The sequence below is a fragment of the Triticum aestivum genome, chromosome 2B, assembly GCF_018294505.1.
Source record: "Triticum aestivum cultivar Chinese Spring chromosome 2B, IWGSC CS RefSeq v2.1, whole genome shotgun sequence".
NCBI classification, from domain to species: Eukaryota; Viridiplantae; Streptophyta; class Magnoliopsida; order Poales; family Poaceae; genus Triticum; species Triticum aestivum.
In genome coordinates this window covers 192,981,151-193,093,908 of record NC_057798.1, presented here as the reverse complement: position 1 = coordinate 193,093,908, position 112,758 = coordinate 192,981,151, and the positions used below count along the sequence as shown (strand labels likewise).

At 48.5% G+C, this 112,758-nt stretch overlaps 3 protein-coding genes and 1 long non-coding RNA gene across 5 annotated transcripts; 1 reads left to right on the top strand and 3 right to left on the bottom strand.

Moving 5' to 3' along the window:
* Positions 1–19,225: 19,225 nt before the first annotated feature.
* On the bottom strand, positions 19,226–20,597 carry LOC123041040 (protein PELPK1-like). The gene has a single exon (XM_044463740.1). It carries the CDS (start codon positions 20,592–20,594, stop codon positions 19,680–19,682), a length of 915 nt encoding a protein of 304 aa, XP_044319675.1. The 5' UTR covers positions 20,595–20,597; the 3' UTR covers positions 19,226–19,679.
* Positions 20,598–29,176: 8,579 nt separating this feature from the next.
* Positions 29,177–30,215, bottom strand: LOC123041039 (protein PELPK1-like). Its single transcript, XM_044463739.1, has one exon. The coding sequence runs from the start codon at positions 30,181–30,183 to the stop codon at positions 29,482–29,484; it is 702 nt and encodes a 233-aa protein (XP_044319674.1). The 5' UTR covers positions 30,184–30,215; the 3' UTR covers positions 29,177–29,481.
* A 21,354-nt stretch (positions 30,216–51,569) lies between these two features.
* Positions 51,570–52,655, bottom strand: LOC123041038 (protein PELPK1-like). The gene has a single exon (XM_044463738.1). The coding sequence runs from the start codon at positions 52,579–52,581 to the stop codon at positions 51,826–51,828; it is 756 nt and encodes a 251-aa protein (XP_044319673.1). The 5' UTR covers positions 52,582–52,655; the 3' UTR covers positions 51,570–51,825.
* Positions 52,656–53,263: 608 nt separating this feature from the next.
* LOC123041037 (uncharacterized) lies at positions 53,264–55,622 on the top strand. Of its 2 annotated transcripts, XR_006418352.1 has the most exons (5): positions 53,264–53,563; positions 53,707–53,857; positions 53,939–54,008; positions 54,251–54,448; positions 54,608–55,622. It is a non-coding gene; the product is annotated as an uncharacterized lncRNA (long non-coding RNA). The 2 variants fall into 2 exon arrangements; XR_006418351.1 differs by lacking the exon at positions 54,608–55,622 and having other exon boundaries at positions 53,267–53,563; positions 54,251–54,588.
* The last annotated feature ends 57,136 nt before the right edge of the window (positions 55,623–112,758 follow it).

Sequence of the window (112,758 nt, the reverse complement as noted above, 5' to 3'; positions counted from 1 at the left end):
TGGGGCTATAAAGCCGCCTGGTGACGTTGTAATGGTCTGACACAGTCGAGTTCGTGCTCGAGGGAGTAAAGGGGGGCGTTCGTGCGCCGGAAAACACCTGTGTCCACCGTGTTCTCTGAATTTCTCTGAACTTCTTCTTCTTCTCTCTGGTGAGCTCGAGCGACGGCGACAGAGAGGGCGCGGAGGAGTGCGGCGAGGGACTGGCGGTTCCAACATTTGGCATCAGAGCCACGTGGAGGAGGGAGTTCGCCGGCGATGTCGATCGTTCCGTACGGTGGCGGCGCGGGCACTTCGGTGTCGCATCCGGCGCCGGTGCTGACGGGGGAGAACTACACCACCTGGGCCATCAAGGTGGAGGCCGACCTGGACGCAGCCGGGCTGTGGGAGGCGGTGGTGCCGCCGGAGGACGCGGAGTCGGCGGTGATCGCAAAGAAGGATAAGCCGGCGAGGGCTTACCTGCTCCGGGCGCTCGCCGACGATCTCCTGCTGCAGGTGGCTGCGAAGAAGACGGCGGCGGAGATATGGGCCAGTCTCAAGGCACGTTTCGTCGGCGCGGACCGTGTGCGCGCGGCGCGGCTCGGCACGCTCCGGGGAGAGTGGGAGCTCCTGCGCATGGCGAGCGACGAGTCGCTGGACGCGTTCGCGGGGAAGATCGGCGGATGGCGGCGCGTTTTGCAGGGCTCGGAGCGACGCTGGAGGACGCAGCTATGGTGAAGAAGCTGCTGGACAGCGTGCCCGATCGCCTGTACGCGGCGGTCGCTGGCATGGAGCAGTTCTGCAACCTGGAGGAGCTGCTGTTCAACGACGCTCTGGGGCGCCTGAAGGCGTTCGACGAGCGGCTCCGGCGATGCGGGCAGGCAGGCGGCGAGCGGGCGGACGGCGAGCAGCTCATGTACACCGCGGCGCAGTGGCGTGCGCGCGAGCGGCGTCGGGGCGGTGCACGCGGAGAGGACGACGACGACGGCGCGGGGAGCACGGCATCAGGCGGCGGGGACAATCGCCGCGGCAAGTGCTACAAGTGTGGCGTCAGAGGGCACTTCAAGCGGGAGTGCCCCCTGCTGCGGAAGGAGCCGGCCGCGGGGCGTGCACTGCTGGTCGACGGCGATGTTGAAGACGCCAGGCTGCTCTGAGCCACGGCTTAGGGCGTGAATGAAGGGCGAATAAGCCACGGCCGACGAGCCGGGCGTGTCGAGTGCGGGTATGGGCGCGCACTAGGCTCGCTGGGCGCGTCGGGTCCGGGCAGTAGGGCGTGCGTGTGTGCGTGCGTTGGGTGCACGGGCGTGTCCGTGCACCAGGGTAGCGTGTAGGGGCCGTTGGCGAGCCACGCGGGGCGATCGGGGTGCGTTGGGCTGATGCTCACCGCGAGACGCGGGCGTGTGCTGGTATGTAGCGTGCGCGGTCAGAGCATGCAGAGCGCGGAGATGATCGCGGGCGAGTGGAGGCGTGGGTGCGTGCCCAGGGCGCCGGCTCGGGGCTATAAAGCCGCCTGGTGACGTTGTAATGGGCTGACACGGTCGAGTTCGTGCTCGAGGGAGTAAAGGGGGGCGTTCGTGCGCCGGAAAACACCTGTGTCCACCGTGTTCTCTGAATTTCTCTGAACTTCTTCTTCTTCTCTCTTGTGAGCTCGAGCGACGGCGACAGAGAGGGCGCGGAGGAGTGCGGCGAGGGACTGGCGGTTCCAACAACCCGGGGCCGTAGATTTCACTAGTGGCCTATGTCGAGAAAAATAGCATACGGTGGGTAAACAAATTACCGTTGGGAAGTAGCGATCTGACTGAATTTTGGTGCCTTGGTGGCCTGGTAGGTCACCTGCATCTCGGTGGTTGTTTACTTTGTGTGTGATCCATCTTTGCCTATCCATCTCTAGTTTTGTGTGGTTAAATTAGTTTGGAATATTGAGAAGACATGAGTGATCACATGATATGCTCTGATTGTTTGCTTAGTTTGCTCTACAGAATGGCTGTAAGATTTTACCAGAACCCGCCGTCCAAATGTACTCATATCAATACATGCTACTCAGCCAATGCACCGAAATATCTTGTGCTACATGGAACCTGAAGGCAAGTATTTTTGGGATGATTCGGTAATTGGTCGGTCGGTTCGGCAGCTCAGCTGCACCTATCTGGTCGATCTGGCTGATCTCCTGAAGACGCCATACATCAGTCACTAGTCAGAGTTGGTGATGGATTGCGCCCGCACGCGTTCGCGTAGGAGCGTCCGTTCGTCGTACCGCCGTGTCAGGTCACTGGCGCAGGGTCGTCGTGATACGGCAGGTGTTAGGTCACCACTCGCCAGCGAACGGCTAGCTGAGGCATGTTAATTTCAGTGGCTGTGGTCAGGAAACATCCCGGCGCGCTTAATTTCCGTGCTTGAGATTGCTTTTACCACACTTAAGATATGGTGGTTGTGCTTGATTAGGGCTAGTTTCACGTGATCGCATGCAACATGTGGGATGTATCTATCGACCAGGCGATTGCTAGCTCGGTTGCAAGTTGAGCAGAAAACGACTTCCGGGTATACTAAGAGCAGATCAGCAGGCTATTTTTTTATATGGAATGAGCAGACCTGGATGTCAAAGACAAGCTGCTGAGATACATAGTCGTGTGATGAAGTATATTTGACTTCACTAGTTTCAAATGGAGTTGAAAATGACCATTCCATGGCGCCTTCCTGTTCATGTTGGCGTGATCGACCATTATTCAAGCAACTTAAGCAATCTAACTCTTCAGGTACCAAAGCCACATGTATTTCCTCCGTCTGGATTTATTGAGCTTCATTGTAATTTGGATCAATTTTCGACCATAAATTTGAGTTATAGTACGTATGTAGAAAAAAATAGTATCATTGGTAACTACTTTTGAATACAAATCCAATAATATAATTTTTATGACATATTATTTATATTTGCGAGCCACATGTATGGTTTAAATTTTACCCGAAATACGATGGGTACTAATAACACCCCAACGAAAGGTGTAGCTAGTAATAATAGTAGGGCAACGATCTGCGCCGGTGCGCCGGCCCAACTGTTGGGCCGGTCCAACCCCAGCCGTCAGATCTGGCCCCCCGAGGCGTCAGATCCCTTCGTCCCCAACCTCCCATCTTTAACCTCTGGCACGGGAAAGGGAGAGGCCTGCCTCGCACGCGCTGACGCCCCCGCATGCGCCGACCGCCTCGACTCCTCACCGCCGGTCACCCTCACCGCCGGTCGCCGCCCTCGACATTGGTCAGCGCCCTCACCTATGTCGCCTTCATGCATTTCTCACCTCCGTGGATGCAGCAACATGCGCCCATGGTTACAGCCTTGTAGCTCCCGTGCCACCGCTCGCAATTCCAGTGCATGCTCCGGTGGCCACGGTTCGCCGGACACAGCGCCCCGGTGGTTGCAACATCTCTGATTCTGCAGAGTCTGGTTGTACCAAAAAAATAAGTTGGTTCCAGCAAAAATCAGATACGGTGGTAGCAAAAATTCTGCCTGGTTCCAGCAAAATCAAAAGAAGGTAGTAGGAAAATTCGGGGCTGGTTCCAACAAAAATCATACAATGGTAGCAAAAATTCTGGCTGGTTTCAGCAAAATCAAAAGAAGATAGTAGCAAAATTTGGGGCTGGTTCCAACAAAAATCACATACGATGGTAGCGAAAATTCTGGTTGGTTCCAGCTAAATCAAAAGAAGGGAGTAGCAAAATTTGGGGCTGGTTCCAACAAAAAACACATACGGTGGTAGCAAAAAATCTGGTTGGTTCCAGCAAAATCAAAAGAAGTTAGTAGCAAAAATCAGGGCTGGTTCCAACCAAAAACACATACGGTGGTAGCAAAAAATCTGGCTGGTTCCAGCAAAAGCAAAACATGGTTGTAGCAAAAATCCTACTGCGGCGGCCATGGAGAGCAGCGAACCCAGCTTCGGGCGGCCATGGGGACGAGCGCTGGTTGCAGTAGCGGGCGCCCTTGGCGACGAGCGCTGGCTGCAGCCTGCTCAGCTCCGGCACCGCTCGCAACAGCGAGTGGCTCTGTTCCTAGCACGCAACGGCCACTCCCCATCCCAGCAGAAACTCTGGGCACCGCTCGCCGGAGCAGCAGATCGTTGTAATTGGAAAAAATGAAGGATGTGGGCTTGTTTACCATAGAGATGAGGGGGAATGGATGAGGATTGCGCTGGGGAAGAAACAAAAATAGCGGACGGGAAGAGATAAGACACTAGCTGGGGTCCCACAAGCTTACGTGTCGCCTGGAAATAGAAATGCAGCGGACGCGTGGGTGAGGCGCCGGCCCAAGATTCGGCCGGTCTGCCGATCCCAAACGTTTCCCATAATAGTACGGGAGCGGCGATTTGGCTCCCGAGCTCATATACTCCCGCCATGAACAGTAAAATAGGAAAAAAATACTCGAAAACTTAAAAAACATATGAGTTGAGTTTTTCTTGCATCAAAGATGTTTTAGTGCGTGAGATCCGTGCCAATTTTCAGCGTATGGACATTCCAACAACTCTCGGCAAAAAAGACAAATTTAGGGACTGTAAAACAGTTTACTGTTTGTTCAGATCATTTTTTCCTGAGAGCTATTCATATGTCCTAACAGGCTGAAAATTAGCATGGATCTCACGCACTGAAACATCTTTCATACAATTTTTTTTTGAATTTACTGTTCACAAGGTGCAGATGAGGCCGGGCTCAGAAATGGATATTGATAGTAGTACTTGATAGTTGATACCCGGAATCAAAGCTACATAACAAAAATACTATGTTATTATCTGCTTCTCGCTTTGTTATATATTACCTTCGGGGTCACTTTTACTCCCCATATAACAATGAGAATATTTCTCGCAAAAATAAATAAGTTACAATTTATGCAAAGTAAACAATACTGGAAACTATAGTCACTAACTTCATTAGCACACCTTGTTGTTTAGACCCCAATTAGAACATTTTTGTTAATCAAATGGGTAAAGATATATAGTTAGTAAGTACATTTAATGGATTTTTTTGAGGAAATATTTTGTTTTTTTATAATATTGGCATAACGACATAATGTTGCGCGTATTTTTTAGTTGTTGTGACAGTGGTTATAAAGATTTGTAGCCATTGGCGTCGAGCAGTGCCTGTGGTTCCCGTGTTCTGACGTCCAATGACACTGTACAAAAAAGTGTGTTCACCGATGCTACGTAACAGAAGGACTATATGTTATTAATTCATTCTCATCTTGCAATATACTTTCGGGGCCGCTTTTACTCCCTATCCAACAATAGGGATTTCCCCAAATAAATAAACAAATTACAGTTTATGCAACATAAATAACACTGGATATAGTCAAAGATGGTCACTAACTTCATTAGCGCATCTTATTGTTTAGGTACCAAGTAGAACTATTTGTTCATCAAGTTGGTGAAAATATATTTTTCTATACTCCCTCCATTTGAAAATATTTGAAGTGTCAAGTGTGACCAAGTTCACAGAAAAATATAGTAACTTCTACAAAACCAAATTAATTGCATTAGATTCGTCACAAAATATAATTTCATTCTATATGTATATATTTGATATTGTAGATAGTAATATGTTTTTCTATATAATTGGTCAAACTTGAATAAGGTTAAAGTTTGACTTAGGACAAACCTAGAACTTCAAATAGTTTGGAACAGAGGAAGTAAGTATTTGTAATGGGGATTTTTATTTTTATTATGTTGGCATAACTACATAGTATCATACAATTCCTATTCTTTTGTTCTTTCAACAAAATTAAAACTTGCATTACATCCTCTGGAGCATGAAAAATGTCTCCACAATTCACATCAATCTTGACTAAGAAAAAAGAAAATAAATAACCAATAGATTTTGTCCGGTTAAATAGATGCGCTCCTTCGAGTATTTGTATGAACTTCTGCAATATTGTTCCATCACATCAACAAACGTCCATAACTCATTTTAAATAGCACTCATAGCATATATATAGGTGATATTTTTTGGACATATCTATAGAAAGCTTTTACAACTCTGGCTGTTCGTATTATTTGAAGTGTTTTATTAGGGAAAAGCTTGAAAAATATTATATGTAGATTTCATATTATTTTAAGTATATTTAGTAGGAAAAAACTTGGAAATATTATATGTAGATTTGTCGAAAAGTATTTGAGTGTTATCGATATACTATAGTAGAAACTGTTGGTTAAAGTTGCATCTAGTAGATTGTCAGTATCCAAAAGCATCAGTTATGTATGACCTGGAGGGAGTAGTTTGTTTAAGATTTAACAATGTTTTAGAAAAAGTAGGCCAAACCAGCAACACATGTTAATGATACTTTGCTTCTCTTATGTGTAAGAAACTCTTCGCCAAAAAAAAACTTGTGGGTTGAAGATTAATTTTGACAAGTGCAAGGTGTTTGTGTTGGGATATTCCGAGGCCAAGCAGCAGGGGATTGCGGACAACCTGAATTGTAGGTTTGCCGCCTTCCCCATAGAGTATTTGGGGATGCCACTTTATGACTCGAGGGTTCTTCTCAGTGCGTTTGACCCTCTTATGGGGAGGATAGCCGCGCGGGCCAAACTATGGTGTGGACGGTTTACTTTCAAGGGAAGTAAGACCGTCCTGATTGACTCTAATCTCTCCAGCCGCACATGTATATGATGAGGATTTATATTCTTCCGAAGGGAGTTCATAGTTCGTTTGATAAAGACCTCTCCCGGTTCTTCTGGCAAGCGATGAACGATCGACAAAAGTACCACATGGTCAGGTGGACCGATATTTGCTTGCCTAAAGACATGGGTGAAGGAAATATGCCCTAGAGGCAATAATAAAGTTATTATTTATTTCCTTATATCATGATAAATGTTTATTATTCATGCTAGAATTGTATTAACCGGAAACATAATACATGTGTGAATACATAGACAAACAGAGTGTCACTAGTATGCCTCTACTTGACTAGCTCGTTAATCGAAGATGGTTATGTTTCCTAACCATAGACATGAGTTGTCATTTGATTAACGGGATCACATCATTAGGAGAATGATGTGATTGACATGACCCATTCCGTTAGCCTAGCACTTGATCGTTTAGTATGTTGCTATTGCTTTCTTCATGACTTATACATGTTCCTGTAACTATGAGATTATGCAACTCCCGTTTACCGGAGGAACACTTTGGTAGTAGTCCAATTTACAAGCGACCCTACCTGTCGGTGTCAAAACCGGCGGATCTCGGGTAGGGGGTCCCGAACTGTGCGTCTAGGCGGATGGTAACAGGAGACAAGGGACACGATGTTTTACCCAGGTTCGGGCCCTCTTGATGGAGGTAAAACCCTACGTCCTGCTTGATTGATATTGATGATGTGGGTATTACAAGAGTAGATCTACCACGAGATCAAGGAGGCTAAATCCTAGAAGCTAGCCTATGGTATGATTGTTGTTATTGTTGTCGTCCTACGGACTAAAACCATCCGGTTTATATAGACACCGGAGAGGGCTAGGGTTACACAGAGTCGGTTACAATGGTAGGAGATCTACATATCCGTATCGCCAAGCTTGCCTTCCACGCCAAGGAAAGTCCCATCCGAACACGGGACGAAGTCTTCAATCTTGTATCTTCATAGTCTTGGAGTCCGGCCGATGATGATAGTTCGGCTATCCAGACACCCCCTAATCTGGGACTCCCTCGGTAGCCCCCGAACCAGGCTTCAATGACGACGAGTCCGGCGCGTACATTGTCTTCGGCGTTGCAAGGCGGGTTCTCCTTCAAATTCCATGTGCCTGCCGAATAGTGTCCGGCTTCCTTATAAATGTTGCGCTCCTTGGCTTCCACGTCCAATAATGGCCCTCTTCCACGTGTCGTAAGAATGCGAAAAGCTAGGGTATTTTTGCGTTTTACCCCCTAGCCGCGCGAATGAACTGCCTATAAGAGAGGCGAGAATCTATATCCAACTTACACCATCCTCCTTCCGCAAGTACTCATCGAAGCGCCTCAGACAAAAATCCATTCCATCATGGATAGTCGACGCGGATCCTCCTCTAGCGCTCCCAGCCCTCAGCCAGGAGATTGGGGGAGATGTTCAGTTCCACACAGCGAACTAGTGATGCTCCAAACCGAGGGATATCTTCCCCCAGCCTTCATGGTTCCGGTTCGAGCCGGACTGGCCACCTACAGGGGTGGAAAGCAGGCGGAGAGCGTCCCCAATCCCTCGAAAGGAGAGCGGGTATGCTTCGTCCCTTATCTAATAAGGGGACTCGGATTTCCCATATATCCGTTTCTCCGGGGGCTCCTGGAGTTCTACGGACTCCAGCTTCATCACCTTACACCTGCCTCTATTTTACACATCGCGGGCTTCGTAGCCCTTTGCGAGCTGTTCTTGGGCATCGAGCCCCATTTTGCACTGTGGAAGAGATTGTTTTGCCTCGTACCCCGTTCTCATGAGGGGTCGATATATCAAGTGGGCGGAGCCGAAATATGGCGCATCGCCGGGACCGGATATCTATCCGGAACCCCGAAGAAGGCGTCCGAAGACTGGCCTTCGGAATGGTTTTATATGGAGGACGCTCCTCTTCCAGATCCAGTTCGGATCGGCCTCCCAGAGTTCAGCAACGCTCCCTTGAAGAAACGCCTGAGTTGGCGCCCGCGGAGCCCTCAACGGGAGGATGATGGGAGCGTCCAATATCTGATGGGCCGGATAAGGTTACTGGCCCACTCCGGATTGACCATGATTGGAGTCATGGCCACGTGCATTATGCGAGGGGTGTAGCCGCTCCAATATAGGGGCCACCCCATGTGGGATTTCAACGGGGAGGATGACGCCACCCATCATGGCCGCAAGGGGCCGGGATCGGCCGCCGATCTAGTGAAGATCCTGTCCGGCTTGTACAAGGGGGAGAAGGAGGACTTCCTCCGCACGACTCCATTGAATGGATTCTCCATGAATAACCCTCGGAGCTGGGTAAGCGGACGTTTATCTATCCGTTCCATATTCCCAAAGTCAAGTGTCTCACTTTGTGATTTTGACGCAGGAGCTGCGCCGGGACGTGGAGGGCATACGAAGCCTGACCCCACAGCTCGAGGATCCGGGACGATCCCTTGATCCGGCCTCCGAAGAGGATCCGGACATAAAGGTGGAGCTAATTGACGGGGTGTTCCACCAACTTAGCATGGACAATGCTCTAGTCGCCATTACGGCTGACTACCCCGGTTTATCTCCGGCTTCCCAGGTGACTACGACTGGAGTCCTGACACCATCACTTGATCCATGCTCATTTCTGACCATCGTATGCCAATGGTGCATCGCAGGAGGCGCCTTTAAGGCGGGAAGCCGAACCCGCGGCGGCTGACCAACAAGGGTCAGTTCGGCCCAGCAGGCGGAAGAGGAGTGCGGCGCAAATTGAAATGTCGCCGCAACGGTACGGCGCACCACTGTTTTTAAGGGAAAGATTCCTAGGAGGTATATTAACGCTCATGATTTTCCAGGAGAAAGAGCGCTCGCCAGACAGTGTCCGGAGAGGTTGCCAATCAAGCCTCTGCCAGCCATGCTCCAACGCGTGGTCCGGAAGGGGAGGCGAACACAAGGCATGAGCCGGATGCTCCTCCAACGGAGGATGCCGATAGGCTGTCCGCCACCAGGTCTGAGGTGGAGGGCGCCATGAATCACAGGCGCCGCCGGACAGTTCTTCATGACGCGTGTTTCTCTCCGGAGGCACTGAATGCCTTTAATGCGGGAGACGCGCACCTCCGTGCCGCTCGAGATGGTCTAATCAGAGCTACGGAGCATTATGTGAAAGACATACGGGTGAGGAATTTTAATAGTTATATATGCTAGTAGCCCCCGAGACTTAAAATAGTTAGAATAACTGATTTAAGGATCATTTGTTTATGCAGGATCTTACGGAGAAGAATACCTGTTTGTCCCAGGAGCTTCAAGAGTGCAAGGCCCAACTTGAGGCCGCACTAGCCGCCGCAGGAGGAGCCACAGAGAGTCCCTCTGGTAGTACATACTTTGAAAAGATAAGTAGTTTATGAAGTGCGGCGTGTGCGTAAGTCTGACAATTGAATTGCAGAGGGTGCCGGACTAGAACCGGACAAGCAACATCTGCTACGCCAGCTGAAGGCAGGCGAGAAGGTGCTTATGAGGGTGCAGCAGGAGAGGAACAAACTCCAAGATGCCAACACCCGGCTGGGCGAAGAACTAAAAGATGTTCGGGTCCAGCTGTCTGACTCCGTAAAGGAGAATCGGCGGCTTCGTCGCGGCATTTACAGTAAGTGCTTGAGCAAACTCTTTTAAAAAGAAGAGTTCGGCGAGGAAGTCGATTGACAGAAATGTGTCTGTAGGTGTGCTCACGGGTCGTCCGGCGGAGGAAATGCCTACTTCCATGGGTGACCTTCTTCCCGAGCTGCTGCAACTGCACGAACGTATTCGGCAGGCGATGAGCGGCATCTTCCAGGCCTTATGGCCGTCCGTCTCCCTACCCGAGGGTCTTGAAGGGCTTGCTGACAAGCTTCAGGGAGTATGGCAGTGCTTCCGTCTGTGGAAGATATCGGCCTGCCGTCAAGGCGCTAGAGAGGCCTGGGCCATGGTGAAGACGCGGTACACGAAGGCTGATCCAAACCACATGGCCGAGGTCGGACCTGTGGGGCCCAATGGGAAGGAGATCCCTGTGAGCTTAATGTATGGCCAAGTAGAGTTGGCCGCGAAATATTCCCAACGGGACTGTAAACTAGACAGCCTGTTAGATGAGATTGAAGAGGAGTTCAGTCAATCAATTTGACGATGTAATTTTAAAATGACATGTAAATGCCTTCTAGCCGGATTGTAGATCGTTTGTCTTTGCGGACCTTTTTGCTTCAACCTCGGGACCCAACAGTCCGGAGTGTGTCCGAATACCCTAGCGGTTATAAAAACCGGGGCATGCATGGAGACTAGGCGTAGGGGTCATTAGTGCTTTATCAGACAAGTGCCCAAGTAGTTATGTTATATTACATGGTTAGTAAGAAACATTTTCCAGGGAGAATAGTTCCGTTAGGGGTTCCTTTCCCTGGGAGGCATGCCCTAAGGTGCATGTCCGTACTGCAAAAAGAGCAGAAAAAGCATCTGGGGGCAGATACGTTTAAATAAGTAATAAATCATCTTTCAAGTCACCGACCGAATATTCCCTTAAGAACGCTAGCTTTCGGCTTCACCCAGTCTGAGGTACACATCCGGCTGACCCGGCAGTAACAATCGCAGAGGTGCTCCCTTTACCTCCTAGCCGAACAATCGGGAACGTAGGAGTAAGCACAGGAGCCAGGCAACCCAGCTTGGCCAAAACTTAAGTCAGATCGATGCATATAATGGTGAATAAAAGGTACATGCAGAAGTATGACATATGTGTTGGGCATGAAGCCCGTATAAATAAGCTTCTGTTAAAGAAGCCCCCAGGTATAATGAGTGCTAGTAGCACATCAAGTGTGTGTGAACAATACGCAGATTAGCCCATCAAAGGCTTTTAAAAAAACGGGGAAGAAGGAGGGGAACAAGAGACAGTGAAAATGTAAAAGGTGGACGGAGGAGGGAGACGAACTCTGAGTCCGGCGCTAGGCGTAGAATCTTCGGAGACGGGCTGCGTTCCATGGGTTCGGCTCGAGTCGGTTGTCAGATGCGTTACGTAGACGGTATGCTCCGCCAGTCAGGACTTTGTCGATGATGAAGGGACCTTCCCATTTGGGCTTGAGTTTGTCCTTTTTCTTGTCCGGCAGGCGTAGAACAAGTTCGCCAACATTGTAAGTTTTGGCCCGTACTTCTCTGCTTTGATATCTTCGAGCCTGCTGCTGGTAGAATGCGGAACGAGCTTTTGCCACGTCCCGCTCCTCCTCTAAGGCGTCCAAACTGTCCTTCTGATCCAACTCGGCTTCTCTTTCTTCGTACATGCGCACGCGAGGTGAGTCATGAATTATATCGCAGGGCAAAACTGCCTCTGCGCCGTACACCATAAAAAATGGTGTGAATCCGGTAGTGCGGTTCGGCGTGGTCCGCAGCCCCCAGAGTACGGAGTCGAGCTCCTCTACCCAGTGCATGTTAGATTCCGTGAGGGACCGTACTAATCTGGGTTTGATGCCGCTCATGATTAGACCATTTGCTCGTTCGACTTGACCGTTAGTTTGGGGGTGATAGACTGAAGCGTAGTCGAGCCTGATGCCCATGTTTTTGCACCAGAGTTTAACCTCGTTGGCCATGAAATTCGTGCCGTTATCAGTGATGATGCTGTGGGGGACACCATAACGGTGTACTACCCCGGATATGAAGTCTATCACGGGTCCGGATTCGGCCGTTTTAACTGGCTTGGTCTCTATCCATTTGGTAAATTTGTCCACCATGACCAATAGGTATTTTCGCTTGTGGGTTCCCCCTTTAAGGGGTCCAACCATATCAAGCCCCCAGACCGCGAACGGCTAGGTGATGGGTATAGTTTTGAGGGCGGTGGGTGGCATGTGGCTTTGATTAGCAAAGAGCTGGCAACCGACGCATCGTTGGACTAAGTCCTGAGCATCTGCCCGGGCAGTCGGCCAATAAAATCATGTACAGAAGGCCTTGCCTACAAGGGCCCGGGCTGCGGCGTGGTGCCCATCGAGTCCGGCGTGAATTTCAGCTAGGAGATTTCGCCCTTCCTCTTCGGAGATACACCTTTGAAGGACTCCGGTTGTGCTTTTCTTATAAAGTTCCCCCTCGTGGACCTTGTAGGCTTTAGATCGCCGAACTATGCAGCGGGCCTCATTTTGGTCTTCGGGGAGTTCCTGCCTAATTAAGTAGGCTAGGAATGGTTCCGTCCACGGGGCGATTACTGCCATTATTTCATGGGCTGAGGGTGTTATTTCATTGGCTGAGCCACCGACTGTGTCAGAATGTTCCGTGTTGGGTGGCGCGGTTGGTTCCGAGTTGCTATTTCCGGGCTCCTCTTCCCATAGTACGTATGGCTTAAAGAGCCGCTCCAGGAAGATGTTTGGAGGGACGGCGTCGCGTTTTGCGCCGATGCGTGCCAACACGTCGGCTGCCTGGTTATTATCCCGGGCTACATGGTGGAATTCGAGTCCTTCGAACCGAGCTGACATTTTTAAGATGGCATTACGATAGGCTACCATTTTCAGATCCTTGGCATCAAAGTCTCCATTTACTTGGGATATTGCGAGGTTTGAGTCCCCGCGCACCTCTAGGCGTTGAATACCCATGGAGATTGCCATCCGGAGACCATGTAGAAGGGCCTCGTATTCGGCTGCATTGTTAGAGTCCGTGTACATTATCTGAAGTACGTATTGGACTGTGTCTCCGGTTGGGGACGTCAGTACGACGCCAGCCCCCAAGCCGGCCAACATTTTGGAGCCGTCGAAATGCATGATCCAATTGGACTATGCGTCGTACTCTTTAGGGAGTTCGGCTTCGGTCCATTCGGCGATGAAGTCAACCAAAACTTGCGACTTTATAGCTCGCCTTGGTTTGTAGGTTATGTCAAATGGTAAGAGCTCAATGGCCCATTTTGCAATCCTGCCCGTCGCGTCGCGGTTGTTTATAATGTCGTTGAGGGGTACTTCATAGGCCACTGTTATCGAGCACTCTTAAAAGTAGTGTCGCAGCTTCCGGGATGCCATGAACACCGCGTACGCTATCTTTTGATAATGTGGATACCGGGACTTGCATGGGGTTAAGACAGTGGATACATAGTACACTGGTTTTTGGAGAGGGAATTTGTGTCCTTCTGTTTCTCGTTCGACGACAAGCGCTGCGCTGACAACCTGATGTGTTGCCGCAATATATAATAACATTGGTTTGCCTAGGTTGGGCGCGGCCAAGACTGGATTTGTTGCTAATATGGCCTTTATTTCTTCGAGTCCGGCCGTGGCAGCATCCGTTCACTCGAAGTGTTCGGTGCGCCGGAGGAGGCGGTAGAGAGGCAATGCCTTTTCTCCCAAACGGGAGATGAAGCGGCTTAGAGCCGCCACGCATCCAGTCAGTTTTTGTATTTGTTTGAGGTCTTTTGGGATATCCAGTTGTGACAGAGCTCAGATCTTGGCTGGGTTTGCTTCAATTCCTCTACCGGATATAATGAAGCCCAAGAGCTTTCCGGCTGGTACGCCAAAAACGCATTTTTCCGGGTTGAGCTTAATGTCATATGCTCGGAGGTTGTCAAATGTGAGCCTCAAATCGTGTACTAGAGTTTCGACGTGTTTGGTCTTAACGACCACATCGTCTACATATGCCTCCACTGTTTTGCCGATCTGGGTAGCCAGACATGTCTGAATCATGCGCTGATATGTTGCGCCGGCGTTTTTAAGTCCGAAGGGCATTGTGTTGAAGCAGAATGGTCCGTATGGAGTAATGAATGCCGTTGCAGCCTGGTCTGTTTCCGCCATCTTGATTTGATGGTATCCGGAGTATGCGTCGAGGAAACACAATGAATCGTGCCCCGCGGTAGCATCGATGATTTGGCCGATGCGGGGGAGGGGGAAAGGATCCTTTGGACAGGCCTTGTTAAGGTCTTTAAAATCCACACAAAGGCGCCAAGATTTGTCCTTTTTTGGTACCATTACCAGGTTTGCTAGCCAGTCCGGATGTTTAATATCTCTGATGAATCCGGCTTCTAATAGTTTGGCTAGCTCCTCTCTCATTGCCTGTCTTTTGGGTTCGGAAAATCGTCGAAGAGCCTGTTTGACTGGCTTGAATCCTTTTAGGATATTTAGGCTGTGCTCTGCCAGCCTGCGTGGGATTCCTGGCATATCTGAAGGGTGCCAGGCAAAAATATCCCAATTTTCCCGAAGGAATTCTCATAGTGTGGCTTCTACATCAGGGTTTAATTGTGCCCCAATGGAGGCCGTCTTTGCGGGGTCCGTTGGATGGACTTGGAATTTGACTATTTCGTCTGCTGGTTTAAAAGAGGTGGACTTAGATCTTTTATCAAGTATCACGTCGTCCCTATTCACCGTGGAGCATAGTGCAGTGAGTTCTTCTGCCGCTAGGGCTTCGGATAGTGCCTCTAGGGCTAGTGCGATTGTCTTATTTTCAGCACGGAGTGCTATGTCCGGATCACTGACCAAAGTGATGATTCCATTTGGCCCGGGCATTTTGAGCTTCATGTACCCGTAATGGGGTACGGCTTGGAAAATTGTGAATGCCTCTCGCCCTAATAGGGCGTGATATCCGCTGCTGAACGGGGCCACTTGGAACGTGACTTCCTCGGACCTGTAGTTGTCCGGCGAGCCGAACACGACATCTAGTGTGATTTTTCCTGTGCAGCGTACTTCCCGACTATGAATTATTCCTCTAAAGGTTGTGCTGCTTCGCTCAATGCGGCTCCGGTCTATTTCCATTTTACGAGGGTTTCATCGTAGATGAGGTTTAATCCGCTGCCGCCATCCATGAGTACCTTGGTAAGACGAAAGTCGTCCACTATTGGACTGAGGACCAATGTGGCTGGTGCTCGGGCTGTTCGGAATTTAGGTTCGTCGCTGGCATTGAAGGTGATAGCCGTGTCGCTCCATGGATTTGTTGTTGCTACTTGGTAGACTTCGATGAGGCTGCGGATTGTTCGTTTCCGCATATTATTTGATGCGGAAGTCTCAAAGACTGTTAATACCGTACTGGTACTGTTGGGCTGGTTCTTCGGGGCTAGAAGCCCTTCGCCACTTTTGGCCACCTGCCGTAGTATCCAACATGCACGGAGGCTATGTGTTGGGGTGGCGCCTTCTGCATTATGGATTTTGCAGGGTCCGCTGAGCCATCCCTCCAGTACGGTTCCGTACCCTTTAGGGGGTTTTTGCTTTTTGGTTTTTGACCCAGGTGCTTGAGCATGGTGCACCCTTTTATTCCAGACTAAGGTTGTGTTCAGGGCCGGATTGTCCCAAAATCTAGTTTCGATTTTCCAGGCACTCTCCATCGCACAGTATTTTTGTACTATGGTCGCCAGGTCGGCGAAGCGCGTGACCTCGCGACGACTTATGGCGTTCATGATTTCCTTGTCCGTGCAATTATTGCAGAAAATAGAGATTGCGCTTTCCTCATGGCAGTCCTTTATCTTGTCCATAACCAGGAGGAATCTGGCACAGTAATGATGTACTGTTTCATCGGGGTTGAGATAGATCGCTTGTGTTTGGGTGGGCGGGTGGAACTGAATTCGGAACCCCGCCCAATCTGAGGCTCAAAGGCCGAGGAATTTCCGGATTTGGAAGCTTGGATTGCTGGAGGTCGTCCAAAGAATCTAGTCCGCTGCCTGACTTTAGGTTCAGTACTCGATTGACGTCCGTCCCTCCGCGGGAATCCGGCATGGAGGGGTCGGGAATCCGGACATAACTGGTTTTTAACATATAGGAAGAGTCGTCGCGTTGTTCTTCTACCACAGCAACATGGTGGGTAGCCTGGGGAGAGTTAATTTCTCTCAGATCGGTTTTAAGCCCAATCTGATCGTAGTCTGTAGCGACTCCCAGGGCGGCGATGCGATCCAAGAGCTCGTTTACGGAAGAGAGCTCCATCGGATCCAGCTGCTCGGGGAATTCCGAGTTGATGCGAAGATCGTTTTTGATGACCCGAGAGGTTATCATCGAATCGGTGGCCGAACAGGCGGTCATAAGAAAACCACCTAGCCGGATAGTTTGACCGACGGCCAAAGCTCCTTTGGCAATGGTACCGTATTTAAAGACGGGAGGAGGCATCCTTCCTGATTGCGACGGCACACAGGAACTCTCAATGAAAGCACCAATGTCGGTGTCAAAACCGGCGGATCTCGGGTAGGGGGTCCCGAACTGTGCGTCTAGGCGGATGGTAACAGGAGACAAGGGACACGATGTTTTACCCAGGTTCGGGCCCTCTTGATGGAGGTAAAACCCTACGTCCTGCTTGATTGATATTGATGATGTGGGTATTACAAGAGTAGATCTACCACGAGATCAAGGAGGCTAAACCCTAGAAGCTAGCCTATGGTATGATTGTTGTTATTGTTGTCGTCCTACGGACTAAAATCATTTGGTTTATATAGACACCGGAGAGGGCTAGGGTTACACAGAGTTGATTACAATGGTAGGAGATCTACATATCTGTATCGCCAAGCTTGCCTTCCACGCCAAGGAAAGTCCCATCCAGACACGGGACGAAGTCTTCAATCTTGTATCTTCATAGTTTTGGAGTCCGGCCGATGATGATAGTTCGGCTATCCGGACACCCCCTAATCCGGGACTGCCTCACTACCTCCCGTGCGTGGACGAGACCCGGACTCCCTGTTCTGACATTTGTCTCCCTCGAGAGATTTTTCTCTGGCTTCGGCTTACCATGCTCTATGCTATAGGCCAACGATTGAGTGGGCCGCGCCCCTTTGGAAGGCACCTTTCCCTATGAAGATCAAGATTTTCGTGTGTAAACTATTAAGGAATCACGTCCCATCGGGACAGAGGTGCTCAAGCGGCATGGCCCAGGTAAATGGGCTGTGCCCGCTGTGTGGGGTTCCAGAAACAGGGACCCACATCCTCTTCACTTGGACGGCGGCTCAATCGCTTTGGTGCTTTGTTCGGGAGGCCCTCGGGCATGATTGGGAGTTTCAGATCTTGCCAGCTTCCTCCAGGCCAGAGCAATGCAGGCTGGAAGGAACCAACGCCTCTTCTAGCTAGTTTTTGCTGCGATATCTTGGGCGCTTTGGACGACACGTAATAAGATGGTGATCGAGCGAGTCTTTTTGTGACGAGCCTTTGACTCTTTCTTTAAATTTCTTGCGTTCTTGCAGCACTGGCACCCGTTGGCTAGGCAACAGGACTGGGGCCGTCTGGGACATATGTTGGATGCTCTACATGACTCGGCATGTCGTCTAGGCTCCAGGCGGCCCTCTGATGTTATAGCCAGTTGGTAGTCTTTTTCTGCTTTTCTCTTCTATTTTATTTGGGCTTGCTTGTGTTGTGGCCCCAACAGACTTTTATGTCAGTGAGTTGCTACTCGGTGTACAGACTAGTTGGTTGCTTTATCTATAAAGCGGGGCGAAAGCCTATTTCAATAAAAAAGACTATCATAAACCGGTGATAGCTTTTGGTTAGACGTTGTTATATCTTATTATGCTTCTCATCAAACCTGGGCTTTCAGGTCTTCTTTATATTACGGAAATACTAACGCCCACACGTGTGAGCGTTTGCATCTCGCCCACATGCGTGGATCCACGTCCGTTTGTGGTTGCATGAATATTGGCATGTTTGTGGTGCCACATAGGACTGGGCTGATGTGTGGGCATTCATCCGGTTGCCCACATGTCCGTTTCACCACACGAGAGGGCCGGTGTGTGGGCGTTTAGCAGTTCGCCCACACGTCTGTTTTCACTCACGCACAAGGGCTGGTGTGTGGGCATTTCCCATCTCCCCCACACGCCCGTCTCCTCTCCCACACCCAAAGTTGCCAGTTGCCATGTGTTTTGCAGTACACATGGCAACTACCCTAGTGTGCTTGTAAGCAGATGGCAACTCTTTTTTTACCCGAACATGTCAGTTGCCATGTGTTTTACAGGGCACACGGCAACTGCCCTAGCTAGTGTGCTTGTAAGCAGATGGCAACTCTCTCTTTACCCGAAACATGTTATTTTGCCATGTCTCTTTGTAGCGCTACACGGCAACTGCCTAGTGTTAGTAGGTGGCAACTCCTAAGGTTTCCAAATCATGGCAACTGTAGTAAACCAGACCATACATGACAACCGCCTAGTGTAGTAGGTGGCAACCCCTAAATTTTTTAAATCATGGCAACTATAGTAAACCAGACCATACATTGCAACAGCTGCAATTGTCTCAAATGGCATCTGGCACTTGACCTGAGATGGCAACTACAGTTGAGCAACCATGGAAACTGTAGTTGTTCGACATGACAACTGCAGTTAAACGGACATTGAAGAGGGTCCGAACCATGGCAACTGCGGGGACGCATGGTGACTGTCACGTGGGGCGTGTGTGACCGTGAGGTAGGTGGCTGAGAGAGGTCGTGTGGGCGTTATCCATTTTGACCACACGTAGGCGTGTGAGAGGGACCGCGACGAAAAAAAAACGTATGGACGCTAATTGTTTTGCCCACACATAGACATGTGGGCTGGTCCTCTTAAACACTACACAAAGCGTATGGCCAGATCGCTTCGGCGTCCTTATATTAAGTAATACTACAACAGACAAAAAATAATTATCCGCTCTGGATAGAAATTTGTCCAGAGCGCATAATGTAGCCAAAACATAAGAACTCTCTTTAGTGATGCACAGATCCAAACACAAATAGGATCCAATATAAAAACTCCAAACACGAAAACATATTTATTCATGTACATATCATATACACCTCCGTTCCTAAATATAAGTCTTTTGAGAGATTTCAATATAGACTACATACGGAGCAAAATGAATGAATCTACACTCTAAAGTAGGTCTGTATACATCCGCATGTAGTTTGTATTGAAATCTCTAAAAAGACTTACATTTAGAAACGGAGGGAGTACATCATGCATACACACGTAAAGGGATGTAGGCAACAGATTGAGCAGCTGCACCATGGAACACCACTCAGACATAACGCTGTCGTCAGGAATTGAAGCGCAGAACATGTACAACACACACACACACATGTATAGTATATACTCTAACAATCACACATACAGGAACACACGCGTCGCGCCCGCACACACATGTATAGTATATAGTTTAATACTTAGATAATGGACACTATGCGGATTTAGCTGGTCCGATCATGGCTTGGCCGCAGGTTCCGGAAAGTGGAATTCAGGCTTTGGGGGCAGCTCGGCTTTGGGGAATGGTGGCATTTCGTGCTTCGGGACCTCTGGCACAGCAAGGTGCGGTAACTCGGGCTCTTTCGGCACCTCTGGGTGCGACACATGGGGCTCCTTTGGCACCTCTGGCACGGCATGGTGTGGCATTTCAGGCTTCGGCAACTCTGGCATGGCAGGGTGTGGGACTTCGGGCTCCTTTGGTACCTCGGGCACGACAGGGTGTGGCACTTTAGGTTTCTTTGTCACCTCTGGCACGACGGGGTGTGGCACTTCTGGCTCCTTTGGCACCTCCGGCACGATAGGGTGCGGCAGTTCGCGTTCCTTTGGCACCTCCGGTACGACGAGGTGTGGCGCTTCGGGCTCCTTTGGTACCTCGGGCACAGCCGGATGCGGTAGTTCGGGCTTCGGGAGCACGGGCATAGCAGGGTGTAGCGGCAGCTCAGGCTTTGGCACCTCCGGCACCACCGGGTGTGGCACTCCAGGCTCCTTTGGCGTCTCCGGCACCACTGGGTGTGGCACATCGGGCAGGAGAGGGTGAGGTAGTTCAGGCTTCGGCAGCTCGGGCATGGCAGGGTGTGGCGGGAGTTCGGGCTTTGGCAGCTCCGGGATGATAGGATGTGGTGGATACTCCTTCTTGGGCACGGCCTCCTCTAGGTACCGTGCTGTGCTGCTCATGGAGCTGCATGAGAACAGCAGCGCCATGAGGAAGACACGGGAGGCCATGCTGTTCTTGTGCAGCATGGTCGATCGATGCTGTGTGCTTCTAGTGTGTATCAATGTGCGAGGCAACTTCTTGCTGTGATGGCTGGGAGATAGAAGGCTGGTATTCATAGTCCAAAATGTTGCACCTACATGTGGCGGGCATACATGCATGATTGCATGCATGTTTGCGGTAGAGACTAGTAGTGATCTGGCTGAACTTTGGTGCCTTGGTGGCCTGGTAGGTCACCTGCATCTCGGCGGTTGTTTACTCGCTTCAGCTTTGTGTGTGATCGATCTCTGCATATCCATCTCTAGTTATGTGTGGTTAGATTAGTTTGGAATGTTGAGGGGCCGGGGACATGCGTGATGACATGATATGGCATTTCTAGCGCTAATTTTTTACCCAAACCGGCAGGGAGTATTTTTTATAGATTCTGTAACAATCGTGGTAATATGTACATGAAAGAGAAAAGAAAACTAATGTACAACACATGGAACTGCTAAATCAGACCATCTGACCGACTGAAACCAATCAACATTTCAAGCTCTCTAATTGTCTGTTGACTGGCCTCTACAACAAAAGAAAACTCTAAGAGCATCTACATCCGAGCACTCAAAACGGCCTCAAACGCTCAAATGGACGGTCCAGTCACTGACCTATCACGAAAATTCGACCCGGACGGGCGCCTCAAACGGGCCTCCAATGTCCGGACTCATCGGCACCTCTTATATACAGCCCAAATATACGGCAGATATGGGCGCTCGGGCGCCCGGGTGCGTCCGCCACATCGGATTGATGATGGGGTCTCACGCGAAAACAATCCAAAACCCGGCGCTCCGAAGCTCATTCCCTCCGTCGGACCGATGGCGCCGCGTGGCACCGCTCCAACGGGCTGCGTAGTGCCTAGCCCGGCTATTTAAGCCAACCGTTGGCACCAAAATCCTACCTGTCCACATTTCCCCCCCTCTCGTCCGCAGCCGCCACCACTTTCCACTCCCCGTCCACCACCACTAGTAGCCATGCCACCACGCCGCCGGGTAAGGAGCTACACATATCTATCGCTGGAGCGTCGACTGCAGCTCCTTGAGCAGATCCGGGCAAGGCGCGAAGTCCGGATCGCTGCTGGGCTACCTCTGGATGCAGTGGATCCGTACGGGGACTGGGAGGAGTGAGGATGAGGTTGACGAGGTTGACGAGGAGCCGGAGGAGGATGTGGGGGACGTTGGGGACGCGGATCTGCAGACGGAGCAGCATGCCATCTTTGATTCCCTCTGCTCAGAGTCGGATGCGGAGGCCAGACGCCGCCGTCGGTAGGAGATGGAGATGGAGCACACTGCGGAGGAGGAGGAGGAGACGCTCGCGTACATGGATGAGGTCGAGGAGGAGGAGGACCCAGAGCCCTCCTACGCGTCTGTCCACCGGGCGCCTGGTACCGACGTCGTGGACATCTCCGACGACGAATCGTAGGTACGGTGTCGTAGTACGTATGTTTATTTTGCATGGTTTATATGTATCTAGGAGATGTGATATGAGAGCCTCGGATGCAGACGAGCAAATTTAAGACGTGCCCGCTCACTGTCCGAAACACGCCCAGGCACGTCCGCGGGTTTTTAAGGGGTCTGATTTATCAAATTCAGCTGTAGATGCTCTAAGATTCTACCAGAACCTGCCGTCCAAATGTACTGATATCAATGCATGCTACCCAGCCTACAGCGAACCTGAAGGCAAGTGCTTTTTGGATGATTCGGTAACTGGTCAGTCAGTTCGACAGCCCAATTGCACCTGTCTGGTCGACCCCGGCTGATCTCCTCCTGAAGACGCCATACATCAGTCAGAGTTGGCTGTTTGGTGACACGGATTGGGCGCGCACGCGTTCGCGTAGGAGCTTCCGTCGCCGCACCCCGGTGTCAGGTCACTGGCGCACCAAAAATGCTACACCTAGGAAAAGTTCCTTGAGTGCACCATTTGCTTCTGGTTCTGGGGGTCAATTGCTGATGATCGGCAGTTCAAGTGCAGCTAGCTGCTCCTGGTAACAGGTTCCGGTCGTTTTCGCTACGCTTGTACTGCGCTAGACGATCGGTTGCGTGCGATTCGGCAAGGCTACCGGATCGATCCGGTTCATCTCCTGATCGAAACAGGCCGGGCACCCGTCAGGGCTGGTGGATGAGTCGCGCACGCGTTCGCGTAGGAGCGTCGCCTCGTGCGCGCCGTACATGCAGGTCACCGGCCGGCCGGCACACGCGGTTCACGTAGACGCCGTACCGGCGCCAGCGCACGGTGGCTCTTGTCAGCGACACCGGCGGGCGCAGAGACGGTGAAAGAAGTTGAGCAGAAAACGACTTCTGGGTATATTACAGTAGAGATGGGAATACTGAGGCCAGATCGATGGACTATTTTTCTTTATATCACAAGAGCAGACTAATTGAGCTGGTTGGTGGACGTACGCAACGCCATCTCGTGTCCTTGTGTTTATGGTACGATGATGCAGTGAGTGATATCTGGCGAAAGTATATTTGACTTTGCTACGTAGTTCCGAATCGAGTTGAAAGTGACCATTAATTTCATGACGCCTTCCTTTTCATGTTGGCGTTGTCCATTCCTCAAGCAACTTAAGCTAAGCTGCTAACTCTTAGGTAGCAGCTAGCAATATGATAGTACTTTCTTTTTTTTGAAACGCAATATGATAGTACTTTTTTTTTGCGAAAAGCAATATGATAGTACTTGGATACCCCAGCCCGTGAATGCATGTCATTTTAGGAAGAGCATGTTCACCAAAGCTACGTAGCAAAAGGATTATATGTTTATGGTCCATTCTCATTTTGTCATATACTCCCTCCGTTCCTAAATATTTGTCTCCTAGACGTTTTTTTTTTGAAACGGAGGCAAAAGATTTGCCTCATCGATTAATTAAGAAGAAGATAATTGCCCGGTTAATTAACGAAAAACCAGGCGAAAACCGATACATATAGATCACATGCGGACTACTCGCTAAGAAAGAAACTCCATGACCTCACGGTCAACCCAACAAACATACATAACACGCAACAACCGCAAACCCTGGCACTTCTATGTCGCAAATAAACCCTCAACAAAACCAATGTTGAATACATCAGACGCCAAGAAATCATGGAGACGAGCCACTCAGAGATGGAGGACGAAGAGACTGAGTATTCTCCATTAAGCAGCCGCAAACGCCTTATCAATGGCGCCACTCTTCTTGCCTATGCTCCTGAGAGCCTTCTTCACCTTCTTTATTTTGCCTGTAGAAACCTCATCCACGAGGAGGCAAGCAATCACATTGCGAGACCCAGGACAAGTTGCCTCCAAGGAGGCGAGCAAACGGTCAAGCTTTTTCACGAAGACCACCTCATCAATACGTGCCAACATAGCGTCATGGTCAAAGATGGGCGGCCGAATGGGCTTCGGCGCCTCAGAAGTAGCTGACAAAACACCAATCTCATCAACCTCGGCACCCACGGATGCCACCTGGGCAACAACCTCAGGTGAGAGAGCAATAGCAACATCCAAACCTCCACGGTCCACATAGGCGAGTGCCTGACTGGACTCCAACGACAACGGTGAGGTCGCAGTCGGCATCGCCAAGTCCCCTCCAAGCGACCTCATCTCCTTAGGAAGCACCATCGAAATAGGCGAAGTGGGCTCCCCACAAAGCTTCTGCAGCTCAGGCATAATCTGCAACACCGGAGCCACGACCTCGACAACGGCTTCACTCCCAGAAGCAATCGGCATGATGGGCAACGGCAACCGACAAGATGTAGCATGAGGGGAGAGATCTCCATACATGCCTGCTTCCCCATCGGCAGAACCAACCAGGATCTCAAGGGACGGGGACAAATCAGGGGCAACCCCAATCTGAAGCTCAGGCAGCGAAGACACATCCGGCACCACCTCAAGTTTGGCGAGAGCGGCCTCCGCTCTCACCAAAACACTCCCGACTCGTGCAATGCAGTCACGAAGCTCAATGCGAAGCAGCTCGGTCTCCTCCGCCAACCCGACTTGCTGAGCCGAGACAAACTGGAACTGCACGTCTGACATGGAGACATCACCGGTGGATGGAGGCGGTGGCGCATGACATTGGGCCGGTGAAGGTTGGTGGACAGACTTCTTAGCACGGCAGAAGCGGGCGATGTGACCATATCGAAGGCAGTTCGTGCATCGGATTGGATCCCTGCGGGAATGAGCATAGTGACCTCGACAGAGGCATCGGAAACACCTGTCTCTCAACCACGCTGGCGGAGGACGCCACATATTGATAGCAGGGCGACAGAAAGGAATGGAAGTCAATCTGCGGCCCCTCGGGACAAGCTGCCATTCCCCCAATGCATTCCCACTTGGAGCTTGACACACAGGGGCTTCCGGCGCCGCCTCACGGTCGAAACATCCTCTCCAATCTCCCCAACCTGGATGCACCGGAGGCGCCTGCATGATGTGCCTGTCGCCCTCAACAGCAGCGTGGGAAGCTACAGCAGCAGGCACGCCGTTGTCCTCGTCTGAAGCGCGGCCATCAGAGGCAACTCCCCGAAGGCTGTTGTCTCCGGCAGCAACGACGGTCGGCGTGGTAGGCGTCGGAGTTGCCAGGACCAGATCGGAGCTGGCCGGCATCTCAGTCGCGGAGGGAAGCTTGCGTGAGGCAAAGCGTCTCCGCACTACCGGGTCGGCCTTGCGGGAGGCGAGGTAGGCCGCAGCGACGTCTTTGGCAGAGGGTGACGGCGAATGGGCTGGGGTCGCGCCGGCAGAAGGAGCCTGAGAGGCCGGCGTCGTCGGAGCGGGAGCGCCGACAGGAGCAGCTGAGGCGGCCTCCACCGCCCGAGCGGGGGCGCTGGCAGGAGGAGCCGAAGAGGCCGGGGCGGCCGCCAACATCATAGCGGGGAGGACACCGGCCAGAGGGGCCGTGGCGGCCGCCGACGTTGGAGCGTGGGGAGCCATGACGGCTTGGCATACGGGAAGGGGAGCTGGCGGAGGAGAGAGAGCACGCGACCGGGATTCCGGATCTGGTCTTGCTGGACGCGGAGCAGGCCAGAGCCAGGAGATCAGGCCGGCGGCGGCCGCGCAACCACGCGCGCGAGCGCTTTCGCCATAGCTCTCCCAGCAGATGTGTTGCTTCCGGATGTTGTCTTCTAGACATTTCAAATGGACTACCACATACGGATGTATATAGACATATTTTAGAGTGTAGATCCACTCATTTTGCTTCGTATGTAGTCACTTGTTAAAATATCTAAAAAGACTAATATTTAGGAACGGAGGGAGTATTACTTATGGGGCCGCTTTTACTCCCCATACAACAATAAGGATTTCCCTGAATTTTTTCTTACAGTTTATGCGATAGAAATAAAAATGGAAATAGTGAAAGATGGCCACTAACCTCATTAACACATCTTATTGTTTAGACACCAATTAGTGTGTTTTTGTTCATCAATTTGGTGAAAATATATTTTTCTACACTCCCCCCATCCCAAAATATTTGAAGCTCTAAATGTGTCCAAGTTTAGAGAAAAATATATCAACATCTACAAAACCAAACTAAATTCATTAGATTCATCACAAAGTATATTTTCATTCCATATATATTTGATATTAATCTAGACGGTAACACAATTTTCTATATACTTGATCAAATTTGAATAGCATGACTTACAACAAACCTAGAGCTTCAAATATTTTGGAATAGAGGTAGTAGTATCTGTAATGGGGATTTTGATTTCTATTATGCTGAAATAACTACATGGTGGCATACAAATTCCATTCTCTTGTTCTTTTGACGAAATTAAAACTTGTGTTACACCCAATATTTCTCGCCTCAACTAATATCATCTGGAGGGTGAAAAATGTTTTCGCGATTCGCATAAACCTAGACTAAAAAAATAACCAATTGATTTTGTACGGCTAAATTAGTGCGCCCCTTCAAGTATTTTTATGAACATCTCAACTATTGTTCCAACATCAACAAACATAAACAACTTATTTTAGAAAGTACCAATAGCAAATATATAGGTGATATTTTTGGACATATCTATAGAAAGCTTTTACAACTTTGGCTTTTTATATATTTTTTAAGTGCTTTTAGGAAGAAACTTATATGTAGATTTGATATTATTTTAAGTACTTTTAGTAGGAAAAACCTTGGAAAAAAATCATATATGTAGATTTGCCGAAATGTATTTGAGTGTTATCGATATGCTATAGTAGAAATTATTGGTTAAAGTTGGATCTTGTAGACTTTCAATGTCCTAAAGCATCATTTATGTATGACCTCGAGGGAGTAGTTTGTTTACTACTCCCTTTGTAAACTTTTATAAGACATTTTTTAACAATGTTCTAAGAAAAAGTAGGCTAGACCTACAACACATGCTAATGCTACTTCGCTTCTCATATGTGTAAGAAACTCCTCGCCAAATAAAAAACTATCATAAACCGTTGCTAGCTTTTGGTTGGAGACTTTTTCTTTGAACAAGTGGTTGGAGACCAGTGGCGATTCTACTGGGCATGCTTTAACAGGGTCAAGCCTGCACTCTGAAATTCAAGAACAAAAATTTACTACTAATTTCTAGCCCATCTCAACCCATTGTCTGTGCCTAGCCTGTTGTTTACCCGTTCCAACCCTTGTACTGAGGAGTTGAGTCTGTCCTTCATTTTCATCCAAGATTCGTCACTGTTCGAGACTGCTATCGTTTTATGCTTCCAATCAAAGCTTGGTTTCCAGGCCTTCTCTATACGAATAAAAAGACAAAAACAAGTTAATTGTCCAGTAAAAATAAATTTGTTCGAAGCACATAATGTAGCCAAAACATAACTCTTTTTTGACGAATTTCATTGAAACTAGAGAAGAGTTTTACAGGGGTATATAGGGCTCGAAAAAAAACTCGAAGCTCGCGAGCTAAACGAGTAGCTCGTGACTCGGCTCGAATCGACTCGAACTCGAAGAATAACGAGTCGAGCCAAGCTTTAGTTTAAGATCGTTTATAGACCAAGTTAAACGAGCCAATCTTACGAGTACTCGTGTAACTCGTTAGGCTCGGTACAAAAGATCAACCACTCCAATACAAAAAAGATAAGCCACTCAGCACCCTACGATCTAGGCGCACAACACAAGGCCCAGCCGCCTAGGAGACTCATGCGTTACAAGAAAATTACAATTGTTTAGTGATATATATGTTTAATATATACATAATCATTTTTATCATTTTGAGGGTTTTATGTTCATATTTTTAACGAGCTTAACAAGCTAAACAAGCCAGCTCGCGAGTTATACGAGTCGAGCCAATCTTGGGTTAAGCTCGTTATAATAACGAGTCGAGTCGAGCTAGCTCGCTAACGAAACGAGCTCTAGCGAGTCAAGCCGAGCTGACTCGACTCGGCTCGAATTCCAGCCCTAGGGGTATAGCAAGTTACCCAGGATACAAAGTTAGTATCCAGCCACCTAATTACAGTCTGAACCTCATTACTAACCTACCAACAGCACAAATATTAATCTGGTTCCCTAGATCTGTGAATCGTTAGGGCCAGCTTATGCTTGCCTGCCACCGTCCAACAAATGAGATCATTCTTGCTTCGATCCAGCACCTGTTCTTCCGTCGAGTTCTTGTGGTCAAAAAACCGCGAGTTCCGCTCCTTCCACACTGACCACCACGTGAGCTGCACTAGCGAGCTCCATGCTGTGCATCTCCGGCACGTGCTGCCTTGATCTCGACCACCACTTCCGAATGTTCTTTGAGGCTGGTGACAGGGAAAGGGTCACTGGCAAGTTGCATTTTTGCATTACCCCCCCCCCCCCCCGCCAAGCTCACCATGAAAGGGCCGCAAGCCAGAAGGTGCTCGAGCGTCTCACGCTGAGCATTGCAGAGGCAACACGTCGGGTTGTGAGGCCGGTTTCGCTTCGCCAGGTTGTCCCCTGTCAAGATCTTCCCAAGCACCGCCATCCATGAGAACACTTTGCATTTCAGTATGCCTCCAACTGCCAGATCATTTGCTTGTAGCTCGTCCGCACCGATCCCTCAAACTGGACTGCATAGGCAGAATGAGTGGAGAATTCGCCGTTTGCCGTCCACCGCCAAGAAACCATGTCCCGCTGCTGGCCTAGCGTGACGTCCTGTAATAGCATCCATAAGGCAGTGAACTCTCTGACCACCCGTGGTATGAGATTACCCCTGAGATGATGTGTCCACCGACCGCCGATGAGTGCCTGAGCCACCGTTAGCCGCTTTCGTGTGCAGGCGCCAAACAGAGCCGGGAAGCGGTGGCAGAAGCTCATCCCTTGCATCCAAGGTTCAGTCTAGAAGCAAATGTGTTTCCCATCCCTGAGGTGGAAGATAACTGAAGCCACGAACAACGCATGTACTCTGGCATCGGTTGGCAGCGTTAGTCCCAACCACGCTTTGCTCGGGTCCGTCCACGAAAGCCACAACCACCTCATCCTCAGCGTTGTGCTTTGCGCACTCAGGTCCATTATCCCCAGCCCTCCAAAATTCATTGGCCTGCAAAGATGCGCCAGCTAACCAAACACTTGCCTCCCACTGCAAATTCTTTTCCTTCCCAAAGAAAACCCCTTCTGAGTTTGTCGATTCTTTTCCGCAGCCACGCAGGCATCTCAATGACCATCATCTGAAACACCACCATAGCAGAGAGCACATGCTTTACCAACAGAATTCGGCCATCCATGGAGAAGTGAATTCTAAGCCAAAACATAACTCTTTAGTGATGCACATATGTAAATTCAAACACAACTCCAATATTGAAACTCAAAAAATGAAACATATTTATTCATGTGTAGATATCATATACATCGTGCATACAGGCAAAGTGAAGTAGGGAATATGTTGAGCAGCTACACCATGCAACACCACTCAGACTTGACGCTCTCGTCGGGAACTAGAGCGCAAGCTCTAACGACATGTACAACACACACATGCAAATAAGTCTATAACAAATCTCTCTCTCTCTCTCTCTCTCTCTCTCTCACACACACACACACACACATGTATAGTCTATAGTTTTAATACTTAGATAACGGGCACTGCGCGGATGTAGCTAGTCCTATCATGGCTTGGCCGCTGGCTCCGGAAAATGGAACTCGGGCTTCGGGGGCAGCTCGGCTTTGGGGAACGGCGGCATTTCGTGCTTCGGGACCTCTGGCACAACAGGGTGCGGTAACTCGGGCTCTTTCGGCACCTCAGGGTGTGGCACATGGGGCTCCGTTGGCACCTCTGGCACGGGAGGGTGCGGCAGCTCGTGCTCCTTTGGTACCTCTGGCACGACGGGGTGTGGCACTTCAGGCTCCTTTGGCGTCTCCGGCACGGCAGGGTGTGGCAGATCGTGGTCCTTTGGCACCTTCGGTACGATTGGGTGTGGCGCTTCAGTCTCCTTTGGCACCTCAGGCACAACCGGATGCGGCAGTTCAGGCTTCGGGAGCTCGGGCATAGCAGGGTGCGGTGGCAGCTCGTGCTTTGGCACCTCCGGCACCACGGGGTGTGACACTTCAGGCTCCTTTGGCGTCTCCGGCACCATGGGGTGTGGCACTTCGGGCACGAGAGGGTGCGGTGGTTCAGGCTTCGGCAGCTCAGGCACGGCAGGGTGCGGCGGGAGTTCGGGCTTTGGCAGCTCTGGGACGATAGGATGTGGTGGATACTCCTTCTTGGGCACAACCTCCTCTAGGTACCGTGCCGCACTGCTCATGGAGCTGCATGAGAGCAGCAGCGCCACAAGGAAGACAAGGGAGGCCATGGTGTTCTTGCACAGCATGGTTGAGGCCGTACGTGTGTGCTTCTGGTTCTTGGTGCACTGATGAAGGCTGGTATTTATAGCCAAAATGCTACACCCTACATGCAGCCGGGCGGGTATAACATGCATGCATGTTTGCGGTAGACACTTTCTGACTGAACTTTGGTGCCTTGGTGGCCTGGTAGGTCACCTGTATCTCGGTGGTTGTTTACTCTTCCTCTGCCTATCTATCTCTAGGTATGTGTAGTTAAATTAGTTTGGAATATTGAGGAGACATGAGCGATGACATGATATGGTCGGTGATACATTTCAAGCTCTAATTGTTTGCTTACTTTGCTCTAAAAATAGGCTCTAAGATTGTACCAGAACGTGCTGTCCAAATGTAGCATATGAATACATGCTACTCAGCCTACACACCGAGATGCAGGTGACCTACCACTACCAGGCCACCAAAGCACCAAAGTTCAGTCCTGTGCCACGGCGAACCCGAACGCGAGTGTTTTTGGATGATTCGGTAATTAGTCGCTCGGTTCTGCAGCGCAGCTGCACCTATCTCGTCGACCTGGCTGATCTCCTAGTCACTAGTCCGAGTTGACCGTCTGGTGATGGATTGAGCGCGCACGCGCTCGTGTAGGAGCGTCCGTCGTCGTACCGCGGTGTCAGGTCACTCTGGCGCACGGTCGACCTGGTACGGCAGGTTCCGTTCGCCCCCCTCAGGGGCTAGAAAAACCGCCGGCGCGAGCCGGCGATATTTTCGCCGTGGGTGATCGGGTTCCTAGCCGCCGCCCCAAGGTCGCCCCAGACATTTTTTTTAAGCAATTTCAAAAGGATATTCGGTCAAAATTCGGCAAACATGACATATATTTGGCATAGATTCGGTAAACACGCCACAAATTCGGCAAACACGACATAGATTAGGTGTTTTTTACATAGAGAACGGCGGATCATTGCCGCCCTCGAGGTACTCGAGGACGGCGTGGAGCGTGCGGCCGGGGGTGCCCCACTACAGGCGGCGCCGTCGCTGTTGTTGTGCCCCCTGACCACCGGCGTGTTGTTGACGGAGGCGAGCCGCTCCGCCTGCCGGCATTCGAAGTACGTTGCTCACGCCTCATGGTTGCCGGTGTCGTACTACGGGAGGGCGCGGTCCTCCTCCATCAGGGAGGCCCGCACATGCTCGATCTCGGCGTGGAAGTATGCAGGGTATGGTGTTCGACGTCGGGCACAGGGGGACTGGGACGCCCCCGGCGCTGAGCCTCCACCGCCCCGGCGCGCGCATGTCAGGGGGGCGCTGGGTAATTCGCCTCGTGGATGAGGTGAGCTTCCCACTCGTGGAGAGAGCGGCGGTCGAAGCCGTTGGCCGTCGCCACGTCGCCGGGGAACCGTTCACCCATCAGGGTGTGCGTGCACGCGGTGGCTAGACGGGGTGAGACGGGAGAGAGGGCGTCGGCGGCGAGAGAAGGAGGGCTACGGGCGGGATGATTACACCGGCGAGGAAGGGGGCGGCTTTTATAGCGGCCGGGGGTGGCAATGCATGTGTACGGGTGGCGGGAGGGGACGCGTCGCCTCACCGCGCCGCCCGTGACGAATCAATGGAAGGCTGACCGGCGGCAGCCTTGGCATTGATTCCCTGCGGGAAACTGAGGCGATGAGAATGACGAGGCTCGGGGGTCGCTGACTCGGCGGATCCACCGTTCTTTCGCGTCAAAAACGATTGCCCTGGCGCCCCGGGCGCTCCCCAGCGCAAATTTCAGGCCCAACCAACGAAAATTGGGCTCCCGGAACGCGACTGAGCCCTTTTTTTGACATCGGCGCCGAATAAAAGGGAGGGCGGCGGGGGGGGGGGGCCTGTTGGGGGTGCGGCTGGAGATGCTCTTAGGTTACCGCTCACCAGCGAACGGCTGTGGTCAGGACTCAGGAAGCATCCCCGTGCCCTAATTTTCACATGTTTATTGTGGTGGTTGTGCTTGATTAGGGTTAGCTAGCTCCACGTCACCGAGCTCCGTAGTCAGAGATCGCATGCAATATCATGTGGATGTGGGATGTGTCTATCGGCAAGGCGGTTGCTTTGTCGCAGGTTGAGCAGAAAACGACTTGCGGGTATATTAGTTGGGAAAATTGAGTGCAGATCAGCATACCTTCTCTCTCTCTCTCACTCTCTCTCTCTCTCTCAAATGAGCAGACTTGCAGGTGAAGGACAAGCTCACTACTAGAAAAATCCCTACTAATGGCGCACCTAATATGGCTATTAATGGCGCATCTGTGGTGCGCCATTAACAGCACGCCATTAGTAATTTTTACTAATGGCGCACCACCTGGTGCGTCATTAGTATCTGGTATACTAATGGCGCACCGCGGGTGCGCCATTAGTATAGGCCAGGGTGCGCCATTAGTATGCCTCCCAGGGGCCATGTATACCCAGGTGCTTTGGCATACTAATGGCGCACCACCACTGGATGCGCCATTAGTAACCGCGGCATACTAATGGCGCACTACCCAGTGATGCGCCATTAGTATGCACTGTCATACTAATGGCGCACTGTCATGTGATGCGCCATTAGTATGAATATTAGGTTTTTTTTATTTTTTATTTTCTGTTTTTTGCACAGGTTACAAAATGTATAATTTGACAAAATATAGACAGCACACATCAACAACAGATTCATCGAATACAATAGAAGATTAGTCTTTGAATACAATTCATCATATTAGTCTCCGAATACAATTCATCATATTAGTCTCCGAATTAAAAAGACCGAACAAAGATAGAACATTATATTACAAGTCTCGAGACCGCGAGTAGCGAGTTTGTCTTCACATTACAAGTCGATATCGATCATCTAAACTACCATCACATAGAAGAGAGCTGCGGTCATCACGATGAGCATCATCACGATGAAACTCGTCTTCATCCGGTTCCTCCAACACTCCCTCCCCTCTCCCGCTAGATAGCGGGCGTATCTAGATTCGGCCTCGGCCCTAGTGGTGTACCCTTTGTAACTGTTACCGCTGAATCGGTGAACCTGTCTCCGACACTCCTCCCAGTCATCGTAGACTCCGGGAACCTTACCCTTGTACACGACATACGTCGGCATCGCTATGCACTAGCCAAACGAAACGTTAGTACCAATTCACAGACAATACATAAGCAATATATAAGTATGCAACAGAACGATCGGAAGAGAAAAGCAAGACATTAATAGCATCGATTACATCTAAGTTGAACGACTCTCGAAACCAAAGAGACATACTACAAGTTCATTAAAGTTTAATTACAACATGAGCCAATCGATGTTTCAGAACTAGACACAGCATCACTGCTTTCGACTCGACTCAAGGGACCGGAGCGTGGATGAAGCCGCCGTCTATCGTGGGAGTCATGAAATAACGGTCGTTGTCAGCCTGCATTTGTAGCATTGTGTCGATGTCACTGTTGGACGGTTGATTGTTGAGGTAGAACTGCCCCGAGGTACGAAGGACATCTTGATGGATGATTTCCGCAAACTCCGACTGGATGCGAAAGAATTCTTGTCGGAGGTCCGCGTCCTGGATTGCCGACACGCTCTTTGCCCAATCTTTGAGTTTACTCGGTAGCAGAAGTTGATGATGGTCCCGTACGATCGCCCGCATGTGATGGATGGCGTAGTAGGCACCCTTCTGACCGCCAGGCGGCTGCTTGACGCAGCAGAACGTCGTATTGTGGGAGAACACGTGCTTGCCGTACTTACGAATAGGCCTGGTGAAGGTGCCTCCAGATTTGGCGTAGCCGGGGAGAACATCATCAAGAACCTTCTTGACATTTGTGTAGTCTACGTTCGACTGACGGTCCGGGTCGAAATACGTGGCCATGGAATATTTGGGGCTTAGGAGGATGAGCGTGCAACGTGTGTCACTGCAGAAAACACGGAATGTTAAAAGAAAAACGATCGAAATGTAAGAATTCATATGTTACGGGCCGGTTGAGGGGAGGACTTACTCGGGAAAGTAAGGCACGAGGAAGTTATCCTTATCTTGGTTTGCCAGAATGACGCCTTCGAGGTAAGAACTCGCGACTTGCCGGTCCCCAGCGCTGCCCAAGATCTTGGCACGCATGTAGAAGGGGTCGACTATCACGATGTCCGGGGTCTTGTCGCGAATGATCCGCATCTCCATACTCAGCGAAAATAGCCGAACGAAGGTGTAGTGCAGCGGATGAAGGTTCAACATAGCGTGGATGTCATCAAAACGCAGGACGATCGTACGCCCGATGGAGTTATCCACAAAGCCCTTGCCCTCTGGCACCTTGGCCGCGAAAACCGGGTATGCCACATCCTTCTCCCTGAGACGCCGCTTCTCCAAAGAAAGAACACTGTCATGCAGACTCCGCATAGCACCGGTTGCAGCATTGAGCATATTTGTCGGTAGCATCGCCCTACCCGCCACATGCACCCTCCTCGAGATATCCTGCGGTGAAGGTGGCCCGTCCTGAGCACGGATCGTACTCGGTGCCGGCTGGCTCGCACCCTTCTTAGTCTTTCTTTTGCGTGCCTTCTTCTTCTCCTGTAATGGGACCGAGTTCTGCTCACAGACCGCCTTCTTGAGTGTGTTGGGGCTGATAATATTTCGCACCTCGCCTATCTGAGGCTCGGTGAAGTCGGCAGCTGGAGGCGTCTCCTGAGAGCTGAACGCCAGACGGCGCCTGTTGCAACTTGGCTTCTCCGCGGTACCAGCTAGATCGCACACGTCTTTTGTTGGGTTTGGTTCTTGAGAAGGAGGCCCCATGAAGTCGCCATCGTACCCATGCTCGGCAAAGTACTGATCGACGTTGCCAAATGTATCATCGTCGTCGTCGTCGTCGTTCTGATCCTGTGCCATATGCATGTTTGGATCCAGTGGCATAGGGATGTCCGGCACCGTTACGGCGGTCTTGCCATGGGGCCGACTTGGCGCCGGCACGACTGGCGGTGTTGTCTTTGGGGTGGTGTCCCCCGCCCCCAAACGAATCTGGCTCTTCGGCCAAAGCAGGGGCCAGCTCAGGCAGGCGCTGAGGGTCATCACGTCTTCATCGTCGGCCCCGACGGGTCGAATCGGAGGTAACAAGTCGTCGCAGCCTGGCAGCACCCGAACCAGTTGAACCCTAAACAAGTTGGGTGGCATCTGGGTACCGTGGAACAAGGGGTTGCCCGGTTGAACGATTTTGCCCTTGGCGACATCGACCAACTCGTTGTTCACGAAGTGGAGGAGAGTGCACGGAACGTCGGCGGCGCCCTGCGAAAACATGTAGGGCGTTAGGGATGCCCAGTCAAAGGCAAGGAGATGAAGTCCTCGGCCGAGAGAGGCTTAATTAGTTACCGTGATGATGGCGTCGAGCTCGGCTAATGTCGACGCACCGCCAACGGCGGGCGTGCAGTTGACGGAGGGGCCGCTTGCTGAAGAGGTGCCGGCCGGCGTACACCCGGGTGCATTAAGCTCCCGTGCCGGCGTCGGAGACACCAATGCCGCCTCCGCCGGAGGCACCAATGGCCCCGCCATCGCATTATGCGAGTTGCTGGCCGTGAAGCTAGGAATCGGGGGCGGCCCCTGTTGGCCGCCCGCAATCCACGCACTCAACCCCGAGATCAAGGTAGGCACAAGGGCGGTGATCGTCGCTCCGAGTCGTTGTTCCACTTGCTCTTGGACAATCTCCGGAATACGCGCCACCTGTGCCTTGAGTTCTTGAACCTCTCGCGCCTGGCTTTCCGAGCTGGTCTTTTTCTCCTTCCGCACACCAGCGGTATAGTATGACCCCCATTTTGTCGACAAGCCTTTGCCGGCCACACGACCAGCTGACGTCGGCTTACTGAGCTTATCCTTGTTCTTCATTACATTCAACCCCCTATTTAGAGTGGTGTCCCAAGGGTTGCTCTTAGTCGACCCCGCGCTACTGCTTTCAGTCGCCTGCGGAAGGAATGTGAACCATTTAGAAATTTGGCTTCATTAATTAGAATGCAACCATATGGAGCTAATTACGCGGGGGTGTATTCCTTACCAGAACAAGCTCAAGCTGCCTGGTCTTCGGATCCGTGGTAAGCTCCTTTGTTTTCGGGTCCTTCTTGTACCGGGCCCTGACAAAGTTCCTGGTCTGCTTGTCACCGTATTTATCGAAGAGGGGCGGTAGGCCTTGCTCGGCACGGTCCGCCTCCTCCTTGTCCCATATAGGCTCCGCCACTCTGTAACCGCCGGGACCGAGTGTGTGTTCCCCTATGTTCAGCTCCCGCATTTGTTTCCCCCACTCACTTGATTGGGAGCTTGCGGTGCTCGAGCAATTGATCTTGAAGTCGTTGTAGTCATCTTCGGTGATCGAAGGATTTTTCTCCTTGATCTTCTGATAACTCTCACCTTTCTCGATCATTCTCTTCACATTGCTTTTCCAAGTAGACAGGGCCTTGCTCATCTTCGTGAGGGCAGCATTGTTCACTTTATTCCCTTTGAGGCTTGTGTTTTCAAATTCAGCGGGGAACTTGTATCGTTCGTGCAGCTTCGTGAAGAGGAGGTGGCGCAAATTCCCTCGGTCAGGATGCCTCAGGTTCTCGGTGTTGATCGAGACGGTGCTCCGGACAATGCACCCGAGCTGAAGCGAGTACCCCTTGACTATTCGTTCGGGCGCCGTTGGATTCCCGTTGGAGTCCACTTCAGTAACTTCCTCCTTGAGGGTGCGGAGCACGATCGGGCGCCGGTCCTTCCGTTGCCTCTTCGGTTGGCTGCCATCTGTGCGTGCGCCGCCATCATCAGTGGTGGCATCCTCGGCGGCACCATCAGTGGTGGCATCAGTGTGGTCATCCTCGGCGGCACCATCCGTGGTCTCAGGATCGGTGGGGAAGGCGGCGGCCTCATACAAGTGAGGTTGTTCCTCCATCTCCTGGGACAGCTCCCAGAATGCCTTGCCGCCCGAACCCCCGGCCTCATCGTTGTGGGCCATGTTTCTCTCTAAATAGAAACAAAGTTTGATCAAAAAGTTGGTTATTGTCAAGGAACAAGATCATGGTCTCATCATTTAGGGTTTGTCGACACCGAGGCATCCTAAAATCTAAGCTTTTATCATTGAGGGTTTTTCGACGCCGAGGCACCCTAAAAGCCTAACCTTTCATCATTTCGATTTTTATCGACACCGAGGCACCCTAAAAGCCATGCATTAGTCACAAGTACGCCGGGGCACTTGATCCTACTTAATTAACTACTAAGATACCCCGGCCCATGCATTAGTCACAAGTACCCCATATGTCCTATTTTTAGCAAAGTCATGCTAAAATTCACGGAAAATTTCAGCATGACCTTTGCTGAAAATAGGACATATGGAGTACCCGAATTTGCCGGAACGGAAGTTAATCGACATTCCGGCAAACTCAAGGGCCTCTCGGGGTACCTGCAATATCATCACGACACGATGGTCGGAGACAAAACCCAGCAAACTAGCACAAACCCAGCAAACTCAAGGGCCTCTACTTTCATATGGATGAAAAGGCCACAATGTGCCTCTACTAGCACCACAATCTTAGTTAACTTCTGGGGACATCAGAAAGTTAACATCCGCCTGATTATTATGAGGACTTCACTGCCACTACTAGAAACAAGCAGCTCTGCTAACAAAGAACAGTAAAAATGGGGCTTGCCTTAAGATGGGAAGTAAAGTTGCAAAAACTATCACAAAGAACAGTAAAAATGGAACATAGCTCAGCATTTGTATTGATAGGAACAAACATAAAATCAAACCATGGGCATCTACTAGGTAGACCAACATAAAATTTTGACTGGAGTTACATAAGGGGAAATTGATGTGATGAATGGCAGTTTGGGAGCTGAGCTGATCATGTCCATGTATTCTAATTCTACAGTAAGATGGCATTGCTGTTGGTACCAATTTATTTGTTCACAAAGATACATTTTTGGTAATGCATAGACAACATCACCTTTTATTTATCATGGTTGGTTCTGTTCCATAATTATATCAGCCCAGAGTGTCTTATTAGATATCAGACTGAATTGTAATGCACCCATTCTAAAACTTTAAGTGAAAATAACCCTTGGTGTTTGATATGCATAACAATGAAAGATGTTGGTTCACATCTTTTACTGATAGTTTGGTGGTTTTATTTTTCTAGCCCACCGTCAATCACTTGGTAGCCATGACAGAGAAACCGCGGGGCAAATAGTGTGAGTAGCTAATAAGGGCTCAAAAAAAGACTTTAATATGTCTGATGATCCAATGGATTGGTATCTATCATCTGCTACCAACATGTATTTTTTTGAGAGAGATGGACTACCAACGTGTATTATGCTATTTAATTAAAGCTCATGCCATGCTTATCTTACATCAGATTTATTTATTCTAAGCTATAATTATTTGCCAGTTGCTTGGCAGTACGTACTAGACATTGTGGCATCATGCATGCTGCGTGAGGTGAGGCAATTTATGGCACATAGATGTTGATCCACTGACATTCATAAATTTCAGAAGAGAAAACAGCAGGCATTGCCCATGCAGTATTTACTGCTAACCAGGGAGAAGAGGTTCTTATTTTCACTCCCGCAAATTGCCAAAGCTGAAGTTATATTCTGTTCTTGCTGTATAAACTTTGGTAACACGAACATAGCGGTTGATATAATGTACTACTCCTTTATCAAAGATGGAGTACCTCTGTACCATAAGTCTTATATTTTGATACGGACGGAGTAATATTATGGTTTGCTTCTAGTGGTGATAGAAAGTAATCATTGTCTCAGAAATGCAGAGTACTCTGTTTCTGATAAATAAATAGATCCCAAGAGACAAGAAATTAAGTTTATTTTTTGTGCGCTACAAATGGGCTAGCAATCCAGCGGGGCAGGCCATCCACTGGTGACAAAAAACTTATTGCTCAAGCTTTGGTTAGCAGCACTTGTTGGTCTATTTCTCAAAAAAAAACACTTGTTGGTCTTCTGCAACTGTGTTTAAGTGCTGGAGAAATTATTGTTCTTGGAGCATTAAGTATTTGGAAGACTGGTCATCCATTCTGCAAACTTTGTTCTGGCTTTGTACCATACTGTTTTTTTTCATCTAGACTAGACTAGAATACAGTTTGCCATTAGGATTTTTCAGATCCGTGTCACACCATTACAATTTAATCTGTGTTAATCCCAGTCGTATAAAACACGCTTGAAATGACTTGGAAAGTTCACCAGAGATCGCGTACAGCTGAGAATGCAGCCTCGTGCTGTATGTGTTCCTGCGATGACTGAGTATGACGCTTTTCTCTAAAACAAAAAGAAATTCTCTAAAAACTGAGTATGACTCAGATTAACCACTACAAGTACTGGACAGCAGCAGGAGCAACCTCAGTCCCAGGGCAACACAATTTCTACAGCATTAATTTTGGACTTGTAAATGTCGAGATAACTTCTACTCTAGACCAAAACCCAAACCATGGCTTACGAGGATTCATTTTGGTCGAACTGACGCAACTTTGATACCTTGCTTATAGATATAAAATGCAGTGATTGAAGATAAGCGACAATAGCTAAGGCCTGCCTGCCGCAGGTTTATGTTGCACTAGGATTAGTATGTGACACTAGAAGCAGAAGTTACTACTTAATTATTCTGTGAAAAAACTTACTAGTTCACTGTGACACTACAAGCGGAGGACGGAAACATGAGCTTTATATCTGTTACTACTTCCCAAGTTGGAATACAACTCCAAATCTGAGGCCTTGTTTACAGAAAATGCAGTGAACTGCACTGCCACTAAAATGCATCAGCGCAACAATGTAAACAATGTAACTCCAGAACTGAGACCTTGTTCCGATACAAAATGCAGTGAAATGAACTACCAATAAAATGTACTAGAGCAGCAGTGTATTAACCCAAAAGCCAAGACCTTGTGCAGAGGGAGAGGGGGAGAGGGGGAGAGGAGGAGGGGGAGCTCACGGGGGCCGGGGAGTGGGGCGCGGGGAGGATGCCGGTGAGTGGGGCGCGGGGAGGATGTCGGGGACGAGGTCCGGGTGGGGTCGGGGCGGCGTCGGGGCGGCGGGGCAGCGTCGAGGCGGCGGCGCCCTGCGAAACCACGATGAGAATGCAATACACACCAAAGAATATCATATACAAGAATTGCAGAAATTAAACAAGGTCAGACCCACACTATAACCATACATTTGACATTCTTAATTACAATTCAGTTTTGAAAAATGGAATTTCACTTAGGCCCTGGAGAAAATCTAAATGGGAAAATTATGCTATTCCACAACCTCTCGAAAGCTGCATTTTCGGTCGTTGCAACATTTTGTTATAATTAATATTATTTCATGAAAAAATAGTTATAATACTATTTATTATCCAAGTGAATCAAAATGAATGTTTTCCTACTATTGCCAATTGGAACAAAAATATTTCATATGTTCGTATTACTGCCAGTTCTAGGCTTCAACATGAGAAGTACTAATTCCCTAGGGATTAAGAGAGCATCAGCGCGCTATAAAACACCACAAACTTGCTCACGAAATTCTTAGAAAAGAACAGTGTACATATGGGAAGAGCAAAGGTAAGCTCACATACATCTACAATAGTAAATACTGCGGCAAATTTTCCCAACAAGTCCATTTACACATGGAATCAACCACACTAAAAAAGCAAATGTAAACTACGCGAACCTAGAAAATCATTCATCACCCATGAGGAATTTGAGATACAACCATACAGGTAAGGATGGAGGTGTTCAGTATGGGATGAATCGAAACGGGAAGATGAGACCTCACCGCGTTCTGCAGCGGTTATATTCTGCGACGGTGGTGTGGACGGGGCGGCGTCCGGGCGGCGGGGTCGCGTCGAGGCGGCGGGGCAGCGTCGAGGTGGCGGGGCAGCGGCGTCGGGGCGGGGTCGAGGCGGCGTCGGGGCGGCGTCGGGGCGGCGGGGCGGCGTCGAGGCGGCGTCGGGGCGGCGGGGCAGCGTCGAGGCGGCGGGGCAGCGGCGTCGGGAGAGGAGAGGGGAAGGGGATCTAGGGCGAGGGAGAGGGCGAGGGAGAGGGAAGGCGAGGAGAGGGCGAGGGAGGGAGAGGGCGAGGGCGAGGGCGAGCAGTGGGTCAGGGCAGCGGCGGCGGCGGCGGTGGATCGAGAGGGAGAGGGAACTGGCGAGGGGGAGAGGGAAGGGGGGATCGGGCGAAGGGGGAGAGGGAAGGGGGGATCGGGCACAATACTAATGGCGCACCTCACCGTGGTGCGCCATTAGTATTTTTTTTATTTCAACTCGAGCCAACAGGTTATGTACCACCAGAACTGATCCACATCAAGTCCCCTCTACTAGCTCGACTGGTCAGCAGCCAGTTCTCACACAGGAGGTCCTGGGTTCGACTCCCAGGCTCCACAATTTTTTTTAGCATTTAAAAAGCTGTTTGATACTTATTTGTGTTTAAATATGTTCAAACTTGTTTAAATAATAACAGTAATATTTTTTTATAAGACAGTAGCATTTAAAAAGCTGTTTGATACTTATTTTTTTATAAGACGGTGCGCGGGGTGCGGGGGGTCGGCGGCGGCGGTTGAGTAGGGGAATCGAGGGTGCGGGGGGTCGGCGGCGGCGGCCGGTGGACTGAGGGGGTGCTCGGCGGCGAGGGGGACCGGATCTGGCGAGGTGGGATAGCGATCGAGATGGAGGGGGATCGAGGTGGGCTCCACAATTTTTTTTAGCATTTAAAAAGCTGTTTGATACTTATTTGTGTTTAAATATGTTCAAACTTGTTTAAATAATAACAGTAATATTTTTTTATAAGACAGTAGCATTTAAAAAGCTGTTTGATACTTATTTTTTTTATAAGACGGTGCGCGGGGTGCGGGGGGTCGGCGGCGGCGGTTGAGTAGGGGAATCGAGGGTGCGGGGGGTCGGCGGCGGCGGCCGGTGGACTGGGGGGGTGCTCGGCGGCGAGGGGGACCGGATCTGGCGAGGTGGGATAGCGATCGAGATGGAGGGGGATCGAGATCGAGTGTCCATGAAATTTAAAAATATTCATGATAGTTCAAAAAGTACCCATGAAATACAATCGAGAAATGAAGGCTACGATTTAAATACAATCGATCTTAGCTAGCTATCTGTTCACAATCTTCTTGCCCTTCTTTTTCGCAAATGGAGTTCTTCTGTGGAACGGACGTCCTTTAGGTAGGGTGGTCCTGCTTCTTCTTGTGGTGTATGCTGCTACTTCATCATCGTCGTCATGTTCGATCCTCGGGTCGCCGTACTTGTCGAAGTCTTGCTCATTGGCTACTCCATCCATTCCGATGATCTTCCTTTTGCCTCTCCTCACGACAACACGACTGGGCTTTGGCGGGTCGGTAATGAAGAAGCATTGGTCCACTTGGGAAGCCAGTACCCATGGCTCATTTTTCGCGGTGACGTTTGCGCCCGCGGTTTTGGATTTGGCTTCGGGTATAACCATGGTGGTGAAATACCGGTCTTCTTTTATGACGTTCTTGGCCCATCTGACACGGAACATCGGGACCTTCTCTCCAGCGTAGCTCAGCTCCCAGATCTCCTCGATCCTTCCGTAGTATCTGTCCTTGTCGTTACCGGTGTAGGATTCCATCGTTACCCCGGAGTTCTGATAACCATCGCTCTTCATGTCCTTGGCCTCGGTGTAGAATGTGTAGCCGTTGATATCGTACGCCTCATAGGTCATCAGGTTGTGCTCGGCGCCCTGTGACAAGGCGAATATGAGTTGTTCTTCCGCGGAAGAATCCTCATGTAAAGGGTACGACAGAAGCTTCTGCTTGAACCAACGCGTGAAACATGAGTTGTGCTCTTTGAGTATATCTCCGTCCGTCCTCTGTTGGCCTCGGTCATTGTACGTCTTCTTAATAAAGGTTTTGTGCTCTACCACCCAAGGATCGACCACGTCTATGTGTTGTAGCGCGACTAGGTTTGCTCTTTCAAAGTCGGCGAGTCGACCCTCGAAGTCGACATGCATTTCGCGGCGACCCTCACGGTGACCCCATCCAGCGAGCCTGCCGAGGTGCCTGTTGACGGGCAGACCAACGGGGTTCTCGATGCCTAGATAATTCGTGCAGTAGGAGATGCACTCTTCGGTCAGAAAGCCCCTGGCTATGCTTCCTTCTGGACGTGACATGTTGCGAACGTATCCTTTGATGACACCATTCATCCTTTCGAACGGCATCATGCTGTGCAGGAACGTCGGCCCGAGTTGGATGATATCCTCCACTATATGGACCAGCAGATGCACCATAACGTCGAAGAATGCGGGCGGGAAGTACATCTCAAGCTCGCATAGTATCACCACGATCTCTTCCTGTAGCCTTCTGAGTTGCCTCACGCCAATCGACTTCCGAGAGATGACGTCGAAGAAGTTGCATAGGCCAAATAGCGTTTCACGGACGTGCGCGTCCATGATCCCACGGATTGCAACTGGAAGTATCTGCGTCATCAGCACGTGACAGTCGTGAGACTTCATCCCGCTGAACTTCTGCTTCGCTGGGTCTAGGTATCTGCTTATCTTCCCCGCGTAACCGTAAGGAAGTTTTACTCCTAGGAGGCAGGTGAAAAACTGCTCGATCTCCTCCTGACTTAGAGTGAAGCACGCGGGAGGGTAGTCATTTCCGGTCTTCTTGGCCTTTTTGCCTTTGCGACGACTTTCTGTGTCCTGCTTCGCCTCATCATCATCATCATCATCATCATCATCATCATCATCATATATAGCGTGAAGCTCCTGCCTGATGCCCATTGATTTCAAGTCTGCCCTTGCTTTCGGCCCATCTTTGGTCCTCTCTGGCATGTTGAGCAGGGTACCAAGCAGACTCTCGCACACGTTCTTCGTGATATGCATGACATCAAGGCTGTGAGGCACACGGTGGATCTTCCAGTACGGCAAGTCCCAGAAAACAGACCTCGTTTTCCATACCTTCAGCAGCGGCTCTGGCGCCTTTCGCTTCTTTCCCGGCTCTGGCGCCTTTTGCTTCTTTCCCGGCAGTGGGCAGTCTTTCCAAATTTTCAACAGCTTGTCTATTTCCTCGCCGCTCCTCGTACACGGGCGTTTTCGGGGTTCGGTTTCACCATCGAACAGATCCTTGCGTTTCCTCCACGGGTCATCGTCGCGAAGCCACCTTCGATGTCCCATGAACACGGTTTTCGAAGACCCGGGATCTCTATCTAGCTGGCGATACGTTGTGTCATCCATGCACCTTACGCATCCAGAAAATCCGTGGACTACCTGCCCCGCAAGATATCCGTAACCGAGATAGTCGTGCACCGTCGTGAGCAGTGCGGCTCTCATAGGGAAATATTCTTTCTCTGCGGCGTCCCACGTATTGGCTGGCGTTTTCCACAGCGTGTCAAGCTCCTCTTTCAGCAGCCCCAGATACAGATTGATGTCGTTCCCTGGTTGTTTCGGCCCTTCAATTAGCATACTCATGTGAATGTACTTCCTCTTCATGCACAACCAGGGGGGAAGGTTGTACATCCACACAAACACAGGCCAGGTGCTATGTGTGCTTCTCTGGCTGCCAAACGGATTGACTCCATCGGTGCTCGCGCCCAGCACGATGTTCCTTGGATCGTTCCCAAATTCTGGGTATTCGAAGTTCAACGCTTGCCACTGGCTCGCATCCTTAGGGTGACTCAGCATCTTGTCTTTTTTATCTATCTCCGGATCATTTGCGTCATCTTCTCGCTTCTTCTCCTCCCTATCCGCGTGCCAACGCAGGAGCTTTGCTACCTTAGGATCCGCGAAATACCGCTGCAGACGAGGAGTGATCGGAAAGTACCACACCACTTTTCGAGGAGCTTTCTTCCTCTTCTTGTATCGAGTGACACCGCACACCGGACATATGGTAGACTCCGCGTGCTCGTCCCGATAAATGATGCAATTGTTCATGCACACATGGTATTTCACGTGCGGTAAATCCAGAGGACACACGATTTTCTTCGCCTCCTCCAAACTGGTCGGGCACTTGTTCCCCTTGGGAAGACGTTCGTGCCAGAATGACATGTTCTCGTCGAAGCATGCGTCGGTCATTTTGTGTTTTACCTTCATCTCCAGAGCCATGAGCGTTACTTTCAGGCGGGTATCCTCGGGCCTGCATCCTTCATACAATGGAGTAACCGCGTCTAACTCAAGTTGATCCATCTTGGCTTTCTCTCGGGCGGCAGCTCTTGCGTTATCCGTCTGCTTGAGAAGCAGCTCTTGAATATGAGGGTCCTGCACCCAGCCCATCGATGGTCCAGCGTCGTCTGCTCCGCCGGCATCATCATCATGTCCTGCATCTTCTACATGATGACTGTGTACAGCATCACCGTCGTGATCATCTCCTGGGGATTCTTCGTCTTCTCGCCCCCCCCGAGCCGCGGTGGTTGTCTTGCTGCCCTTCCTCATTTCTTGCCCGGCCCCCATGGACGACTTCGTAGTCATCTTCATCACCTTGCCACCGATAGCCATCCATGAAACCACGCAAGAGCAGGTGGTCCCGCACCTGCCCGGAATCCGGGTCCGCAATAAGGCTATTCAGCTTGCATCTTCGACACGGACATCTTATCTCCGTCTCGTTCTTTTGAAGCATCTCGGCCTTCGCGGACCTCAAAAACCTATTCACGATGCCTTCGGTCATCGTGCGGACCATGGTCGCCTGCGGGGTAGAGCAAAACGATATTTTAGAACCAAGAAAAAATTTGGCATGACTTTCCCTAAAAATAGGACCAAAAAGAATGCTTAATGCCAAAATTCTCGCCGAAACGGAAATGAATCAACATTCCGGCAAAATATTGGCAACTATCGCATTTCAAATACCGGTACACCTCCAAACACAAACACATATGCAACACCACAAACATATGCAACACCACGAACATACATAGATCTAGCTAGGCCATAAAAAGTGCATGTGCACATTGTTGTAGGGAGAACAACATAAATATAGCTTCCCCCCTTACTTACCTAGCAAAACAAGGTAACTTAACCACTTAATTTGAATGAATCTATGGTGGAAATGAGGTGAAAAAGAGGAGGCACCCGAGACAAGGAGGAGGCGGTGGAGAGAATGAAGTGGGGAGAAAGTGAGTGTGGGAGGAGAGGCTGTCCAAAATATCTTGTTGCTGCCCACTTACTAATGGCGCACCAGCAACAAATGCGCCATTAGTAATCCAGGTTACTAATGGCGCACCCCCTGGTGGTGCGCCATTAGTACTTTTGCAAAAAAAGGAATAAAAACAATAATAAAAAAATAACATTAGTGGCGCACCTTCTGGCTGGTGCGCCATTACTAGTTACAACTAGTAATGGCGCACCACCAGCGCGGATGCGCCATTAGTATGTTTGGACAGGCGCACTAGTTCAAAAAAATTGGTACTAATGGCGCACCGTGGGCAGGGTGCGCCATTAGTAGTTTCAACACTAATGGCGCATCAGATGGTGGTGCGCCACACCACATGTCTGGTGCGCCATTAGTGTCAATTCCATCTATAGCCCTTTTCCTAGTAGTGGCTGCTGAGATACACAGTAGTGTGATGAACTATATTTGACTTCGCTAGTTCAGAATCAGTTGAAAATGACCATTCCATGACGCCGTCCTTTTCATGTTAGCGTGACCATTCTTCAAACAACTTAAAGCTACCTAACTCCTCAGGTACCAAAGCCACACACACACAAATATCTTCAGGTACTTCATTGTATTTTGGATCGATTTTTTACCATAAATTTAAGTTGTATGTAGCAAAAATAGTACTCCCTCCGTTTGACACTCCATTCAAAACTACTTTCGAATACAAATCCAGCAATACACTTTTCATAACATATTACTTGATACCCTGAATGCATGGCGCTTTAGGAAAAATACGTTAACCGAAGCTACGTAACAAAAAGACTATAGATTATTAACTCCTCGGCTTTTATACATTACTTTCGGCGTCGCGTTTACTCCCCTTAGAACAACAAGAATATCTCTCGCAAATATAAGTAAGTTTTAATTTATGCAAAATAAACAATATTGAAAATAACAGTCACTAACTTCATTGGCACACCTTGTTGTTTAGACCCCAATTGGATCATTTTCGTTAATAAAATGGGTGAAAAAATATATTTTGTAAGTACCTTTAATGAAGATTTTTTATTTCTATTATGTTGGGATAAGACAACATAATGTTGCGTGTATTTTTTTTAGTTGCTGCGACAAAGGTTATAAAGATCTGTAGATGTAAGATAGGTTATAAAAAATCTATTGCCCACAAAAAAGATCTCCTTCTTTTGTTCGTTGGATGAAATTTAAACTTTTTTTTTAGAGAAAAGGTGTCGGCCGAGCCCGAGAAAAGGCTCGAACCTAACCCGGCTTTGAATTAAGAAAGCCAACAACCGGCCAGGATTACAAGAAAGCGTACAACATGATAGAAACAGAAACGACAAAGATACAGAGAGCTGTAGCAGCTTACGACCTATATGTGATACAGGCAAACAAGAGATAGTAATAGGAGCCTAGCCAAGATCACCAAGGTCAGACGCCATGAGCAAAGCCACACCAGCAGCAGGGTGAGGGCAGGAAGAAACCAGCATCGATAACCAACATCTACTCGCCTACTCCCGCAGAACATGCCAAGGTCGACAAGCCACTCGCTTCTACCTCCGAAGAAGACAACAATCCTCTCGCCCTGGCTCGAAGGGCGCCGAACCGTCGGAAGGTAAAGTGCTCACCCTAGAGCCGAATGGGCAATGCCGCCTGGCAGCTCGGGCATGAGGGAGCAGAACAGCTCCTCTGCTGGGATCCCACGACCTCACCACCACCTGGGCAGCCACCCAACCAGACGCAAGCTGAAGAGCGCCTACACAAGATGAAGACCGCACGGAGAAGACGGGAAACAAGGAACAGCTCGCCGCCACACTGCCCTCACCAAGCAGAAAAGCACCATCCACACCTCCATGAACCCCAGACGACGCCTCCAAGAAGGGAACGACGTCGACACGTCGCCGCCGCCCACAAGGGGATCTAGGACTTTCGCCCCATGTAGGAGCGTGGAAGAAGGAAGCAGACGGGGATCTCGACGAGGCCTCCAAGAAGGGGACTGACTCCAAGAAAATGGAGACGGCCTCGCCGTAGCCACCAAAGGCCAAGGGTTTCCCCCGGTCCCACACTCCACTCCCAACCAACCGAACCCGAGAGCACGAGCCGACGCGACAAAGCCGCCATGGCCGGATCAGGCCGGTGGGTGCATCTGCGAGCGGAGGGAGCCGATCTTCACCAGACAAAGCACGCCCGCCACAACCTCGTCGCCCGCACGACCGAGGTTGCGGTACAGCCCTCGCGGCCGCCGCTCGCCGTAGAGCCGGTGCCGCCCTCACAGCCCGGGGCCGCCGCCCTGGCATCCACCCACCACGAGCATCTCCACCAACACAGGGAGCAGCCCCGGCACCACGCCAGAACGGCGGACCAGACCACCACCACATCCACCGGGAAGGGGGCCTGCGGCGCTCAAACACCCCAGATCCAGCCGGAGGGCAACCCCAAGAACCGGAGCAGGGGCAGCACGCCCAGGCCGAGTGGAGGGGCCACAACCCCTAGTCGACCCCCCGCCGGTCAAGAGAATGACCACAGGCCGCCACCAGTGCGGATCTGGAAGGGAGGCCACCATGGCGGCCAGACGGGCGGCTGAATCGCAAGCCACCCCGAAGCCGACCGGGACGGCAGCCGCCATGGCCGACGCCGCAGAGGCCAGATCCAGGGCCGAGCACCGCGCCAGGAGAGGGATGCCGGAGAGGAAGGGTCGCCGTCGGGAGGAGAGATGGGGCGCAGATCCAGGCAGGGGAGCACGCAGGGACGCCCCGCCGCCGCCAGCAACCGCACGGGCGAAGCCCGGGACGGCCGTCGACGACGGCGGAGGGAAGAGGAGGCGGGCGGGGGTGCCTGGCGCCGGATCTAGGGGTTCGCCCCCGTGTCGCCCAGGAGCGGACGACGCGGGGGGGGGGGGGGGGGGGCAAATTTAAACTTGCTTACCATTCAATAGTTCTCACATCCTTATTTGCTTTGGAACGTGAAAATGTTTCCACCATTCACACCAACTTTGGCTAAGAGAAAACAACCAGCTTGAATGGTGAGCTATATCAAAAACTTTGGCTAAGAAAAAGAAAAAAACAGTTAATTTTTTATGGCAAAATAGGCATCCGCCTTCGAGTTTTTCCATGAACATCTGAAAAAACCCCGCAAAAAAAACCTATTTGTAAATATAAAATCACCCATAGTATATAGGTGATGTTTTGGACCTATGTCTAGAAATTTATTAAAACTTTGACTGTTGATATCGTTTTAAATAATTATATAGAAACTTTGAAAATCATATGTGTAGATTTGTCGAAAAATATTTTGAAAATATCATTATTTTATTTCATGTTTAGTTGCAAGGAAGGTGTTGCGTCCATTTCAAAGGCAAAAAACTATAGAATGACCAGGCTTACTCAGGAAACTAGACCGAAAATTAAAAAAAGGTAAACAACACCGCTAGGCATTGACCATGCTAGACCACCAACACCAACGTGACCGTAGCCCGAGGAGTGGTGAGCAGAATCTTCAGAAAACGCCTTCAATGAGGAAGATAACGTCGCCGTCCCCAACATCGACCCCTGTTGAAAACCAAGCTTTCGCCCTGAACTGCATATAACCATCCAGCCAAACTTTGGTGAAGAGTGCGGTAACACAAAAGAGGCCCCAAGCATTCGACCTACTTTGGACCGTCAATTAATATCCAAAGCATCACTTATTTACGACATGAAAGGAGTAGTTTGTTCAAGACTTAAAAACGGTATGCCAGCAACACATGCTAATGCTATTTCACTTCTCTTACATGTAAGAAACCCTTGGAAATACTTTTTGTTTTGTTTGTAATGAACCACTGCTAGCTTTTGGATAGAGTCTTTGTTATCTTATACTCTCACTGTAACTAATATAAGAGCGTTTAGATCACTACTTTAGTATGCTATAAACGTTTTTATATTAGTTTACGGAGGGAGTATATTATAGGAGTGAATTGCAAAAAACCACCACATTTGGGGCATCGTTTGCGGAAAACCACCAGGTCACTAATCCTTTACAAAACTCACCGCGGATTCGGTAAACATTTTGCAAATAGCATTGATCGGGTGATTTGACCCGTTTGATCACTTTATGACAAGTGGGCCAGATTGCAAGGAGCTGACTTAGCAAAAAAAATTACACACACTCCCCTGGATCTGAAAAAGAAATGCAATCGACCCCCGCGCGCGCACAGGCAGACCTCGCGGCCTGGAGTTCGTCCCCGACCTCGCCAAGGCCGCCCCTGCGCCACCTGGGCCGGAGTACAGGGGAGCCACCAGCCGGAGCTCATAGAGCTCATGGCCGGAGGGTACAGGGGAGCTCCCTCCCGGCGGTTGCTGGCTCATGGCCGCCGGAGGATCCGGCTTCGGCCAGCGGCCTAGGCTATCCTGGAGAGAGAGAGAGAGAGAGAGAGAGAGAGAAGGGGGGAGGGAGAGCGATACGGGAGGAAGAAGAGGGAGAGGGGACGGCGGTGGTGCCCGGTACACCGGCGAACTGGCGGCGGCCATCTGCGGGCAAGTCGGAGCGGCACGAGGCTCGGTGGCATGTGCGCACGGGCCTGCGGGGCTCTCCTGCGGGCGTGGAGGTTTCAATGGCACGAGCAAGGGGCAGCGGGAGGTGTAGGAGCAGGGAAAGAGGCGCTGGATAATGGCGGAGCCGCCGGCGGCGGCGGCCGAAGCGCACGGAGGTTGGGCCCCATCCACGGTGTCAAGCAGCCTGGGCGTCCCCGGCAGACGACCGAGGCACGACCAAGGCATCCCGGCGGACGACATGGCAAAGGGCACTGTCGTGGCTTCAAGGTCGAGCTCCCGGCGGCCGCCTCCGCTTAGTCCACGCCGCGGCCGCTGCACAGCTGCTCTAGCTCCCCGGTTTTCCATCACCGTCGACGTTGTGCTCCGGCTCCCCGTCTACACATGCTGCACATCCAGAGAGAGCCATGGTTGCCGCCCCCACCGGCTCCCGTTGCCACCATCGGTTGCCTCCTCCCGATTGGATCGGGCGCAGTGGTTGATTGCTTTTTAGTTTTAGATCCAAGGGTGTGTGTGTAAATTTTTTGCTAAGTCATCTTCTTACAATCTGGTCCCACTTGTCAGAAAGTGATCAAATGAGCCAAATCACCTGATCAGTGCTATTTGCAAAATGTTTACCGAATCAGCGGTGAGTTTTGCAAAAGATTAGTGACCTCGTGGTTTTCCGCAAACGATGCCCCAAATGTGGTGGTTTTTTGCAATTTATATGCTTCCAACGAAACGTGGGCTCTTGGGCCTTCTCTGTCAACGCAAAAGACAAACAACTTTATTGTCTGAAGCGCATAATGTAGCAAAAACACAAGAAGTCTTTAGTGATGCACATAAGTAAATCCGAGCACAACTGCAATCTGAAACTCCAAACACAAACATCTTATTCATGTGCATGTACATAAAAGGAACAGATTGAGCAGTTGCACCATGCAATACCACTCAGACATAACGCTCTCGTCAGGACTCAGGAACTAGAGTACGGGCTCTAACGACATGTACAACACATACACGTGTATAACACACACACACACACACACACACACACACACACATGTATATTATATAGTTTAATAATACTTAGATAATGGATACTGTGCGGATGTAGCTAGTTCGATCATGGCTTGGCCTCTGGCTTTGGAAAATGGAACTCGGGTTTCGGTGGCAGCTCGGCTTTGGGGAACGGCGGCATTTCGTGCTTCGGGACCTCTGGCACAATAGGGTGCGGTAACTCGGGCTCCTTCAGCGCCTCAGGGTGCGGCACATGGGGCTCCTTCGGCACATCTGGCATGGCATGGTGTGGCATTTCAGGCTTCGGCAGCTCTGGTATGGCAGGGTGCGGCAGCTCGTGCTCCTTCGGCACCTCCGGCACGACAGGGTGCGGCAGTTCGTGCTTCTTTGGCACCTTTGGTACGACGGGGTGTGGCACTTCAGGCTCCTTAGCCACCTCCGGCACATGCGGCACTTCAGGCTTCGGGAGCTTGGGCACAGCAGGGTGCGGTGGTAGTTCCTTCTTTGGCACCTCGGGCACCACGGGATGTGGCACTTCGGGCTCCTTTGCTACCTCGGGCACAACTGGATGCGGCACTTCTGGCTTCAGGAGCTCCGGCACAGCAGGGTGCGGCGGCAGTTCGTGCTTTGGCACCTTGGGCACCACGGGGTGTGGCACTTCGGGCACGAGAGGGTGCGGTGGCTCAGGCTTGGGCAGCTCGGGCACGGCAGGGTGCGGCGGGAGTTCGGGCTTCGGCAGCTCCGGGACGATCGGATGTGGTGGATAGTCCTTCTTGGGTGCGGCCTCCTCTAGGTGCCGTGCTGCGCTGCTCATGGAGCTGCATGAGAGCAGCAGCGCCATGAGGAAGACAAGGGAGGCCATGGTGTTCTTGCGGCGTGTGCTTCTGGTCCTTGTGTATCGATCTGCGAGGCAACTTGTTGATGTGATGCTGGGAAACATGATAGGAGCTGGTATTTATAGCCAAAAATGATACACCTACAAAGCGGCGGGTATACATGCATGCATGTTTGCGGTAGACACTAGTAGTGTTCTGACTGAACTTTGGTGCCTTGGTGGCATGGTAGGTCACCTGCATCTCCAACTGAAAAAAAGGGCACCTGCATCTGCGTAATCCATCTCTGCCTATGTGCTCTACAAAAGAGTGTACACCGAACACGAACGTGAAGTGTTGATTCGGTGATTGGTCGGTTCGGCAGCTCAGCTGCAACTATCCGGCTGATCTCCGAACATATAACACGGTAGGCATTAGGAGGCATTTTTAAATGCCTTGAAATGGTAAGAAAAATGCCTTCAAAGAGCTACCGTGGCGTTCCTAAAAAACGCTAAGTATACTCACGAAGGGAAAGCTGTTTGTTGGCACTTTCCAAAAATGCCTCGGATGGTCAAATGTGGAGGCAATTTTAGAAAGTGCCTCCAAAAGTCAGAACGCCTCAACAAAACTGAACTGGGCAACCATTCAGCGCGACTCTGCTGCAACGACCACAACACACACAGCAGGCTGGCGCTGGGACTGCTGCGCCACCTCATCGGGGGGAGACTAGTATACAATCTGAGTTTACCGTGGAAGAATAGAAAAAAGATCCTGGGCCATTGGATTTGGGATGTATGGCATAGATTAGAGAGGTGGGATCTGTACAGATCGTGTGCAAAACTTTCCCTTTGCTCCCCACGAATTTGCTTCAGGTCCTTCTTCTCCTCCCTCAAACGACACATCTCTCTATCGCTCTCCTGTTCCCCTATCGCTCGCCGAACCTGGCGGCTGCCCAGATCCGGTGATTCCCTGGTGGACGACGACTACTCCCACGACTGCTCCCTGCCTCCCCCCTCCCAATCCGGCATTCAGGTCAGTTATCTCCATCTCCCGGTCACCCCATCGTCGCGCTGCACATCATCGTCAGGGAAAAGGCCACAGCCGCCACGGTGTTCTCCTCCCCGGTGGCCGCGAGTGCCCCGCCCGCTAAGCTGTTCACTCTTATCTTTCCGCAGGCAATCTGGTAGTGCTCGAGCGCGTGGTGATGCCACCACGGTATCCTCCTCCCCGGTGCTCCTAGGTCCAGCATTAGCTCACCGGAGCCAAGCCGGTGACGCTCGATCTGCTCGCCTCCTTCGCCTCGCATGCTCAGCAAGCGACATCAAGGTTAGATCCGTTTCTCCCACTCCCTCCCATAGATTTCTCTCTGTAATTTGGCTGATTCCAGTTAGTATTCTTTTTCTTTAGGGGAGGTATGGATTTGGATGTAGCTCACTGGCCAGGAGAACTTGCGGCGCCAACACACCAATATAGATCCGTACGTGCTGAATAGGCATACAGTTATGTAGTATGTGCAGTTTACTTGCTCTGTTTTTATGGGGATTTGGGAATTGTTCATACGTGCATGATCCAGATCTGTTTTGTGATTTCTGTTGTCTATTTCATGGTGAACCAAGTGTGTTTTATTTTCTTCTTTCTTTCTCTTGATATATAGCTGCTAGCACATTTGTACAATTCACTAATTTAATCGTGCCTGCTTGCTCAATGTCTATTTTATAGATGATCCAAAGCACTGTCCAGGACAAGTCGCCGGCTGCGCTGCTTGTAGATGAAATTAAACTGCTCCTCGGACTTGACCTGGAGCATGCAATAAAGCATGTATGTCGCGAACAAAATGTTGTCAGCCATGCTCACAAAAGGACCTGATGAGATAAAGCAGTTGTGCTCCTTAGACTGTAGTGCAGCCAGTTAATTAATGTAAGTTTTTTCCCTCGCAAAAAAGTCTATTTTATAGATGGCCGATATATTATCGTGGGAAAGTGTTCAACTGTTTTGGTCGGAATGAACTGAAAGCTGATTATTTTGAAAATGCATCATACCACACTGATTTATTATAATATTGTTACGTGTCCTCAGGTTTTGGCTTACACTTTTCAGCTATATATTGTCATGCCAACTCACTGATACATGATTATGGTTGAAGAACAATGCTGAGCAGTGCAAGGTTACACCATCACATCACAGTTCAAACACATCTTCTTTTTCTTGATAGGTTTTGAGATAGCTTACTGCGCTTATGCCCAATGGTAGTTTAACCGGGCATCTTAAATATTCTAATAATCACACTGGTGTGGCACAGCACTGCTTATGCCCAATGGTAGGTTGCTGGCTGCTAGTTAGGAACAAAAGGTGCATAAAGGTCCAAAAGCAAGAAATGATTTGATTCGTAGTGCATAAAGGTGCTTAATTTTTATGTCATCACACTTGGGGTTCGCTGTTCATGTAGCGATGCTTATTCAGTGGGGGTCACTTCAGTCCTTCACACTTGGGGTTCGCTGTTCATGTCGTGGAAAAGGATGTCATGTTATGTACCAAGTAATATATGTATGTGTCTTGTGCACTCAAATTAGGATGGATGACATGCACTAAAAAGTTCTTGCCTAGGATGATCCACTTAGACATGTATTCAAAAGATCATACTGGACATATATTCCCATATTTGTCTGGGTCCATCTTTGGATTTATTAGGAACAGAATGGTTGTGATGATTTGAAGTAGAAAATGATCATGTCATTATATGTACCAAGATATACATGTATGTGTATTGGGTACTCAAGTTAGGATGGATAACACGCACCGAAATTTGTCTGCCTATGATGAGATCCACTTGGAAATGTATTAAAAAAATTGTGCTTGACATACCATATTTGTGTCTGGGTTGATTCAGCTTTTGATTTACTAGGAACAGAATGGTTTTCAAGATTTGAAGTTGCCCAGATTGAATATGAGAAAGTTGGGGTTCTTACTGCAAAATGTCATGTTTATATCTAACTGTTAGTAGGGGGGTTTTCATCAAATGTACAATAAGTAGCCTGAGACCCCTCCACTCCGATCTGTACCGACAATATTGGATCCAACAGCCAACGTTGTGTTTTTCTATTCTTTCACTGTAAACCCATTTTCTATTATAGTCGCTCCCACCTCATCGTGGTAACTATTGTTAATAATTAATAATTAAGCCCGTCGCTAGGCCACCTTGTACTGTAGAGCAGATCGTGTGTATTTTTTAGGAGCAGACCTCCCAACGTAGGAATACAGCAGCTTTTAGTTCACGTATGAGATACAATTCACACAGGTTATCAGAGGGCTCCCCTTTTAAACAGCCTAAATTTCTTCTCGCTAAGCAGTATGGAACAAAACAAATTGGTATGCAAAGGCTTTGGACGAATTAAGAAAAAATGAACCGATAATACAAACAGTGCCATGGATCGAACAGGCAACCTCTGCGTAACTCAAAAATCCATTTGCCACCAAGCTGCACGCTGGTACTACAGTTGACGACATGAAGTATATTTATATATTGTGGGCATGTGGTTAGGTGTGGTGCAAAACCTGACGGAAGGCGATTTTCAGAATGCCTTTGATTGAGCAACATCGGAGGCACTCTCTGCAATTGCCTTGGAAACTAGGACATTTGAAGGCGTTTTTTAAGAATGCCTCTAAGGAACACAATCTAAGGCATTTTTCAAAGCGCCTTGTAGAAAATGCCTTTAAAACTTAACCGTGTTGTAGTGGAAGAGTTGATCGATTGCTCGGTCACGCGTACGCGTAGGACCGTCCGTCGCCGTACTACCGTGTCAGGTCACTGGTGCACGGTCGTCGTGGTACGGCGGGTGTTTGGTCACCACTCACCAGCGAACTGAGGCATGATAATTTCGGGGGATGTGGTCAGGAAATGCCGGAACTGGAAGCATGATTTATAATTTTATATTGTGGCTGCAGTGCGCTTTCGAGCATTTTCTTCCATTTTGTGGTGGTTGTGCTTGATTAGGGCTAGCTTCGTGATTAGAGTCACATGTGGTATGTGTCTATCGCGGTTGCTCGGTTGAAAGTTGAGCAGAAAACGACTTCCGGGTATACTAGTTGGGAATACTGAGAGCTTGACTATTTGTGTAACAATTTGTCTAATTCACATTTAGATGATTTTTAAAGATATCACATCTAAGCTCCCACAAATATATAATGCAGCAACAAGAAACAAAAAAAACTAGAAAAAAAAATAGACCACAGACGGAATGGACATGAGCTTAAATGTGACATAACTATATCACATCTAGATGTGTTCTAAACAGGCCCTGTGCCTAAATCAAATGAGCAGACGTGGATGTCAAGGACAAGCTGCTGAGATAGTATATCGCCTTCCTTTTCTTGTTGGCGTGGCCATTCTTCACGCAACTTAGAGCATCTCCAGCCGCGCCTCCATGACGGCTTCCCCAGGCGATTTATTATCGCCGACGCCGAAAAAACAGCCAGTCGCGTTCCCAGGACGTCGAATTCCCCCGGCTCGGCCCGTTTTTGCGCCCGGTGCTCGTAGGCCGAACCCGGTGCACTGGGGGCGCTCGGGGGCTCCGGCGCAAGGGAAAAGCGTTCCTAGGGCCACATTGACAGGCGAAAAGTCAAGCCACCCGCCCAGATTCACCTCCTGCCCCCCGCGCTCGGCCGCCACCCTGCGCCACCCTGCCGATCCCGGCGCCGACCACCACCCGCCGCAGCTAGGTAGACCATCTCCCGCCGGGAAAAGAAGGGGTTTCGCCGAGGCAGCCTCTTCGCCGCCGCCCCGGGCACCTTTTCCGGCGCTCCAGACGTGCAGGGCCTGTACGCCGGCGGGCTTGCGCCCACCTCGCCCACAAGGTGTTCGGTGAATTGCCCGGCCCAGCGATGGACTCCGAAGACGAGGAGGCGCTCGCAGCGTTGCTGGATGAGGAAGCCGAAGTCGACGTCCAGGAGCAGGAGCATCTCATGGTGCTCGCCGCCCTCGCCGGCCTGCTCGCGAGCAGTGAGAAGCCGCGGCGAGGTGGCTCGGCGCTTGGGCGGGTGAAAGCAAAGAACTGGCATTGTCTGGAAGGCTACTGCATGCTCTACTCGGACTACTTCGCCGACTCTCCATTGCACGGTGAGAAAATATTTCGGCGTTGTTATCGAATGAGCCGAAAGCTTTTCCTCCGGATTGTGAATTCCATCCGGGAGTTCTACAGTTACTTCAAGTGCAAGAAGGATTGCATCGGCACACTTGGATTCACCTCGATCCAGAAGTGCACAACAGCTATGAGGATGCTTGCATACGGAGCTCCTGGTGATTCACTCGACGACTATGGGCGCATGGCCGAGTCCACCACCATTGAGTGTTTCTACAAGTTCTGCAGGATAGTGGTGACAGTGTTTGGGCCGCAGTACTTGCGCACACCACAGTGGTGGCAGTGGCAAACTGGATTGACTACCTCAATATGCGTCAGGAGATCCGAGATCCACAGGTGCATCAAGAACTGCAACACGATCTGGTGGAGCACCTATGGAGGCTCAAGGGCGAGGCCGGGAATGACATGTGATGAAACTTGAGTTTTTATTTGTTAAACGATATAATTTGTAGTGAAGTATTTGATTTATGTGATGAAACACGCCGAAACACGCCGAACTATGTGACAAGCTAATTGATTCCTATTTTGTATGCGAAAATTCACGTCGAAACCCGCCGAACCGCGCTGAATAGGCCCGATTCACACAGTTATCGGGCCATTTTTGGACATATTTGGGCCGAAAGCTGGGTCGAATTCGGCGCCCGGGGGCGACCTGGGGGCGACGGCTGGGTGCTGTACCACCCCTAGCGCCGAGTTTATCGCCGGCGCACCCCAGGACGCTCTTTTTCAACACCCCGGGAGGCCGAACGGCTAGAGCATCTCTAACGGGCGCGATAGATTAGCTGTGTGTTGCAAAAAACGATAATTTGGTGCGCTGGGCCGTTTGGCACACTTCAGGCGCGCGAAAGTTTGATGCGCTAAAAAAAGAAACAGCACGCGTGGAAAAAGCGACATGGCGCACGGCAGTTTTGGCGCCCGTCGTCCACCGCATTGGATAAAAACGGTGCGCGGGCGCCCGCCAACTGCCATCTTCCTCGTCTCGACTTTTGCCGCCACGTCTTCTTCCTTGCTGCCGCCGTGCCTTCTCCCCCTGCCGCCGCCATGCCGCAGCGCCCCCGAAGCAGGTCCGGCTTCCGCGACGTTCGCCTCCACCCCTCCGGCTTGTATTTTGCGAAGGTCCGCTCCGGCGATACACGCCTTGGGCTCGGGACGTTCGAGACCGCCCACGAGGCCGCCCGCCCGTACGACGCGGCTGCATGGCGCCTCGAGAGGTCACGGGCGCATATGAACTTCTCCGACGCGCGAGCAGGCGCATGACCTCGCGCCTCCCCTTCGACTTATCACCGACAAGGATCATCGCGTCCAGCGGAGGCGGGCGTGCCGCCTCCCATCGCCGAGGCGGATGAGCATACCATGGTAGCGTGGCGCTTCCCGCTTTCCGTAGGATGTCGTCGCTGAGAACGAGTTCTGGGCGCAAAGGAGGGCGAAGCGAGCCGCGCGTCAGGCGGACAAGCATGAGCGAAAGACACTGGCGAAAGCCCGGTGCGAGCTTGAACATGCGTCAACCTGGGACGAGGACGATGTGGTTGGTCGACGCGTTTACGTCGTCGGACTACACCACCGAGGAAGATGACGAGTAGTTCGTCGACGCGTTTATCTAGTTTGCATCTGTCGTATGGACTACTTTGTGGTGTGTGGCTTGAATTTATGCTATGAATTTGAACTATGTGTTGTTTCAAAAAAAATCGTATGTTTTGCTTCAATTTGTTCCAGGCACCGACTTTTTGCGCGCTGTGGAATTTAAAACATCTGGTGGCGCTACAGCGGCGCGATAAATTTTGCAGCACCTGGTAAAGCAAACACCCTCGTGCGCGCTAAAACACATTATTTTGGTGCTGGAAAAAAATAGCGCGTCGCGCGACCGCGCGCCTGTTGAAGATGCTCTTAAGTTAGTAACTCTTCATGTACCAAAGCCACACACATACAAAAAAAATCTTCAGGTGCCAGCTACTTTATCGTCCAGATTTACTGGGCTTCATTGTATTTTGGATCGATTTTTTACCCTAAATTTAAGTTATATGTAGCAAAATTAATTTCAATGGAAACTAATTTTGAAAAGAAATCCGACAGTATAATTTTTATAACATATTATTATTTATATTTGCTAGTCACATTTGTATGGTCAAAATTTGACTCAAGATACGATGGGCTAATAAACCCGCAAAAAGAACACCCGCAATAGAAAAAACCCGGACGAAAGTGAGTAGTAATAATAGTACTTGACAGCCTGAATGCATGGCGCTTTAAGAAAAGTACATTACCGGAAGGTGCATAACAAAAATGCTATAAATTATTAACTCCTCATTTTCTTGTATATTACTTCCGGAGTCACTTTTACTTCTTTTTTTGCAAGAAAACTTTTAATCTATTCATCTTCAATTATGGTAGTACAATGAACACCAGAAATAATAAAAATTACATCTAGATTCATAGACCAGCTAACGACGACTACAAGGAATAAAGCGAGCCGAAGGCGCGCCGTCGTCATCGCCCCTCCATCGCTGGAGTCGGGCACAACTTGTTGTAGTAGACAGTCGGGAAGTCGTCGTGCTAAGGCCCCATATGACCAGCGCACCAGCACAGCAACCGCCGCCGATGAAGAATAATGTAGATCGAAAGGATCCAACCCAAAGACGCACGAACGTAGTGAACAACGACGAGATCCCACCAAATCCACCAAAGATAGATTCGACGAAGACACATCTCCACACGCCCACCAACGATGCTAGACGCAGCGCCGGAACGGGGACTAGGCGGGAAGATCGTTATTCCATCTTCAAGGAGCCGCCGCCGTCTCGTCTTCCTGAGCATGACACAAACCCTAACAAAACAGAGAGAAACGACAAAGATCAAAGCCCTGTCGCCGGCCCTTGCCAGGATCCACCACACCCCCATGGACCTAGGGCCATCGGAGACAAGGCGGACCTGCAACGGCGCAGGCGAGAGGCAGGAACCCTAGCCTTTCTTTTGGAGTCGCTTTTACTCCCCATATAACAATAAGAACAATTCTCACAAAAACAAATAAGTTAAAATTTATACAAAATAAATACCATTGCAAATTACAGTCACTAACTTCAACATCACACCTTGTTGTTTAGACCCTAATTAGAACATTTTTTGAATCAAATGGGTAAAAGTATATATTTTGTAAGTACCTTTAATGGATATTTTGAATTTTTTTATTATGTTGCCATAACGACATAATATTGCGTGTATTTCTTAGTTGTTTTGATAAAGGTTATAAAGATCTGTAGATATAAGGTTGTAAACCATTTGTACGAATTGGCCGAGGCATGTCAATTTCAGGGCCATTTTCATCGACGAAAGAAAAAAAGAGACCCATGCCATGATTTTCAAATCTTTTCTATTTAGTAGTCTAAGTTTCTCGATGAGGATAATTAATTCGGTCGTTTTGGTCGGACTCTATTGTGGATTTCTGACTATATTCTCCATAGGTCCCTCTTAGATCTTCTTTCTCCAATCTTGGATTAGGGAAGGAGATATTCGCGACTACTGGCGATTTCAAGATGACCATTTGTAGGCATTGGCATCCAGCAGCGACTGTGGTTCCCATGTGTTGCAAGCCAAAATCTTATGGGGAAGCTTCCTCTGGAGCTCTGGAACAGGCACGGGGTCGCGACCTTCGTCGCCGGCTTTGCAAGCATCCTTCGGGTGGAGCATGCATGCTTGCATGGCAACGACTTCTCCAGCGTCTTCGTGCTCGTCAAGGTGGAGGCACTCCAGCATATCCCCCACCACTTCGCCTTCCATCGCCTCGACGGCGCCGGCGCCTACGCTGATGTGCTCATCAACGAGATCTGGGATGTGACCCGGTCTCTTGGAGCCCCGTCGGCGCCGCCATAGCCGCCATCCGCTCGCCGCTTTGATGGTGCGGGTGGCAGTTCTAGTGCTGACCACGCTCCCCCAAGGACGGTGCCTCGGCAGGGCCACTCGCAGCCGCGTGGCTGCCAGGCACCCGGGCAACTTGAAGATGAAGATGGCATGGCTACCCGTGCATATCGTGCCTTTCTGCAGCCTCATATCGCCTCCGTTGGCGACTTCATGGCCATGTTGAAGCTCTCTTCCAAGCCCAAGCTCATCAAGGGAGCCACCTTTTCCCTTCCCATGATCGAGCAGCTCGTGCACGAGGACGAGCCTCGGGGCTGTGTCATCCTTGTCATACTGGCAGCGGATGCCGTCCTGCCACGGGCTACAGTCTCCTTCGACCCAGACACCATGACCTTCTCCTTCAAGCTGGAGCTGAGCCGCTACCGCTCTGCTGAGGGATCAATTCAGTTCCAGACGGTGGCTCAGGATGACGGTTTCTTCCCGTGCTTTGATCTCTGCTCCGAGCTCATTGCGCGGGAAAGCTGCCGCTCCCTCTTTAAATTCTGGCCGCAGGATGACGCTGGCTTGATGTACCCTCGCACTTTGCCGCTCTTGTCGTCTATTGAAAACTTGCACCATCCCAAACCCATCGTGCCTCCTGGGATGCTCCCCACTGTTGGGCCCCTGCTCGCTGCCAATTGTGTCATCCTTCCTTCCTAAGCGTACTTCCCTGCTCATGCACACACCTAAGCCCATCAGGTTCTTGCCACCCAGCTCACCTCCTCCAGGCCTGTAGCGACTAGACCTCAAACACTCTAGTCTCTGTGCATCAGTGTCATCCCTGGATCGGTAATGCTGACACACATAGTACTTGAGGATTTATAACAGACTTTCAATCACACACTTATTACATCGAATGTCTCAAAATAGAACTTATTACAATAATATGGATTAAGGCCATCTAAAAACGATAACAGCGGAAGGCTTGGAAGATAAAGTGAGTCCATCAACTCCAACGGCATAGCCGAGTGAACGACTATGACCTATGGCACCTTACTCGTTGTCTGAAAAGTCTGCAACATGAAATGTTGCATCCTAAAATGGGTCAGCATATGGAATATGCTGGCAATGTAACACATAGAGTAATGAACAGAAAAAATGCTATCACTACATGCATATATGGCTGGTGGAAAGCTCTATGGTTACAGTTTTGCATAAAGCCAATTTTTCCTTACAGCAAAGGAATACATTTTGTTTAACTATCATGGTGGTTGTTAAACATTGAGAAGGTTCCTCCAACTCAATCCTAATTAAACATCATCATAATACCCAATCAAATTAATTTAGAGTGATGAGATCAACATGATAATCCAAGAACTAGATACTCAAAATGTCCATAACTGGGACACGGCTAACCATGATTAGTTTGTACACTCTGCAGAGGTTTGCGCACTTTTCCCCACAAGACTCGAACACATCCATGATTGGTGGATCGACACATAGTCTTTCTGAAGCATTAACTCCATACTGTGGGTAGACAGTACCACCTACAACCCACTACATCTGCTAGTCTACCTCTTCAAGAGCTTCACGCAACTTGCTCAACTATGCCAGAGCCCATATTGGCTTGTGGCTGCACACGGAAGTTTCCAGCATGAATAATCTTATGATCCCTTTGAGCCTGGGTGGCGAACCGTAGGATGATCACACGGGTACTCCGGGATATCCTGGGACAACACTGGATACTCCAGGTGCCCTGAGAACCACTGGGTACTCCAGGGTGCGTCAACCAATCCACCCAGATGTGTATTTAAGTAGCCACCTTAAGTGAACCATTAATTAACAATACTCACATCTGTCATGGATACACTCACCCAATCCACGTCTACGAGCATAGCATAGCAATATAAGCATAACATAGAAGTAACTCCCAAAGGTTTGATAATAAAAGGGCAATAGGTTCTACCTCATCATCTACTTCCCAAACCCACATGTTATTCAAATCCTAACCATGCAATGTTTGAGGTTTGTTCTAATGCATAAAAACTGGGTAGTAAAGAGGTATGATCAAAGTGTTACTTGCCTTGCTGATGATCCGCAAAACCTAGAGACTCGTAGTAGCACGCTTCGCACTCCGGGAACTTTATCGCAAACAAACAATAACATACATAAGCACTCAACTAGAAGCACGGATAATACTCAAACAAGAGATCTAACCAGAAATTTCAACTGAAGAACTCCGGTTTGCAAAAATAATCAAATCAAACAAAGCAACGAAACTCAAACTACGAAAGAAACAAGATTCGTTTACTAATCTGGACTAAAGTCAAATTTTACAGTACCAAAGTCTTGTTCAAGTTGGTTAAACATAAATAGGGCTTCGAGACGAAGATCTAGGTGCTTGAATCACCTGATTCGGATAAGCGAGCGAAAAGATAAACAAAAATGAAGATGAGGGCAGAAATCGCGATAAAAAATAATCGTGAAAATACCCTGGAAAATAAAACGCGACGAACAGGCTAAGCAACAAACGTTCGCTGCCTGCGGCTAATGGACGAACAACGTTCGTTAAAACGAACATATGGATGAACGTCCGCTATTTAACTAAACCGAAAAAACCAAACCGATCTAAAAAACCCGGATCTAGGGTTTCGAAATAAAATCGAATGGTTTTCCCGAGAGAACCGGCAGCGGCGGCGGGGCGGCTCCGGCGATGGCACGCTGGCGGCGGGCGGCGGGTCGGCGGCGGCTCCGATGACGGCACGCTGGCGGCGGGCGGCGGGGTCGACGGCGGGGCAACGAGGAACTCGCGCGGCGGCGGCGGCGGAGTCGCGCGGCGGCGGCGGTGGGAGTGGCGGCTCCAGCACGGGGCTAGGGTTCGGGAGGCGGCGGTGACTTGGGCTGGGGCGGGGGCCTCGGCCTCGGCTTATAAGGGTCGGCCGGGCTAGTGTCCAGGTCGGACATGGCCCGGTTAGGTCGGTTCACATTTAAAAGTAAATAAATCCTGGAGCGGAAAAACTAATGAAAGAAATACTAAACGGAGTCCAAAAATCCTGAAATAAATTTTCACGGTCCTCTAATAATATTGTGGACAAAGTGAACATTTATTTGGTCCTCTAATGCAATTTTGAAAAAATGTAATTTTTTCCTAATTTAAATAAAATAGCAATAAAACTCCGAAAATTCTTATTTGATTTTAATATTTTTCCTCCAATATTTCTTTATTTTGGAGAAGTCATTTTATCCCCTCTCTTTTATTTTCATATTAGAAATATTCGAAGAGAAAAAAATTAAAACCAAATGATCCTTTTTTTTGAAATTTGAAAAACTCAAATATGAAAAATAACGAAATCCCCAACTCTCTTCGTGGATGCTTGAGTTGCGTAGAATTTCTAGGATCAACTCAAAATGCTATAAAAATATGATATGCAATGATGACCTAATGTATAACATTCCAAATTGAAAATTTGGGATGTTACAAACCTACCCCCCTTAAGATGAATCTCGCCCTCGAGATTCTGGTTGGCTAGAAAATAGGTGCGGGTGGTCCTTCTGTAGGTCTTCCTCTCGTTCCCAGGTGGCTTCATCCTTGATGTGGTGGCTCCACTGAACCTTGCAGAACTTGATAACCTTGCTGCGTGTGACTCGGCTGGCAAACTCGAGAATCTTCACTGGTTTCTCCTCATAGGTTAAATTGATATTCAGCTGAATCGCTTCCAGTGGCACTGTATCTCTCAGATGAATATCGGCCATCTCTGCGTGGCACTTCTTCAACTGGGAAACATGGAACACATCATGAACTCCTGACAATCCTTCCGGCAATTCTAGCTTGTAAGCAACTTCTCCCATACGTTCCAAAACTTTGTATGGTCCCACAAAACGTGGTACTAACTTTCCCTTAACTCCAAAATGCTTAACTCCTTGAAGTGGGGACACACGAAGATATACTCTGTCTCCGACTTCGTAAACTGTCTCCTTGCGTTTAGAATCCGCATAACTCTTCTGCCTGGACTGGGCCACCTTGAGCCTATCGCGAATCAACTTAACTTTCTCTTCAGACTCCTTAATCAAATCTGGTCCAAACAATTGACGGTCTCCAACTTCACCCATAGCAACGGTGTCCTGCACCTCCTTCCGTACAAAGCTTCGAAAGGGGCCATTTTCAAACTGGCTTGATAACTGTTGTTATAAGAGAACTCTGCATACGGCAAATTTTCGTCCCAACTAGATCCATAATCTAGCGCACAAGCTCTCAACATGTCCTCCAGAATCTGATTGACTCTCTCAGTCTGTCCATCTGTCTGTGGATGAAAGGCTATACTAAACTCCAGAACTTTGAGGTAAATTGGGTTCCTCTATCTGATACTATGGTCCTTGGAACTCCATGCAGACATATGATCTTGGTCATGTATATCTTTGCCAACTTAGCACTGGTGTAAGTGGTCTTCACTGGGATGAAATGAGCTACCTTCGTCAACTGATTGACTACAACCCATATCGAGTCATAGCCTGAACTAGTCCTGGGCAATCCTGTGATAAAATCCATGCCTAGCTTGTCCCACTTCCATTCGGGTATCGGCAAGGGCTATAGCAATCCTGCTGGCTTCTGATGCTCTGCCTTCACTCTCTGACATACATCACATACTTCTACATACTCAGCAATATCCTTCTTCATTCTGGTCCACCAGAAACTGTCCTTCAAATCCAGATACATCTTGGTATTTCCTGGGTGAATCGAATACAGCGAATCATGGGCCTCCTGCAGAATCAACTTCCTGATCTCTGGGTCATTAGGCACATATACACGATCCTCAAACCATAAGGTATCGTGCTCATCCTCACGAAATCCTTTAGCTTTTCCTTTGATCATCCTTTCCTTTATCTCGGCAATCTCTTTGTCAGTCTTCTGAGCTTCTCTGATCTTATCCATCAAAGTAGACTGAATTTCCAACGCTGCTACATAATCTCTCGGGACTATTTCCAAGCATAGCTCGCGAAGATCCTCTGCTAACTCCTTAGGTAATCCTCCGGTCATGAGCGTATTGACATGACTCTTGCGACTCAACGCATCGGCTACTACATTAGCCTTTCCGAGATGATAGTGCAACTTCATATCATAATCCTTAATGAGCTCCAACCATCTCCTCTGCCTGAGATTTAATTCCTTCTGTGTGAATATATACTTCAAACTCTTGTGATCCGTGTACACCTCACAATGGTTTCCTATGAGAAAGTGTCTCCAGGTCTTCAACGCATGCACTACGGCTGCTAACTCCAAACCATGGGTAGCATAATTTAGCTCACGGGGTTTAAGCTGTCGTGAGGCATATGAAACAACTCTTCCCTCCTGCATTAGCACTGCTCTAAGTCCTCGACGAGAAGCGTTGCAATACACTTGGTAATCCTTGCGTTGATCTGGAAGAATCAACACTGGGGCTGTAACCAAACGTTTCTTCAACTCCTGAAAACTGGCCTCACAATCCTCAGTCCATTTGAACTTGGTGTCCTTTTTCAACAACTCTGTCATATGCTTTGCAATCTTAGAGAAATTCTCAATGAACCTCCTGTTGTATCCTGCGAGTCCAAGAAAACTCCGGATCTCTCCAACCGACATGGGTGCTACCCATTTAGTCACAGTGACAACCTTGGTGGGGTCTACTGCTATTCCTTCTCTGGATATAACATGTCCAAGGAATCCAACTTCCTTCAACCAAAACTCAGATTTGCTGAACTTAGCATATAACTGATGTTCCCTAAGCTTCTCGAGAACCAAACACAAATGCTCCTTATGCTCCTCTTCATTCTTCGAGTAGACCAATATATCGTCAATGAACACTACGGTGAACTTATTCAAAAACTCCATAAACACCTTGTTCATCATGTTCATGAAATAGGCAGGCACGTTAGTCAGACCAAATGACATAACGGTATACTCATATAGCCTGTACCTTGTGGTAAAAGTTGTCTCAGGTATATCCTACTCTCGAATCTTCAGCTGGTGGTATCCTGATCGCAGATCTATCTTGGAAAATACTTTAGCTCTTTGCAACTGGTCAAATAAATCATTGATCATCGGTAGTGGGTACTTGTTCTTGATTATCACTTCATTCAACCCATGATAATCAACAACCATCCTCAACGATCCATCCTTCTCCACTAGAAGTACCGGTGATCCCCAAGGTGACGAACTTTGGCGAGTATAACCTTTATCTAGTAACTCCTTAATATGCTTCTTAATTTCCTCCAAATCCTTTGCGGGCATCCGATACGGTCTCTTTGATATTGGCCTTGTGCCTGGCAAAAGCTCAATCAAAAACTCAATGTCTCTATCCAGTGGCATGCCTGGCAACTCCTCTGGAAATACGTCAGGGAAATCCTTCACCACTGGTACTTCCTCATGTACAACTCCTGATAAGGAATTCACTTGAGTCCTCTTCGGCACATGCCGGGATACATACTTAATCATTCTTCCTTCTGGGGTGGTGAGCATAATCGACTTACTAGCGCAGTCAATGTTCCCTCCATACTTTGATAACCAATCCATGCCTAATATTACATCCAGTCCTTGCGATTCCAATACTATTTGGTCTGAGGGGAACATGTAGTTACCAATCCTTAATGGAAACCGATCACACCATAAGCTAGCCATATACTCTGCTCCTGGCGAGGTTACTAACATGGGTGACCTAAGGGCTTGGGTTGGCAAGTTATACTTATCCACAAATCCCCTTGATATGTATGAATGCAATGCACCAATATCAAAAAGAACGATTGCAGTAAATGACTTAACCAAAAACTTACCTATAACTGCATCGGGTTGCGCTTCAACCTCCTCCATGCTAACGTGGTTCACTTGTCCCCTGTTGAAAGGGTTGGGCTTCTTCCTAGAGCTTCCATTTCCATTTCCATTCTTTGTTTCAGAACACTCCATGGCGAAATGTCCATTCTTCCCACACTTGAAACAAGTAATGTGACTTAGATCCTTCTTGGCGGGTGTTGCTGGGTTGGAATGGTTCTGGCCGTTGCTTCCTCCATTCCCATTCCCATTCTTGGGGCCACTATGGTTATGCAAACTTCTTCCATTGGAATTATGGCCTCCATGGTTATGGTGAATGTGTCCTCCTGAATTCGGGGTAAAACGGGGCCTGTGCTAAGCTCCTGAATTGTACTTCCCTTGTCCATACTTCCTCTTGCGATTGTCAATCTGTCGCTGATTCCCTTCAATCATGACAGCTCTGTCTACCACCTACTGGTAGTTGTTGAAGGTTGCCACCATCAACTGCATGCTTAGCTCGTCATTCAGTCCTTCCAAAAACTTCTCCTGCTTAGCGGCATCTGTAGCGACGTCATCTGGGGCATAACGTGATAACTTACTAAAATCATCCACATATTGGCCCACTTTGTGTCCTCCTTGGCGCAAGTTGCGAAACTCGCGCTTCTTCATGGCCATAGCTCCTGCTGAAACATGGGCAGTGCGAAAAGCCTGCTGAAACCGATCCCATGTAATAGTGTCAATGGGGTAAGTGGTTGTGAAATTCTCCCACCATGATGTTGTAGGTCTATCAAGCTTATGTGTGGCAAAACGCACTCTCTCCGCATCTGTGCATCTGGCAGTGGTCAACTCCCTTCCAATCTTGTAGAGCCAATCATTTACAACAATCGGCTCGGTGCTACTAGAGAACACCGGCGGATTCAGCCTTAGAAAACGGGCTAAGTGATCAACAGGTGGTGGTGGTGGTGGGTTGTTATTGTTGTTGTTGTTGTTGTTGTTCCCCTGGTTCTGATTCTGAACTAGTAGCTGCATCGGGGTATTCTGCTGCTGGATCAACTGAGTGAGCTCCGGTAGAAAGAAAATCCATTGTCACGTCTCGGAGGCATCTGATGGGTTTATAAAAGGTGAGAAAACAGAATAGAATGAGGTCTAGAGGGAAAACACTACCCATATGCACATGAGACAAACACAATCAAATCACTTCAATCAATTCAAACAAGGGCATACAATCGGTCTAACTATCGTTACAAAAGTGCTCAGACTATACTATATACATGGGGGAATACTACTACTGATATGGTGGTCGACTGGAAGTTTTAATCTGTGGAAGACTCCATGATATCTGCTCCAGCTTCATCAACATAGTCATCATTGTTGTCGTCGAGGTCTAAGTCGGTGTCGTCGATGATGATGTAGTCCTCCGAGCGAATGTCCTTGGAATCGTCGTCATCTCCTCTTGGCGCGGGTCTCCCATGAATACTCCTAGCTTCCTCGTCAAATCGTCATCCTTCTCCACGAGTATCGTCATTTCCTCCTCATATCCATCGCGTGTAGACTTGAGTTCTTCCTCCAGCTCCGTGATCCTGGTCATTGCTTTCTTCAGACCTATCATGCCTGCACACATCTGGTTCTCCTGGCGACAAATGTGTTGGTTTAACTCCTGGATGAAAGCTGCAATGGACTTGTCCCTCCTGGTGCTGATCATCTCCCATTGCTCATCTCGGTGCCCACAAATCTGGTAGATAGTATCCTTAAGACCCTTGTGGTAGACTTCTGCAATGCGTCCAATGGTGATGTGGGCTGCCATGCTCTTCCCTAGACTCCAGGTTGGTGCATCAAAGGAAAACTCTATGGGCTCAGTGACTGGCATGAACGTCCTTCGTGGAACTTGAACTAGAATCATCCAACGCTCCTCTTCTGGTAAAGTGGTGATGTAGGTCCCGGTGAAACTTGGTATTCCAATGTTCAAGTACCTAGTAACTTCCTTCAAGTGTCGTCCAAAAGGAGTGTCTTCATCCGGTTGTGTAAAAGGAGTAACTTCCTTGCATCCACCATCCTGTAGAGTAGAAAAGGAGAGGAGAAAGAAATGAGAAGAGAGTCGTGACCTATGGTTTTAGTTTAGTGGTCGTGTCCTACAGTCAGCGTGTGCTCTGATACCATCTTGTAGCGACCAAACCTCAAACAGTCTAGTGTCTGTGCATCAGTGTCATCCCTGGATCGGTAATGCTGACACGCACAGTAGTTGAGGATTTATAACAGAGTTCCAATCACACATTTATTGCATCAAATGTCTCAAAAGAGAACTTATTGCAATAACATGGCTTAAGGCCATCTAAAAACGATAACAGCGGAAGGCTTGGAAGATAAAGTGAGTCCATCAACTCCAACGGCATAGCTCAGTGAACGACAAAGACCTATGGCACCTTAGTCATCGTCTGAAAAGTCTGCAACATGAAATGTTGCAGTCCGAAATGGGTCAGCACATGGAATATGCTGGCAATGTAACACATATAGTAATTAAGAGAATAAATGCTATCACTACATGCATATATGGCTGGTGGAAAGCTCTATGGTTACAGTTTTGCATAAAGCCAATTTTTCCCTACAACAAAGGAATAAGTTTTGTTTAACTATCATAGTGGTTGTTAAACATTGAGAAGGTTCCTCCAACTCAATCCCAATTAAACATCATCATAATACCCAATCAAATTAATTTAGAGTGATGAGATCAACATGATAATCCAAGAACCAGATACTCCAGATGTCCATAACCGGGGACACGGCTAACCATGATTAGTTTGTACACTCTGCAGAGGTTTCCGCACTTTTCCCCACAAGACTCGAACACATCCATGATCGGAGGATCGAGACATGGTCTTTCTGAAGCATTAACTCCCTACTCTGGGTAAACAGTACCACCTACAACCCACTACATCTGATAGTGTACCTCTTCAAGAGCTTCACGCAACTTTGATACGTCCATTTTGCATCATGCTTTTATATCGATACTTATTGCATTATGGACTGTTATTACACGTTATGTCACAATACTTATGGCTATTCTCTCTTATTTTACAAGGTTTACATAAAGAGGGAGAATGCCGGCAGCTAGGATTCCGGGGTGGAAAAGGAGCAAATATTGGAGACCTATTCTGCACAGCTCCAAAAGTCCTGAAACTCCACGAAAGTCATTTTTGGAATTAATAATAAATATTGAGCGGAAGAAGTACCAGAGGGGGCCCACCCCCTGGCCACGAGGGTGGGGGGCGCGCCCTACCCCCCTGGGCGCGCCCGTGCCTCGTGGGCCCCTTGGAAGCCCTCCGGTGGCCATCTTCTGCTATATGAAGTCTTTTACCCTGGAAAAAATCATAAGCAAGCTTACGGGACGAACTCCACCGCCACGAGGCGAAACCTTGGCAGAACCAATCTAGGGCTCCGGCGGAGCTGTTCTGCTGGGGAAACTTCCCTCCGGGAGGGGGGAATCATCACGATCGTCATCACCAATGATCCTCTCATCAGGAGGGGGTCAATCTCCATCAACATCTTCACCAGCACCATCTCCTCTCAAACCCTAGTTCATCTCTTGTATCCAATCTTTGTACCGAAACCTCAGATTGGTACCTGTGGGTTGCTGGTAGTGTTGATTACTCCTTGTAGTTGATGCTAGCTGGTTTATTTGGTGGAAGATCATTTGTTCAGATCCTTAATGCATATCAATACCCCTCTGATCATGAACATGAATATGCTTTGTGAGTAGTTACATTTGTTCCTGAGGACATGGGTGAAGTCTTGCTATTAGTAGTCATGTGAATTTGGTATTCGTTCGATATTTTGATGAGATGTATGTTGTCTCTCCTCTAGTGGTGTTATGTGAACGTCAACTACATGACACTTCACCATTATTTGGGCCTAGAGGAAGGCATTGGGAAGTAATAAGTAGATTATGGGTTGCTAGAGTGACAGAAGCTTAAACCCTAGTTTATGCGTTGCTTCGTAAGGGGCTGATTTGGATCCACTTGTTTCATGCTATGGTTAGGTTTACCTTAATACTTATTTTGTAGTTGCGGATGCTTGCAATAGGGGTTAATCATAAGTGGGATGCTTGTCCAAGAAAGGGCAGTACCCAAGCACCGGTCCACCCACATATCAAATTATCAAAGTAACGAACGCGAATCATATGAGCGTGATGAAAACTAGCTTGACGATAATTCCCATGTGTCCTCGGGAGCGCTTTTCTCTATATAAGAATTTGTCCAGGCTTGTCCTTTGCTACAAAAAGGATTGGGCCACCTTGCTGCACCTTATTTACTTTCATTGCTTGTTACCTGTTGAGGGAGTCCTGGATTAGGGGGGATCCGGACAGCCGGACTATATACATCGTCCGGACTATTGGAGCATGAAGATACAAGACTCAAGACTCCGTCCCGTGTCCGGATGGGACTCTCCTTTGCGTGGAAGACAAGCTTGGCGATCAGGATATTGTATTTCCTTCCTTGTAACTGACGCCGTGTAAACCCTAGCCCTCTCCGATGTCTATATAAACCGGAGAGGTTGGTCCTTAGAATGCCGATCACAACTGCAATCATAAACATCATAGGCTAGTTTCTAGGGTTTAGCCTCTACGATCTCGTGGTAGATCTACTCTTGTACTACTCATATCGTCAATATTAATCAAGCAAGAAGTAGGGTTTTACCTCCATCGGGAGGGCCTGAACCTGGGTAAACATTGTGTCCCTTGCTTCCTGTTACCATCAGCCTAAGACGCATAGATTGGGACCCCCTACCCGAGATCCACCGGTTTTGACACCGACATTGGTGCTTTCATTGAGAGTTCCTTTGTGTCGTCGCTTCAAGGCTTGATGGCGCCTTCAATCGTCAACAACACGGTCCAGGGCGAGACTTTTCTCCCCGGACAGATCTTTGTGTTCGGCGGCTTCGCACTGCAGGCTAATTCGCTTGGCCATCTGGAGCAGATCGACAGCTACGCCCCTGGCCACCAGATCAGGTTCGGAAACCTGAACTACACGGCGGACATTCGCGGAGACTTGATCTTCGACAGATTCGGGCCTGTGCCAGGAGCACCGGACAGTCACGATGAGCACGACTTTGACCTGTTGTCGGACAATGCTCGGGATATCACCCCTGCAGTAGCCCCGGACCTAAATCTGGGGCAGGCTGCATTGCCTAAGGACGGAGGGATGGACCCCGCCCCGCAGGCCGCACACTCATCAGTGCTGGAGCCGAACACAAGTCTCACCTCTGTGGAAGCCTGTGACTCCGGACCCCAGGACTAGTATCCGGTTGTTGGTTCCAGTCCGCGCACTCCCGAGCCAGCCGAGCCAGGTTGGGCCCCGGTAATGGAGTTTACCGCTGCGGATATCTTCCAGCACTCGCCCTTTGGCGACATGCTGAACTCGTTAAAGTCTCTCTCTTTGACATGAGACTCTTGGCCGAACTATGTCCGGCTCGAGTAGGAAGCAGGCGACGAAGGAATTTGTTTCCCACCCACCACCCACTTCATTGCCACGGTTGATGACCTAACCGACGTGCTTGACTTCGACTCCGAAGACATCGATGGTTTGGACGACGATGCAGAAGAAGTACTGGAACCACCACTCATAGGGCGGTGGACAGCCACCTCCTCATATGATATATATATATGGTGGACACTCTGAAGGAAACCAATGGCGATGAGGCAATGGAGGATAACCCCTCAAGGATAAAAACAAAGCATGGGCGTTATCGGCGCCGCTCCAAGCCCCGCCATAGCAATGCCGGCCCAGGAGACAAAAACAATCCGGATGGTGCCGAAGAGGAATACAACCCCGACCAGCCTGCCTTCGGGCAGGCCAAACAGGCGACAGACGGATATCCGGAGGAGGACAACTACATGCCCTCCTCCGAAGACGAGATTAGCCTCGGCAATTCCGAATGCGGCGTGCCTGAGGATCTAGTGGAGCAAGTTCGCTTCAAGCGACGACTCATGGCCATGGCAAGGAGCCTGCAAAAGGAAATAACAATAGCTCAAAGCTGACCAAGATTTGCTCGTGGACAGATGGACCAAGGTCCTGGCCACCGAAAAATACAAACTCGACCGCCCCGACAAAGGGCACACATGGCATAATTCGCTACCCCAACCTCAGCAGAAGAACCCAAGGCACATACCCCGACGTCAACACACCACAACGGTCCAAGACAATACGAAGGATACACGAAGAGGCATCCTCAAACCTCGGCGCAATTGTCATAAAAGTCAAGTCAGGGAAGTTGGCGCCAAATCCAGCAACTCCCAGTCCGGTCGCGGACAAAGAACAACTCAAGCCTATACGGCCCGAGCAACATACTCGACCAACCATGTGAAATTCATGGTACTCCTAGAAGGACGGCCAAGCACACCAATAGAGAATGCCGGATCCTCAAAACAAAGCGGTCAGTCATGTGTCGGAAACAATGAGGGGAGGAGTCCAGCAATGGCAAAAGTCAAAAGATCCTCCAGATCATAAAAGTACGGTCGATCTCCCCCGATCACATCAACCGTCCGGACAACATCAACCACAGCAAATTCAATTGCGGTACCTCGAGAGCTAGTAGTCCGGGGGCTCCATCTCACATAAAGCCCCCACGGGTATGAAACCACAAATAACATCTTCTCAAAGATGCCAGGTGCAAAGGCCAAGTTTTATTCGCCCACCACTCTAACGGTTGTCTTCGGATCACCAAAAAATGCCACGCCAAAGAATAATTCTTCGGCACCTTCCCCTCATATGATACTTTACCATATGCTAGCGGGACGAACCACGTTGACTAGATTCCACGTGGTAAACCATTAGGCCAACACCGTGTGATATAATCACACCTATGGGCAAGGCCGAACTCCGCCCTTAGAGCGGAAATCATACAGCTGCCGGAGTAGCGAGTCATGCCTGCCTATCAAAATTTTGATATGATAGCCAACTATCCGGACACCAACTGAGGAGTCCGCGCTACTTCACGGTATAACGGCTGGGTTAGCCAGGGTCCGATTAGGAACCCTTGGACCAACCACAAGATGACGTTCAGCTACCTCCAAGTATTTGCCTTTACAAACTAACTTTGACGCAGAACAGGATTGGCGACGTGGAATCTGCCCGGACACACAAGGGCAGGAACATGCATGTGACCCCCCCTCCCAAAGAAGGCAGTCCGGATTCACTACGGATCCACTCACAGCCCCCTCCAGTCCGGCCATCATAGGTTCCGCCAAAAACACCTCTTTTCATAATCATAAATCATACTCATATGCATAGACATATCATCCTACTACAATGCGTAGACTTAAATAACACTTACCGACCGACGTTTATCATCGACGCCTCTTTGCCAAAAACGGCAGCCACGCCTCGTGTTGCGCCCGATTATGCCAGGGGCTTCACCGTACGGCAATAAAGTCTGACAACCTTTTCGGTCGCTCGGCACCCCAAACTTATAGCACTATATACATTAGCTCTGAATCATGTCTTGGGTCATTGGTTGGGTTTGCCCGGCTCCCATGTTTTGGTACCTTACGTTCCGCTCCATCGGCTAAGGTAGCGCTGGGAGAACTACTACGATTGTGTCCCGGTTCTGCCAGACGAGCACCTCGGTAGAGAAAGCCGAAAACTGACTGTCATGATACAGCGAGAGCTGGTCAGCTGTTCGAGAGGTTGTAAAATCCTTAAACATTTATTCCGCATAACGCCATTATAAATGCAGAGTGTGACGGATCGTTCTTCCGGTCAGGCGCCAATAGAGCCCCTAGTTCGGCCTTCCGAACACTAGGGGCTGCGCCGACCATACTCAAATTCCTATGGCTAAGTGAGAGTGGTAAAGCCCTATACTCCGATTACCTGGTTCGTGGTGAGGAACACCTCCTTAAAAGGACCCATCCATGGGATAAAGAGTGTTCGGGTATGCCCCGAACACCCCCGTATTTCTTTCGTGGGGGCAGAAGCCGACGACTGGCCAACTCTCAGGATTTACATACACTAAACAGCCGCACAGGAAGAATAAATGTTCAAACAAAACAGGCAATAAATAATAAAAGTGACATTATCCCATATTACAAAGAACGGCACTAATGTCTTTGGTACACTTATCCGCCACAAGGTGGGCTCCCTTCAATACACCTTCATAGTACAGCTCGGGCTTGCGGTGCTCCTTACCCTCTGGCGGCCCCTTAGTCATCAGCTTCTCCGCGTCAAGCTTCCCCCAATGCACTTTTGCACGCGCAAACGCCATGCGTGCGCCCTCTATACAGACCGATCCCTTAACAACATCAAGCCGGGGACAGGCGTCCACAATCCGCTTTACGATTCCAAAGTAACTGCTTGGAATTGGCTCCGCGGGCCACAGCCGGACAACCAAGTCCTTCATGGCTAGTTCGGCCGCCTGGTGCAGTTCGACCAGCTGCTTCAGCTGATCAATAAAGGGCACCGGATAGTTCAGCGCCAAATACTGCGACCATAAATTCCTCTCCGCAGACTTCTTCTCCTCGGTCCGGTAGAATTGGGCGGCATCTGATATGCTGCGAGGCAGATCCACAAACGCCCCTGTAAAAACAAGAATTCAGCTTGTCGCTTAGAGTTCTTCCCACTATCATGTAAAAATGGCCATGAATACAAAAAGGCCTTACCAGCCGCAACTTTCCGGGCCTCCTGAATGTCCCGCACAGCACCTCGGGCTTCTTCCCGAGCATCTTCCGCGGCTTGGAGAGCTTGGGCGAGTTCGGATTCTTTCCCTACTAGACTCTGCTCCAAGCCCTCGCTTTTCTTCACAGCCTCCTGGAGCTCTCGCTCAGCTACGATGACCCTGGCCTCGTGTTTCTCACGAAGCGCCTATTCAACGGCAGCCTTCTCATTGACATCAGCCACAACCTTCTTCAGTGCCTCATATTTGGCACTCGCTACTAGGGCATACAATACAAATACTTTTCAATAGGCACAATTACTCATTCGTGCCAAATTCAAGACAATGTTTCAAAATACCTTGCTTGTCCTCCAATTGCTTCTTCACACGGCCAAGTTCTTCCTCGGCCCGTTCCAGGCTCTGCTTCAGTCCGGACACTTCCGCATTATGAGCGGCCGTCTTCTCCGTAGACATCTGCTTTCACACAAAGGGGTATACGTCATTAACAAAGGCTCCCGCAAAAGCAGAGGATTTGATCCCCTGCCCGGCTCTCTCTCTCTTTCGCCGGACAGTGTATCAGGGGCTACTACTCATATTATGACGATTCCTCAAAGGTTTCTTAGAAAGCATACCTCAAAAGCCCTTATAAGGCCAAGGCAGGACTCATTCAGCCCGCTCTCGGCGGACTGAATCTTTTCAACCACCGCACCCATGAGGGTCAGATGTTCATCGACAATAGACGCGCTCTTTAACGCTGTCGATAGACCGCCTGGCAGCTCTGCTTGGACAAAGGTTGCCGGGGGAGTAGGCAAGCCCCCCACCGTCGAAGGTGGCTGCTCGCCCAATCCTGGAGCCTTAGAGGTCTCCGGGACCTTATCCGGTTGTGGTCCGAACCCGAGATCGCCCCCATCATCGACACGCCGGGGGGCCGCTGCCCTTGTGTGTCCGGCCCTAGAGACATGCCTCCCCTGGTCCGGGTCTCTTCGAGACGACACCTCGGTGTCGCGCCTGGACTTCAGGGAAGGAGCCTCCGGAGACGTCTCGCTCGCCAAAGTGTCACATCCCCAGTTTAGGCCTTGCTTGTCCTTGCTTTATCATCCATGCATCATGTCTAAATTTCTGAAACTTGAATTGAGGATTGTTGAAACCTCAAAACCTAACTAAAAGAAGGGCAAGCACCCTTTAAATTGCATTCTGTGAATCCAAAGTGCCCTAAAAATAGTTTTGTGAATTTTGGCAAGAGTTATATATCAAACCAAAATTCTGGAATATTTTTAAGGAATTATTTGGTCTCTGAATTTAAATCAATAGTCTATTTGAATTTGGGAATATATTAATAATATATAATGAATATATTTTCAAATGCTTTGAAATGTTTTATGTACTTTTGGAATAGTCCAGAGAGGTAACATAAAATATTTCAGAATGTTTTGGCACTGTTTGAAATTATTTTGAATTTGAAAAACAGTGGCAAAATAAAATAAAAAGGGAAACAGAACAGAAAAATTAAAAAAAAAGAACATTACTCACCAGGGCCACTTACCTGCGCGGCCAGCCCACCTGGCAGCCCACTGGCCGGCCCAGCACTGTGCTGGCCCGTGCCAGCCACCTGCTTCCTCTCGCCAGGCAGGCAGAGAGGAACACGCCGGCGCGCGCGCGGGCGCCACGCCACCAGGCTGCCTGCCTGCGTCGCCTGGCCACCGCGACGCCTCGCGTCTTCTCCCCGGCGCCGCCCCGACTCCCTGGACCCCCTCGCTCTCTTCCTCTCCCTCGTTCCCCTCCTCTGTCTCGTTCTCTCACGCTCCACCGAACACGCCCACCGCCGCCGTTCGCCGTTGCCGCAACCACCGCCGTCCCGATGATGCCCCGAGCCGCTCCCGAGCTCCTGCGCCTCGTCACCAACCCCCTCACCGAGCCACACGACCGAAAGAGCCCCGGAGCGCCGCCCCGATGTTTTCCCCCTCGTCGGCTACTGAGGATCGCCGTCGTCAAATTCGTCGCCGCTCGTCCTTCCCCGAGCTCGCCGTCCATCCCACGGTCATCTACATGAGCTTCTGATCATCCTCCCCCTCTCCGTTCCCTCTCTGGCACGCCGTAGCCGCCTCGCGCCTCTCGCCCGACTGCGCCGCCGCCTGCACTCGTCGCCGGTGATGCTCCGGTGACCATTTGGTCCCGGGCATCGCGTCAACACGCTCCCCGCATCGCGTAGAGGCCGTAGGTGCTAGCGCCATGCCGACTAGGCCACCGCAGCCCCGCGCACGAGCTGGCCGAGCTTCAGCCTCCGCCTGGCCTCGTCGCCGGCGAAGCTCCGGCCACTCCCCGGCCAAGCCACCACCATGGCTGGGTGCGGGCGATCACTAGCTGCCCGTAGCTGCCCTCCGCGCAGCAAATGGCGCCCTGTGGGCGAATCCCGCAGCACGCCGCCGCGTCTGTCCTCGCCGGCGGCTAAACGCCGGCGCCCGCTGACCCGCTGACCGGCGTGGGTTGACCCACTGCCCGGTTTGACCCCCCTCTCTCTCTCACTGACCTGCGGGCCCGCCCGGCTAATTAGGCTAGGATTAATGTTAAACTAAATATTAGTTAGTTATTAGACGCTGACCAGTGGGCCCAACCCCCCCCCCCCCTAATCTTTTAATTAAACTGAATAAACCCCTGTTAACCCCCTGTCACTGACCAGTGGGCCCCACTGGTCAGGTTTGACCCGGACCAGCCCCTGTTGACTATGCTGAGGTCAGCATGACCTAGTGCTGACGCAATAATTCCTTTCTGGAATTTAGATAATTATTAAATGCTTTATAAATTCCAGAAAATTATGTAAACTTCTAAAAATCATAGAAAATCAACCACAGCTCCAAATCAAACAAATTATATATGAAAAATTATCAGAAAAATTCAAGGAATCCATCTGTACCATTTTCATGCATGTTTGAACAATGTTTGTCCTCTGCTTTGGACAAAACGAATAAAGGGCATTTAAATAATCATATATGGAGTTGGAATTTGAATCATGTATTCAAACCAACTTCATTTAAATCATAGCTAGGTGCATTAGCCAAATCACAGCATATTGCCATGTCATGATCATGCATCATATTGTAGCATTGCATTGATTGTGTTCTTTCTCAGTTACCGGTGTTTGTCCCCTCTCGGTAGACGATGTCCGACGCTGTGATCGTTGACACTGATGAAGACTCAATGTTATCTTCAGAAGTGCCAGGCAAGCAAAACCCCCTTGTTCATTCCGATACAATTCCACTCTCTCGCTCCTGCTCTCTTTTACTGCATTAGGACAACAACGAATCATTTGTTACTTGCTGCGGTAGCTGAACCCCTTTATCCTTTGCATGACCTGTCATTGCCACAGTAAATAGATGAAACCCACTAGCATGAGTAGGAGTTGTTTGAGCCCTGTTGTGCCTACTCATTCATGTTTGTTTGTCATGCCTGCTACTGCTTAGAGTTGAGTCAGGTCTGGTTCATCGGGGATGAATCAGAGGCGTGTGAACATGTCCTACTGTGTGTGAGCTAAGTGTGTGAACACGATTTGGTAAAGGTAGCGGTGAGAGGCCATGTAGGAGTACATGGTGGGTTGTCTCATTGTAGCCGTCCTCAGGAACTGAGTTCTGTGTTTGTGATCCATGATTCAGTTACTACCATACATTGGGCCCTGAAATATGACCCCGCTCGACTTCTTATTCACCCTTGTCCTCTGTCCAGGAGTTGCAAGTAGTTTCTGGTGTTTGTAGTATGCTGGAGGCCGTGGACAGCGCTGACCGTAGGGGTGGGCTGTGATGCGGTAGGCACGTGGCCGGGTAGACCGGGTGCCCGTTTGGTGTCACGGAACCCTGTTCACATCGTTTGGGGCTGTGAGCGAAACTCCGGCCGGATCTCCTCATGGATGGAACCCGAATAGGCGATAAACCTGGACTAGAGACTTGAGTGTTTAGGTAGGTCGTGGTCTACACCCACGTCGGCTTTCGCTTGAAGTCTGCCGAGCACATGTCGTGTGCAGACGCTAAGTGGTGGAAACATGTATGAAGAAGTACACCCCTGCAGGGTTAACATCATCTATTCGAATAGCCGTGTCCACGGAAAAGGACTTATGGGTTGCTTATATCAGTTCATAGACAAGTGAAAGTGGATACTCTAAAATACGCAAGATAAGCGTGAGTGCTATGGGTGGCGTTCTCGTAGGGAGACGGGAGTGGATCCATAGTGGTGTATTGATATGGTGAATATGTGGACTCGTGTGCGCCACCTCAAAAGAGTTGCTTGCAGTCGTAGTTTAGGATAGCCACCGAGTCAAAGCTGGCTTGCTGCAGTTAAACCCCACCATCCCCTTGCTGAAAATGATGCATATGTAGTTAGTTCTGATGTAAGTCTTGCTGGGTACATTTGTACTCACATTTGCCTATTTTATGTTTTTGCAGAGAGACTTCAGTCTCACTAGTATTTCCGCGTGGTCTTCGACGTTTAGCTTGATACCTCAGCTACGATCTGGTGCCCTCGGCAGGATCTGATAGATAGTCAGGCTTCTCAGCCTTTTTCATTTATAGTTGTCTGTACTCAGACATGATAGCTTCCGCTTGTGCTTTGACTTGTATGCTCTGAGTGTTGGGTCACGAGACCCATGTTTGTAATATCTCGCTCCTCGGAGCCTATTGAATAAACTACTTGAGTAGTAGAGTCATTTTGTGATGCCATGTTGTATTGCACATATCGAGCATATTGTGTGTATGTTATTGAAATGCTTGGTATGTGTGGGATCTGACCATCTAGTTGTTTATCTTTAGTAGCCTCTCTTACCGGGAAATGTCTCCTAGTGTTTCCACTGAGCCATGGTAGCTTGCTGCTGCTCCGGAACACTTAGGCTGGCCGGCATGTGTCCTTCTTCGTTCCTGTGTCTGTCCCTTCGGGGAAATGTCACGCTTTGAGTATCGGAGTCCTGTTAGCCCGCTACAGCCCGGTTTACCGGAGTCCTGCTAGCCCAGTGCTACAGCCCGGACCCACTTGCTGATGACCGACACGTTCGAAGCTGGGTCATGGATGCCTGTCCCTGTAAGTCTGTGCCACTTTGGGTTTACGACTAGTCATGTCAGCCCGGGCTCTTTATCATATGGATGCTAGCGACACTATCATATACGTGTGCCAAAAGACGCAAACGGTCCCGGGCAAAGGTAAGGCGACACCCGTGGGAATACCGTGCGTGAGGCCGCAAAGTGATATGAGGTGTTACATGCTAGACCTATGTGGCATCGAGTCGGGGTCCTAACAGCGTTGGTATCAGAGCTTGACTGCCTGTAGGATTACCAAGCCAAACTGGTCGAAGTTGAGTCTAGAAATTCTTAGTTATATAAGGGAATTGATTGTGGGATGGAACGTAAGGCTCTTTTACTCCTTATACCTCATGGCCTTCTGATCTGAGTCATCATCTTCTCTTCTACGGGGATTAAGAACTAGGCTATCTCTTCTTTCCATCAGGATCACGTGTTACTAATCCGTAGACTTATAAGATTGTTGGATTTAAGCTTGAGTTCAGTTCCTACTACTTCCGTATGTTAATTGTTGATCTCGAAACCTTGATATCGTGCTTCTGAGTGGTTATGCCACCATTTTGTGAATGTCTCAAATCTTTTCTGAGCATTTACAGCCGTTATGCTGTCCGAGTCATCCCAGGTTTCTATACAATCTGATGCAATTTGCAAATCCTTTCTTCCCGTTTCGATGTTCCTTTGGGCCAGATTAGCCACACTAGTCAGTGAGTTGAGGTACTTTATTGCCTTGACATATATGTTGGAGCTAGTATTATGACCCTAGGTGTCTTAGGGGATCATCTAGTAATTTAGCCATGATTTGTGCTCCCAGTGTGAGGATTCTGGCCATCATTCTCGAAAGCATTCCGTGATGCTACTTAGTAGTAGGTATTCTACCCCTGGGTTCTGAACCCGAGATTCACTCTACCTACTTCATGTTGATAGTAATTGCTAGTGCCTTTAGGATATTAGTAACCTTTGCGATAGTCCTTGAAGTCCGTGGTATCTTCTTCTTCCAAATACCATGAACTACTTATGGCAGATGTTTATTGGATCAAAAAAAAAATCACAATTAGAGTACTCTTGAGGAGTTCTCCATTCATAAATCGTGACTCTGCCAGTTCTACCTTTCTGCATGGGTTATCCGGAAGAAATATGTTGAACTTGGCTCGACATACTAATCTATGCATCCACAACTCAGAAAGTTATATGTTCCTTTGAGTTGTTCTCTTTAGTTGCATTCTGACCCTCGTCTATCAATTGATAGTCAAGAGTATGCGTGCTTCGTTTATTGATGCCTAATACTCTTGTGGTCCGTCAAGCCATTCTATCGCAGAATGACTAGGAGAAACAAACTCCAGTACCTCTTCCATATCCAGGATTGGGTCAAAGAAGTTGTGCCCCGCAGATCAAATTGCTAATCCAGCCTTTGATCCTGTTCTACCCTGAAGTATTACCATCTTTATATCGGGATTGTTATAGGAATTGCACACCATCCTATGAACTCTTGGTACAGTGATACTTCTTGCCATCATTGTTCATTCCTCGGTTCCGTGTTGTTGCAGCCGGAGTGCCGACAAGTGAATCATGATGTGTGAACTCAATACTCCTAGCAACCCCGTTGCTGGGTAGTTAAAGGACAATAATGTTATTTTTAGTGTGTTGGTTATTGAATCATCATTCTAAGATTGATCGTGCTACCTAGTCCATTCTCCTGGTTCACTCCTCGATCGATGAGTTAGGATTATTTCAAATTCTTGCTCTATTGATCATATCGTCTTGCCCTGAAAAGCAAGATTGTTCTCGAGCTTAGTAACATACCGGTGGCTCGTGATTCTCTGAATATCTTCTCAGAAGTATTACCAGGTTGTCACCTGACCGCTATGTTGAGCTCGTGATCAAGTTGGTTTTTTGTGAACCATCCTTCTCCAAGAATCGGTGTTGGATATCCCTGAGCTAGTTGGTTAAGTTAGACAACGACTTGGAGAGTTGGAAGATAAAAGCTTGCCTGACTTAGTTCGTTCCAAAGGGATATTCTTGTGTAGTGTGTGTTGAAGAAAGATGATATCTTCATCGATTGGTCCTGTGATCAGTTGCTGGATCTATTGTCTTATCAATCCTTTGATTTGAGTGTGGGCTATCGTCAAATCAAATCAGAACCAACGATATTCATAATGTTGTCTTACTCGTGGTTGATTCCTCGAGCATACACCATTATATCTTTGGTCTGACCAATGCTATCACCGTGTTCACTTAACTATGGAATTCCTTTTAAAAGGAAACCTAGATGAATTGTTGTTGAGCCCATTGACAACATCCTTATCTCCTCCATAATTTTGTTGAACATTAAGCTAGTGTTGGAAACTTTTGAAAGCATTTGTTCATGCTAGTTCATGAGGCATATGTTCGGATGTAAGTAGTGACTTCCCTTAGTCCATGTGCATTTGATGCAAGTTGCCGCCGTGGATTCGAGAAAGTCAATGTTGCTTCCTCTGGAATCATCCCAAGTCAGTCATGCATACATGCGAAGTATTCTGTGGTCTGGAGATTTGCAACCTCCATGCTATATGTATATCCTAGCACACCAAGCCACTGATTGAATTGTTCAAGGAGAAAAAGTTCCTTCTTAAGAGTATACCTTATGCAAAGACTTCGATACCCTCGTTGATGGTTTCCCCTCCTGAACTCGGTAGTGTTTTATTATAAGACTACTTTGTGGTCATGCTTGTCTGGGACAACGTGTTCACCTGTTGTAGCAGAACCAGCTCATGTTTTGGAGCTTGCTATCGTAATTCATTTCCCGAGAATCTCGCAACGTCATCTCGTCGATTTGTGTTGCAAACTTTCATTTTTCTTTCTAGACTTGATGAGTCTGGAATATCCTGACACCAACCAGATCTGAATCTCAGGCAGATATGATGGTTGGAACATTTCCCTAAGAACTATAATATTGGTCCCTCGAAAACCGATAAAGTGGATGTCGTGGCCAACACACCCAGCCGGAAGACCTGTTATTATAATATCTTGATTGAGGAAGTTGGCCACCTCCCCATAGGGATTTCGTAGGATTTACTCCCTAGTTGCCCCTATGGATCTTTGTGTTCCCGAAGTCCGACTTTTATTTGATGTTCTAGATATCAAACCATATCTATGAATGGGTTACACTAGCACATCAAGGAGAACATTAGAAGCGGAGTGCTAAATGCCTCTCGGTCGATCATCCAGATTTTATTTCCTTGGCCCGCCAAGGGTGAAATCTGCGAAGATGTTATCTTCCTTTGCATCTGCATCCTCCATCACCATTCATCATGGTAGTAAGTTGTGTTATCGGACCCTTGACACGGATGTTGGTAAAACCTTGATGAATGTGGAAATGCTCAAGTTCTTGAGAGCACGCACAAGCGCTAGGTATTATCGCCGGCACTAACCGGGATTGCTCCTAGTCTCGTCGGTTATGCTATAACCACTTCCACAGTGAATTCACTCTCTATTGTTGGGTTCCTCCCCAGTTACCAGAATCATTCCCAGCATTTGCATTTTGTTCCCAGCTTGCACCGCCAATGTGCCATTCTACCATGAGTCTCTTCCATTTCCGGTGATAAGCAAATTCATCCATTACGTTGTCTTCAACAAGGTAATCCACATCATCCAAGTTTGAGTATGCCATTCTACCGACCCCCTCCAAACGATCACTCGAGAATTGTCTTAGGCTGGTTTAAAGAGTTTCAATGATCTCTGAATCAAAAGTAATTCTTTTTGCCACTTAAGGGGATATCTCTACGAGTCACCTTCCCTAAGGTGTATAGTTACGGTATCATGGCAACTCAACTCCTCGCTACGTTGACAATCGTTTACCACCTTCTTAAGCGTGAAATTGTTGTCTACTTAGTGAACCTTCGTCATCCGTCTCTTTCCACCCCTCTTGATGTGTATCTCGTGTCTCAACCCGAGAGATGGTTCTATGTCTCATTCCGTGAGTTGTTCGACCTTCAAGAAGACCGATCCTTCTAGAGTTTTCCTTCCCTCTTCATGTCATGTTGACAGGATTTCTCAGAGCAAGACATCAAGACAATGATGGTGAGTGAACCAACGTTCACCTGAAGTGCACCCTGGATCGTGAAGATTATACTAGTTTGCGTTTCCCCTTCATCCTACCCTACGCTTGAATCTCGAGACGAGATTCTTGTTTAGTGGGGGTGAGTTGTCACATCCCCAGTTTAGGCCTTGCTTGTCCTTGCTTTATCATCCATGCATCATGTCTAAATTTCTGAAACTTGAATTGAGGATTGTTGAAACCTCAAAACCTAACTAAAAGAAGGGCAAGCACCCTTTAAATTGCATTCTGTGAATCCAAAGTGCCCTAAAAATAGTTTTGTGAATTTTGGCAAGAGTTATATATCAAACCAAAATTCTGGAATATTTTTAAGGAATTATTTGGTCTCTGAATTTAAATCAATAGTCTATTTGAATTTGGGAATATATTCATAATATATAATGAATATATTTTCAAATGCTTTGAAATGTTTTATGTACTTTTGGAATAGTCCAGAGAGGTAACATAAAATATTTCAGAATGTTTTGGCACTGTTTGAAATTATTTTGAATTTGAAAACAGTGGCAAAATAAAATAAAAAGGGAAACAGAACAGAAAAATTAAAAAAAAGAACATTACTCACCAGGGCCACTTACCTGCGCGGCCAGCCCACCTGGCAGCCCACTGGCCGGCCCAGCACTGTGCTGGCCCGTGCCAGCCACCTGCTTCCTCTCGCCAGGCAGGCAGAGAGGAGCACGCCGGCGCGCGCGCGGGCGCCACGCCACCAGGCTGCCTGCCTGCGTCGCCTGGCCACCGCGACGCCTCGCGTCTTCTCCCCGGCGCCGCCCCGACTCCCTGGACCCCCTCGCTCTCTTCCTCTCCCTCGTTCCCCTCCTCTGTCTCGTTCTCTCACGCTCCACCGAACACGCCCACCGCCGCCGTTCGCCGTTGCCGCAACCACCGCCGTCCCGACGATGCCCCGAGCCGCTCCCGAGCTCCTGCGCCTCGTCACCAACCCCCTCACCGAGCCACACGACCGAAAGAGCCCCGGAGCGCCGCCCCGATGTTTTCCCCCTCGTCGGCTACCGAGGATCGCCGTCGTCAAATTCGTCGCCGCTCGTCCTTCCCCGAGCTCGCCGTCCATCCCACGGTCATCTACGTGAGCTTCTGATCATCCTCCCCCTCTCCGTTCCCTCTCTGGCACGCCGTAGCCGCCTCGCGCCTCTCGCCCGACTGCGCCGCCGCCTGCACTCGTCGCCGGTGATGCTCCGGTGACCATTTGGTCCCGGGCATCGCGTCAACACGCTCCCCGCATCGCATAGAGGCCGTAGGTGCTAGCGCCATGCCGACTAGGCCACCGCAGCCCCGCGCACGAGCTGGCCGAGCTTCAGCCTCCGCCTGGCCTCGTCGCCGGCGAAGCTCCGGCCACTCCCCGGCCAAGCCACCACCATGGCTGGGTGCGGGCGATCACTAGCTGCCCGTAGCTGCCCTCCGCGCAGCAAATGGCGCCCTGTGGGCGAATCCCGCAGCACGCCGCCGCGTCTGTCCTCGCCGGCGGCTAAACGCCGGCGCCCGCTGACCCGCTGACCGGCGTGGGTTGACCCACTGCCCGGTTTGACCCCCCTCTCTCTCTCACTGACCTGCGGGCCCGCCCGGCTAATTAGGCTAGGATTAATGTTAAACTAAATATTAGTTAGTTATTAGACGCTGACCAGTGGGCCCAACCCCCCCTAATCTTTTAATTAAACTGAATAAACCCCTGTTAACCCCCTGTCACTGACCAGTGGGCCCCACTGGTCAGGTTTGACCCGGACCAGCCCCTGTTGACTATGCTGAGGTCAGCATGACCTAGTGCTGACGCAATAATTCCTTTCTGGAATTTAGATAATTATTAAATGATTTATAAATTCCAGAAAATTATATAAACTTCTAAAAATCATAGAAAATCAACCATAGCTCCAAATCAAACAAATTATATATGAAAAATTATCAGAAAAATTCAAGGAATCCATCTGTACCATTTTCATGCATGTTTGAACAATGTTTGTCCTCTGCTTTGGACAAAACGAATAAAGGGCATTTAAATAATCATATATGGAGTTTGAATTTGAATCATGTATTCAAACCAACTTCATTTAAATCATAGCTAGGTGCATTAGCCAAATCACAGCATATTGCCATGTCATGATCATGCATCATATTGTAGCATTGCATTGATTGTGTTCTTTCTCAGTTACCGGTGTTTGTCCCCTCTCGGTAGACGATGTCCGACGCTGTGATCGTTGACACTGATGAAGACTCAATGTTATCTTCAGAAGTGCCAGGCAAGCAAAACCCCCTTGTTCATTCCGATACAATCCCACTCTCTCGCTCCTGCTCTCTTTTACTGCATTAGGACAACAACGAATCATTTGTTACTTGCTGCGGTAGCTGAACCCCTTTATCCTTTGCATGACCTGTCATTGCCACAGTAAATAGATGAAACCCACTAGCATGAGTAGGAGTTGTTTGAGCCCTGTGGTGCCTACTCATTCATGTTTGTTTGTCATGCCTGCTACTGCTTAGAGTTGAGTCAGGTCTGGTTCATCGGGGATGAATCAGAGGCGTGTGAACATGTCCTACTGTGTGTGAGCTAAGTGTGTGAACACGATTTGGTAAAGGTAGCGGTGAGAGGCCATGTAGGAGTACATGGTGGGTTGTCTCATTGTAGCCGTCCTCAGGAACTGAGTTCTGTGTTTGTGATCCATGATTCAGTTACTACCATACATTGGGCCCTGAAATATGACCCCGCTCGACTTCTTATTCACCCTTGTCCTCTGTCCAGGAGTTGCAAGTAGTTTCTGGTGTTTGTAGTATGTTGGAGGCCGTGGACAGCGCTGACCGTAGGGGTGGGCTGTGATGCGGTAGGCACGTGGCCGGGTAGACCGGGCGCCCGTTTGGTGTCACGGAACCCTGTTCACATCGTTTGGGGCTGTGAGCGAAACTCCGGCCGGATCTCCTCATGGATGGAACCCGAATAGGCGATAAACCTGGACTAGAGACTTGAGTGTTTAGGTAGGTCGTGGTCTACACCCACGTCGGCTTTCGCTTGAAGTCTGCCGAGCACATGTCGTGTGCAGACGCTAAGTGGTGGAAACATGTATGAAGAAGTACACCCCTGCAGGGTTAACATCATCTATTCGAATAGCCATGTCCACGGAAAAGGACTTCTGGGTTGCTTATATCAGTTCATAGACAAGTGAAAGTGGATACTTTAAAATACGCAAGATAAGCGTGAGTGCTATGGGTGGCGTTCTCGTAGGGAGACGGGAGTGGATCCATAGTGGTGTATTGATATGGTGAATATGTGGACTCGTGTGCGCCACCTCAAAAGAGTTGCTTGCAGTCGTAGTTTAGGATAGCCACCGAGTCAAAGCTGGCTTGCTGCAGTTAAACCCCACCATCCCCTTGTTGAAAATGATGCATATGTAGTTAGTTCTGATGTAAGTCTTGCTGGGTACATTTGTACTCACGTTTGCCTATTTTATGTTTTTGCAGAGAGACTTCAGTCTCGCTAGTATTTCGCGTGGACTTCGACGTTTAGCTTGATACCTCAGCTACGATCTTGTGCCCTCGGCAGGATCTGATAGATAGTCAGGCTTCTCAGCCTTTTTCATTTATAGTTGTCTGTACTCAGACATGATAGCTTCCGCTTGTGCTTTGACTTGTATGCTCTGAGTGTTGGGTCATGAGACCCATGTTTGTAATATCTCGCTCCTCGGAGCCTATTGAATAAACTACTTGAGTAGTAGAGTCATTTTGTGATGCCATGTTGTATTGCACATATCGAGCATATTGTGTGTATGTTATTGAAATGCTTGGTATGTGTGGGATCTGACCATCTAGTTGTTTATCTTTAGTAGCCTCTCTTACCGGGAAATGTCTCCTAGTGTTTCCACTGAGCCATGGTAGCTTGCTACTGCTCCGGAACACTTAGGCTGGCCGGCATGTGTCCTTCTTCGTTCCTGTGTCTGTCCCTTCGGGGAAATGTCACGCTTTGAGTATCGGAGTCCTGTTAGCCCGCTACAGCCCGATTTACCGGAGTCCTGCTAGCCCAGTGCTACAGCCCGGACCCACTTGCTGATGACCGACACGTTCGAAGCTGGGTCATGGATGCCTGTCCCTGTAAGTCTGTGCCACTTTGGGTTTACGACTAGTCATGTCAGCCCGGGCTCTTTATCATATGGATGCTAGCGACACTATCATATACGTGTGCCAAAAGACGCAAACGGTCCCGGGCAAAGGTAAGGCGACACCCGTGGGAATACCGTGCGTGAGGCCGCAAAGTGATATGAGGTGTTACATGCTAGACCTATGTGGCATCGAGTCGGGGTCCTGACACAAAGCGTCTGAGCTCAGTGAATCCTCCAATGAGGATTGTCCAGCGCGAGACCTCGCCGGGCTGTATGAAATATGGCAACAGTTAAAACTACTATACCCAAACGACGCTGGATGCATATGCGCGTTCGGATTTCGGATACTTACGGTTTTTCCAGGGGCTGGGCCCTGGGATCCCACTCCGGGCTATTATCGGCAGCCGGGGTGGATGCCTCTGGGTGGGAACCTCTCCCCCTCTTGGGCGATTCGGCCTCCAGGGACGAGGAAGCCGCCCTTTTCTTCCCACCTCCAGAGTGAGGCTCGTCCTCCTCTTCTTCGGAAGAAGGAGCGTCGCTGGAGTCTTCGGATTTTGCGTCCGAAGCCTCGCGGCGACGGAGGCCACTCCGGGTATTTTTGACCTTCTTGGAGGCCTCTTTCTTTGGCGCCTCGTAAGGTGCGGGGACCAGCATCTTCGTCAGAAGAGGTACGGCCGGTTCCTCCGGCAGCGGGGCCAGACAATGTATCCGCTCCACCTTTTTTATCCATCCCTAGGGTCATGATAAAGCACGATGAAAATGTCTCCCTCAGGACATGCCAACTGAAGCATGGATGGACAGAGCGTGGCTGTAACTTACCGAGCTTGCAGAATGGGATAATTGATACCCACGGTCCTCGACGAAGCCCGGCCATGATTTGCCGGACTTAAAGAGCACCTTCCAGATGTCCTTGTTGGAGGAATCATAGAGCTCCCGAAGGGTTTGGCACTCGGTTGGGTCGTACTCCCACAAATTACAGGCTCGGCGCTGGCTAGGGAGAACCAGGCAAACTAACATCACCTAGACTACGTCGACAAGCTTGACGTCCTTGTCGACCACACTCTGAACGCGCGTCTGGAGCAGTGATAGCTCATCGGACGAGGACCAGTTCGGGCCCTTCTTGGGCCAGGACGTGAGTTGCAGTGGGGCTCCGGATCTGAACTCGGGAGCTGCAGCCCACTTCTTGCCACGTGGTTCGGTGATATAGAACCACTGTTGCTGCCACTCCTTGACGGAGTCGTTGAAGGCACCCGTCAGCCAAACGACCTTGGGCATCTTGCTCACCATGACACCGCCGCACTCGGCGTGCTCGCCACTCACCACCTTGGGCTTCACATTGAAAATCTTCAGCCACAGGCTGAAGTGATGTGAAATCCGGAGAAAAGCCTCACGGATGATGATGAACATCGAGATATTGAGGAAATAATTGGGGGAAAGATCATGAAAATCAATCCCATAGTAATACATGACTCCACGAACAAATGGGTGAAGGGGAAACCCGAGCCCACGGACAAAATGGGGAAGGAACATGACTCTCTCGTGAGACTCCGGAGTAGGGACGACATGTCCCGCTGGTGGGAGACGGTGGCCGATCTTCTTGGCCAGGTACCCGGCCTCCCGGAGCCTCTTGATATCCTTCTCCTGGATGGTAGAGGCCATCCATCTGCCTCCTGCTCCAGATCCGGACATCTTTGGAAAACCTTTCTTCGATGGAAAAGAAGAATGCTTGGGCGTTAGGGCTCGAACAAAGGGGAATGGGCTAGCGGAAGGAGAAGGCGTGGGTAAAAAGGAAGAGACCTTATCTCTTTATAGAGACGGTAAAAGCTTTTTGCGCCTCCCCACTTGCCCAGTGGAACCCGCTCGCTTCCCACTCGCCGCGATTAGTGGTGCAGTTGGATTACCCATGCCCGTATTGATGAGAATCCCACAATAAGGGGACACGATCTCTGCTTTGACAAGACGTGTCAAGGAAACCGCCTCGCAATATGCGCTATGGCTGGTTGTGGGAAAACGGTTCGAATAATGACCCGACCGTAATGACATATCACATCGTCTAAAAAGTTGTCAGCTGAAATATCATTCTCTCTACGATGGTATGTGAAGATCATTTTGCAGATCCGGACATGGTTTACGTGTTCGATGATCACCTTGGAGTATTCGGAGATGGAACCCGCCTTGCAATGCTGAAGATAGGACTGCGCGCCGGACTCATCGTCATTGAAGCCTGGTTCAGGGGCTACTGAGGGAGTCCTGGATTAGGGGGGATCCGGACAGCCGGACTATATACATCGTCCGTACTATTGGAGCGTGAAGATACAAGACTCAAGACTCCGTCCCGTGTCCGGATGGGACTCTCCTTTGCATGGAAGACAAGCTTGGCGATCCGGATATTGTATTTCCTTCCTTGTAACCGACTCCGTGTAAACCCTAGCCCTCTCCGGTGTCTATATAAACCGGAGAGGTTGGTCCTTAGAAGGCCGATCACAACTACAATCATAAACATCATAGGCTAGCTTCTAGGGTTTAGCCTCTATGATCTCGTGGTAGATCTACTCTTGTACTACTCATATCATCAATATTAATCAAGCAGGAAGTAGGGTTTTACCTCCATCAAGAGGGCCCGAACCTGGGTAAACATTGTGTCCCTTGCTTCCTATTACCATCAGCCTAAGACGCACAGATCGGGACCCCCTACCCGAGATCCGCCAGTTTTGACACTGACACCCATTACAAATTACCTTATCACAAAACTATCTATACCGATAATTTCAGTGTTGGCAGAGAATACCTTACTGAAAACCGCTTGTCATTTCCTTCTGCTCCTCGTTGGGTTCGACACTCTTACTTATCAAAAGGACTATGATAGATCGCCTACACTTGTGGGTCATCAAGACTCTTTTCTGGCGCCGTTGCCGGGGAGTGAAGCGCCTTTGGTAAGTGGAACTTGGTAAGGAAATTTTTTTATAGTGTGCTGAAATTTACCGTCACTTGTTACTATGGACCATAATCCTTTGAGGGGCTTGTTCGGGGTATCTTCACCCCGACCAGTAGAGCAAAGAGTTTCTCCTCAACCTACTGAACCTACTGAAAATGTTTACTTTGAAATTCCTTCGGGTATGGTAGAGAAACTGCTAGCTAATCCCTTTGTAGGAGATGGAACATTGCATCCCGATTTACACCTAATCTATGTGGATGGAGTTTGTGGATTATATAAGCTTGCAGGTATGCCCGATGATGTTATCAAGAAGAAGGTCTCCCCTTTATCTTTGAAGGGATATGCATTGACATGGTATAGGCTATGTGATGATATGGGATCATGGGACTACAAATGATTGAAATTGGAATTTCACCAGAAGTTTTATCCTATGCATCTTTCATCGTGATCGTAATTATATATATAATTTTTGGCCTCGCAAAGGAGAAAGCACCGCTCAAACTTGGGGGAGGCTTAAGTCAATGTTATATTCATGCCCCAATCATGAGCTCTCAAGATAAATGATTATTCAAAAAATTTATGCTTGGCTTTCTCTCAATAATCGCTCCATGCTCGATACTTCTTGTGCTGGTTCCTTTATGATGAAGACTATTGAATTTAGATGGGATTTATTGGAAAGAATTAAACACAACTCTGAAGATTGGGATTCCGATGAAGGTAAGGAGTCAGGTATAACACCTAAGTTTGATTGTGTTAAGTCTTTTATGGATACCGATGCTTTTCATGGAATTAGCACTAAATATGGACTTGACTCTGAGATAGTAGCTTCTTTCTGTGAATCATTTGCTACTCACATTGACCTCCCTAAGGAGAAGTGGTTTAAATATAATCCTCCCACTGAAGTAAAAGTAGTTGCACCTATTAAAGTTGAAGAAAAGACTATCACTTATAATGATCCTATTGTTCCTTCCACTTATATTGAGAAACCACCTTTCCCTGTTAGGATAAAGGATCATGCTAAAGCTTCAACTGTGGTTCATAAGAGTAATACTAGAACATATACACCACCTGAGAAAATTAAAGTTGAACCTAGCATTGCTATGGTTAAGAATCTCTTGGCTGATAATATTGATGGGCATGTTATTTGTTTATGTGATCAAGCTGCTAGAATTGATAGACCCGATGCTAAGAAACATAGACCCATTGTAGGCATGCCTGTTATTTCTGTTAAAATAGGAGATCATTGTTATCATGGCTTATGTGATATGGGTTCTAGTGCCAGTGGAATACCTTATTCCTTATATGAAGAAATTATGCATGATATTGCACCTGCTGAGGTAGAAGAAATTGATGTTACAATTAAGCTTGCCAATAGAGATACTATTTCACCAATTGGGATTGTTAGAGATGTTGAAGTCTTGTGTGGGAAAGTTAAATATCCTGCTGATTTTCTTGTTCTTGGTTCCCCACAAGATGACTTTTGTCCCATTATATTTGGTAGACCCTTCTTGAGTTAATGCTAAGATTGATTGTGAAAAGGATGTTGTTACGATTGTCTTAGGGGATATGTCTCATGAGTTTAATTTTGCTAAATTTCATAGACAACCCCATGATAAATAATTGCCTAGTAAGGATGAAATTATTGGTCTTGCTTCTATTGTCGTGCCTCCTAATGATCCTTTGGAACAATATTTGCTAGACTATGAAAATGATATGTTTATGAATGAAAGAAGGGAAATAGATGAAGTATTCTTTAAACAGGGTCCTATTTTGAAACACAACTTGCCTGTTGAAATCCTAGGGGATCCTCCACCACCCAAGGGTGATCCCATGTTTGAGCTTAAACCATTACTTGATACTCTTAAATATGCTTATCTTGATGAAAAGAAAATATATCATATTATTATTAGTGCTAACCTTTCAGAGCAGGAAGAGGAAAGATTATTGAAAACTCGGAAGAAGCACCGTGCTGCTATTGCATATACTCTTGATGATCTTAAGGGCATTAGTCCGACTCTATGTCAACACAAAATAAAATTGGAGGAAGACGCCAAACCAGTTATTGATCACCAACGACGGTTAAATCCTAAGATGAAAGAAGTGGTAAGAAAGGAAATACTAAAGCTCCTTGAGGCAGGTATAATTTATCCCGTTGCTGATAGTCAGCGGGTAAGTCCTGTCCATTGTGTCCCTAAGAAGGGAGGTATTACCGTCGTTCCTAATGATAAAGATGAATTGGTCCCGCAAAGAATTATTACAAGTTATAGGATGGTAATTGACTTCCGCAAATTAAATAAAGCTATTAAAAAGGATCATTACCCTTTACCTTTTATTGATCAAATGCTAGAAAGACTATCCAAACATATACATTTTTGCTTTCTAGATGGTTACTCTGGTTTCTCTCAAATACATGTGTCAGTAGAGGATCAAGAAAAGACCACTTTTATTTGCCCTTTCGATACTTTTGCTTATAGACATATGCCTTTTGGTTTATGTAATGCACCTGCTACCTTTCAAAGATGCATGATGGCTATATTCTCTAACTTTTGTGAAAAGATTTGTGAGGTATTCATGGATGATTTCTCCGTTTATGGATCCTCTTTTGATGATTATTTGAGCAACCTTGAATGAGTTCTGCACAGATGCGAAGATACTAATCTTGTTCTGAATTGGAAGAAGTGCCACTTTATGGTTAATGAAGGCATTGTCTTGGGGAATAAAATTTCTGAAAGAGGTATTGAAGTTGATAAAGCTAAGGTTGATGCAATTCAAAAGATGTCGTGTCCCAAGGACATCAAAGATATAAGAAGCTTCCTTGGTCATGCCGGTTTTTATAGGAGGTTCATTAAGGACTTCTCTAAAATTTCTAGGCCTCTGACTAATCTATTACAAAAAGATATTCCTTTTGTCTTTGATGATGATTGTGTAGAAGCATTTGAAATACTTAAGAAAGCTTTGATTTCTGCACCTATTGTTCAGCCACCTGATTGGAATTTACCCTTTGAAATTATGTGTGATGCTAGTGATTATGCTGTAGGTGTTGTGCTAGGACAAAGAGTTGATAAGAAACTAAATGTTGTTCAATATGCTAGTAAGACTCTAGACAGTGCCCAGAGAAATTATGCTACTATTGAAAAAGAATTCTTAGCAGTCGTATTTGCTTGTGATAAGTTCAGACCTTATATTGTTGATTCTAAGTAACTATTCACACTGATCATGCTGCTATTAAATATCTTATGGAAAAGAAAGATGCTAAACCTAGACTTATTAGATGGGTTCTCTTGCTAAAAGAATTTGATTTGCATATTATTGATAGAAAGGGAGTTGAGAACCCCGTTGCAGACAACTTGTCTAGGTTAGAGAATGTTCTTGATGACCCACTACCTATTAATGATAACTTTCCTAATGAACAATTAGTTGTCATAAATGCTTCTCGTACTGCCCCATGGTATGCTGATTATGCTAATTACATTGTTGCTAAATTCATACCACCTAGTTTCACATACCAGCAAAAGAAAAAGTTTTTCTATGATTTAAGACATTACTTCTAGGATGACCCACACCTTTATAAAGGAGTAGATGGTGTTATTAGATGTTGTGTACCTGAGCATGAACAGGAACAGATCCTACGCAAGTGTCACTCCGAGACATATGGAGGATACCACACTGGAGATAGAACTGCACATAAGGTATTGCAATCCGGTTTTTATTGGCCTACTCTCTTCAAAGAAGCCCGTAAGTTTGTCTTGTCTTGTGATGAATGTCAAAGAATTGGTAATATTAGTAGACGTCAAGAAATGCCTATGAATTATTATCTTGTTATTGAACCATTTGATGTCTGTGACTTTGATTATATGGGACCTCTTCCTGCCTCTAATAGATATACACATATTTTAGTTGCTGTTGATTATGTTACTAAGTGGGTAGAAGCTATTCCAACTAGTAGTGTTGATCATAACACTTCTATTAAGATGCTTAAAGAAGTTATTTTTTCGAGCTTTGGAGTCCCTATATATCTCATGACTGATGGTGGTTCACATTTCATTCATGGTGCTTTTCATAAAATGCTTGCTAAGTATGATGTTAATCATAGAATAGCATCTCCTTATCACCCACAGTCTAGGTAGAATTGAGTAATAGAGATCTTAAATTAATTTTGCAAAAGACTGTTAATAGATCTAGAAAGAATTGGTCTAAGAAACTTGATGATGCATTATGGGCTTATAGAACTGCATATAAGAATCCTATGGGTATGTCTCCATATAAAATGGTTTATGGAAAAGCATGTCACTTACCTCTCGAACTAGAACACCAGGCGTATTGGGCCATTAAAGAGCTCAACTATGATTTCAAACTTGCTGGTGAGAAGAGGTTGTTTGACATTAGCTCTCTTGATGAATGGAGAACCCATGCCTACGAGAATGCCAAACTGTTTAAAGAAAAAGTTAAAAGATGGCATGACAAAAGGATACAAAAGCATGAGTTTAACATAGGTGATTATGTGTTGCTATTCAACTCTCGTTTAAGATTTTTTGCAGGAAAACTTCTCTCTAAATGGGAAGGCCCTTACGTTATCGAGGAGGTCTATTGTTCAGGTGCCATAAAAATCAACAACTTCGAAGGCACAAATCCGAAGGTGGTGAACGGTCAAGGAATCAAACATTATATCTCAGGTAATCCTATAAATGTTGAAACTAATGTTATTGAAACCGTAACTCCGGAGGAATACATAAGGGACACCTTCTAGAATGTTTCAGACTCCAAAAAGGAATAGGTATGTGGTACGGTAATTAAACCGACTCCAAAACAGTTCTAATAGCAATTTTTCTCCGTTTTGGAATATTTAAGAAAATAGGAAAATAAGAAGTAGTCCGGGAAGGACACGAGGCATCCACGAGGGTGGAGGGCGCGCCCTACCCCCCTGGGCGTGCCCCCTGCCTCGTGGGCACCTTGTGTGCTATCCAGACTCCATTTTCTTGCATGATACTTCTTTTGGTCAGTAAAAATTCATTATATAATCTCCCGAAGGTTTTGACCACCGTATCACACAAATATCCTTTGTGTTTGTTTTTCAAGCTGTTTCTGCAACCGGTTTAGAGCAGGATGTCTTCTCAAGAGTCAATCGGGGAGAGCCGGGTGTCTCACCCGACGCCAGGTCCAGGAGCAAACAGCGATGCTTATCACTTTGGGCCATCAACGGAGGATGAGATGGAGGCCGGCCTGAAAAGGATAGATGCCATGGAGGAGGATCAAGAAGTTACCTCTCGTTTCCAAGACGGATTCATGATGGGGGAACTACAGAGCTCAACTATTCCAAACTCGGTCATCCCTTCCAATGTTAGATTTTTTTTCTTATGAAGCTATGGAAAAGAGTGTCACTTGTTCTCCAGCAACTATGCAACATCCATGGGTGAAAGGAGCTCTGGCCGCCGCGGATAATCTCAACTAACAAGTCAATAAGCTCGAGGAGGAGAATCGTATCTTAAGGGGCATCATCGCAAAGAACATCACACCACCACTTCCGAAGAGGGAGACATAATTACATGGGTGTGGGCACTCCCCTTGGCAACTTCCAAGCTTGGGGGAGGTGCCCCGGTATCGTATCACCATCACACTCCTATCTTTACCATTTTACTTTGTTCGATCCTTTTAGTAATATCTTGATCCAGTAGAATAAAGTATTGGTATGAATTAGTTTTGAGTTTTGATTTATGATCCCTCTATGTAATCGAGTCCGTGAGCTATAATAAAGATTAGTGTTGAGTCAAGGGCTTTTCTATCTTGCTATGATCTTAAGGGAATAAAAAGAGTAAAAAGAAATAAAGAGATCATATTGATCTTATGGAGAGTAATGACTTCACATATAAAGAGTATGCTGATTAAAAGTTGTTGAAAGTTGGCAAACATAGTTTTGGTCATCGTTGCAATTAATAGGAAGTAATAAAGAAAGAGTGGTTTTCACATATAAATATACTATCTTGGACATCTTTTTATGATTGTGATCACTCATTAAAGTATGACATGCTAAAGAGTTGATGCTGGACAAGGAAGACAATGTAATGGGTTATGTTTCCTCACATCTTAATTAAAGTATATTGTCATGGATCGTCCAACATGTTGAGCTTGCCTTTCCCCCTCATGCTAGCCAAATTCCTTGCACCAAGTAGAGATACTACTTGTGCTTCCAAAAATCCTTAAACCAAGTTTTGCCATGAGAGTCCACCATATCTACCTATGGATTGAGTAAGATCCTTCAAGTAAGTTGTCATGTTGCATGCAATAAAAATTGCTCTCTAAATATGTATGACTTATTAGTGTGGAGAAAATAAGCTTTATATGATCTTGTGATATGGAAGTAATAAAAGTGATGGACTGCATAATAAAGGTCTGTATCACAAGTGGCAATATAAAGTGACGTTCTTTTGCATTAAGATTACGTGCATCCAACCATAAAAGCACATGACAACCTCTGCTTCCCTCTGCGAAGGGCCTATCTTTTAATTCTCGTCTTACATTAAGAGTCATGGTGATCTTCACCTTTCCTTTTTACATTTTATCCTTTGGCAAGCACCTCGTGTTGGAAAGATCCTGATATATATATATATATATATATATCCAACTGGATGTAAGTTAGCATGAACTATTATTGTTGACATTACCCTTGAGGTAAAAGGTTGGGAGGCAATACTATCAGCCCCTACCTTTCTCTGTGTCCGATTAAAACTCCATAACCATAAGTATTGCGTGAGTGTTAGCAATTGTGGAAGACTAAATGATAGTTGAGTATGTGGACTTGCTGAAAATCTCTTACGTTGACTCTTTCCTATGTTATGATAAATTGCAATTGTTTCAATGACTGAGATTATAGTTTGTTAGTTTTCAATGAAGTTTCTGATTCATACTTGACATTGTGAATGGATTGTTACTTTATCATAAGAAATCATATGACAAAATTTATATATGTTGCTGTTATAAGAATGATCATGATACCCTAATGTCCGTATTTTATTTTATTAACACCTCTATCTCTAAACATGTGGACATATTTTTCGATATCGACTTCCGCTTGAGGACAAGCGAGGTCTAAGCTCGGGGGAGTTGATACGTCCATTTTGCATCATGCTTTTATATAGATATTTATTGCATTATGGACTGTTATTACACGTTATGTCACAATACTTATGGCTATTCTCTCTTATTTTACAAGGTTTACATAAAGAGGGTGAATGCCGACAGCTGGGATTCTGGGATGGAAAAGGAGCAAATATTGGAGACCTATTCTGCACAGCTCCAAAAGTCCTGAAACTGCATGAAAGTCATTTTTGGAATTAATAATAAATATTGAGCGGAATAAGTACCAGAGGGGGCCCACACCCTGGCCACGAGGGTTGGGGGCACGCCCTACCCCTCTCGGCGCGCCCCCTGCCTCGTGGGCCTCCTGGCAGCCCTCCAGTGGCCATCTTATGCTATATGAAGTCTTTACCCTGGAAAAAATCATAAGCAAGCTTACGGGACAAAACTCCGCCGCCACGAGGCGGAACCTTGGTGGAACCAATCTAGGGCTCCGACGGAGCTATTCTGCCGAGGAAACTTCCCTCCGAGAGGGGGAAATCATCACCATCGTCATCACCAACAATTCTATCATCGGGAGGGGGTCAATATCCATCAACATCTTCACCAGCACCATCTCTTCTCAAACCCTAGTTCATCTCTTGTATCCAATCTTTATACCAAAACCATAGATTGGTACCTGTGGGTTGTTGGTAGTGTTGATTACTCCTTGTAGTTGATGCTAGCTAGTTTATTTGGTGGAAGATCATTTGTTCAGATCCTTAATGCATAGTAATACCCCTCTGATCATGAACATGAATATGCTTTGTGAGTAGTTACGTTTGTTCCTGAGGACATGGGTGAAGTCTTGCTATTAGTAGTCATGTGAATTTGGTATTCGTTCGATATTTTGATGAGATGTATGTTGTCTCTCCTCTAGTGGTGTTATGTGAACATCGACTACATGACACGTCACCATTATTTGGGCCTAGAGGAAGGCATTGGGAAGTAGTAAGTAGATGATGGGTTGCTAGAGTGACAGAAGCTTAAACCCTAGTTTATGCGTTTCTTCGTAAGGGGCTAATTTGGATCCACTTATTTCATGCTATGGTTAGGTTTACCTTAATACTTCTTTTGTAGTTGTGGATGCATGCAATAGGGGTTAATCATAAGTGGGATGCTTGTCCAAGAAAGGGCATTACCCAAGCACCTGTCCACCCACATATCAAATTATCAAAGTAACGAACGTGAATCATATGAGCGTGATGAAAACTAGCTAGACGATAATTCCCATGTGTCCTCGGGAGCGTTTTCTCTATATAAGAATCTGTCCAGGCTTGTCCTTTGCTACAAAAGGATTGGGACACCTTGCTGCACCTTATTTATTTTCATTGCTTATTACCTGTTATAGATTACCTTTTCACAAAACTATTTGTTACCGATAATTTAAGTGCTTGTAGAGAATACCTTACTGAAACCGCTTGTCATTTCCTTCTGCTCCTCGTTGGGTTAGACACTCTTACTTATCGAAAGGACTATGATAGATCCCCTACACTTGTGAGTCATCAAACTTACTCAACTATGCCAGAGCCCATATTGGCTTGTGGCTGCACACGGAAGTTTCCAGCATGAATAATCTTATGATCCCTTTGAGCCTGGGTGGCGAATCGTAGGATGATCACACGGGTACTCTGGTATATCCTGGGACAACACTGGATTCTCCAGGTGCCCTAACAACCACTGGGTACTCCAGGGTGCCTCAACCAATCCACCCAAATATGTATTTAAGTAGCCACCTTAAGTTAACCATTAATTAACAATACTCACATCTGTCATGGATACACTCACCCAATCCACGTCTACGAGCATAGCATAGCAATATAAGCATAACATAAAAGTAACTCCCAAAGGTTTGATAATAAATGGGCAATAGGTTCTACCTCATCATCTACTTCCCAAACCCACATGTTATTCAAATCCTAACCATGCAATGTTTGGGGGTTAATCTAATGCATAAAAACTGGGTAGTAAAGAGGTATGATCAAAGTGTTACTTGCCTTGTTGATGATCCGCAAAACCTAGAGACTCGTAGTAGCACGCTTTGCACTCCGGGAACTCTATCGCAAACAAAAAATAACACACATAAGCACTCAACTAGAAGCACGGGTAAAACTCAAATAAGAGATCTAACCAGAACGTCCAACTGAAGAACTCCGGTTTGCAAAAAGAATCAAATCAAACGGAGCAACAAAACTCAAACTACAAAACAAACAAGATTCGTTTACTAATCTAGACTAAAGTAAAATTTTACAGTACCAAAATCTTGTTCAAGTTGGTTAAACAGAAAGAGGGCTTCGAGATGTAGATCAAGGCGCTTGAATCACCTGATTCGGATAAACGAGCGAAGAGATAAACTAAAATGAAGATCAGGGCCGAAATCACGATCGAAAATAATCGCGGAAATACCCTGGAAAATAAAACACGATGAATAGGCTAACGAACGAACATTCGCTGTCTGCAGCTAACGGGCGAACAATGTTCGTTAAAACGAACGTACAGACGAACGTCTGCTATCTAACTAAACAAAAAAAACCAAACCGATCTGGAAAAAAACGGATCTAGGGTTTCGAAATAAAACCGAACGGTTTTCCCGAGAGAACCGGCGGCGGCAGCGGCGACGGCTACCTCAGCGGCGGGGTCGGCGGCGGCTCCAGCGACGGCATGGTGGTGGCGGGTGGCGGGGTCGACGGCGGGGCGACGGGGAACTCGTGCGGTGGCGGCGGCGAACTCGCGCGGCGGAGGCGGCGGACTCGCGCTGCGGCAGCTGCGGCGGCGCGGGGCTAGGGTTTGAGGGCGGCGGCAACTTGGGCTGGGGCGGGGGCCTCGGCCTCGGCTTATAAGGGCCAGCCGGGCTAGTGTCTAGGTCAGACACAGCCCGGTTATGTCGGTTCACTTTTTTTTAAAATAAATCTTGACGCGGAAAAACTAACGAAAGAAATATTAAATGGAGACCAAAAATCCTGAAATAAATTTTTACGGTCCTCTAATAATATTGCGGACAAAGTGAACATTTATTTCGGCCTCTAATGCAATTTTGAAAAATGCATTTTTTTCCTAATTCAAATAAAATAGCAATAAAACTCCGAATAAAATTCTTATTTGATTTTAATATTTTTCCTCCAATATTTCTTTATTTTGGAGAAGTCATTTTATCCCCTCTCTTTTATTTTCATATTAGAAATATTCGAAGAGAAAAATAATTAAAACCAAATGATCCTCTTTTTCAAAATTTGAGAAAACTCAAATATGAAAAAATAACGAAATCCCCAACTCTCTCCGTGGGTCCTTGAGTTGCGTAGAATTTCTAGGATCAACACAAAATGCAATAAAAATATGATATGCAATGATGACCTAATGTATAACATTCCAAATTGAAAATTTGGGATGTTACAAGGCCCTTCAAGCACGCGCCTGCCCTTGATGCCTCAGGTCCTGCCGGCGCCCCGGCCCTGCTCAGCTGCGATCGCTCGCCTGTCGTCTGTACTAATCTGAAGCACAGAGCCTACGCCATGCTCCCTGCTCATGTGGCGGCGGTCTTCTGCTCCTGCCGCACGCCGCCACCCCAACCTGCTGCTAGTGATCTCTGCTCTTCCCCTCCCATGCTGCAACTTCTTGATGCCTCAGGTCCTGCCGGCGCCCCGGCCCTGCCCCCACCTGCTGGCCAGGCCAATGTGGATCTGGTCCTTGGTGTGGGCTCTGATCCAGGCTCGGGTGAGCTACTCTAGGCGATGGGCGTCGTCGTCGATGATGGCTCGGCTGCTCCAGTGATGGAGGCGCCTCCCACTGCCACGCGCCAGAGCCCTCACATCCTCAAGATGTATGACGGCGAGCGTGTCAGCTTGGTGGAGCGCGCTTCCAAAAGGAAGGCTATTGAACCTGTCGCAGGCTCCGGCGGCTCTCGCCGGCGCCCAAGCTCCTCCCTCAGCCGCTGCAAGAAGGCCAAGCTGATTCCGGTCACCGACCTCCTGGATCTGCAGTTCTCCGGCACTCCATGGCCACTGACCAGGGCCAAGCTCAAGCAGCTGACCAAGTGTTGCGACCTCAATGTGGCTGCCATCCTCAACGAAGCTTCTTCCTATGCTTCTGCCGGCGCAGGCCCTGCTGCGGCCTCCGACAGTTCATCTACTTCCTCCATGGGCGACGCGTATGTTCCTGATGTGTAGGTCGCATTTTGCTCTGCTAGAGCTGGTGTGTTCAGTTGTTGTTAGTGTCGGCATGCGTAGTATGCTTAGTTTGTTGCCTTCTTTTAATCCTAGTTCGAGTCGATCCTGGGGTCTATTTAGTGCCTCTCTATGTTGCTGCTTTAGGGTGGTCATGTAGTGGATCAGTCTGTATCATGTATGTTACTCCTATGCTTTCTACTGCTATGTTAAACAGAGTCTGCTTTTTATCTTACTTCATGCTTGTCCTCCTTCCTCTTATGCAATAGCAGTTTGCACCTTTATCCATGAAAGTTCTTGATTGGAATGTTCGGGGCCTGGGTGATGAGAATAAGTGTTTGTTGGTTCGAGATGTTATAACCTCCTGTCGCCCTAGTGTTCTTTGTTTGCAGGAAACCAAGCTAGAAGTCATTCCAGCCAAGAAACTACATAGCTTCCTGCCTGCCTACCTCAATCAGCAAGCCGCCATGCCCTCATCAGGCTCCTCTGGCGGTCTGCTCATGGCTTGGGATTCATTTGTTGTCTCCGGGAAGATCCTTGCTACAAACAAGTATCATATCATTGTCAAGCTGACATCTGCATCATCCAATTCTGCTTATGTTGTAACTACAGTTTATGCGCCTTGCGTTCCTCAAGAGAGGCCACTTTTCTTTGAAGCGGTTGATACCGCAGTACAAGTAGTTTCTGAACCTTGGTTGGTTCTTGGTGATTTCAACATGTATTAGTTCCAGGATGAAAAATCACATGGATGTGTGGATTGGGCTATGATGGAGCTGTTCAATGACTGGATCATAGGTCATGGATTGGATGATGTGCAGATTTCTAACAGAAGTTTCACTTGGTCTAACAAGAGACATCATCCAACTCTGGTTCAGCTGGACCGTGTTCTTGTTAATGCCCATTGGCTCCTAGCTTTTGCCCACTCCTCGGCCTCAGTGGTTCCCTCTGTCACCTTGGATCATGTGCCAATTCTGTGGAATTTGACAATTTGAGGCCTCGAAGTCAGTTTTTTCGAATGGAAAATCAATTGCTTGAAATGGAGGAAACCAGGGTAGTCATTGATAGCAGTTGGAGAAGTGGTACTAGGCAAATCTCTTCTGCTGCCTCTCTTCTGAACTTCAAAATGAGACGAGTGCGCGCTGCCCTCAGGCGATGGAAACGGAACAGAGCGAGCTTGGACTTACTGATAAATAACAACAAGGTTGTAGTGGATTACCTCAATGCTGTTGAGAAGCGTCGCATTTTGTCCTCGTTAGAGGTAGTTTTAAGAAAGTTTGCGGCGGCCAAGGCCGACCAATTAATCCAGTGGCAAACTAATTTATGGCGAAGAAGAGCTAAGCTACGCTAGTGTGCCTCAGGTGACAAGAACTGCCGTTCTTCCATGCTGCTGCTAACGGCCATGCCAAGCGCGACAAACTTCGTGTTTTGGTTCAGGGGGGAGTGGAACACTTCGATGATCAACAGAAACTGCAGGTTGCCACCGCTTATTTCTCTGAGCTGCTGGGTCAACCATCCTCCTCGCTGCCTACCGTTGACCTTAGTGCCATATATGAGCCTACGGATTTGTCTTGTCTTGCTAGGGAGTTTTCATGGGAGGAGATTGTTCAAGCAATCAACCATTCGCCTAACAACTGCAGCTCTATCCCGGATGGGTTCACATATGAGTTCTACAAAGCTTTCCACAGTGTAATCAAGGAGGATCTGCAACTCTTTTTTGATCAGTTATAACACAACCAAGTGGATCTCTCTGGCATCAATCAAGCACACATTTCCCTCTTACCCAAGAAGGAAACCCCCTTGGAGTTGCGTGATTATAGGCCAATTTCTGTTGTGCATAGTGTGCCTAAGCTTGCTGGCAAGGTCCTTGCCCAGCGGCTACAACTGCAGATCCCCTCTCTAGTACACTCTTTGCAGTCAGGTTTCATCAAGGGCCGGTCTATCATTGACAATTTTGCTATGGCTGCTGACATGGTTCAAACAGCTCATAAGAGGGAACTACCAATTGTGGTCCTTAAGCTGTATTTCCAGAAGGCGTTTGATACTGTCAGCTGGGCATGCCTCTTCAGCATTCTTCAGGCCCGTGGTTTTCCTCCGTGATGGATCAGTTGGATTACATCGTTCCTGACCACAACTAGCTCTCAAATCATGCTTAATGGTGAGCTGGGGGAGTTTTTTGTTGCAAAAAGAGGTTTCGTCAATGCGACTCCATCTTGTCGTACCTGTTCATTTTGGTTGCTGATGTCCTCCAAAGACTTTGTTGTTCATGTTTCGAAGATGGTAGTCTGCTTCACCCGCTTGGCTCTGATCGGATGTTCCCTATGCTGCAGTACGCTGACGATACGTTGCTTCTGTTCCAGGGTACTATCCAGCAAGCGGCAATTGTTAAACAAATCTTATCTGACTTCTCAGCATTCACGGGACTGCATATCAACTTTCATAAAAGCACTTTGATCCCCATTTGCATCAACTCAGGCAGCACGCAGGAAATTGTCGATCTGTTTAGATGCCCCATCTCAGCTTCCCGTGCACATACCTAGGCCTGCCACTATCTTTAAACAAGATTAAGCATGGTATGCTTCTACCTATCATCCACCGGGTTGATAAGAGGTTATCAGGCTGGCTTGCTACCTTTCTGTCAATGGGTGGTCGTTTGACCCGTGTTAATTCAGTACTAGCTAGCATTCCAAGCTACTACATGACATGTTTCCTTTGGCCTAAGGAATCCATTGGTAAGTTGTAAAATATGTTGAGGGCTTTTTTCTGGCAAGGTAAGAATACAGTAAAAGGTGGACAATGCCTAATTGCTTGGCACTTCGCCACTCTACAAAGATCTTCCAGCGGTTTGGGAATCAGGGGTCTTTCTGCTCATAACCAAGCGTTGCTCGGCAAGTTCACAGCTAAAGTTTTGCAGTCCTCGGATGTCCCCTGCTTTCAATGGTTTGCTCAACAGTATTGTAAGCATACTATCCCTCTGAAGAACTCCAACCGAGACATGGCAATCTGGAAGAACTTCAAGCAGTTCATTCCCGTTGTTCTGGCATCCTCTAACTGCTCGTTGGGCATCGGCGAGCATATCTCCTTCTGGCATGACAATTGGTTATCGGCCGGGCAACTTCGTTTCGCTCTGCCTACCCTCTTCTCTTATGCCAAGGATGGCAGTTGCACGGTGGCTCCTCAGTTCTCCCACGGTACATGGCGCATTCAGTTCCGTCCTAACCTATCAGCAACTGCCATTCGGGAATTGCAGCAGCTGCACTCTTTTCTTGCAGTTGGACCGGCAGTTTCCGGCTATGACATCAGAACTTCTGCTATACACCATGAGCCAATCACTACATCACAGGTTTATCACCTTCTTACCTTCAGAGGTGTGGGCTGCGAGTTTAGCTCCTAGTTTTGGGACAAGATCATCCCTCCGAGGTACCACATTTTTCTGTGGCTGGATTTCTAGGGGAGACTGAATACAAGAGATAACATGTTAAGGAAAAAATGGTCATCGATCACCACGCATCCACAGTGTGACATTTGCCCTGCTAGAGAGTCTGCCAGCCACATTGTTCTGCGCTTCTACCCGCCGTCTGTTATCTGGGACGCACTCCATGTAAGCAAACTAGCCTCCAGCTCTGCGGACCTCATCACTTTCATGCAAAGAGCTCAGCTGACTTGGGCCACCTCCAACAAAGTTCATATTCTTTTTGCGGCGGCTGCTGTCACACTTTGGCACACTACAAATGATCGAATGTTCAATGGTAAACGATGGTCTCCCACTTATCTCAGGAAATATGCGTTGCAGCTCCTCGAGACATGGCAGCACCGGGCCAAAAGGCAGGTTGACAAGGATGCTATTACATGCTGGATAAATCTCCTAGGCTAATTTAGCTTCTGTAGCTTGTGTCCCTGCCTTTCCCCCTCCCTGTACCTCACTCTCTTTCAAACGGCTGCTTATAGCCATGGCACCACGGTGCTCAATGTAAGCTTCATGTAATCGACCTCTTGGTCTTCAGGCCTCCGTTTTGAAATATATAAGGTAGAGCCTCATCTACCTTTCATTTCAAAAAATATCTCATGCGGATCCTCTGGAATGTTGGCACATTGTCATTGGGCATGTTGGTCACCTTCGGCTTCCTTCTATCGCCCTGCCTTCATCGCTCATCCCCCCCCCCCCCGACTCTGGTGAAGTATCGTTGCTTCCGGTGGCTTCGCACATGTCATCGTACCCTCGAATGTAGAGGCCAATTTGGTACATTTGTTGCCTCCACTTCGGCATGACGATTGGTCCACGACTCTCCAACATACTACTCCAGAACCTGCACCCGTCGATGATGCAACATCAACAGACGTGCCATTGCAGCCCGTCCAAATGGAGCAAGTCGGGCTGCTTTACACTGAGTTCTGTAGTTATCATATACGTGTTGGGAGCCTTTTGGCAAGAGCAGAGACAATCCTTGGCATAATCATGGTTGTGTCTCTTGTGTCCATGTTGCCCAAGCTCCACGTCGGATTTGCAGATTGGGAAGAGCCATGCACATTTGCATGTTTACCCCCTCATGCTAGACCTTTCATGTCCTTGATTCATGTTGTGCTAATTGCTTCTAGGAGTGAGGTCATAGCCAAGGTCATGGCTCCATTGCTGGAAATTATATCCGAGCTGAACTATGTGGGAAGTTGTCTTCACCTCTATTGATGGTGATACGCATGGCAATTAACGCTAGGGCTGCAAGAAAAACTCGAGGCTCGTGAGCCGTTCAAGATCGGCTCGTATTTTGACCCGACTCGAGATCGACTCGAAAAGAAATAAGCCTAGTATGAACACTTCATGTAGCTCGATAGAGAAACGAGTTAATCTTGGGCCAACACTGGCTCACTCGATTTTAGCTCGTTAGCTCAATGTCATATAATTATATTAAATAATCTTGATGTATATTTAAAGGAAATAGGATAATTTATTGCCATATATATATTGTGTTCAATTTTTTCAATTTTACCTAGTAGGAAATATGGAGGCTATTAAGCATGAGAAATTTAGCCTCAATATGGCGCGTGGTCAGTCATGTATCAAATATCCTATTGTTCTCAGCCGAAGTTTAAGAGCAGACGCACCTTCATTTTTCTATCTTTCTTGTTCATTGGTCCCTATTTATCAAGTGCTAGTCTTTAGTTGAGAGAGAATAAGTCAAATTTTATAGTGGTTTTTATGTTGTGTTCTTGGCTATAATGTTTGAAAATTTACCTTAGATTATTCATAAAATCATCTTATTATTTAGCTCGAAACTAGCTCGAAATTGGCTCGAGATCGATACAAGCTGAGCACGAGCCCCTTTCTACATCTCGACCTTAAGCTTCACTCAGTTTGAGCTCACTCGAATTTTAGTATAATCTGAGCTGAATCTAATCCAACTCGCTCGAACTGACGCGTTTGCAGCTGTAATTAACGCCTGCTCTTGGGGCGGGTCCTAAAGGAGAAGTTGATGTTGCTTGATGTGTTGGCTACCTCTGTGAGCGAGGACATCGTCAAGGTTGTGGCTTCGGTCCAGCCCATAGGCCAGGTTGGTCCTGTGGGTGACGAGGTTGTGACATCCGATGTGCTGGCACCTGTTTCCGAGACTATCTTTGGTATAAAGGTTGTTGAATTGATTGGCAAACTTGAGGTGCTCACCATGAATCTAGCAAGAAGGGTAGTGGCCTCCTACAGGACAAGGCAACTAGGGATAAGTACAGAGGGTGTGCGCTAGCCATAGTTCTGGCATTTCAAATAAGAAATCATTTGGGAGCAAAAGCAAGAACAGTTGCATCATATGGAATGTGTCTGCAATTATTCCATGGATGATTCTCCTTTTTCCCCATGTTGTCATGTATGATGTCTTTGTCTATGCATTTTCAATGGGGTTCCTTTGAGATGTTGTGATCCATGGGCCAGGGTTTTGTGCTTAGCTGGTTGGGGGCGTTTGTTTGTCCGTCGGGGCGGTCGTGGAGCTTCATGCTTTGTGAGTAGTTTGCATGTAATCTTGTTGTAGCGGTTTTCATCTGATTTTCCATCAAACAACTGGACAATTCTCTTCAGCATAATCTATTGATGAGGCAAATCTTCTGACTTCTTTAAATAAAAAACTCTTCTTAAAAATTGTCATAAACCGGTGCTAGCTTTTACCAAAAAAGGCTATCGCCCTGCTTTATAGATAAAGCAAACCGCCAAGAACACACATACAGAGTCAAATCCACACACACGCATACACCCAAGTCTCACGAACAAGTACACAGGTTTTGCTGAGGGCACAGCTCAACAAGCCCAAACAAAAAAAGGCAGCAAATGCCGGATGAAGAAGACGACTAGTCAGGCTCCGGCGGAGGCGGCGGGGGCGGCGGCGACAGGCGGACAGCCATCGATCGGAGGTCGGCGATGAAGGCTGAGATGGCATCACGGTGCAGGGGACGGCTAAGCGGCCGCCAAAGCTGCAAGAAACCCGAGAGTTTGAAGGGAGCGTCAGTAGACCGATGAAGAGGAGTGCGCTGAATCACGAGCTTATTGCGAACAGTCCAGAGGGTCCAGGCGAGGACCCCAATCTCAAGCCACCTAATGTGGCGAGAAGTCGCGGGGGACGACTGGAGTTCATCAAATAAGTCAAGGAAGTTGGTGTGGCACCAATCTCTACCGACCACTTCGCTAAAGCAGCTCCAAAGGGACTGGGCGGACACGCAGGAGTAGAAAATATGGTTCAAGTCTTCGGGAACCCCACAGAGCGGGCAGAGGCCAGTGCTCGGGCCATTGCGCTTGCGCACCTCCACCCCGGATGGGATCCGGCCATGAATCCATTGCCACATGAAGATGCGGATCTTCAACGGCAAGCGGATGGACCAAACCATCGAGAGAGGGAGGGGGGCGGCAGACGGTGCCATGGCACGTAGAGAGATTTGATGGAGAATTGGCCCGAAGGTTCGAGGCGCCACCGAACTAGGTCAGGACCACCAACCAGCGAGGGTTCGTGGAGAGCAATACAGTCGAGTAACTCACGCCAGGCGGCGGATTCCATTAGGCCAAAGGCCCGCCGAAAAGCAAGGCGCCCTAAGTCAAGAAGGGCCCTATCAACGGAGATCACGGGGTCAACGGAGATGGAGAAGAGACCAGGGAAGCGAGACGCGAAGGGAGTGTCACCGGCCCACTGATCAAACCAGAACAGCGTCGAGGTTCCAGCTCCCACCGAGATGGAAGTCCTGATACGGAGAACCGGAAGAAGCTGGACGATCGACTGCCAGAACTGAGAGCCTCCGGACTTCTGGCAGAAGCTGAGAGGCTGCCCGTGCAGGTATTTGTTCCGGATGATGTCAAGCCAAAGACCACCGTGCCCCTGCGAGATTCGCCAAAGCCAGCGGGAGAGGAGGGCAATGTTCATCCGTTTAGAGCACATGATGCCAATGCCCCCTGCTCCCGGGGCTTGCAAATGTCAGGCCAACTGACCATATGGTATTTCTGCTTCTCCTTGTCGCTCGCCCAGTAAAAGCGGGACTGGATCTTGGCAATCTCCTTGTGAAGGGTCTCGTGGAGGCTGCAGAAGCTCATTAGGAACAAGAGGAAGCTGGAGAGGGAAGAATTGATGAGGATAGTCCGGGCCGCTTTGGACAACCACCGCCCCTGCCAGGGTTCGACGTGTGTTTGGAGCTTGGCCACGGAGGGGCACAAGTCCACGACGGTAAGCCTGGAGTCACTAATGGGCGTCCCCAAGTAAGTAGTGGGGAAAGAGCCCATGCGGTAATTAAGCCTGTTAGCGATGGCCAAAGACTCGGCGGGGAGGTATCCCATCACCATCACATCGCTCTTGTCAAAGTTGATCTTGAGACCCGACATCTGTTGGAAGCTGAGAAGGAGGAACTTGAGGTTGGCGATATCGTTCTCCGAGCCTTCAACCATAAAGATAGTGTCATCGGCATACTGGAGAATGGATATCCCAGAGCCACCGGCGAGGTGGGGAGTGATCCCCCGAATATGGCCCGCGGCTTTCGCCTTATCAAGGATGGATGCCAGCGCGTCCACGACCATATTGAACAAGAACGGGGAGAAAGGATCGCCTTGTCTGACCCCACATAGGGTGGGTGTCGGTGTCAAAACCGGCGGATCTCGGGTAGGGGGTCCCGAACTGTGCATCTAGGCGGATGGTAACAGGAGACGAGGGACACGATGTTTTTACCCAGGTTCGGGCCCTCTTGATGGAGGTAAAACCCTACGTCCTGCTTGATTAATATTGATGATGTGGGTTACAAGAGTAGATCTACCACGAGATCAAGGAGGCTAAACCCTAGAAGCTAGCCTATGGTATGATTGTTGTTCGTCCTATGGACTAAAGCCATCCGGTTTATATAGATACCGGAGAGGGCTAGGGTTACACAGAGTCGGTTACAATGGTAGGAGATCTACAT

Bases quoted from the DNA above. Each gene is read 5' to 3' on its own strand.
- LOC123041040 (XM_044463740.1), bottom strand. From the start codon at position 20,594: ATGCATGTATGCCCGCCACATGTAGGTGCAACATTTTGGACTATGAAT.
- LOC123041039 (XM_044463739.1), bottom strand. From the start codon at position 30,183: ATGCTGTGCAAGAACACCATGGCCTCCCTTGTCTTCCTTGTGGCGCTG.
- LOC123041038 (XM_044463738.1), bottom strand. From the start codon at position 52,581: ATGGCCTCCCTTGTCTTCCTCATGGCGCTGCTGCTCTCATGCAGCTCC.